The sequence below is a fragment of the Podarcis erhardii genome (genome assembly GCF_964252035.2).
Source record: "Podarcis erhardii genome assembly, chromosome: 4".
Classification (NCBI taxonomy): domain Eukaryota; kingdom Metazoa; phylum Chordata; class Lepidosauria; order Squamata; family Lacertidae; genus Podarcis; species Podarcis erhardii.
In genome coordinates, this window is record NC_138508.1 from 104,644,758 (window position 1) to 104,788,936 (window position 144,179).

Below are 144,179 nucleotides of genomic sequence, written 5' to 3' on the forward strand. Positions count from 1 at the left end.
CCAAAATTCTGTTCTGAATTTTCTGCTGTGAACTTTGATGTTACGTATTTCCCAGATATTCTTCAAATCCTGATTCTCAGTATACACTGTGTATTTGGCACAAGCATTTGACATCCAATGGTATTCACTTCCAAAATGTGATAATTACATTGTGATGCATAAAGAATATACTTTTTTATCCTATTGGGTTTGCTGTACAACCTCGTTAAGTATTTGCTGTCTGCAACCAGTTATTAATACTCATGGCTTGGAATCTTTATTCAGTGATACAGCAATAATAAAAAAGTCAGTGAGCAAATTCCACATTAACCATTACTTGGGGAGCTAGAACTGCAAATTTAATTTAAACACATTCAACACATTTGTATGTCAACCATGAAGCAGCTTCCCTAAGTGGCATTATTATTATTTTTCTCAAAAGTGTGTTGGTTTTAGAGGTGGGAATGAGGTGAGTCTGACAACTGGGATGCTATGTTTAGATAACTGATCTCAGTTTCTATGCTTGTGTCTCAAAAGTAACTTAAAAAGGTTTAGTCTCATATTTGGTCCAGTGGCCTTTACAAATATGGATTAATCTACACAAATTAACATAAATGCATAAGCTCTGTGGAATGATTTCTATGGCAGATGAAATGATGTTTCCCATTATATTATTTATTTATTTTTCACTTTTATGTACCTCCCAAATAACAATATCTTGCACATATTTGCCACAGCCCAAAATCAAAACAATACAGTCGTACCTCACTTCCATTTACGTAACCCTCGGGGTAAACTTCGGGATGTGCGTGCGGCAAACCCCTAAGTATTTTACCGGGTTTCGCTGTGCGCGCATGAGCAGAAGCGGTCTGTGCATGTGCAGACATCCGGAACGGATCCCATCCGCAACCGGAGGTACCACTGTACTGGAAAAGACCAACATATCTGATGATAGTATAAGGGATGGAGTTCAACCAACTTTTACTCAGAGTAGACCAGTTGAAATTAATGGACATGAGTTAGGCATGGTTATTAATTTCAGTGGGTCTATTCTTAATAAAAGTTAGTTGAATTACAGCCCAATATGCTATTGGACTATCACGGTAGAAAACAATACACAAAAGAATGTGTGCTCTTATAACTTAAACTCAGCCAGAGAACTCAGGTGTTCATGAACACTTTTATTAGTGCTGAAAGTAACTACGTGTCTTTTACATTGCTCTCACTGGTCCCTAGAGACGGCGTCGCTTTCCCTGTCCCATTCACTGTGTGATCTCTGACTTGGAGAAATCACCCAGGTGACAAATGCAGGAAGGAGAAAGAAGCCTGGGGAAATGGTGATGTCAAGTGGGATCAGAAAAAGATTATGCAAACATTCACCTGAGTATGCTTTTCTAAAAATTTTAATTAGGCCACTGAAATTGCTAGTTATTACCAGAAAAGTGAAACTGGAGAATGTTTGGCATAGTTGTTTCTAGAAGAAAAAAATCCTTTGCAACAATATATGGTGATATTGCTCATTCGTCTGTCTCTTTCTCTATTATCTTTGCTATTCTTTATGGCCTTGCTCTGTTTAATGTGCCTTCTCTGTGCAATTATAATGATAGTACAGAAGCAATTGCTGGTTGCAGATGCTGTAGCTTTGTACAAAGAACTATTGACTATTAGTTTATTATAGCAATTTTTGTGTGGAATGAGAGAGCCTGGCATGCGTACGGGTTTCGCTCTTCCAGTGTATCAGACAACTTGTTTGTCAACTATAGTAAGCTTCAAGGTGATGGAAGGGTAATGAGACAATGTGCCAAAGTCTATGAAAATCAAGCTGCTGTTCCTTAAATGGGAGGCTAGCAACCGCAGGAGTTGAATGGCTTCTCCTGAATGCAATCCAACTGTGTCCTTAAACTGTGGGATGGAAGTGCCAGAGGCTCTATGCAGGGTGAGTGAACATGCCTGGGTTTCCTCTCCATTAACACTTGAAATTTCTTTTAAGCCACAGCAAGGTTGTGACAAATACTGCCACAGATCTTTCTTTGCACAATCATGAGAAAAATAACTTGACAGGTGTATGGTTTTTTGTGGAGTTTTTTTTAAAGGATTCTTTTCCATCTCTTCCATGCTTTAGAAAATCCTCTTAGGCTTTTATGTGAGACTCTTGCCTAAATGAAAAGCACGGTGTAATAAAAGGTATTCTGCTTTCTGCAATCTAAAGAAAAATATATGCATCAAATCCCTAAAATATAATACAAATTATTAATCCTTCAGATTGAAAATTGATGCCAGGGTAATTTACTAGCCTAGCTTATTGGGACCCTGGAGATGAGGCTGTGGTCGGAGATCAAGATGAAATAAAAGGAGGATATTTTCCAAGTAAGATGAATGTGGCTACTCAAGCTGCATATTAATTTGTTTCAGGAATCGGTAGCCGTTGAATATGCTGTAATACTTAGTGTCTTGCTTCTCAGACATTTGTTAGATAAGGGCTTATGGTGCATTCAGCTGAAGCAGACAAATTCCATCACAGAAGCAGAAACAATTATTTAAATTACATATATGGGTACCTCTTCATCCTTCTCCTGAAAGACACCAGAGCCATTTGCTTTATGAGTTTTAATAGCAGAGGCTAGCAAGTGACTTTTGCCCAAATCCCTTTGCTGTTGAGTAAGAGGGTAACAATTTTTCTGCCTACCCACAGCGTTCTTCACTTTAAAGGTCTCCTGTGCTGGTACAAGGGGACACCCCTTGCTCTTATGCTGTGACCCAGCCTCACCTCTGCCAGCAACAACATTGCTTTGCTAGCATTATGCAAACAGTCCATTAATGAATCAGGCTATTTAAATACAGCTTTCATTTTTGTTTGCAGCCAGCAGCCCCTTTGAGGGCAAATAGCAGCCAGAGGTGGTAATTTTCACTAGAAAGTGGTGCCGGCCACCAGTGTCAGATCAGGGCCTGGTGGCAGCCTTAAGTGCACTTTTTAAAAAGCGCTAAGTAATGCAGTGTGTAGGCTGGCCAGGTGCAGCCCATATCTGGTGTTGCTTCCTTCAACAAGCAGACACAGAAGGCCTTTCCCCAGAGAACCAGGATGAGGCCCTTCCAGGATTCTGATTCAGGTTTGAAATCCCCCCCTGATCAAAATGTTGCAAACATTCAGAAAAGCCACATGGTACTGACCTTCTGGGACTGTGCCAGTTTAGGTTGCTGCTGCAAGGCCGGCCCTACCATTGCACAGAGTGACGTGCCAGATGCTGGGGGAAGTGCTGTCTGTGAGATGGCCAGAGCAGGGTGTAAGGAGCAAGGGATAGTAGAGGCAGATAGGAACATCCACCCTCCTGATGCCCTGCTAGCCCTCCAGGCTCTGGAGGTCATCTTGTTGGGGCAGAGCCATGGAGGAAGTGAGGGGAAGCAGCAGGAGCAGATGACTGCCAGCCAGCCAGCCAGTCAGAGAGATACACAGCCTGCAGTGCAGCAGACAACCCCATAACAGACAGCCTTGCAATTGCAAGGAGGGTGCCCAGCTTTCAGCTGAGTTATTTGTGTGGGTGGGTGGTGTGGAGTTCCTGTTTGGTGGTTTGAAGGTGTCTGAGGAAGGGAGAGAGGACAAGGGGTATTAGGGAGGGGTTGTGCACTTCCATCCATCCTGGGTGAGAGCCAAGTTGCTGTCTAGGTCAGTACATTTTTTATTTTAAAAAAATATGTTTATAAGGTTTTCAAAAAACAACAACATACAAATAATAAAGAAAAATATATAAAACACATTATTGTATTTGGAATAAAATAAACAGGTTTAGTGCACTTTGGCAGTTATTGTTCCTCATAAGGCTTGGTTGTTGATGAAGCCTAGAATAGCATTAACTTGTTTGCTGTTGTACCACCTTGCTGACTCCTTCTAAGTCTACTAAGACCTCCTCAATCATTTCCACATGTACGGCTGGGAAGCCATCTGGTGTCTCCCATCTTATATTTGTGCTATTGTGCTCTTGCTATTTGTCCCTAAAGGTAAAGGTAAAGGACCCCTGGACAGTTAAGTCCAGTCAAAGGTGACTATGGGGTTGCAGCGCTCATCTCGCTTTTAGACCAAGGGAGCTGCCATTTGCCCACAGACAGCTTTCCAGGTCATGCAGCCGGCATGACTTAAACCGCTTCTGGCGCAACGGAACACCGTGACAGAAACCAGAGCACAGGGAAATGCCGTTAGGGGACACAGGTGGCCTGTGGTCTAAGCCACTGAGCCTCTTGGGCTTGCTGATCAGAAGGTTGGGGGTTTGAATCCCCATGACGGGGTGTGCTCCCATTTGCTCTGTCCCAGCTCCTGCCAACTGAGCAGTTTGAAAGCACACCGGTGCAAGTAGATAAATAGGAACCACTGTAGCGGGAAGGTAAACAGCATTCCTTCATCCAAGTCATTTATAAGGACATTGAACAACACTGGGCCAGGACATAATGAGGAACCATTAGTGAGCACTCTTTGGGTTTGGTCAGTCAATCAGCTACAAATCTACTTAACAGTTACCTTGTCTTACATTTTACCAGCTTTTCCACAAAAAAGATCATTCAAGACTTTGTCAAAAGTCCTACTGAAATCAAGATACGCTAAGTCCACAGCATTCCCCTGACCCACCAATCTTGTAACACTATCAAAAAAAGAAATGAGATTTGTCTACCATGACTTATTTTTGAGAAACCCATGCTGGGCCTTAGTAATCACAGCAACCTTTTCTAAATGCCCACAGACTGACCATTTAGTTTTCTGTCCTAGGACCTTTCCTGGTATTGATGTCAAGTTGACTAATCAGTAATTACTTGGGTCTTCTTTTTTCTACTTTTTGAAGATGGGGACAACATTTGCCTGCCTCCAGTCTGCAGGGACCTCACCTGTTCTCCAGGCATTCTGAAGGATCCCTCTTAGAACCCTTCTATGATGGGTTAACTGCAGAACAAAGCAATGGCCCACACAGTCTCAAACCATGTTTGAGGAGGGGGAGCTTGATGCAAACTTCCAATATTTGGGTATTTCAAGCTTGGCTTCAGCCAGCAGTAGTGCTAGCAGCTCCTTGTTGAACAAGGGTGGGCTTTAAATAACACTATGTGGCCAAGAGAGCTAATACTGGGTCCACAGTTATAAACTGTTTTGTTATTGCAGAAAGATCAATGAATATAGACTGCCAATAAGCTGTCCTTCCCACCACACATGAAGGAAGGTGCCTTTGTGACCAGCATAATGGTGAAGTGTATTTCAGAATATGTGACAGCCTAAAAGGTGTCAAATGGCAGTGTAGTAAAAGCTTGAGAGAGGCTTCTTGCATTTTGGCATGAATGGTCTTTATGGGGGTGGGCATACCTTTGGGCAGTAAATCTGTGTGATTGGTGGGTAACAATTTGTTTTTGTATTTTATATGGTTCTGCTACAGAGTGGTTTCATTGTCTCCTGGTGTGTTTGTAGTACATTTTTAGTAGAGTAGATGGAGTGATTGGTGACAATGGTTTGGTGGCTGTGAGGGTGGATTTGCTTGTATTGATAGATATATTGGGAGGTGTGGGAGTAGAATGGGATGACTGATATTGGGTAAGTAGTGAGTGTTGCATGTTTTATGTTTACGTAGAAGGAAATTGGTTGGGATTAGATGGAAGACAGACTCTGGGTATACTAGACATGTCTCAGTGGGGATGAGTGCCTGGCAAGAGGGAGGGTGAATCTTAAATAGATTTTCAAAATGTGCTGCTAAGGTTTTGCTTTTGGGGGATTTGAGTGGATTGCTTGGTATTGTAATTTTCACATTTCATTATTACACACATACATTGTCTTTATTCTTTATGTACACTGCTTAGAGGCTGTCTTGGTATTAAGTGGTATAGAAGGATGTTATATGTGGTTGGCTCTGTGGTCTAAACCACAGAGCCTAGGGCTTGCCGATCAGAAGGTCGGCGGTTTGAATCCCTGCGATGGAGTGAGCTCCCATTGTTCGGTCCCTGCTCCTACCAACCTAGCAGTTTGAAAGCACTTCAAAGTGCAAGTAGATAAATAGGTACCGCTCCGGCAGGAAGGTAAACAGCGTTTCCCTGTGCTGCTCTGGTTTGCCAGAAGAGGCTCAGTCCTGCTGGCCACATGACCCAGAAGCTGTATGCCAGCTCCCTCGGCCAATAAAGCGAGATGGGCACTGCAACCCCAGAGTCGGCCGCGACTGGACCTAATGGTCAGGGGTCCCTTTACCTTTATATGATAAATAAAGAGGTGACAGAAGCCACTGGCTCTTCCTCCTAAATGCTCCTTGCTCCTTGCTGACCTTTACTGGCTGATTGCCTCACCTAATTGCCTTCTCCCAATGCATCACAGATAGAGCAGTTACGGCTGGCCATGAACTGCACCAGGCTTTACATTTGTGTTGCTTTACTTACTTGATGCCCATTGGCACTTCTGGTGCATTAGGCAAAAGGGACCTTGTCCTTTCCCTCAGACAGGAAAATATCTTAGGTTAGTCTTGGACTCCTGCTTGCCTGAAGTACCCTGCATGTGGGAAGCTAATGGAGCAGAGTTCCAGATGAGTTTTCTCCTTGCCAAGCAAGTATCCCACCAGCAGAGAGCTTACAATGGTAGCTTTCTAATAAAGTATTCCCATCTGCAGTCTTGGGTGGCACAGTGCCAAGGTGTCTGCATCATATGGCTTTTCTGAAAACTCTAATGTTGAGCTAGCACAATACTGTTCCAAGCAGTACAGAGTTTTTTCATGGTTACCTAAGACTAGGAGTGTACTTTAATTTTTAAGACATAAGGTTTTTGGTTGTGCTACTGCAGAAAATGTTAGATTTAATTTCTGCTCCAGAAATTTCTGTTTGTGACTGCTATGGTGACCTAGATGTGTATTTGTTATAAAAATGAGGATAGAGGCACTAAGTCTTTTAAGGAGGACTGGAAATGTGGGCACTTAGGAAACTCAGAATTTTCATATTAAAGGGGGCATTAATGAAACAGTAAAGGACTACTTTTTAGGTGTGCTGTGAAGGTTCCTGCCTTTCCACTCTGAAAGCAAAAAATGACAGGCTTGTGATAAATACCTTGAACAAGCAACAGATTTGCAAAACTTGTAAGATCAATGCAAAGAAGTTGTTGGCAATAGCCCATCAGCATGCACAATAGCAAACCATGGATGTGCTGTAAACGGGAACCGATGAATAGTGGCTCAGCATGATGGGAAATAGCTTGTCAGTGCTTTTGAAAGGGAAGAGAAAGAGCTGGAACTGAATATCCTATGAAAATTGAATCAAATATGTGATGGCAGAGACATCCACAAGGAAAATCTCAGAAGGCTTTGCCTATCACTTGTGTGCTGGAAGAATTGTGCATGCTTTGCAAAGAGAGAAAAAGAACAATATAATAAAATGAAATATAATAAGCCAGAAATATAGAGAACAATTGTTTGCCATATCCACGGAGGGTAGGACATGTCCGGCAATGGTAAATTGCAGAGAATTACCAGACATGCTTGGGAGTCAGGGCCTTTCTCCATCTGATATAGGCCTAACCATATAACAGTAATAAGGTCACCTCATGCTTTAACTTATGTTTATACATTGCCTCAGTAGGTGCTTAGTTGAATCTGGATGTCAGCAGACATCTGCAAAGATTTAGCTTTCTAGTCAATGGAATTTTGTTATGATGAAAGGTCAACCTGTAAACTGCTTCTCAATTGCACTTGCAAGAAAGGGGAACTCCCATTTTCATTTTTTCCAACAATAGTAAGAATAAAAGACAAATGTAAATTAATTCCACAGAAGTACCAATCACCTCATGGAAATCTTTTATTCTCAGTTCTGTTTCTTTTCATGGACTACTAACATGCAAGGATATATTGGCTACTGTCAGGTCTGCCTCTAGGTCCCAGCTCACAGAGGACCAACGCCCGGTGGATATAATATACAAAGTCTTTATTGAAGTTTAGTTTCCATTTCAAAGCTCTGGGCGCGCAGACCCACGTCTCGACGCTAGACCGGCTAAGTCCCCTCTGACTCACTGCTCCTCCCACACCAGTTTAAGATCCTAGCCCGGCTCCACCTCCTACGCTGTTCTTTCCTTCGCTGGGTCCTTCTGCCCTCTGGGGTTTCCTCCTTCCTGGACTCCTCTGACGCTGACCCCCCTTGGTCTTCCCCTTCCTTCCGGCGGGCTTTAGGACCTGGCTCCCTACCCGGGCTCCCTGCTGTGCCGCTCGCCTGTACATTTGAACTTGGCGCGCGCGCCCAGCCGGTAACCTTCCTCCTGACCGTTTCCCTGCTTCCTGATGTGGCCGTGACCAAACCTGACTCCTCTCCTCTCGCTGGTGGTGAGAGCACTGGTCCCGATTCCTGGGACTCCCCCTCCCCACTGCGCTCTGGTGGGGAAGCTGGTCCTGATTTCCAACTGCTGCTCAGGGACTCCCCTCTGGCCCCTTCCTCCTGGGGCTTCCCCCCTGGAACCCCCCTCGCTCTGGCCATCGGCGCTCCCTTCTGCGAGTCCTCCGATTTGCTGGAGAGGCTTGTGGAATAACTCTTTCCACTGTCACTGCCTGCGCCCCCCTCGGACTCCTCCTCCTCACTCTCCATTTGCTCCCCCTCCTGTGTCTCTCCTTCTGAACCCCTGACAGCTACGTTCAGCAAGATTGCAATGCTAAACTGCAGATATATTTTTATTTCTTGATTAAGCCGTCTATACACTTTATCAAATAAATAAATAAAATGATGGCCTCATTTATTGAACACAAAGGGGCTTACTTCCAAGAACAGAAAAACGCTGCAAAATGTTCTCCTATGCTCCCTTTAAAGTGTACACACTGAAAGTATATTTCTGTGATTAACATTCCAGAATGGGTGGAGAACCCTTTTCAGACCTCGTTCCAGCAAGAGGATGAGGGCACAGGGCTGGGCCACTGAGGGGTGAATAAGGAAGCCTAGAGGGCCCCATTTGGCCCACAAACCTAAGATTCCTCACCCATGTTCTAGAAGGGCCTGTGGTCACCAGGGCACAGCTCCCACCTTGCTTTTCCCCAATTTGCTTCTCTCCTGCTACCCTCACAGAAGTGACTAAGGGAGGAGCATGGCCATAGCCACTATTCTGCACCTCCTCCTCATTCACCCTCACATCCATGACATTTAAGTAGTGACAAAATGAGAAGAGTTGAGGATACCAGGTGGCTAGAAGTCACTGCTTGTCCATCTTTGAACTGCAGAGATCTAGTGCTGTCAACTGTTACTTAATGAGGAAGAGCTATATTTTATATATGTTTGGAAACAAAGTCCCATTTCAGAATTTAGCTTAAATTAAAAGCCTGCATTTAGAACTCTTGTCAGTGTTACTTGCCCACTTTCCTTATTCCTTGATGCCTTTCCCTGTTTGGGGCTTTTGTGAAATTAGAGCAGCTCATTAAATTGGCTAGGGTGGAGCTGGCAAGATGCATTCACTGCATTTCTGCTACAACATTTTAAGTGTGAAATAGCATAAAAGTATGGTTTTTGGCAAATGAGTCAGTCAGAATGGTGCTGCTGTATTTGGGGCTGGAGCTTGTTGAGGTCACACGTAGAAGTAGACAGATTCTGATGAACTGCGTGGATCAGCTCAAGTCTTGTTATTTCTTAGCCCTTGAAGAAAAAGAAACACTAAAATGTTGGAATTAATCTGAATCAACTGGAGAATTTGTATAAACATCAGAAACTTAGTACATTTATAGGAAGGCATGGACATTTTTCACAAAGTAACAATTTCTAGTGGGGATTTCACATATTGCTTCATCAATATGGACAATCACCCATCAGAGAATGTGCATTGATTAGACCTTTCATATATTGCTCAGTTAATATTCATGGAGTCCATGCCAGTTCTGTACATTGCCCAAGATATATGTCTAGTCCCTTCAAAGCCTATATTCATTGACTGACAAATATACTTAGAGGTTGACAGACCTTGTCTACTTGTGCAAATTTTCCAGCGTCTCTTGGCAACTATGCATGTTGGACAGGTAATGTGTAAAATCCAGTTCATAACATTGGGTTGTTGTTGTTGGTTTTTGTGTGTGTGTTTTTGCAGAGAAACACTTATATTTATGCCCATTCTCCACTTAATATATTTTAGCAATAAAAAATGTAATTTTCCATGGTTTATGCTGTTTGACTAAGTAAACAGTGGATGCTAAAAGGAGTACAGAAATCCAGGCCAGATCTTTCATTGCTGAAGCTATCTGTGAATAATTCTTAGAGACTGATGTCAAAGGTAAATCATGCAACAACAAGAGTGCAGTTCGATTATAATGTCATTTGTTGGGCCTGTCCATGAAAATCTGTTACTAGAGCTCCATTGAGTGACAGCTGTTATTCTCTGCCTACTTCATTCACTTGCCCAGATGACATTTTACTCCAGTGGGACTTGCCCAGAAGTCTGATAAACAGTTGGCCTATTTTTCTACAGCTGCTTCAAAAAGTGATAAGAAGGAACTATGTATGTGTGAGGTCCTCTGACATTTCACTGCCTAGACCTAAGTAACTAATGTCTTGATTGCTCTTGTATGAACCTCCTCATGCTCTTAGGTCTCTTGAAGAAGTTCTGCTCTGCATGTCACCACCTCAGGTTGTTGACTGCAACAACATCACATTGTTGCACCACACCTATGGAACTCCCTTGGGAAATTTATTTGACTCTGTCTTTGATTGCCTTGAGAAAAGTTGTGGCAATCCCATACTGTCGGAAGCCGTGGAGGCAGGGGATAGTCTGGGCAACATCAAGCAAGCCAGCAATTTTTTAAAAAAATCTGTTAGTTACAGTCTTAGAAAAAGAGGCCACCTTTATTGATTGATTAAAACACCAGAGCGTCAAAATTAACAAGTGTGCTTTTAACTCTTAGCCTCCCTGATTAATCAACAGAAGCTTCTGCTGATTACTCTAAATGCACTGTTCCCTGCACCTCAGTTGTACACTTTTAACATTATATTTTGAAATTAAATGGCATTTGTGTGGATCTATGTTAGAACTGAACTCTTCGATTTAAGATAACTGCTGAAGCTCAATTGATGTTAAAATAAAGTACATTTATGTACTGATAATAATAATGTTAATTCGGATGGTGGGTGAAACAGAGCATGATGAAGCACCATCGCACAACGGCTATGAGGCAGAGCAGAAGCCTTCCTCTCCCAGTGTCACCATCTGGAGGCAGCCCCTCAGGGTCCCCAGTCCACACTTCAGAGAATGGTACCCAAGACCACAAAAGGCACAAGAGAACTAGCAGGGGTGTACTTATCCCAGCACAGGCCACACATCAGGATGAGACCATAAACCAGATTAAATGGATTCCAGTAATGTAATCCAATTGTGACTGGAGGGAAGAAACCACTGCAGGACCTTGCCAGGATGTGGTCTGACCATGGCAAAGGAGTGAAGGACAAATGTCCCATACCCAGACCACTCAGAACACCAAATGCATGCATAACCTGCCTTGGAACAATGTCATATTGAGGCAGTCCTATCTCGGGGGGTCCTCTAGTCCAACCCCTGCAACTAAAGCATCAATGCCTAAAAATCTCCAGGGAGACCGTTCCACTGTCAAACAGCTCTTACTGTCAGAAAGGTTTTCCTGATGTTTAGTCAGAATCTCCCTTTTCTTGTAAATTGAAGCCATTGGTTCGAGTCCTACCCTCCAGAGCAAGGAATTCTTCTCCCTCTTCCATGTGACAGCACTTGAGATATTTGAAAATGACTATCATATAGCCTCCTCTTTTCCAGGCTAAACATACCCAGCTCCTTCAACCATTCCTCATAAGGCTTGGTTCCCAGCCTCCTAGAAGGGTGTCTCAGTTTGGATATCATGGGCATAGCCAGGATTTTTATTGGGGAGAACATAGCCGATGTGACTGGTCAGTTAGTTAAGTATTTCTATTGTTTTACTTGGTCAGGGGGCAGATGCCCCCCCCCCCCGCCGGCTATGCCCATGATGGATATTATGATCCTCCAGGCCCACCATTTTGGGGTACCCCAGTACCTTCTGTCAGGGTCAGGAAGTGGTAATGTTAGTGGGGTTGTTGGTAATTCAATAGAACCCTACATATGTTCCACTTGCCTAGCACTAGTAACACAAACTCAGAATTGGAGCTCAAACATACAGGAATCCTGGCAAGTGAGATGAAATCCTGATATGCTTCTGGGACCCAGCCCTCAGCCCTCCCCAAACTAGTGAGCTTGTGGATGATCTGGCAAAACCTTGCAAATCTGTGTGCAAGAATTCCTCTTTGATTCTTGGACGCCGGAAAGGAGAGAGAGATGTTTTCTGACCTTAAAACAATTGTGTGGCAGCTTTTGAGCATCTGGTCTAATGGCTGCAGCTAATTAAACTTTTAGAGCTGCTATTTCAACTGTTGTGGTTGCTGGTTCCTTGCACCTTAGAAAGGTGAGCCTTTTCCCTTTCCTTCTGTAATCCTGATGAGAATCACCAGTCTTTCCCTTGACTTTGGTTTGCCTGATGTGTGGAATTAATTTACTTAGTTTCAATTTCTGTACTTGCGGGGGGGGGGGGGTGTATGCCTGACTCCTGTTTGTTATTTCCGCCTTTAGTACTTGAAATCAGAAGCGCTTTCATGGCACTTGTGGTCACTTAAAGCCTCGGGTACATTGATTTGCCCTCTTAAGCTTCAGCATTTGAACAATTTGATCCCATTGCTTTCAATAGTGAAAGATTTTCCCCTTTAATCCATCTTAAATAAGAGAACAGAGAGAAGTCAAGGTTAACTGATCAATTAATCTTAAAACCAAAAGGAACAGAAAGGTGAGATCAGTGGCATGGCCAAATCTTCACAGGAGGAGGGACAAGAACAGCTGGATGATAGGAATGTGTATCAAGGAGTAATATTGTACATGTGAAAGCGTAAGGAGAAGGCATAGCTCAATGCTTCACATGCAGAGGGTCCAAGGTTTGTTCTTTCTTTGGATAGGGATGGAAAAGACCCCAGTCTCAAACCTTGGAGCACCACTGTTAACTACAAATGGGGAACCTCCAGCCCACAGGCCAAATTAAATTTGTTAGAAATCCTAATTTGGCCCACAAGGCCATTTTTTCATAGAAGTGGGCAGGTAAAACCACAGTTAGCGAGGAAGAATTGGGAATCTTAGAATGTGCTGCTCTTTGGGGGGTGGAGTTTTCATAAAGTTCCTTTAAAATCTGGCATAAAATGCAAGCCCCATTGGGACCAGTTCCTGAATTGAGCTATCTTCCCCCAAAGTGGGGTTTGCATGTGCTGATTGCAAGATTCCTCTTTCGTCAGGGATCTTTACAGCCACAGCTAGAGGTCAGGCCATGACTGCAAAGATTCTTCCTTTGCACCCCCATCTTAAAGTAAAGAAAGGAATGCAGAAGAATTGAGAGCATGCTTAGATTCACATACCTCTGATCTGGAGATTCAGGAAGCTTGACAAAATGAACAAAAACTCCTGGTGGCGGGAGTGGCTCCCATCACTGTCACAGACTGTTGCCACAATCACAACTTGAGACAAATCTGGACTGCTCCCACTTGGACAAAAATATCTGAGATATGAGAGAATATGAAAGTGGTTGAAACAACATTTATTATTTTGCGGATGGGGTGAGGAGTGACACATCCATATAAACACTCTGTAATGTAGGGCATTAGAAAGTATTTGGGCAGGAGATTATAATCTTTTCCCCAATTCTGACTGGATTTTTTTTTGCATCCGAACACTTGTTTTCTTGCCCATACTTTTCTTGCAGTTGTTTTCTAATCAAAATGCAGCTTATTCCTGGCAACATTGAAAAGGAATATACTATATGTTGAGAAAGAACCTCAAATTTCTTGTGCTCATCTTTTGATCTTTTCATCAAGCCTCTGTAAGACCGCATCAATGTCTTTACTGCACAACAGTCCTGATGCAGATTGACCTCCATAAATAGCTTATCCTCAGTCCCAAGATCAATTTTCTCTATTCTCCACTGCTCAGTAAAGATAATTCTCTTCCTTCTTTCCCTTCCTTGTATATTTGTTCCTAGCTCTGGGTGATTTTGTTGTGAGCCACCTCCCTTGCAGAGCACATTCCACACTTTCGACTTTGAAGGAGTTCTGTGTCCTATTACTGAGAACTACTTTTGAAGATTATTTATTGCATAGCACAAACAGACAGTTGAAAAACAAGAATCCAAATACCAATTTTTGAGTCACTGCCTTGTGTGATTTTCAGTGGGAGCACCTTATTTTTGGAGCCACCTTCTCAAAGTTCACTTACCCACGTGTACTCTTCATTTTAGCTGAAGGTAGGTTATTGTTAAATCTGATCACATTTTGTACTGGAAAATTCAATAGTAACTAAAAACACCCTGGTGTTAAAGGAACAGTGTTGATTCTATTACTGGAAATCTTGTTCTGAGATTCTGTAGCTCAGTAATACAGCACATGCTTGGCATGCAGAAGGTGCCACCTCCCATGTTCAATCCCTGGCAAGCTCAGAAATTAAGAAAAATGCCAGACCACTCTTCATGTATGCAACAGCAGCAGCCAGAATTTTAGTGGCAAAAAATTGGAAAAGTGAGAACATCCCATCAAAAACTGACTGGCAGGCACAAATGATAGAATACATACAATTGGCAAAATTTAGAGGGAGACTTAGAGGATACTCGATGCAGAAGGTGAATAAAGAATGGCTAGTATTTAAAGAATATTTGAATAATTATTGTGATAACGAAAATCTTCTGGCAGACTTAGATTCACTCTTGTAACCTAAAGGTGACAAGTAATATGACCTTTTGATAAGAACTGAGAAAAGACAAAACAACAAAAAGAGACTGTGTGTGAAATTACAAATTGAAAAAGAATATAATGAGAATAATCGGAAGTTTATTTTATTTATTTTATCCTTTATCTTTTATTTTCTCTTTTTCTTTTTTCTTTTCTTTTCCTTCCTTAGCAAAGTTTATATATGTAGTTTGTATATATGTTACATTGCATATTATTATTGTGTTTATAAATGTTGAATGTTTAATAAAGATCTCTATAAATAATAAATAAATAAATAAACAGGAGTCCAGAAACTTCTGGGGGGCCGTGGGTCCCCATTCTTGAGTTAAAAGAATCTCAGATAGCAGGTCTGGAAAAGAGATCCCTGCCCAAGACCTTGGAAAGCCACCGTTAGTCACAGTGAATGAAGCTGGGCTAGATGAGGAGTGAGATGCCTTTGGCCCTCCAGCTGTTGCTGCGCTACAGCTTCCACCATCCTTGGCATTAGCTCTGCTTGCTGTGGGTAACTGGGAGCTGTAGTTAAGAAACATCTGAAGGACCAAAGCTGTCCCTCCTATGGGCTGGATGAACCATTGGTCTGACAAGGAAGAAGGTGACAGAGCATAGATGAAACACTTTCTGAACACTCGCTTTAAAAGTAATTTTATTTTATCAACACTCTCCTTGCTTTAGCTTTGTCTTGAAATGACAGTTCATCTTATTGCCTGTGTGGCAGATAAAAGTTGACTCCAGGTGACCTGGCCAAGAAACTTAAGGAACTTAAAGACCTTCCTGCTCCAATGTGAACCTGCCCAATTGTTAAGCTCACTATATGAAGGCTTTCTGGACAGCCCCCCCCCCCGCATAATTAGGCAGGAGGCAACTAGGGGAAGCCCCGTTCAGCCTGGCACCTGTTTATGGAATGCTCACCTTAGGGAGCCTTGCTTAGCACCCTGCTAGGCTGTGATTCTACAAAGGCTTGTCTGCATTTAGCTCTATTGAACAAACTTTGAACCATTTATTGCTTTTAGATGCTTGATGAAAAATACATTTTTATTCACCCAAGAATTTGTAAAAGATGCCAAGAAGAAAGGTGCTTAAAATACACCCACATACCCACAATAATGCCACAGGCTAGTATTCTATGGCAAAATGTGTGGCACTATGATGTGCTAGAAAGTCAGAGGAAAATACAGGGCTGTTCCTGTTACATCTTTTCTGGTTTTGTAGCTCTGCCCAGTAGTGGCTCTCTTAATGTTTCCATTACAACTCCCTATTTTTAGAAGTTAATAGCTTTGCTATAACAATTTGCTTCAGGGTGAAGCTTGACACACACGGCCTGAGTCAGGGAGCACATTTAGAAAAACAGAAGATTACGCATTTCAAGACTCTCCCCCCAAATCTTTTCGTTCAAGTAATCTAAAGATTTCTCTCTTTTTTTTCCCCCTTCCAAAGATCGCTTTTAGCTCTTGATTGATCTGTAATGTGCTATAATTCCAATGGTTTCTGCAATGGTCAAATCTTGAAAATAGCCCAGAAGCTGAACTCTGTTCATCGTATCTGGTTTACATCTGTGCAAAACACTTTAATCGAGCAAGCCTCTGCTTTTCTACTCAGAAGTAAGCCTCACTGAGTTCAACAGGGCTTACTCCTAGGCAAGCATGCATAGACTGCCGCCTAATGCTAGTCACATCTACCTGAGAGTAAGCCCCCAATGAACCCAATGAGACTTACTTCTGCGTAAACATGCATGGAATAGCATTGCATGTTCCCTGAGACAGAGAGGTAAAGTGACTGGAACTTACTCCTAGGTAACTGTGTATGCAACCTAGGAAGGTTTTCTGCACCTTGTACTGCTGGACTTTGTACTTAATATAGTTTACTCACTTTACAAATACAGTCTGTTCTATACATCAAATTTACTTTTTTTGAAAAAACATTTAAATTATGCTTAATTTTTTTAAAGCAACTTTTATGGTAGACAGTTCAACACCTCAGCTCTATTGACTGACTGATATGTCTGAGGAATTTATTGTGCTTAACTTAGGGATAGGGAATCTGGTGCTCTCCAGCACTGGTGCTCTGTTGGACTCCAACTCCCATCAGCCCCAGCCAGCATCACAGATTGTTAGGGATTATGGAAGTTTTCGTCCAAGCACCATTTGGAATACCATGTTTGTCAGCTTCTGCATAGCACAGTAAACCTGTTCAGCACTGGGATTCTGGATTGAAATGTTATTCACATGTTTAGGATACTACTTTATATTTCAGGTTTGAATAACTGCTCAAGTTCCACATTTTGAAAGGAGCTAGGAGCAAAGAAAAATATAGCACCATGTGATATGACCCTTGAACATTGAGATCTAAGAATGCAATTTAACTTGCAACCTCAGAACAAGGTTCTGTTTCAGTGATAAATCCCCACCATGATGGCTGCCTCCAAGAGGAACAATGTATATATCGCACATACAAGCACACAATGTGACATCTGGTTTGAAGACTGAGAGATCATAATGAAACCCACTATGTCTTTTTATAACATACTTTTTCTGTTTTGAGGTATGAAAATCTTGAGGGGGGAAAAAACAAGATGTGATATGTATCTGCCTTGGAAGATTTGACACAGAATACAAGTTAGTGTGCCTGTTCAGGTTGCATCTTATATTCAAATCCAGGCCTGACCCCTGCATTCAGTTTCATGAAAACCATAGGATAGCAGGGCCCACAGACATCATCATTTATTGGGTGGGGCAGCTAATGTTACTTGTGGTAAAAATAAACTATGTAATTGGGGGCCATTTTCAAAGATGGATGCTGCCCATCTTGCTTTTCTTTTTAAAAAATAGTTTTGCAGGGGCAGGGCATTCCTGGGCTGTGATCCAGACCCTTTGGGTGCTTGCCAAAGATCTGGATATGTGTAACTGAGCTATAGCCATGTCAGGAAGCATTTCATTTCAGCAGTGCACTTGAGAGTGTCAGTTTGCCGGGAGACAAACAATGGGGGAGGACTGTTGTCTTCATGCCTCTTGTTATGGGCTTCTTGAAAGTACCTGGATGGCCACTTCTGAAAACAAATGTGGACTACTTGGGCCCTTCATCAGACACAACAAAGAAGATAATCTTCAGAGTAGTTTTTTCTTAATCTTTACTCTTTGTGTATCTTAAGTCTGAAAAAGTGATTTATTTAGTGGTGTTCTGGGGTGGGGCCAAGGGCATGTGTAACTGGATGTCCTGCTCTTTGCATAAGAACATCAAGAGTCAGAGTGATGTCTAGTGGGTTGAGCACCTGACTTGCCCTAGGAAACTCTGGGTTCAACTACTCAATCAGCTACTAAGCACATGATGTAACAATGGACTAGCCCTGGAATATGGATGAAAAAGACCAATCTGCAGCTTTTGTGGTGGCAGCAGTGGACCTTGAGGTCCCAATTTTCTGCTTTTCTCTGTGCTTCACCAAGATTTGGTGTCCCTCCCCTTCATTCTAAGTCATAGTTTTGGAATCCTCTGCATCTCCCCTGAGGCTCTGTGCCCAGTGTGACTGCACTGGTCCCCCTTCCCTAAATCTGCTTCTGGTGGTGGTCGTTTTTCGTTTCACGTGGCAGATGGCTGCTGCCTCATAGCAAATGCATGTTCCAGCACTGTGCATCTCCGTTCGCTACTGTGCCTTCTTTCCCTGGTGGAAGCTGCTCCTGTTGCCTGCAAGCAACATTGTGAGGTTCCTGGTAGAACAAGAAGGAACTTGGTAATTCTGGGACTAAACTAAAATGGAGCTACCATGAAAGGACGACAGTTTTTCACTGAGAGCGGATAAGAGTTTAATAAGTTCTGAGTGTGCACAAACAGTTACCATTAACCTCACTGGCCCGTTCTGATATATGTTGACCATACAGGTACAAAAATGGGGCATCAGTTTGAAATATACCTTATTATTTGTTGGGAATGGGGTAAGAATTTGGAATAAGGCTGCTTGACTTGTAATGAAAACAACTATTATCAGTGCATATTCATACTGCAAGCCTGCTTGCAAACTTCATTAGAATCAGTAGTTAGAGACCAAATTTCATGTTCTGTGGAGCAATTACAGTCAAAACAGCTTGCTGAATTGTCTGGCCACAAGAGAATAAGCTGAAGAAAAATATAAATAAAAGAACTGCAACAACTTTAATGTGGCTCTCTGTTGTATATGTGTCTGTTCCTGACTCGTGTACACTTGATAGTAGCGGCTACTTTTACAAATCAATGTCGACAGCCTGTACCTTATTTTTAAATAAAGACTGAAATAGGCTAGGAAACCAAATGCCTTTAATGTGGAAAAAGGGATTTCCACTGGCCCATGTCAGATACTTTTTCACTATCAAATATGGCAGCTGGCTATAACCTATTTTTATTTTGTATTGTCAAACCTGAAACTTGCCTTTCATTTCCTATATATTGTATTTCCTGCTTCCTTTCTATATACTTAAGGTGCGTGGAGTGTGGCTGTGGCTGTCTCTTTTGTAGTCTTTCAGTTAGAACTACTCTAAGAATCTTTAAACTGTAGTTTATCAAAGGAGCAGTAAGTTTCTTCTTTTCTGAGTTGTCATCTGACTGATTGGTTCTGCAGAATATTAGTTTAATTGTCCTTTTTCCCTTCATTGCCATTCTAGACCATATTCAATACGGGACAAATCCTATAAAGAAGAAACTAGCAAAAAGCTAACCAGTATAAATTAAGCTGTCTTAAAATTACACCAGATCCAAACTCTGTTCAGTGGTGGGTGTGGCCTAAGCCTAGCAGAGGGAAAACAAGCCTTTAAAATAGGCTTTGCTTTACATAACCCTTTTTGCCAGCTTAATTTATGCCAAGTTGCCAGGTCACATTCAGCTTGGTTAGCTGAATAGTCTTATGAGTCAGCCTAAATCCCCCCTCTCTGGCCCTGCCCCCACCATGCCACTGGAACCTCCCCTTTTTAGGGTTATACTACTTTAATATCCTCCAGATTTGCTCAGCTGTCTGGGTCCTGGCTGAGCTGGGCTGGGGGAAGTATGTCACTGCATCTCTGCCTGAACCGAGAATGAGGGAGTTAAACATGCATAGCTAATCAGATGTGCTGGGAATCTCCTGGCTCATCCACAGATCCACTGGATCGTAACCTGCGCATCCCAGCAGATCTTGCTATAGAAGTGTTCTGTAAAGCCAATGGATCTAAAGATAGAGGGCGGTATACAAATTTTATAAATAATAAAGACTTCAGATAGAGGTATGTGTTGCAAAAACTGCTGCAGAAAATTCATTTCAATTCCACTGAAGTAAGGCTCTCCGAGTGCCTAATAGGTTGCTAATTAACTGAGAATGTATCTCTGCTTTTTTCATGTGGTGTTTAACTTTAGATTACATGGGAGGGATATTCAGTTGCAAATCTCCATTTTTGTGAACGTGGTCTTTGTGTGCTAATGATTTCCCTCCAGGCTGGAATGCAGACTGTGGGAGAGACTGACCCCCCCCCCCAGCTTTGTTTGATATTTAATATTTCTAAGATTCTGTAGCTGTGCTTAGACCAGTACATGATACTATGCAACTATTTGGATGTAACTTTTTTTGCTTTTGTGTCTCCTTGGAAAGAGTTCTGTTAGTAAAACCTTTGAACCATATTTTTGGACTGCACAATTTTTCTTTCAAGTAAAGTCAGTTTTTATTCATTCTATTGCTTACAGATGTGAAATATTAATACCTGCACTTGGCTGTGAGCAGTTTCAGTTAAGGTAAGGTTACCAGACGTCCCTGTTTCCCAGGGACAGTCCCCGGATGTACAAATTAGTCCCCTGACAAAATCCATCTATTTAGTAGGAAGTTGAAAAGTGTCCCCGGATTCATTGAAAAAAAATATGGTAACCTTAAGCTAAGGTTTAATCTTGGCAATCTCTGCCAAAGGCCCTGTACTATGCTTAGCAATGTGTGAATTTTTTATTATTTGTCAATTCTGATATGAAGCAACCTGATATGAAGCACCCCCTGGTACATACCAGAACAGGTTGAAGAAATTTAAAAGGGGTTCCTAGACTGGGGGTATCCCTTACAGAAACCCAAAAGACAATCATGTAGGCTCAAAATGAAAAGAGAAGGACATTATTTTTTTGAGGGACATCCTCAAAAATAAGAAGGAGGCTGTGAAGAACCATGCCCCACCCCCCAGCAGTGTTTCTTATATACTTACAAATTACACGCACGACTTCTATTCACTAATCAAAAGATCATGGCAATCTTAGCAGTTGCAACTCAATATTGTCATCCTGATCCAATCAAAATCCTTTAGCTCTTCAGACCAGCCCTCATCATAATATCATGTGATTATATATAATCATTTTTCAATGTCTTTCTTTCTTAAGACTTTGGCTAATTTTTGTTTTCATTAAATGTCTCCCAATAACCAATATCTACAAAATAATTCAAGATTAATCACAATTGTCATGCCTACTGTTTCTCTTTCCATGTTTAATGCCCATGCATTCCATTAGTTTTCCAGAACGACCATCTGTTACATATAGTACCTGAAAACAACTAGTTCTATACTGTACAAGCTAGACCCAGGCATTTCCAAATTAGCTAGACCAGGGGTAGGCAACCTAAGGCCTGGGGCCCAGATGCAGCCCAATGACCTTCTAAATCTGGCCCACAGACGGTCCGGGAATCAGCGTGTTTTTACGTGAGTAGAATGTGTCCGTTTATTTAAAATGCATCTCTGGGTTATTTGTGGGGCATAGGAATTGGTTCATCCCCCTCCCCAAAATATAAACCTGCCCACCACATGGTCTGAGAGACGGTGGACTGGCCCAGGGCTGAAAAAGGTTGCTGACCCCTGAGCTAGGCCATAGGTTCAAAATAAAAATAAAAAATGGAAACATCAAAACAATACAGTTTTATCCTATTGTTATTTTCTCAATCATATACAGTGGTACCTCGCAATACGAAATTAATTTGTTCTGCGAGTTTTTTCGTCTTGCGATTTTTTTTCGTCTTGAGAAGCACGGATTTTGGTAAAGCTTCAAAAATCACCAGAGTCTTCAAAAACCTCAAAGAAGGCTTCCACACCGCGTGCTATGAGTTGCTCCTCGAAGTCAAGTCGCAACTGCACCCCCTGAATGCACGGTTTTAAGAAAAAGGAAACAAACGTTTTTGTCTTGCGAAGCAAGCCCATAGGGAAATCCGTCTTGCGAAGCAACTCAAAAAACGAAAAACTCTTTCGTCTTGCGAGTTTTTCGTCTTACGAGGCATTCGTCTTGCAAGGTACCACTGTACAGCTAGCAAACTGAATTTTGTGATACAGTTTCTGGTTCAAAAATGCATTGAAATTGTTTTTTTTAAAGTGTATTTTCAGTAAAAAGTTCAAAAATATGTATATGTAAATGTATTTAAATGCAAATTTTCTTGCAGATTTTATAAACATATTCATAGGTTACTGTGGAAGCTGGGTACAACCAACTTGAACATATGCAAAAGTGGCATAGACCAGAAACTAAATCCTTCTTCCCAATATTATATAAGTGTGTCTACTTGGTATCCTGTAAGCTGATTTTATAGCAATTCTGGAATTCCTTATACTTTGGTAATTACTTCCCCAAAATGTATAATTAGAGATATTATGACAGAAAAAGACACAAAGGGTCATATTTTCTATTTTCACCTTGTATACAATTTCATTAGAAGTAAGCCAAGCAGAAAATGCTAAGATGTGAAAAATGTTTATTCAGATGGAAAAGGAAGTTTTGATGCCCAGGTTTCTTTTAATGTATTTCCAAATGGTTAATTTGTTTGACCCACGATATCATACTGTGTTTGTGGTTTGATCAAGTTGGCACCATCAGCATAAAAACACAGTTCATTTTAACAAAAATAGTAGAATTTATTGTATGCCCCGCTTTTTGCCAGCATTTCTGTGTGCTCTGGCACTCACACGGTGTCCCGTTGCACCAGAAGCGGTTTAGTCCTGCTGGCCACATGACCCGGAAAGCTGTCTGTGGACAAACACCGTCTCCCTTGGCCTGAAGCGAGATGAGTGCCGCACCCCATAGTTGCCTTTGACTGGAGGGGGTCCTTTACCGCTTTGCCTTTACCTTACCCTGTTTGTAGAGAATCTAAGGATGTATTTGCAACATGCCTTCCCAGGTGAAAGGAGAGCAATTAAACTTCCCCTCTGTGCCACTTTCCTGTCCCGGAAGTATGAAATTTGCACAGATAACAAGCAGAAAATTTACAAGTTAGCAGCATTTGCTGAGCTGCTTGCTTCTGAGGATGGTGAACTGTTTGTTGGCTATGAGAGATTCAGACCCAACTTGGAATGCTGTCCTTTGCATCTGGCAGATGGATCATAGCACTTGTAATCAAATCTGACTGCTTATTGAGGTGTGGCTCCATTTCAAGCAGCAAATTCCTGCCTTTGAGGGTGGCTTCTTTCATTACACCTCTGCATTGGGTCTGATGGGGTTGCTAGAGTTTTCAATGCAGAGATAATTACTCAGTTTAGAAGAGTGTAATTTGAGCCATTGCTCTGGATTTGTCTTTTTTTCACTCTGGAGGCACTCTTAAAACAGGTGTGGGTATGTGCACCCCTCTTAGAGAATACAGTCAAGAACCCCTCCTTTCTCTTTTGTAAAGGCAATGCTGTCATCCTAGGGGCAGTGGGGTGCTGGCCACCTTGCCTTCTGAAATGCTCACCCTTCCACAGTGGGGAGGGAGGAGATGTTTCCACATTTCACATCATTCATGAACTATTCATGTAAACCTCTCCAGACATCAGATTAAAGCATGCCTCCAATTTTAATTTGGAGAAAAGAGGGTTTCAGCTCTCAGAAGTTTGGGGATCAGTGTCATACAGTAACGTCCACTTTAAATGCTATAGCTTTTTATTAGGTTTGGGTTTAAGGAAAGCTGGCTATAACTTTCAAGCTGTATGAACTCCGTAATGTACAGTGATTACTACAGCCTCTGCTAGCATATAAAAGGTATTGAAGTTGTGCTAGAGGCTTAGTGAACACCACCGCTTGAGACCTTTGCAAAATCCTCACAAGTGATCAGAAATTCCAGCACATGAAGAAGATAGGGGAGGGGTGTCTAGAGTGCGATGGAGCTTTAATTAAAAAACATACTTTGTTTTCAATCCAATTTGGGAACAAATACCAAAAAGAAAAGAAAAACCACAAGATGTAATTTTTTTACAATGCTTGGTGATATATCCAATTCTGAGCTGAAGAAAGAAGCTTATAAGCTGAAAATCTAGAAGGAATAAAGCATGTAAGATAAATAATAAAGCTGTGTTCTGTGCTTAATTCCAATCGTCTCCCAACAACTGGAGCTGCTGATAAGACACACACTCAGAGTAATGATACATAATGTGAGCAAGCAATAGCCCGGGCTGCATATTGAACAAAAAAGTTTGGCAAATGTAGAGCTCCATTAATGTTCTGAGCGATTTTGTCCCAAGGTGGTGTATGTGAAATATGCTATCATCAATTTACCAGGGCAGAGAGAACAATAAATGTAACCATTAGTAAGTATTTTGTCCACCTAGCATCATGTAAATAACTGTTTTCGATTTAGGTTTAAACTGGAAGATTCAATGTCAACTCTATCCCAACACCCAGCCCCAAGAATTTTCAGAAACGCGGGTGGTCTCTTGTTCTCAGAGAAATGTCTGATAGGACCGTATTCAAATAGTTCACAGTGTAAAAAACAAACAAATCAGGATCGTATTGAACAGGCCATGAAGCTTCTTTAATTCCCCCCATAACCAGAAACTTGAAGGCATTTATGAGGCAAGCATGTGATCACTACATTCTGGGTTGCAAGGAGGTTAAAGCCGTGCAGGTTTGCAGGACAGGGTCACTATTCTTACAGAGCCAGATCATACCCATCAACTGCCCCAGAAAAAACAGGACATCCCATTTTTTCTTGCAAGAGGACAGGGGCCAAAATGGCTGCCGCAATCTTGCATGGTTTCAGGCTGCACTTTTGCGGGGCATGGTGCCTCAGAACACACATTTTGGGGTGCTGTGAAAGATCACTGCTCATTTTTCTGGGGGCAGCAATCTTGCACGTCACCCCAGAATGCATGTTTTGGGGGGCTATGCCTGAAAAGTGTTATTGGGGGGGGGCCTTCAATCTTGTGTGCGTCACATGACGCACATGGAAGTGCAGACCTGGAAGATGGCTTCCTGGATTTGGACTGTGTTGTGTTGGAAGGCATGCCTTATTGACACTGTACAGGAAGACATCCCAGTAATTAATTGAGGAATCTATACCCCACTTTTCACTATATATCTCAAAATGGCTTACAGAAAAAATAAAACATACAGTACACAAACTTTAAAACATAGATTTAAACATCATAAAATAGAAACATTAGAAAAGCGATCATGGTACAAAGGCCTCCTGAAAGAAAACCATTTTCACCCGGCATCTGAAACTTGCTATGGATGCTGCCTTCTTAATTTCTACTGAGCAGGAATTCTGTGGACAGTTAGGCACACAACACTGCAGGCATTACTACTCCCTGAAGGTTCCTACTCTGCAGTTTAGCACCATGGTTAATCCAGGGTTCTGGGAAGAGGATTCTATGTACGGAGCAGCTGAGACATAAGTACAAATCTTCATGAAATGCTTGATGAATCAAACCACAGAAGGGTAGGTATGTTAGTCTCATGTAGCAAAAAGAACAAAAAGACAAACAAATTTATTATGGCATAAGCTTTTATGGCCCATAGTCCATTTCATCCTGAGGATAGCTCTTCATGCATCCAGTGAAAGTGGACTGTCATTCACAAAAGCTTACACCACAACAAAATTGTGTCTTTAAGGGGCCACAAGACTCTTTGTTATTTTTAATGAAGGGAGGAACCAAGGAAAATAGAGTGGTCTTGCTGTTATTCTGTTTAGTGCTGATGAAATACTGAGAGTGTAGAAATAATATAAGAAGTGATTAGTTAAGATTATGCTGGCAGTAAAGATACTCATGTTTTATTACATGCTGAGTCTTACTTTGAATTTTATGTGGGGGTAATTTAAGCTGCAGGGTTGTTTATCCTTGTTTTATGAAGGCCATTTCCCCCTCAATGCTAAAAATTCTCATTACCCTGTCACGGCTTCCTCCTCTTTCTTCCCTGTCATTCCATTTAGTTAAAGGGGATGTTCCATGTGTGTCAAGGCCAGGGAACGAGCCTTCAGTACATATCCTAGCATTTTCCTGTACGCTAGGAGAGGCTTACACAACAGGGAGAAAGGTTCTGTGAGATCATATTATCAGATTAAAGCTCAGCTCTTTGAAGGTAGTATTCTGCTGCAAATAACTCAGCTGCCCCAAGTAAAACATCCATGTTTTTCTTGAGAAACTCATCATGGTCTATCCTGAAGAAGATTATGTATATACTGGTAGGGGCATCTCTGCCATGCTGCTCACTCCATTCACCAGCCCACAATAACACTGCTGATGTTCTCCTTTACACCCTAAGCAACTATTAAGCTCCCTTTTCACCTTCCCAATTCCAGACCTTCCCTGTTTTCCAGGGACAGTCCTGGATTTACAGAAGTTGCCCCAGTTTCTGATTTGATCCCAGAATGTCCCGCTTTTCCTTAGGACATCTCTATTTTCCTCTGAGAAGTGTTGGAGGGTATTGGAGTTATGTGATCCCTGAGCCAAGGAGATAAGTAACTATACAACCTTTAGAAGATATCTGAAGACACCTCTGTGTAGGGAAGTTTTTTAAATGTTTAGTTTTTATTATGTTTTATAAATGTTGGAAGCCTCCCATAGTGGCCAGAGAAATGTTGGAGGTTATGCAATTCTATTTCTGAAGCCACTTCTCTTTTCTATTCTGCACTTCCTTGAGCCCCAGCCAATATGGCCAATGATCAGAAATTATGGGAGCTGTAGTTCAGCAACAATCTGGAGAGCCACCTCTATTCTGAAGTTTCAGTGGTTTCAGCGGAGTTGAGTGCATGCCAGTCTTTCTCACTGAAACATGTGGGTCCTTAAAGTGACTGAATTATGACTGCATCATGCCCTATTATTTATTTTAAAATGTTGCAGACTATAGGAAAATGCAAATCCTATACCCACTTACATGCAAATCCTATACCCACTTACCTGTGAGGGGAGAGAGGTGGCGTTGAAAGGGGTGCCTTCTGTGGCAGTGGGGCACACTCGTCCCAGTGCCTGGCAGCCATTGTTTTTTCTCTCAGAAATATTGTTGTTGTTGTTTAGTCATTTAGTTGTGTCCGACTCTTCATGACCCCATGGATCAGAGCACGCCAGGCACTCCTGTCTTCCACTGCCTCCCACAGCTTGGTCAAACTCATGCTGGTAGTATGAGGTTGTGTCACATACTAGTGTTGACATGAGGCATTCCAGAGGGCAGGGGAATGATGGGTGCTAGTGAAAGCACCATTGTGAAACTGGCAGATAAAGATGGATGGTGGCAGAAAAAGCCCAGGCTCACTCTCACAACTACCAAAACGTTTGAGCTGAAATATATACAATTTAAAAAGTGATGGAAGAATCTTCATCTCAACAAACCAAACCAGAGAGGTGCACATGTTTCAACTTGATCCTTATATGAACCCCCCTTGGCAGCTGTGTGTGTCTGTGTGTGCATGCACACACATGCTGAGAAAATAAATGAGTTGTTAGTCCCTTCTCTTCCTTGGGAAATAGGAGTTAGGGTAGAGTTGGGCGAGGAAGCATTCATGCCCAGCAAGTAGGATGCTCCTTTGGCAACTGCCTCATGACTATCTTTCTGCCCAGGAACTTGCTCAGAGCACTGCTTGTGCTTGGGGTTGAACCATTGGATTCAGGTGGACCAGCTGATGTACTGCACCATACCTGCCTCTCTGTTTTTATGCTGAATTGATTCACCCTGCTTTTGGTTTTATGGCACTAGGAACTTTAATTGGATTTTATGTCTTTTATGAACTTTCTTGTAAGCTGCTTTGGGTTTGTTTTATGAAGAAAAGAGGAGTTAAAATAAATAAATAACTCCCTTTAACAGGATACAAGCCAACTAAGACATAGTTTCCATCACACAGTTTTAGTCTACATGATGTTGTAGTGCATATTTTTCTTTGTTCCATGTCACCTGCTTTGTTGTCTGAATAATTAAAAAATATGTATATATTAACTTTAATTCAATTAATGACCTTCAAATCTTTCTTTCTTTTTTAAGAGGAAGAAGAAAAATGATAGGGCAATGGTTCCTATTCCTTATACCATTTTCATTGCACAGGAAAGCTGTTAAGTGCTTAATCTTTTTTGCATAGCTGTTCTATGCTTTTAAGAGGATTACATTATTAAGGGTTTAATTATTCATTATTCTATATTTTGCTAATTGGTACAAAAAGTCTTTTTTATATAGCTCTATCCCCTCTTTACAGCCATGCCTCCTGTACTTCTCAGAATATGATTTTTTTCAAGAAAGAAATGCAAGGCTGCCATCCTGAAATTGAAGCTATTGATTGCTGTAGACAGAACTCTTTGCTGGTGCAGTGAAAGCCCACTAAGACGGCCACACTGCACTCCGGAAAGGGTGGCTGGGTTTCTGTCACTGCTGATGGATCATAAATCATAATCGACAGCAAGTTTTTTGACCTCATCACAAAAGGCAAAAAGGTCACTTCAGAGAACAACACACGTTGTTCAAGGAAGGGGAAGGGGCTAAAACTATTGGAGATTTCTATTTTGTCATCTACACTATTCCTTTCCTCCTAAATTTCGCTGTAACATGAGTAAAAACTGTGAAAGATCCAGGGAGACAGGTTCTGATTTTTTGTTGTTCTTTCTTTTTCTAAGCAGGAAAAAAACAAAACCTATTTGGACTTCCGGAGGCGGCACGAACGGCAATGGCCGTTGAGAACGGGTTGTCCGCTACGGCGAAGCGGAGACCCACATCGGAAATCCACAGGCAGCAAAAGCCTGTGGTCTCGGGACCCGGCGGGCGCCAGGAGCAACCCCCGAAACGTTGAAGGAACCCCGTAAGGGGCTCCGGAACGGGGAGGGGGTAGCGGCGCTGTGGGTCGTTTCGCAATCAACGGAGTGAAGCCGCGCTGCTGCTGCCGGTGAGCGCTGACCTCTCTTCCTGGAAATTTTTGATTCGGAAAAGCAACAACCCGTGAGTAATAAAGGACTCTTTAAATTTCGGGACTTAAAAATATTGAATTTGGCTGAAAGCGGAGTGACGAAAAACAGGAAGTCCGTCTTCCGCTGTCATTGAACTTCAAAGCAAAGAGCTGGAGGAGTGGAGGCAAAGAGAGAACTTTTAACCTAATTGATCTGAGCACCTATTGAACTTCCTTGTAAGCAGAATAAGGACTTTAAGCGTTGGATTTTATTCTCTTTATCTGTATTGTGATACCTTTCTTCTACTGGAACTACAATTTAAGTAAGAAACCCAGGTGCTGGAGCTGCCTGAGTAACTGAGCAGCCAGTTTGCAGATTTGGATACTTTGAATTCAAATTTTGAAACAATCTGAGGGAGTCTGGACTTGCTACTTTGAAGTATCATTTGGAATACCAGTACGCACTGTCTGAAACATTGTGGCTACTAATACTAGCTCTGCTAAAACTTATTATTGAAGGTTCCTGGACATTAAATTTGACTTTACTAATTTCACCGGAATTGATCTCTTCCCTAAAGACATTTTAAGCTCCCCCTAGAGGATTTGGGATTTACAGCAGTGACATTATTTTACTTTCCTTTTCCCGGCCTCCTGTTTGACTGCTACCATCTGGGCTGTTGCTTTCTCATGGGAACAACTCAGCTTGACCTTGACTTTTAGATAACTCTGGAATGAGTGGCGCAAGAAAGAGGGGAAGAACTAGACAAACAACCTTAACAACTTTAACTGCAGCCTCACAGACACGTAGATCATCAGTGCCTACTTTGCCTTCTGAAGAAGAAGCTGCCTCTCTGCCACGGGCAGGGGAGGGAGAAACTGAGGAACTACAACTGGAAGATATGGCCTCAGGAGCAACTGCTTCTATTTTAGAGAAAATCTATGAAAAATTGGAATCTTTGGATAAGAGAGTGGAATCTCTGGATAAAAAAGCTGACGAGCAAACAGCCAAAATTGATCAAAACACAGAATGTCTAAATAGATTAACTGGACAAGTAGCACAGAACGTACAAGCGATTGGAGAACTGACGGAGGCTACAGGTGAAAATTGGAAATTGGCTGAAGATACTAGCCAAAGACTTGGAAATTTAGAACAAGAGGTAAGACCACTCTGTAAACAAGTAGGTGAACACCAGACCTATCTTTCTATGATAGAACTGCGGAACAGGGAGAGCAACTTAAGGATAAGGTCAGTACCAGAAGCGGAAGAAGGCAACTTAGCTGAGTTTTTGACTAGAGAATTTTCCAAGTTTTGGAATTTAGAGGAAAAGGACTTTAAAATTGTATCAGCTTTTAGGCTTGGAAGACTTATAAAGAAAGAGAAGCCCAGAGACTGTTTGATAATATTGAGATCAAAGGAGGAAAGGGACAAGATTTTGGGCCTACACTACGGAAAGTCACTGGACATTTCGGACAAAAGAATTGAAATTTACAAGGATATTCCTAAACAACTGCTGGACCTCAGATCTGACTATTTGGAACTGGTTAGACTGTTGAGGAGCAATTCAATTATCTTCAGGTGGGAATTTCCCCAAGGACTATCTTTCACTTTTAGAGGGAAGAAGGTTAAAATTAGAACATTGGAAGACAGAGATAAATTTCTGACTGCATACGGAGAGGACCTTCAAAAAGGAATTGAACTACCCTCTGGGCCTGGAGCACCAGGGGTACCTGCACCCTTGGACTCGGAAGATCCAGCAAATAAGGTACCACCCCCAGGAAAATAACCAGATTTATTCAGGATGTCTCTGCAACTTTTGAGCTGGAATATAAATGGCTGTAACATCCCGGAAAAAAGGAGGAAAATTTTTCATATATTAAAAAAGGAACAATTGGACATTATTTGCTTACAAGAAACACATGTGACTAGGCTCCATAGAAAAGTGTTAATAAACAAAAGACTTGGCCAGGAATTAATATCTTCAGACAGAGTAAAGAAGAGAGGAGTGGTGATATATGCAAAAGAGAGCCTGTCACCTAAATTTTTATTTAAAGATGAACATGGAAGAATTTTAGCAATTGAGATACAACATCAAGGAGAGAAGATTTTGATATTGGGAATCTATGCACCAAACGAGGGGAAATCGGAATTTTACAAGAAGTTGCATGAGAGTATGCTGGATTATCTGGACTATAACAACATCATTATGATGGGAGACATGAACGGGGTCGTATCAACTAACATGGATAAGTCACAAAGCCAAAATATTACAAAAGACGGCAGACTACCAAAGACTTTTTTTGAAATGACAGACAATATGGATTGGATTGACATCTGGAGAACGAAGAACCCCTTGGGAAGAGAAGGAACATTTTTCTCTGAAGCCCAGCTGACTTCGACAAGAATTGACCAAATATGGATAACTAGAGGTCTGGCACCCAAGGTCAGAAAGGTGGAAATCTGCCCAAAGACCTGCTCCGACCATAACGCACTGAAGATGGACATGACACTACTACCAACCGGCTCCTTTAGATGGAAGATGAATGACAATTTGTTTAGAAATCAGGAGATTATTAAGAAGGCCCAAAAAGCTTTGAAGGATTACTTTGAGATAAATATGAACACTACGGTGGAAAAAAGAACTATCTGGGATGCAAGCAAAGCTGTGATGAGGGGGTTCTTGATACAACAGAATGCTGTAAAGAAAAGGACACAAAATGAGAGGAAAGATAAGATCTTGGAGAAAATTAAAGAACTAGAGAAGAAGTTAAGATCAAATCCGAAGTCACAGCCGATTTTGAGAGAAATTAAACTTCACCAAGCACAATATTCTAAACTGATAAACCAGGAAATAGAGTGGAAGATTAAACTAATGAAACAAAAAACTTTTGAATCGGCAAATAAATGTGGGAAACTGCTAGCTTGGCAGTTGAAGAGGAGACAAAAATTAAACACAGTCACAAATCTAGAAATTGAAGGAAGAAACATTCAGAACCCCGCGGAGATCAGAAAGTGCTTCCAGAGATATTTCAAAAAATTATATACTCAAGGGCCGCAAGATGAGGTTGAGATTAAACAATTTTTGGAAAAAAAATGGATTAACAAAATTGTCACAAGAAAACAGATCTATCCTGAACAGCAAAATAATACGACAAGAGATTGAACAAGCCATTCAGAACATGCAATTGGGCAAATCTCCAGGGCCAGATGGGCTGACCTCCAAGTATTATAAGACATTAAAAGACTATTTGATACAACCACTGATGGAGGTCAGCAATGAAATTATGGAGGGGAAGAGGGCGCCGGAATCGTGGAAGGAAGCTTTCATCACATTGATACCAAAATCGGAAACCGAAAAGACACAACTCAAGAACTATCGTCCCATCTCCCTTTTAAATGTGGATTACAAAATATTTGCAGAAGTTTTGGCAAGTAGACTTAAAAAAGTTCTAAATGAAGTAATTCATAAAGACCAGGCAGGCTTTCTCCCAGGTAGACACATGTTGCTAATACAAGGAACATTATTGACATTTTGGAACTTTTGCAAACAGACATAAACACAAAAGCAGTGTTAATCTTTATAGATGCGGAGAAGGCCTTTGATAATATCTCTTGGAAATTTATGAAGGGAAACTTAAAAGAAATGGGAGTGGGACGGGGTTTTGAGAATGGGATTGATGCAATATACTCAGAACAAAAGGCTAAATTGATAGTTAACAATGTGGTTACAGAAGAGTTCAAAATTGAAAAAGGAACATGACAAGGCTGCCCGATTTCCCCTTTGCTATTTATTTCGGTTCTGGAGGTGCTCTTGAATATGATCAGAGGGGACCGGTTGGTGGAAGGGATTCAGGTCGGAGCGAAACAATATAAACTTAAAGCCTTTGCAGATGACCTAGTTTTGACCCTGCAGGAGCCAGAATCTAGTACAAAAAGAGTATTACAACTGATTCAAGACTTTGGTCGGGTGGCGGGATTTAAATTAAATAAACAGAAAACCAAGGTGTTGGGAAAAAATTTGACAGATACAGAGTCAGAACGGTTTCAGAGAGAGACAGAACTAACTGTGGTTAAAAAAGTAAAGTACCTAGGGGTAAACATAACAGCAAAAAATCTGAGTCTATTTAAGGATAATTATGAAAAATGTTGGTCTGAAATTAAGAGAGACTTGGACAGTTGGACAAAATTAAAACTTTCTTTGCTAGGCCGAATTGCTGCTATTAAGATGAATGTATTGCCAAAGATGTTGTTTTTGTTTCAAACACTACAGATTGTGGACAAGGCGGAGTGCTTCCGGAAGTGGCAGAGAGATATCTCTAAATTTGTCTGGCAGGGCAAAAAGCCCAGAATCAAGTTTAAGATATTAACTGATGCGAAAGAAAGAGGGGGCTTTGCCCTGCCAGACCTAAAGTTGTACTATGAAGCCGCAGCTTTCTGCTGGCTAAAAGACTGGCTACTTCTCGAAGACACTGACGTACTGGACAATGCTTTTGGCTGGCATGCATACTTATGGTATGACAAGGTTAAGATCAATAAGGCCTTTAAGAACCATATTGTCAGGGGCTCAGGAGCAGAGGCACAGGGAAGATGGGAAATGGAGAGCGAGGGCGAGGAATCAGAGGGCAGTGTAGGAGGAGACAGTGGTCCGAGGGAGTCCATAAGCCTCTCCAGTGAATCGGAAGATTCACAGAAGGGAGCGCCAGTGGCCAGGGGTAGGGGGATCCCAAGGGGAACGCCCCAGGAGCAAGGGGGAAGCAGGGACTCCCAGAGTAGTAGTTGGAGATCAGGACCAGCTTCCCCACCAGAGCAGAGTGGGGGGGAAGGGTCCCAGGCATCGGGACCAGTACTTCCCCCACCAGGGAGAGAAGACGAGGCAGAGCTGACCACGCCTTCCTCGGAGAGTCGTACAACGGAGGGGAGGTCAGATCCGGCTAGTGTCATGGAAGAGGGAAGCAGTGATAGAAGCAGTGTAACGGTTAGGAGAAAGGTCACTGGGTTGGCGCGAGAAGCAAGTTCAAATGTACAGGAGCGCGGGACAGCAGAGAGTGAGGATTGGGAACCGGGTCCTAAAGCACACCGGAGGCAAGGGGAGGAGCTAAGCGACTCAGCGTCGGAAGAGTCCAGGAAGGGCAATGCCCCAGAGGGCAGGAGGACCCAGAGGAGGAGAGAGCAGCGCAGAAGGTGGAGCAGGGCTAGGATCTTAAACTGGTGCGGAAGGGGAAGTGATTCAGATAGGACTTCGCCGATCTAGAGTCTAGACGTATGGTTGCACGCTCTGGCTTTAAAATGGAAACTATACTTCAATAAAGACTTTTGTACATAATATCAGCCTGGCGTTGGTCCTCTGTGAGCTGGGACCTAGAGGCAGCCCTGACAGTAAGTCCTATCTCCTCAGAAAAACCTTGCAGCGTGAGTGGACGCAGCGGGGGGCGAAGATTGGTGCTTCGCAAGCTCACGAAAGCAAGACAAGATGACTACCGAAGAACGCATAACAGCCCTGCAAAACGCAGTGACACAACTCAACGCGGAAATTCTTGCATCTAGGAAGAGGGAATAGGAAGCGGCTACTGCCTGCAAGGATCTGGAAATCAGGTTGGAAATGTTGACTAAACAGGGGGCGCCGGGAACCAGACCAGAGGGAATTGGGCTGGGAAAGAGAGGAAGCAGCCTCGTGTCTCATTTCGATGGGAATCTGCAGCAGTATCCTATCTTCAGAGCAGACGTGGTTTACGCGCTAGAATTGCTGGAGAAGGATTTTAGAGATGAGCGGGAGAAAGTAGGCTTCATATTAACGCATCTTCACGGAGACGCTAAAGCGTGGCTGCGTAATCTGTGGCGAGATAAGGACCCAGCCCTCCAAAATGCGGATGCCTTTCTTAAGGCGATGGATGATTGTTTTCTATCAGCGATAGATGTAGATCTCGCCAGGAAAGAGATACATGGATTAAAACAAGGGAGGGCCACTGTGAGGCAATATCACGCACGCTTTTTTGCATTGGTCAACGCGCTGGGATGGGAGAAAAATTCAGCTGCCGTCAGGGACCTTTTTTGGGAGGGGCTGAATGGGGCTGTGAAAGACGAAATCGCAAGGGGGGAGAGACCCCAAAGCACTCAAGAAGTGGTCCAGAGGGGGCTGACGATTGGGGTGCGTCTGGAACAACGTTCCTGGAGCAAAGACGAAGGGAGTTGGGGACGCGCGCCAGCAAGAGCACCTCCTTTCTTTCCCAGGGACACAACGCGCGCTCAATCCACGCCTCCGCTGGGAGGGGGAGAGGAGCCGATGGAGATAGGTGGTGCCAAGGCTCAGTCAGCAGCCAGAGCCCTAACGCCGGGAGCAGTCAAAATGAAGCCTAGAGGGAACAGGAAGTGTTACATCTGCGACAGTGCTCAGCACATGGCGAAAGAGTGTCCCCAGAGGCTGCACAAGCACACTGCAGCCTCAGCGACGATTACAGAAGCAGTTCAGCAGAATGTACCACAGCAGGGAAACGACGGAGTCTGGCTGGAATCATAGGCACTGGGGCCCAGCCAGACGAGTCAGTGAAGCAGTCCCCAGGGATCTTACAGCCCACAGACCCCCTCCCACCCAAACCAGTGGTGCAGCTCACCGCATCCCTCCAGCTTCCCAATGGGCTCACCATGGAAATCCCCATTACCATTGACTCTGGCAGCAATGCAGACTTTATAGGAGTGGATTTCATCAAGCAACATGGCATAGCGCTCCTGCCTGCCACGATGCCCCTGAAAGTAGTGACAGTCGACGGCAGAGAGCTACTGGGGGGACAAGTGCTACAGCAAACACCACCAATGGTGATGCGAATTGGAAACCACCGCGAAGTCATCAGCTTCAATGTTACACACCTGTCAGACACACCCATAGTGTTGGGCATGAGTTGGCTGGACCGGCACAGTCCGGCATTAGCATGGTACCAGCGCCAATTGACTTTCAGCTCCTCCTACTGCGCAGCAAACTGCATACTGCCCACCCAGGAAGATGAGGGGCCGGAAGATGGGCCACAGTTACACTTGGGCATGCTGCAAGCGGTACCCGACAAGTACAGAGACTTTTTGGAGGTTTTCTGCGAGAAGGAGGTGGACAAGCTACCCCCCCACAGACCATACGACTGCAAGATTGACCTCCTGCCGGGGGCGACGCTGCCGACGGGAAAACTGTATTCCATGTCTGAAGATGAACTGCAGGAACTCAGGGAGTTCATAGACCTCAACTTGAAGCGGGGATTCATCCGGGAGTCCAAAGCAGTGGGGGGCAGCCCCGTGTTTTTTGTGAAGAAAAAAGACACGCCCCAAAAGAGGCTTGTAGTTGATTTCAGAATTTTGAATTCGAAAACCAAGCCCACAGCCTTCCCCATGCCCAAGATCGATGACCTCCTGGCGACGGTGAGGAAGGGTCACATCTTTACCAAGTTGGATCTACACGGAGCGTACAATCTCATACGCGTGCGGGAGGGCGACGAGTGGAAGACGGCCATGTTTACGCTGCTAGGCACCTATGAATATAGAGTTATGCCTTTTGGATTACAAAATGGCTCCCACTGTTTTCAAGCCTTCATGCACCACGTCTTAGCGGGTCTCCTCTACAAGAAGTGCGTCTGCTTCCTGGACCACATCCTGATCTTCTCGGAGTCGCAGGAGGCCCACGAGAGAGATGTCAAGGAAGTCCTGCAGAGGCTGAGAGAGCACAGGCTTTATGCCAAGCTGGAGAAGTGCCAGTTCGACGTGACGGAGGTGGATTTCCTGGGCTACAAGCTGTCCGACAAGGGACTCGCCATGGACAGCGCCAAGGTCCGCTCGGTGCTGGACTGGAAGAGCCCGCGCAATCGGAAGGAGGTCCAGAAGTTTGTCGGCTTTGCCAACTTTTATCGCAAGTTTATCAAGGGTTTCGCTATGCAGACGGCGGCCATCACCGACACCCTCAGCTCCAAGAAGAAGAAGTTCATCTGGACGGAGCAGGCAGAGCAGTCCTTTCAAAAGCTCAAGCGTCTCTTCGCGTCCGAAGAACAACTACTACATGTGAACCCCAGCAAACCCATGAGGGTTGAGACGGACGCCTCAGACAGAGCCGTGGGGGCGGTCCTGTTGCAGCGAGACCACCAAGGGGACTGGAGGCCGTGCGCTTTCTACTCCAGGAAGCTCAGCAAGTCGGAGCAGAACTACACCATCTGGGACAGAGAGTTGCTGGCTGTTCATGCAGCATTCAAGGCGTGGCGGCACTTCCTCATCGGAGCCAAACACACAGTGCAGGTCCGCACGGACCATAAGAACTTGGAGTACTGGCGCACGGCGAGGTTCCTAAACCAGAGACACATCCGCTGGGCGGAGTTCTTTGCAGATTTCGACTTCAGGATAGAATACATCCCAGGAGACAGCAACATCATGGCGGATGCGCTGTCCAGGAAGCTGCAGTATCTCGAGGCAGAGGCACCGGCGGCAGCCAAGCACATTTTCGCACCGGAAGCGTGGGCATGCGCCTCAGCCACGGTGGACCTGGACGCAGTACGTCACGCGCTGCAGACAGACTCCTTTGCACGATCCAAGATGGAGGAGGTGCGAAGCGGCAAGGCGAAGGACGACGAGTTTCAGATACGCGACGGACTGCTCATCCGCAAAGGGGCCCTCTACGTGCCGGGAGACGACCTCCGCGCGAAGGTACTGCAGCAGTTACACGACGCACCCAGCGCTGGGCACTTCGGCAAAGAGAAGACGGTGGAACTAGTAGCCAGAGACTTTTGGTGGCCCAAGATGAGGGGGGAAGTCGCGGATTACGTCACGAGGTGCGACACATGCCAAAGGGCCAAACCGGTGCACAAGCCGCCGGCGGGATTGCTGGAACCGCTACAGACACCCCTCGAGCCGTGGGAGAAAGTGGCCCTGGACTTTGTCACAGATCTGCCCAGCTCGCGAGGCAAGACAGCGGTACTCGTGGTAGTAGACTTGTTCACCAAGATGGCCCACTTCATTCCTTGCGCAAAGGTGGCCACAGCGGAACAGACAGCCAAGATGTTCATAGACCACGTGTTCAAGGTGCACGGCCTACCACGGTCTATCCTGTCCGACCGGGGGCGCCAGTTCATCTCGAGTTTCTGGCAGAAGCTGATGGGCATCCTGAACGTCAAGGTCAACCTATCGTCGGCGAGACACCCGCAGACCAACGGACAAGCGGAGAGGGTCAACGCCATCATGCAGCAGTACCTGAGATGCTACGTGAACCAGCAGCCCTCGACCTGGGTGGACTATCTGCCGCTGGCCGAGTTTGCCTACAACAACACGAAACACGTGTCCACGGGGGTGACACCGTTTTTCGCCAACAATGGGCGGCATCCCAGGACCTTCCCGGGTTTAGAGAAAGTGGGGGAGGGGGAACCGCAGGGAGCTGAGAACTTGGCAGCGGAGTTACAGGAGGTCCACGAACAGCTCCGAAGGCAGTTGGAGCTAGCTAAACACGCTTACAAAATGCAGGGAGACCGACACAGGAGAGTTGGGGAGGACATCCGGGTGGGGGACTGGGTCTGGTTAGCAGCCCAGGCAGTGCCGGCCAGATCGTTAGCTAAAAAGAAGCTCGGACACAAGCAGCTAGGCCCTTACCAAGTTGAGGCACAGATCAACCCAGTGGCCTTCCGGCTGACACTCCCGGAGGGATCCAAAATGCATCCGGTCTTTCATAGATCGGTGCTCACGCCCTACAAGGCACCTCACAGGTTCCAGGCACCAGGGACTGCCCCCAGCCCGCTCAGAGACGCACCCACACGGGGGGGCCGCCGAGGGCGGACCCGATCAACGAGGCCACAGAGATTTTAGACTCGAGATGGGGGGAGGAAGGGATTGAATATCTCCTCGCCAGGGAAGACACCCCAGCCAGCGCCAACAGGTGGGTACCGGACTATGCAGTGGAGGAGCAATGGCTCAAGGACGAATTCCATGCACTTTTCCCGCACAGACCCATGCCGGCAGATTATTTCGATGAATATCTTTTCACACCCACACTCTCCACCAGCACGTTCCAGGGTTTCTCTTCAGCTGAAGAGGCGTCACCGGAGACCAGCTCCCCAGAGGGGTCCCTCTCAGGGTTTGGCACAGGAGGATCTTATTGGTGGGAGGATCAGCCTGAGGTGGGCTGGCGCAGAGATCTGCTGAGAGGACCATGGCACGCAGTGTCACCCCAAGCGACAGGGGAAGAGGGGGTCACGGGCGAGTTGGGGGTAGATCCAGGTTTCGAGCACACCTCCCAAGAGATGGAAGCAGAGGAGATCGCCGTTGACGAGACCATGGAGGACTTCCCGGACTTATCCGGCTGGCGGCACGCCACGGGGGAAGAACTGTACCCCGCACTCACCCCCACGACATTGGAGCACCCAGAACCCACTCCGGGAGAAGGGGAGGGGGGAAGGGGGGGCTTCGAGGGGGGGATGGATGTCAGGGGATCAGGAGCAGAGGCACAGGGAAGATGGGAAATGGAGAGCGAGGGCGAGGAATCAGAGGGCAGTGTAGGAGGAGACAGTGGTCCGAGGGAGTCCATAAGCCTCTCCAGCGAATCGGAAGATTCACAGAAGGGAGCGCCAGTGGCCAGGGGTAGGGGGGTCCCAAGGGGAACGCCCCAGGAGCAAGGGGGAAGCAGGGACTCCCAGAGTAGTAGTTGGAGATCAGGACCAGCTTCCCCACCAGAGCAGAGTGGGGGGGAAGGGTCCCAGGCATCGGGACCAGTACTTCCCCCACCAGGGAGAGAAGACGAGGCAGAGCTGACCATGCCTTCCTCGGAGAGTCGTACAACGGAGGGGAGGTCAGATCCGGCCAGTGTCACGGAAGAGGGAAGCAGTGATAGAAGCAGTGTAACGGTTAGGAGAAAGGTCACTGGGTTGGCGCGAGAAGCAAGTTCAAATGTACAGGAGCGCGGGACAGCAGAGAGTGAGGATTGGGAACCGGGTCCTAAAGCACACCGGAGGCAAGGGGAGGAGCTAAGCGACTCAGCGTCGGAAGAGTCCAGGAAGGGCAATGCCCCAGAGGGCAGGAGGACCCAGAGGAGGAGAGAGCAGCGCAGAAGGTGGAGCAGGGCTAGGATCTTAAACTGGTGCGGAAGGGGAAGTGATTCAGATAGGACTTCGCCGATCTAGAGTCTAGACGTAGGGTTGCACGCTCTGGCTTTAAAATGGAAACTATACTTCAATAAAGACTTTTGTACATAGTATCAGCCTGGCTTTGGTCCTCTGTGAGCTGGGACCTAGAGGCAGCCCTGACACATATTGTCAGGAAAGCAGTGTTTAATGTCTGGACAAAATACAAAGACTTATTGGAAAACAAAACTCCAAGGTGGCTTTCACCTCTGGAAGCTAAGGCCAGAAAAAGACCCAATATGGAGGCCAAATGGCCAAAATATTGGGAAATATTAGAAAAAGATGGAGACAATTGGAAATTGCAGAGTTTGGAGAAAATGAAGGATAAAGTGCGAGACTGGTTACACTACGCTCAGATTAAAGAAGTCTTTAAAAATGACAAAAAGTTAGGGTTCCAGGTGGAGAAATCGAAGTTGGAAACAGAACTGTTAGAACCTAAGACTAAGGTACTTTCAAGAATGTATAACTTGCTGTTAAAATGGAACGCACAAGATGAAATGGTTAAATCGGCTATGATAAAGTGGGCACAGGACATTGGGTATAACATTATGTTTGAGGACTGGGAAAGGTTGTGGACCATTGGGTTGAACTTCACTGCATGTAATGCTCTGAAGGAAAATGTAATGAAAATGATATATAGATGGTACATGACCCCAGTTAAACTTGCCAAGATATACCATTTATCTGATAATAAATGTTGGAAATATAAAGAAAATGAAGGAACATTCTTTCACCTCTGGTGGACTTGCCCTAGGGTGAAGGCCTTTTGGGAAATGATATATAATGAGCTGAAAAAGGTATTTAAGTATACCTTCACCAAGAAACCAGAGGCCTTCCTTCTGGGTATTGTCGGCCAGAAGGTGTTAAAGAAGGATCAAACATTTTTTATGTATGCAACAACGGCAGCAAGGATACTCATCGCTAAGAATTGGAAAACTCAAGATCTACCCACACTGGAAGAGTGGCAGATGCAACTGATGGACTACATGGAACTGGCCGAGATGACTGGCAGAATCCGAGACCTGGGAGAGGAGAGGGTTGAAGAAGACTGGAAGAAATTTAAGATTTATCTAAAAAAACATTGCAATTTGGTTGAATGTTAAGAAAGGATGCTAGATTATAAATAATTGTGCACCACTAAACTAGATGGAATTAAGATGACAAGTAAGTTGAGGAAAAATTATAAACCTATTGAAGAATTAATAGACTATATTTAAATGAATGGGACACAAGATTTTAAACAAGATGATAAATTGCGGGCAAGAATTGACAATGATGCAAGTGGGAGCGGGAGATGTGAGGGAGTCCAAAGAAGTTAAGAAAGTATGTTATGATATATGTTACACTGTTCTTTATTTTTGCATTTATGTTTAAAAATCTTAATAAAATATATATTTTAAAAAAAGGAAAAAAACAAAACCTATTTGTAGTGCCAGTCACTAAAAGATACTCTATTTTTTTTTTACATAGGAATATAATAGCTGAGACTAAATTCTCATTCCTAATCATGTTTACCTGGGAGTAAGCCCCATGGATTTAACTCTGAGTCAACATGCTTCATTGACCATCACCTTCTGACTCCCTACAAATCAACAACCCCATAATTTGTTTAAAATGAAAGGAAATCTAAGGAGATCCTTCTTTCCTTGAGTAAAATGGTAAGGAACCACTATTTCTTGCAGGGCTGAGTGGGAGACAGACAACATCTTTCTCCAGACAGTTGAAGTTGACATTATAGAACACAGGTTTCCAGTTTTCATAGTGTTTCAAATATTTATAACAACTGTTTGACAGTCGAACGAATGACAAGACTGCTTACAGCATTGCAAATGTTGCTTCTGTGTTGTACCTGAATGCCTTGGATATTAGCTTAAGATAGCAAAGCTAGGAAGTTTGTGCTGTCACTAGGGATGGGGGAATAAATCAAATCACTTTGCATGTAGAGGTGAACTTACCTAATACACAATCTGCAAAACAATGAGCACTTGAATACAGCGATCTTTCAGAATTTGCAGTTCTTCAGATTTTGCAGTGCAATTATCCAGTCAGGCTATGTGCACAAAGATGCATTTAGCAGGGTAAAGTGTGTATGAAAATGCATTTATTAGTTAAAATAAGATACAAAAATGCATTATATTAGACAAAACCACATACAAATATGTATATTATGAGGAATTTATATTGGAATGTTGATGAATTATCAAGAAGACTTTTTCGAATAAAAATCTCAAGCTGATGTTGAAATGTGGAGAATTGAATTAGTGGCATAGTGGGGGGGGCACAGGGGTAGTAGCCCTGGGTGCAAAATTGTTTGGGGAGCAAAATTTCAATACCCGGTGCTGCCTCAATACAGCTGTGCGCCTCTGTCACTGGGCTCCATTGAAAACAGATTCTCCATGTGAATGAGAAAGTGACCTCTCCAGACAATGAAGAGAATCTTCTTTCCTTAACTCCACAGCTGCAATCCCCTGGGTGATGTGGATGCTGTTAGGCAGTTGAATGTGCATGTGTATTCAGTCCACTTCCCTCCCTCCTACCCACTCCCCACAAACGGCCCAAGGCACTGGCAACCCATGCTATGCCACTGAATTGAATTTAAGATTAGAAAAATGAAAATCAGAGCTGAAATTGACTGATTTACCCATCTCTTGCTATCACTCACTGGGGTTGTGAATTGTCACTGTACACACAGGTCCCGCTTACTGAACACAATGCAGTCCCAGGAAATTGTTCGCACAATGAGCTGACCATTGCCATTATTTCTATGGGAACATTTATAATCCATTGTCTCGTCCTCCCTCCCTTTTTTTGCATGGTTTCTTCTTAAAATGGCTGCTGCCTACTAGCAAAAGAGAGACAAAGGAAAAATTGATTTGCCAATCTCTCCTGCTCCGTGATTTGTCTAATCTGCCTGAAAATGGCTACCACCAATCAACAAAGCGCAAACAAAAAAGAAAGTAAAGAAGTGGGTAAACTCTGGCTGTTTGGATATCTGAATCAGCCTTGCATGTAGTGAGTTCAGATAAGTGAATTTTTGGATAACAAGTGGGTGGATAGCAGGACCTGTGTGAACTTAGTTTAGTATAATTTGCCTGGCCACTCTGGGTACAATAAAGGAATGTTGAGGATAGAGTGGAATTACAGTAGGTTGGGTGACCTCTGACTGCCCACTTGTGGCCACTTGGCTTGTACAAACAGTGTGTGCCCACTGTCCATGGGCAGAGGTCCTGCTTCAGCTAGAAATATCACAGGCTGTACCTCTTGCATTTCATAGCTATGTGTTGTAATATTTCATAATATCTTATTAAAGAAGATTCCTTCTTTCTGCATTCAGCTGCTATCTCTCCCAAGGAATGTTATGGAATGATTTACTTGTTTCATTTACTCAAAGATTTTTGCTCTTTCCTCTTAACTGGTTGCTCAGTAGGCTAATATTGTAGCCCTTTATTCTTTGCCCTGCCCTCTCCGTCATAGGCCTGCATGATTCAACCTCAGCCCTATACACAGAGTTGCAGATGAGCTAATCTGAGTAAAATCAATGGCATTGGTAAACATGCAGCACAACTTGACTTTCCCTTCTTCAATGAAGTAATATTGGGTGTGCTAAATTCAGGATGGTGTAATCATTTCGATAATATGATTACATAGTTGCTAAATAATTTTCTATGACCCATACCTAGCAATAACCGGGTTTCTAAAACTGTATGCATAAAAGCATTTTCTGAAGACAAATCCAAGCTACCTGGAACAAAGGGGAACACATGGGTTTGGCTTGGCTGAGAGGTATGACAGATGTGGTTTCCACAAGTGTGACCCAGCAGAGGGGAAGACTTTGCTTTCTTTGGAAATGCTGAGAATGGTGTGAAGATCAGCTTTCTGTCTGCATTATGCAGGATGTGTATTGAATTTTTGAGTAACAGTAGCCCCACTTAGAGCTAAACTATTCCTTTAACATTGTAAAGAGGATAGGGTTGCCTTCACAAAACCCGTTCTAAATGGTGCATTTCTAAATTGCAAGCACATTAATTGAATGGATTATCTTGAAAATTTCTACCTCAGCACCACACCTTTTCCTGTGATTAGTGTTTCTGGTCTTTTCACCCTATGTAATTGCAGCCAGGAACACCAGGTTAGGCAGCTGCATGGAGCTGTCATCATGCTGAATACACATTGCCATCTGTGCTATGCCTAAAAATTGTCTTGGTGAGAGCTTAGGCTGACCAGCTTTATGCCAATATTGGTAGACTTGCATTTGGCTAATGACATTTGAGCTTTACTCCTCTGCCTGCTATGAAGGCCTGTGGATCAGAGACAGACCATTGCCAAGGTGGCAACATCAGGGACATTGAGACTTTGGAAGCGGGAGAAACCTGTCAAAAGATGAGCTAAAATTTGTGAATTTGTCAACTGGTGCAGGGCTCTTTTGGAAGCAACACTGGCAGATTTATGGTTTCAGGTGGAAACAATTTAAAGAAGGTCATTTTGAGTGAGTTTTGCTTGGAGGTTTTGTGATTGATTTGGACCAGAAATTCAAAGTGAAGTTGGAACAAGGAAACACACATAGATCAGAATGATTGGAAGACTGAGATAAGCTCTTGTAAACCTAAATCACAATTGATTTATCCCATATATATATATATATACACACACACACACACACATGCACGCAAGAACATTCAATTGATTTATAATGGCTAAATTCCCAGAAACACTCAGTGTAGAAATTTTATTCTTACCTTACAACAAGGTTTCATGATCATTATTGGCAGGGCTGTGTGTATCTTGCAGGTCCCACAGGGAAGATGAGAAAGCACAAATATTGTGGTTGGGTGCAGAATTCAGCTTTGTAAAGACAGCTGACTTTTAAATTTAAAGTGAGCATTTACCTCTTACGGTTACGAAGGTATGTTTGAAAATGAGTGGGTCTACCTCTATCGTCAGTGTCATTTGGACTATTGCTAGGATGTTTAGAAAGGCTTATACTCCAGAAGGTTTACAATAGTGATATTTTGGCACATACAATAGAAGTAAAGTGTTCCATTTTTGGGATTGCAACTCTCCTTACACGGGGTCACCCAGTGGAATTCACTGATGGTGGAACAAGATGAATCATGGGAGAACCTGGCCATGAAGACCACTAAGTGATCTTGTGTCAGCCTAACCTCACAGGGTTGTTGTGTCAAGAACATGGCGAAAGGGAGACCCAGTGAATACCACCTTAAGCTCCTTGGACGAAAGGTGAGATGGATATAAATGTAATACTTTTTAAACATTATTTCTCCATATCTCTCCAGCCCGCCTCCCCCTCTTTTGAACTGGAAGAGACTTATGTGTGTCCAGGTTTACAATCAATCACCAATCAATCAGTCATCATCATCATCATCATCATAATCTGGGACACAGTCGGGAAATCAATGCCTGCAAACATTTGTCCATAGCAAGGCCGATTTGTGGTTGTCTGCTGGGACAGGCTTGCCTGGGTGGGGTCTGCAGGGAGGGGGCCCTCCATGCTCCCAGACTTCATATATCTGCACTATCCCACTTTTGGTAACAGAATTTCAAATTTGCCAAAGTGTTTTCTAGTCTTTAATCCCCACCACAACCCAGCAACACACTGTAATTTTAGCAAAGCAACAAATGCACTAGCACCTTGAAGACTTAATGAATATATTATGGCATGAGCTTTATTAGAGTAGAGCACATGTTCATCTTTCTTGGTTATCTGTGAAATTTTAATGAACAATACATTTGCTAGGCTTTAGGTCGGCACTGGACTTTTGGGCTCAGCTGTACAGCTGCAGGGACGCGGGTGGTGCTGTGGGTAAAACCTCAGCGCCTAGGACTTGCCAATCGCATGGTCGGCGGTTCGAATCCCCGCGGCGGGGTGCGCTCCCGCTGCTCGGTCCCAGCGCCTGCCAACCTAGCAGTTCGAAAGCACCCCCGGGTGCAAGTAGATAAATAGGGACCGCTTACTAGCGGGAAGGTAAACAGCGTTTCCGTGTGCTGCTCTGGCGAGCCAGAGCAGCTTCGTCATGCTGGCCACGTGACCCGGAAGTGTCTGCGGACAGCACTGGCTTCCGGCCTCTAGAGTGAGATGAGCGCACAACCCTAGAGTCTGTCAAGACTGGCCCGTACAGGCAGGGGTACCTTTACCTTTACCTATACAGCTGCAAATAAAACATTTTAAGTGTGTTTAAAGTGCAATAGACAATGTGACACTTGATGGCGATGGTGAGCCATATGAAAAATTCAATGTATTTTTATAAACACTTTTTTAAAAAAAGCATTTTCAGAACAGTTTTTATAGGTGTGTAGATTCCACCATTGTTTCGGTTTTTTGCTGAAGCCATGGCTAGTTGGCTGCCCCTTTGAAAGTACTGAGCACCATACAATGAGGCTGTGACAGAAATGAGGGGTTTTAAATAAGGTGCCAAGATCCCTAGTGGGCAGGGATTTTATTTAAGTGTGAAGACAAGAGTCTTGGTCATTGGCTTCAGAGAAGGAAAACGTGTAGGCAATATCCTATCAATTCAAAGCATGCTGCTGCCTAGGGTGCTGGAACTATTATACCAAGAAATCATTCCTATCCACCACAGAATATGAGCAGGGCAGGCATGGTGAAAAACTGCTTTTATTTAGCAAGATGATTCTACAACAGTAACTTAAGCTGAAATATAAACTTCTGAAGACAGCATGGGCAACAGGAGAACCATGAATGGCTGTGGGAGCCATGAAGCCATGGCAGAGGCTTGTAGTGCCGCTGGTGCCTCGCTGACCTCGGTGACGCGGCATGTCCGTGCTTTGCAGTGTATTGAGTGTATTGACCTTATATGGAGTTGTGTTCCCGCTGGGCAGTAATACCATATATGGTAATGAGTGTTGTATAGCCATGATCGGGTGATGTGACGTGGGACATTGGCAGATGGCCACGTAGGCTGTTAGAGAGAGGAGAGGATAATAAAAATACTGGAGAGGAGGAACGCTCGAGTGAGCTGCCCTCCACCCTGAAGATACTCGCTGTATCTTCTGTATTTTCTATTTTTTGCTTCTTTTTCTTTTTCTTTTTTTTCTTATTCTTGTAACTTTTTTGAAACTTTAATAAATATTTTTTTTTTAAAAAAAAAGATACTCGCTGTCTCTGTGTTTTTTCTATGCTGCGCACCACTGTTGACGGCTGGTTTCCGTCAAATGGAACCTTGAGCAATTTGGGGGAGATGCCATTCATGATTCTATTTCTTCCCCTTGGTGTCTCCAGAGCAGCCCTGTAGGGCAGGTTGTACTGAGAGACAATATTTCTGTTGCCTGCAGATTTCAGAGCTTTTAGATGCCCCTCCACTGACAAATCAGCTTTAAATGACCCAAGCAGCTTGCATAATTTAGATTACTAGATTTGACCCATTCTCTTCACATTTCCCTCTTCCAAAAAGAAAAAAAAATGCCCAGAATTTATGAATGATTCCAACTGACTGATTGATTTTACTTACATGCCATGTTCCCACAATGAGGTGTGCCCAAAGCAGCTCACATCAAACATGCAAAACCTCAAAACTGGAAATACAGATATACAAAATACAGAACATTTCAGTAACCTCAGAATAACAAAAACCAACAATTTAGGAAACACTGGATAAATTCAGTATTAACGCCCCCCCCCCAAATCTAGGCTGATGGGTTTACTAAAGTTTCAAAGCCAACACCCTAACATTAGACCCCTTTCCTAATTTATTCCAAATCCCAGTTAAGAGACATGAGAAGGAGGGGATGCCAATAAGGCCCCCTGAATTCCTAGGGGTTGCTAACCGTGTATTCTTCTGCCTGGAGATGGGTGGGAGGGACCACCTGACAATAGCAATAGTTTTGGCATGGAGTGAAAAATCAATAATTAAGATTTTAAAAAAAAGTTTGGCTAAGCATTGCTAAGTTCTGATTGACAGGAAATGTCACCAGGAGTCCTTCTATGAGTTCAAATGGAAAGATAATGAATTGGGGGGGGGGCAGGACAGGTTTGGCTTCAAGGTTGTTCTGATTTGTGGGGGCAGCTTTCAGGAGTTGCTTGTAATTCCAGCTGGTAGGGCAGTGCCATGGCTCCCCTGGAGAGCGAACCTCCGCTGGGCTTAGGGAAGCATTTTATGCTGCTTTACGTGCTTTGCATTCTGTACCTGGAATAGTTAACGGTTCATGTAAATGTCATAATATTTGCTATGGTTAACATGTTTAGTATAAGAAAACCCAGAGGGCCATTTTGTTTTGCTTTGACGTATTTTAGCAGGATCTTCTTTGGATATATTTTTCGTGAGTGACCTGCTGTATGTCGTCTTCCTGGAACTGGCAATACAGATGTACTGGGCCTCCCACACAGTGCCTGATGTTTTATTGTTATTGCATTTCATAAAAATTGTCAATAAAAAAGAAGGAAATAACTTTTAAAAAGGAAATTACATTCATGAAGCAATTTGGGTGGGGAAAATAAATACACTGATATTTTGTTTAATTGTGGCCATAAAAACGTGTTTCTGGTGTGTTACTATAAATCTGAAAATAAATTAAGTGATATCCCCCCCCCCCCGTTGTTGTTGGGGAAATAAGGGGATTTTCCAAGGTGTGAAAAAACCCTGTGTGTGTGTGTGTGTGTGTTGGGGGGGGGGATTTACTTTTTTTCTGTTTGGGATAATGATAATAATTTATGCTCCAATGCTCATATGCTAGAGATTGTGTGCACATTATATGTTTAAAGCACAATATTTCCCTCAAAGAGTTCTGGGCACTGTAGTTGGTTAAGGGTTTCTGGGAATCATTGACACTCGGTGAGGGGAGGGTGAACTGCAGTGCCCAGAATTCCTTGAGGTAAATAATGTGTTTTGAAGGTGCTTTCAGGGCTACAGTGTTATGCAAGTCTTTCCACACCATTTCATGTATGATGTCTATGCCAAACATTTCCAAATAAAATTTAGAGTTAATGCTGGCATAGGTTTCCTCATCCCCAGCTCACTAGCACAGCAGCAAAAGTGCCAGGAGCTTGTGGCAGACAGAGAGCTCAGTTGGCAGAGCATGAGACTCTTCACCTCAGGGTGAAATATTCCTGCATTGCAGGGGGCTGGACTAGATGACCCACACGGCCCCCTCCAACTCAACACTTCTATGATTCTATGTATGTGGTGGTGGTGGTGGTGGTGGTGGAAACTGCTCTTTTTGCTGCTGTGAGAAGGGAAACTGGCAACTGGTTCCAGCAAGTGTCTTCCTTTAAACACATGATGTGAAGATAGCTTCTCGGCATATTACTGCTTTGTGCAGAACCATTACGGGTTGCGGTAAGTAGTGTTGCTTTCGTTGTATTACAGTATATCAATTCTGTAGCAGGTTTTGCTTGTCGAGTGGCTTAAGACTGAAGATTTGGGGCTGAAGCAACACATTTCATAGAAATGTGGCAAAATGGCAAAGGGAGGGAGCGGTTTTGAAAGGGAACCCAGTGAGAGGAGGTGGTCCTTATAACAATTCTATTCCATTTGCATCCCACCTATTTCTCGTGAGGAGCTCAAGGTGATGTACACAGATCTTCCCCCTCCTTAGTGGGTAGTGACTGGCCCAAGGTCACCAAGTGAGCTTCATAGCTGCGTGGGGATTTGAACCCTGGTCTCTGAGGTCCTAGTCCACTATACCATGCTGGCTTTGTGAGTGCAGAGAAACAGTGTGACAACAGGGGCCCCTTCTGAACAAAGGTGAGACATCTTAGGTGCTAAGCATTTGGCAAGAGAAGAACTGTGAATTATAATTTTATATTGCTCTGTACATTGAACACTGCTTTTCTTTTATATACTGTAAAAAATAAATACAACATAAAAAACCCAAATAGTGATGCTGACACAAAACCCCACACATAGACTATATAAAAGAATATTGTGAAAATAATACTTTATTGCAACCTCTTCCTTTTTGTTCCTAGATTTTCTAGCAAGAAAGCAGCTGGTCTTTAAGGGGGCAAAAGCATTGGTAAGTTTGAACATTCTGGGACAGAATGGCCATTAATTAATTCTGATGTATTTTTAGTTATGTTCCATTAAATATGTACAGTGATGTGTCTCTAGTATTGGTGAGATGGAAAAAGGGGGCATAATTAATAGAGGAAAGAATGCACCCTTATGAATAGTGGCTGTGTTAAGTCATCTTTGATGACATGGAATTTCTAATTTGAGCCCTCAGAGACATATTTTAGACTGACTACCCTCAAGCTTGGGAAGTGAGCCTCCCTGACTGGAAAAAAAACTACAGAGGAGCCTTGTTTAGTGTCTCAGCAGGTAGCCGTACATTAAGTGTAATTCTAAATGACAAGAGAAAACAAAGGCCAGGTTGTGTTATTAGAGGCACACTGCCGCTTCCTGACAGATGTGTGCGGCAAGGGAGAGACGAGACGAGAGTCCACGCTTCAGATCCTATCAAGCTTTAAATATTTTTGCTTTAAACATGTCAGCTTACGTTCTCTCGCCTTTTTCAAATGCATGATAATGGTGTAAGCAATCTCCTCTGCAAAGGGGAAGATGCAGCCAATCTCAGCACATAAGAGCAACCCTCTCTAATCCTTTGTGTAGGCTGCATGCATTTCAGCCTTGTCTTTGGGGCTTGTGTAAGGATTTCTCTCCTCCTGCTCCCAGCAATGAAAAGGTCTGTGTAGTCTTTTGAAAGCCACTGCAATAGCACAATACCTGATTACTTAATTTTGAGCAAGGAAGTTTACCATATTTCAGTATTTTGCATATATGATCTGTGATGAGCACTGACTGTTGACCACCAGGGAGATCTCTTTGGAGCACAATTTTCTCAGTCCTGTAATGATGTTCTGACAGTGAGGTAGTGCTATTGGTAGCTGCGCTGTTGATAGTTTATCAAATAGATTGCTTTGTGCTGATTGTGTCGGACTCATCTAGGCTGCTTAGCTCTGCCTCTGTGACTATAAGCAGAGTAAGCTGGGGGTGGGGTGGGGACTGGATCCAGCCTCTCCCAAACCCCACGGTCCATTTTAACTCAATTTCCTTGCAACACTTGGTGTGGTTTCAAAATTCATGGGGCAAAGACACAGAGCTTTGCAGATACAACCAGTCAGCTGTTCAGCAGTGTCTGAAAATACTGCTTCCTTTGCCTGGGCCTCTGCTACTATTGTCCCAAGTTCAGATATACCCCTCACATTTCCCTTTTAGTTCAAGTCTGTGCCAAACTGCTACACACACTCTATCTAGGCTTTTGAGGTAGTCTGGGACTCACCTGGCTGAGAGGGGGAAAGGTGCCTTTGGGAAGGATCAGCTGCCTGTGGGAGAAGTTCCTCACACAGCCAATCTTCCAAAATGCAACTGTCTCTAAAAGAGGCTACTTTCCCTGGCTGCACATGCCTGAACCCAGGAGGGAACAGGCACACACAGCCAATCTGAGCCCTTTGCAAGTCACCCACATTTCAGAAGTTGAAGGGACTGCTTAAAATTGACAAGCTGGAATGTGTGCAGAGGAGGGTGAGCAAGATGATCAAGAAAACAAGCCTTATGAGGTTGATGGAACTGGGTAAGTTTAGCCTGGATAAGAGGAGGCTGAGAGGAAATATGAGAGCCATCTTCAAATATCTCAAGGGCTGTCACATGGAAGAGGGAACCAGCTTGTTTTCTCCTGCTCCAGAGGGTAGGGCCTGAATCAATGGCTTCAACTTACAAGAAAGGAGATTCTGACTAAACATCAGGAATAACTTTTCGCCAGCAAGAGCTGTTTGTCCGTGGAACAGACTCCCATGAGAGGTGGTGGACTCTCCTTCCTTGGAAGTTTCTAAGCAGAGGTTAGATGGTCATCTGTCATGGATGATTTAGTGGAGATTCCTTCATTGTAGAGGGTTGGATTATATGACCCTTGGGGATCCCTTAATTCTGTGATTTTGTGAAAGAGGAATGCTGGGAGAGAGAATGGAAACTTGGCAGGCCAAAATTGGTTTATGGGCTGGAGGTTTGCCACCCCTGATCTGCAGAGAGCCCTGGCATCCGAGCAATGCTCCTTGACCCACAAATGAAAGGCTTATTTCTTTCCCTAGGTTTCTCCATGCATTGCTTCCATGTTTACCTTCAAAGATGGGACTACACTTGAGGGTTGACGTACTCTACTCAAATTCCCCATCCCCCCAGCAAACAGTGCTATTTTTCTAGAAAAAGAGGTGCTGGAACTCACCATGAACACCACCCTCGTTCTCTTAGAATGGCAATGGCGTCCACCTGAGAGGTTCCTGTGAATTCCCTCTGAAAAAAGCCTTGGGTATTAATACACTATTATTATGCAAGGTGGTGTAAGCCACAGCACACTTCCCTGCAATATGGGTATAATATGGATTTGTGACAAATCATTTGTCTGCAATAGCATTAAAAAAAAAAAAAAACTTTACAAGCTCAGGAAAAATAATAAGCCATGTTTGAGTATGAAGTAAGACCCAAGTTAAAAAGATTGTGAACTCCAATTTTTTTCTTGCAGTCTTTTGTTTTTGAGTTGATAAAGCACTCTCCAATCAGAGCTAGACTAAAATCTTGGATAACTGAATTGTTTTCTATTGGATGGCAATCACTTCTCCAGCAGGAAGGATAGAGAGAAAGGCTTAAAAATAAAGCAAAAAGTTCTTTCTACGTACAATGGGTGTTTTCCTCTAGACTTCTTTTTGTCCATTTGGCTATATAGGCTATTCTTCAATGTCAATCATTGTTCAGAGTTCTTTCATTGACTTAATACTGAGACAGGAACAGGCTAATTTCTAAGAAAGAAAGAAAGAAAGAAAGAAAGAAAGAAAGAAAGAAAGAAAGAAAGAAAGAAAATACAGCCTGTATATTTTGCCTTGTTTCTCAGGTTCTACAAGGCAAAGGATCAGGTTACTGTTTATTTTTAAAGCCGGGAATCCACGGAATATGGTTGGGGGGGGGGAGCAAATGCCACCTTAACCCCCATGACCAGGCTGCTGTCTATTCAGGGCACCTCCATCAGCAACTGTGATTTTGTGTCAGGAGCAGAAAATGCATTTTCACAGCTTCCCTGCCTCAAGTACTACTTATTATGCTTTGTCACATGCACTATTAAAAGCATGTATTTGTAGTAGCCTTAGTGCACATCTCAGCAGGAAAAAATACAATAGAACATATTGTTTTGTGGACAAGCATCACACCTTATGGTACAATAGTATATATTGTGGACTGTGTTCTTAGTTCCTTAAAATTTATGTTCCTGCTACACAAAAGATTGGGAATACCGTATTGAGAAATGTTTGCATATCAACAACATGTTAAACTTGATTTGGTGTGGCATGAATGCACTGCAGCAAGACTTAGTCTTGCACACTCTCCCCCTCCTTCTGCTGGGCTGTGAGGAGGAGTCTGGAAGGGGTTGCTTCCGCTTTTGGATCACCAAGGCTTGTTGTGTTGTCTGTAGTAACAAACTGTAAAGGTAAAGGGACCCCTGACCGTTAGGTCCAGTCGCGGACAACTCTGGGGTTGTGGCACTCATTTTGCTTTATTGGCCGAGGGAGTTGGCGTACAGCTTCCGGGTCATGTGGCCAGTATGACTAAGCCACTTCTGGCAAACCAGAGCAGCACACGGAAACACCGTTTACCTTCCTGCCAGAGCGGTACCTATTTATCTGCTTGCACTTTGACGTGCTTTCGAATGCTAGGTGGGCAGGAGCAGGGACCGAGCAACAGGAGCTCACCCAGTCATGGGGATTCGAACCGCCGACCTTCTGATCGGCAAGCCCTAGGCACTGTGGTTTAGACCACAGCGCCACCCGCGTCCCAGTAACAAACTGTAGTTAACATTAATTATGGTTAGTTTCAAATAGTTTCAAGCTGTCATTCCTGAAGTTGCCTGGTTTAAGCTAACCTTTGTTAATGTTAACCACAGTTCTGGGTCTACATGACATTGCTTCTGAATTCCTTGCACCTGCACAGGAGGAGGACTGAGATGTTGTTAGACTGCAATTCACATCATCCCTGCTTGGGGTTGATGTAAGAGGAATCTTTGTGGATTTCTTTCCATTCACACATTCAACCCCCATCATAGCCCAACATCATGCTATGAATGCTTTACACTTTAGTTCTCTACAATTTGTAAAACACATGCACATTATACATAAATAGATAAATAAATAAATAAATTATACCCCGCCCATCTGGCTGGGTTTCCCCAGCCACTCTGGGTGGCTCCCAACAAATTAAAAATACAATAAAGCATCAAAAATTAAAAACTTTCCCAAACCTTGCCTTGCCCTGAAGGGTTGCCTTCAGATGTCTTCTAAAAGTCAGATAGTTGTTTATTTCCTTGACATCTGAAGGGAGGGTGTTCCACAGGGCGGGCGCCAATACCAAGAAGGCCATCTGCCTGGTTCCCTGTAACCTCAATTATCGCAGTGAGGGAACTGCCAGAAGGCCCTTGGCGCTGGACCTTAGCGTCCGGGCAGAACGATGGGGGTGGAGATGCTCCTTCAGGTCTACTGGGCCGAGGCCGTCTAGGGTAAGGTTACCAGATTTTTTCCAATGAATCTGGGGACACTTTTCAACTTCAATGGATTTTGTATGGGGACTGATTTGTAAATCCGGGGACTGTCCCTGGGAAACGGGGACGTCTTGTAACCTTAGTCTAGGGCTTTAAAGGTCAGCACCAAGACTTTGAATTGTGCTCGGAAACGTATTGGGAGCCAATGTAGGTCTTTCAGGACTGGTGTTATATGGTCTCGGCGGCCACTTCCAGTCACCAGTCTAGCTGCTGCATTCTGTATTAGCTGTAGTTTCTGGGTCACCTTCAAATGCAGCCCCATGTAGAGCGCATTGCAGTAGTCCAAGTGGGAGATAACTAGAGCATGCACCACTCTGGTGAGACAGTCTGCAGGCAGGTAGGGTCTCAGCCTGTGTACCAGAAGGAGCTGGTAGACAGCTGCCCTGGACACATAATTGAACTGCACCTCCATGGACAGCTATGAGTCCAAAATGACTCCCAGGCTCCACACCTGCTCCTTCAGGGGCACGGTTACCCCATTCAGGACCAGGGAGTCCTCCCAAAACAGTACTTCTGTCTTGTCAGGTTTCTACCTCAGTCCGTTAGCCGCCATCTGTCTTCCAACTGCCTCCACACACACACACAGGACCTTCACTGGTTCTGATTAAAAAGAGAGGTAGAGCTGGGTATCATCCACATACTGATGAACACCCAGCCCATACCTCCTGATGATCTCTCCCTGCAGCTTCATATAGATGTTAAAAAGCATGGGGGAGAAGACAGAACCCTGAGGCACCCACAAGTGAGAGCCCAGGGGTCTGAACATTCATCCCCCAACACAGCTTTCTGAACACGGCCCAGGAGGAAGGAGCGGAACCACTGTTTAACAGTGCTCCCAGCTCCCAACCCCTCTATACGGTCTAGAAGGATGTTAGGGTCGATGGTATCAAAGGCCACTGAGAGATCCAGCAGAACTAGGAAACAGCTCTCACCTTTGTCCCTAGCCTGCCGGAGATCATCAACCAGCGCAACCAAGGCAGTTTCAGTGCCATGGTGAGGCCTGAATCCTGACTGGAAGGGATCCAAATGCTCTGCATCCTCCTGGTGTGCCTGGAGTTGTTCAGCAACCACTCGCTCAATCACCTTGCCCAAGAATGGAAGATTTGAGACAGGGTAATAGTTGGCCATATTGGCTGGATCTATAGATGTTTTTTAAAGAAGCGGTTTAATGACCACCACTTTCAGCAGGTCTGGGAAGGTTCCTCACATAACGAAGCGCATTCACCACGTGTCACGGTCCGGTCTACGGGTGATCGAAGTCTCGGCTGAGGACATCAGGACTGGGGGCGAGATGGCAGGGTGGAAGTAGGAAAGAGTCCAGAAGCCAGGGGTCCAATGGTCAGGAAGCAAGAAGCCCAAAGCAGGAAACGTGTTTCTGTGGCAAAGAGCCGAAGGGAAATGCTGACCTCATATCCCTTCTAGCTTTAGCCACCAGGTGCAGTGAGTTACCAGTCGGCCTCACCTGTGCGGCCATGCCTTGCCTCTCCAGAACATCCTTAGGAAGGCCCCAGTCCTGCAAAGCCCTACTGGTCACAGGGCCCGGCTCCTGCACGCACTCCTGACACCACCCTGCAAAGCCCATCGCCCAGCCTTTCCTGGCTCGTTTTTATGAGCCAGGATGGGCAAAGATCAAAGAGACAGGTGGTTGGTTTCACTCATCCAAGCAGCCTGCCCACATTGGAGTTGATACCATGCAACTCGACTAGACAGGACTCTAGCACTCTCCCTCTCTGGCCCTGCTCCCAGGGTGGAGTCTACTTTTTCCGAATCTGAGCAACTTTATCTGCAAAAAGACTTTGCAAAACCATTGCAGGAGATCTTGGGGTCCGTACCAGGCCCTGATGGCAAAGGTGGTTCCATTAAATTATGAACTACCTGAAAGAGTCTCCCCCTGATGTTTTCTGCAGCTGCAACAGAGGCGATGAAGAAGGTCCTCTTTGCCATCACCATCACCACTTGGTAGGCTTGACATTGAGCTCTAACCTGTGTCTGGTCAGATTCAGAGTGAGTTTTCCACCACTGGCGCTCTAACCATCTCAGCGATTGTTTCATTGCCGTCAGCTCCCGGGAAAACCATGGGGCTGTCTGGGCTTCATGCAATCGGAGAGGGTGCTTCAGAGCCAGACAGTAGATAGCTCTGGTTAAATCCACATTCCAGCAGGCCACCAGGGAATCAGCTGAAAGGCCACCAACATGGGATAAAACATCCCCTACCACTCTCTGGAAATCATTTGGATCCATTAAGTGGTGGGGGTGGACCATCCAAATCAGTTCCACCTCCCTGCAGAGGGTTCTTTTGCACCCAGAAGAAGTCAGAACAGAGGTGGAATGGGGTTGAATGGAAGGGGGGCAGGCCTTGCTTATATGTGCTCTGCCGACGAGCGCGGGGGCTGGGAATGGAACTCCCACGCAAAATGGTTCCTACCTTTGCATACATTGCTTAGCAAAGAATGTTAGTTACCTATTCACTAATGTACAATTGCTGCTGTCCCAACTGGTGCCTCATTGCTTTTCTTTTTCTGGTGTTGATTGTTGACTTCTGTAAGTTGTTGTTAGAAGCAGCCTATATATGTATTTCGGCAAGGACATTTTGTTATATGTATTCAATGCCTCATTGAGGATGATGATGATGATGAATAAAGTAGGCAACCGTTGTTGCATGGCGCGGCTGTGGTGGGTTTAAGGAGGCTGCCATCTTTCCAGGTGTGGCCTGGGGAGGGGATAGCTGGCACTGCCCACCTCTGACAGTGTCAGACTCTCAGGTAAGGGTGAGCAGTGCCCACTCACCCAATCAGAGACTGGCCTATTTAAGGAGGTGACCAGGTGTTGGCCGCCCTCTGGGCCAATAATTTAAAGCTCCACTCCATCATAGTTGTAACTTGAAGCTAGATGTGGAAACAGCACTTTCTGACTGAAATAAGTATAAAATTACAGTGGCAAGAGGGAAGGAAGAAAATGATGTGTGGGGGGTGGGGGGGGAGTGAGTAGTGTTTTTCCAATGTACAAGTGTCTCTACTAAATACTTCTGTTCCCAGTGAGTGACAGTAAGATGCATACAATTGAACATTGAAAAGCTACCCTTCTCCCCCAAATTCTGTTACTAAGGAGACTTGAAATACGGGCAGAAAACTACTTGAAATAATGAAAACACCACTTGATTGTCATTTGTTAGAAATATTATTTTCATCAAGGAAATAGACTTCAAGGGTGCTCATGTCTCAGACACTCAGACGAGGACAAACCTCGGTGAAAGCACGACCCTCACTTAATGCCAGATCATAAAGCAGCTTTGCAAATAGGAGTCAGCATTGGGGCCCCAAAAGGAGGCATCTAAATACCAATTCAAATGTGAAGGCTAAAGCCAGCCTTTCCCTAATATTCTGCTTTATTAGAATAAGGGCCTTGAGGGGTTGGTGTCAACACATTTTCATAAAACTGCACATGACAAAATTCCAGAGAGCAGCCTGTCATTCATATCTCATCTTCTCTCCACAAACGTGTCTTGACTATTAGTATGACAATCTCAGCACATCTTTTCATGCTACTTTCTTAGGCATATGTTAAAACATCTCCCCCAAAATTGTGAAAGTGACCAATGTATTTTGTAATCCTGTATATCTTACAGATAGGGAGCAAGTAGTGATTAAACAACGTTTCCTCTCTTGTCAGCTAACTACAACTCCTTCAGCTAAGGAGGGAAGAGAAATTGGATTCAAATGTAAATACACCCTCAATTTCTCATTGTTCCAATCTTAAATACTGTTCTTCACATTTTGCAGCAATTTGTTTTAATATTTTGTTTTAGTATTTGAGTGATAATTTCTCCTACCAAACACATTTTATATGCAGCTTTGACTAATGTACACATATCTGCAAGTGGTTCTCTCTAATATAATACATTTTTTGCACAATGTTTCCAGTAGCATATTTATTTTTATGCATACTTTACCCTTGTACATGCATTTTGGTAAACATTGTGGTTGGAAAACTATACCACAAAATTCAGATAAGTGCAGATTTTGAAGGATAGCTGTGTTCTGGCCTTTGAGATCCAAAATTGACAAATTCTTCTATCTCTCCCCTTAGCCACAGTGAGTTAAACCTGTGTTGTAACAGCTAATGAATGTTTCAGATATGATTCAGCAAATATATTGGGTGAACATCTTGAAACACTGAATTTATATTGATGGGGGCTGCTAATAGATCACTACAAATGTCAAGTGCTGGCGTGTTAAAAAGATCAGAACTCCCAGGATTCAAAAAATGTAATTAGAATTTGGCATTGGTTTAAGTCAACTGATGACCTGCCCTATCGTTTAAATTTGTTTCTGCTGTTGTTCTAAAACGTTGTATGTTCTTGCATGCAATTATCAAGCAGTTTACTTGCATAAAAAGCCTGACTAAAAATGATTGCTCCGTTTAATTTCACAGATTGAAACATTCAGTTTTAGTCAGTTCCATGGAGCTCCAGGGCATCTATGGCATCATCCCAACTTGTCCTTTGAAAAAAAAATGCAACCTAGGCTGATTTTAAAAATTATGACTAGCCCAAAGTTTCCCAATTTGCAACCATGGCTTGCAGGATCATGGAATAATCCAAACTATTTGGATGCTGAAATGAGTTACAGTTCGCCTCAGCTCAGGACCGAATGGCAGGGATTCACCTTGTGCGAGGCTGAGGGTTCTCTGAATCATTCAAGTAGTGGTTTAGTGTTATGTTTGAATTATAGGCCTTTTCATTTTTCTATCTGTGTGTGGCTTCTGGGGCCACACAATCTCTACCCCAAGGTTACGGTAATTCAGGTTTATTCATGTAGTAGCAAACCATAAACTCACCAGTCTGTAGCAGACAGATGATGGGCTGGGTGAAAACCTCTGTAATTCTTGGAAAGTATTCTGAGTTTTTGTTGTTGTTTAGTCGTTTAGTCGTGTCCGACTCTTCGTGACCCCATGGACCAGAGCACGCCAGGCACTTCTGTCTTCCACTGCCTCCCACAGTTTGGTCAAACTCATGTTGGTAGCTTCGAGAGCACTGTCCAACCATCTCATCCTCTGTCGTCCCCTTCTCCTTGTGCCCTCAATCTGTCCCAACATCAGGGTTTCCAGAGAGTCTTCTCTTCTCATGAGGTGGCCAAAGTATTGGAGCCCCAGCTTCACGATCTGTTCTTCCAGTGAGCACTCAGGGCTGGTTTCCTTCAGAATGGAGAGGTTTGATCTTCTTGCAGTCCATGGGACTCTTAAGAGTCTCCTCCAGCACCATAATTCAAAAGCATCAATTCTTTGGCGATCAACTTTCTTTATGGTCCAGCTCTCACTTCCATACATCACTACTGGGAAAACCATAGCTTTAACGATACGGACCTTTGTCAGCAAGGTGATATCTCTGTTTTTAAGATGCTGTCTAGGTTTATCATTGCTTTTCTCCCAAGAAGCAGGCGTCTTTTACTTTCGTGACTGCTGTCACCATCTGCAGTGATCATGGAGCCCAAGAAAGTAAAATCTCTCACTGCCTCCATTTCTTCCCCTTCTATTTGCCAGGAGGTGATGGGCCTAGTGGCCATGATCTTTGTTTTTTTGATGTTGAGCTTCAGACCATATTTTGCGCTATCCTCTTTCACCCTCATTACATGGTTCTTTAATTCCTCCTCACTTTCTGCCTTCAAGGCTGTGTCATCTGCATATCTGAGGTTGTTGATGTTTCTTCCAGCAATCTTAATTCCAGTTTGGGGTTCATCCAGCCCAGCCTTTCGCATGATGAATTCTGCATATAAGTTAAATAAGCAGGGAGACAATATAAAGCCTTGTCATACTCCTTTCCCAATTTTGAACCAATCAGTTGTTCCATATCCAGTTCTAACTGTAGCTTCTTGTCCCACGTAGAGATTTCTCAGGAGACAGATGAGGTGATCAGGCACTCCCATTTCTTTAAGAACTTGCCATAGTTTGCTGTGGTCGACACAGTCAAAGGCTTTTGCATAGTCAATGAAGCAGAAGTAGATGTTTTTCTGGAACTCTCTAGCTTTCTCCATAATCCAGCGCATGTTTGCAATTTGGTCTCTGGTTCCTCTGCCCCTTCGAAATCCAGCTTGCACTGCTGGGAGTTCTTGGTCCACATACTGCTTAAGCCTGTCTTATAGAATTTTAAGCATAACCTTGCTAGCATGTGAAATGAGGGCAATTGTGCGGTAGTTGGAGCATTCTTTGGCACTGCCCTTCTTTGGGATCTTCTCCAATCTTCTGGCCACTGCTGAGTTTTCCAAATTTGCTGGCATTTTGAGTGTAGCACCTTAACAGCATCATCTATTAAAACTTTAAATAGTTCAGCTGGAATATCATCACTTCCACTGGCCTTGTTATTAGCAGTGCTTTCTAAGGCCCATTTGACTTCACTCTCCAGGATGTCTGGCTCAAGGTCAGCAACCACACTACCTGGGGTGTACGAGCCACCCATATCTTTCTGGTATAATTCCTCTGTGTATTCTTGCCACCTCTTCTTGATGTCTTCTGCTTCTGTTAGGTCCTTACCCCTTTGGTCCTTTATTATGGTAATCTTTGTACGAAAAGTTCCTTTTATATCTCCAATTTTCTTGAACAGATCTCTGGTTTTCCCCATTCTATTGTTTCCCTCTATTTCTTTGCATTGCTCGTTTAAGAAGGCCTTCTTGTCTCTCCTTGTTATTTGCCCTGCTTCGTTTTGAACTCCAAGGCCAAACTTGCCAGTTGTTCCTTTTATCTTGACTCCCTACTTTAGCATTCCAATCCCCTATAATGAAAAGAACATCCTTCTTTGGTGTCACTTCTATAAGGTGTTGTAAGTCTTCATAGAATTGGTCAATTTCAGTTTCTTCAGCACCAGTAGTTGGTGCATAAACTTGGATTGCTGTGATGTTAAAAGGTCTCCCTTGGATTCGTATTGAGATCATTCTATCATTTTTGAGATTGCATCCCAGTACAGCTTTCGCCACTCTTTTGTTGACTATGAGGGCCACTCCATTTCTTTTACGAGATTCTTGCCCAAAGTAGTAGATATGATGGTCATCCGAACTGAATTCGCCCATTCCCGTCCATTTTAGTTCACTGATGCCCAGGATGTCAATATTTATTCTTGCCATCTCATTTTTGACCACATCCAGCTTACCAAGGTTCATGGTTCTTACATTCCAGGTTCCTATGCAATATTTTTCTTTACAGCATTGGATTTTCCTTTCGCTTCCAGGCATATCCACAACTGAGCGACCTTTTGGTTTTGGCCCAGCCCCTCCATCAGCTCTGAATCTACTTGTACTTGTCCTCTGCTCTTCCTCAGTAGCATGTTGGATGCCTTCTGACCTGAGGGGCTCATCTTCCAGCGTCATAACTTTTATATGCCTGTTGTCATTGTCCATGGAGTTTTCTTGGTAGGGATACTGGAGTGGCTTCCCAGTTCCTGCTCCAGGTGGATCACATTTGGTCAAAACTCTCCATTATGGCCTGTCCATCTTGGGTGGCCCTGCACGACATAGCGCATAGCTTCTCTGAGTTATTCAAGCCCCTTCGCCACGGGAAGGCAGTGATCCATGAAGGGGATTCTGAGTATTCACAACCTATTTATTAATATTTTAGAGCCAATAATGCTTAGCTGAAAGCAATTATGTTGGCCCAAAAGCTTTCATCATGCTGGTATGCCACCCTACAGTGTCTTATCATGTTAACATAAATTGTTTGTGGGAGATCACAGTAGGAGCTTCTGAAACTACAGTGCCATCCTGTGCATGTTTACTGAGCCTTATTCCTTAGGAACATGAGCACAGGGTTGCTGCCTTTCAACCAGTAATAATAATACTTTTTTATAAACTGGAGTTGCAGTTTTTTTTACTATTTTATATATAGCTTGATTAATTATCTGGTTAAATACTCTTAAGAGCTCCTCTTTTTGACTATATAAAACATTAAGTTAATTCTTGTCACACGAAAGTATATTGAAATATTTGTACTGTCTTAATTGCTCTGTATTCCATCTTGAACACTCGTAGTTAAAAGTAAAATCAAATAGCCTAACTGAAACAGTATTCTTTTTGTCATAAATGAGGTATTTGTTTATTCCCCTCACAAGCTCCTATAAGGTGAAATGAGAAGAAATCTTAGCAAGCAGGACATGGTTCTCCCAAAGCACATACATTTATTCTATTTTTGACTGTTGTATACCAGGGACTTTAAACAGTAAGGATGGAGAGAAATTTGTTTGGTCTGCATTTTAACATGGATTGAGCTAATGCACTGGTCCTCTACTTAAATGCAGATTGGAATGCCACAATAAATCACATTACTCACTAATTTTTCAGTACAGTTCAAAAAGTGTGGATAAAGATGTGTATCTTGCAGAAAGAATGCATTGAAAAATGCTTTGAAAACCATATGAAATGTGTTTTAGGAAACAAATTCATTCAAAACGCATGTTTCACCAGAAAGTAGAATAATTCATAGAATCACAGAATCATTGGAAGGGACTCCAAGGGTCAACTGGTCCACCCCCTGCAATGCAGGAATCTCAACTAAAGCATCCATGATAGATGGCCATCCAATCTCTGCTTAAAATCCTCCAAGGAAGGAGAGTCCACAACCTCCCAGGGGAGACCATTCCACTGTCAAACAAAAAGTTCTTCTTCATGTTAGTTGGAATTTTATTTCTTGTAACTTGAAGCCATTGGTTTGAGTCCTACCCTCCAGGCAGGAGAAAGCAAGCTTTCTCCATCTTCCATGTGACAGCCCTTGAGATATTTGAAGATAGCTATCATATCTCAGCCACCTCTTTTCCAGGCTAAAGATTTGTTGTTGTTGTTGTTGTTTAGTCGTTTAGTCATGTCCGACTCTTCGTGACCCCATGGACCAGAGCATGCCAGGCACTCCTGTCTTCCGTTGCCTCCTGCAGTTTGGTCAGACTCATGTTTGTAGCTTCGAGAACACTGTCCAACCATCTCGTCCTCTGTCGTCCCAGTCTCCTAGTGCCCTCAATCTTTCCCAACATCAGGGTCTTTTCCAGAGAGTCTTCTCTTCTCATGAGGTGGCCAAAGTATTGGAGCCTCAGCTTCATGATCTGTCCTTCCAGTGAGCACTCAGGGCTGATTTCCTTAAGAATGGATCACTGCCTTGCCGTGGCGAAGGGGCTTGAATAACTCAGAGAAGCTATGAGCTATGCCGTCTAGGGCCACCCAAGATGGACAGGTCATAGTGGAGAGTTTTGACCAAACGTGATCCACCTGGAGCAGGGACCGGCAAGCCACTCCAGTATCCCTGCCAAGAAAACTCCATGGACAAAGGCTAAAGATACCTAGGCTAAACATACTGTTCCTCATAAGGCTTGGTTTCTAGACTCTTAATCATCTTGGTTGTCCTCCTCTGCACACCTTCCAGTTTGTCAACATCCTTCTTAAATTGTGGTGTCCAGAATTGGACACAGGATTCCAGGCATGGTCTGACCAAGGCAGAATAGAGTGGTACTATCATTTCTCTTGATCTGGATCCTATACTTCTGTTGATGCAGTCTAGGATAGCAGTAGCTTTTTTTCCTGCTGCATCACACTGTTGACTCGTGTTGTGGTCCACTAAGACCCCTAGATCCTTTTCACATATACTGTTAGTAAGCTGCATGTCTCTCATCTCATATTTGTGCATCTGGTTCTTCCTGCCTAAGTCAGAACCTTACATTTATCCCTACTGAAATTCATTTTGTTTGTTTGGACCCAGTTTTCCACTCTGTTAAGGTCATTTTGGGGACGCGGGTGGTGCTGTGGGTTAAACCACAGAGCCTAGGACCTGCCGATCGAAAGGTCAGCGGTTCGAATCCCCGCAGCGGGGTGAGCTCCTGTCGTTCGGTCCCAGCTCCTGCCTACCTAGCAGTTTGAAAGCATCCCTAAGTGCAAGTAGATAAATAGGGACCGCTTTCTAGCGGGAAGGTAAACGGCGTTTCCGTGTGCTGCGCTGGTGCTGGCTCGCCAGATGCAGTTTAGTCACACTGGCCACGTGACCTGGAAGTATCTTCGGACAGCGCCGGCTCTCGGCCTCTTGAGCGAGATGAGTGTGCAACCCTAGAGTCGGTCACGACTGGCCCTGATGGGCAGGGGTTCCTTTACCTTTTTAATGTCATTTTAAATACCAATTCTGTATTCTGCAGAATTAGCTGCCCCTCCCAGTTTGGTGTCATCTGCAGATTTGATGAGCATCCCCTCAATTCCTTCATCCAAGTTGTTTATAAATTCAAATGTGAATTTTTCGCGCATTAAACAAAATCTGGAAAAAACAAGGTAGAATGGGCCCGTCATGGAGCACACGTGAGACTGCTGCTCTGTCCAACCTATTTCATAGGTGAGCAGCCCCTTTGTGATTCTGCTCTGCAATTTAAACTGTAGCATTCAAAGAAAAATCTGCTCGAAAGAGTAGATCTCTGTTTGTATTTTGTATGTCTCATTTTTGGAAGGAGTCTCATAATGTTCCAGCATTGACACATTTGCTGGTAGCCTACAGATCACAGAAATAAACATCATTCCCCTCCCTTCACGTTCACATCACTGGACTAAAAGTGAATATATACTGCCTGGAAAAAATGCCTTCTCTTCTATCAGATTACTAGTGTTGTGTTTTTTGAAAATGTTGTTTGGGGCCTGCATTGCTTTTTGCTGTGTAGCTCTTCCTTTGCAACAGATTGTCACATTTTTTCAGGGTTACCTGTATCTTCTTTGCTTGAACTGGCTTTATTCTCCTGAGCAGCAGGGCTATTTTTCACAGGCCATTTTTCCCTTAAATGTCTCCACCAGAATTAGGACTCAGTGTTGGAAAGGAAGGATGAACCATGGCTCATGTTTCTATCAGATGTACTCATAACCAGGGGAGCCATTTCAAGTTTCTGTGAGTGTTACCATTCACTCTGCTAGCAAGGTAGTAATTGGACAGTCTTCTGATTGAACTCCCTTAGGAAATATATACCTAGTATATTTCCAGATGAAATGCCGCTGCAGAAGGGACTTTGGATAGCCACCAGTCTTGCGTCTCATCAAGAGGATTACAGCTCTATTAGTATGGCATCCAGTGTTATCATTAGTGTTAATTCTGGGGATCAGGCCAAGTGCTAGCATGGGAATGAAATACCAAGACTTGCCCCTGACATTTCCCGACCCTCTTTTCACACTGTTCAGCATTGTTTTTCAACAAATTAGATTGATAGATTTGGGGGTGGGGAAGAAATGTCCCTTTACTTTATGTTTCTGTTTAATAATTGGCAGGTTGTATCTCACAGTCCCTTTGCTTGGTACCCTAGGAATTACTGTGGCAGAAATAATAAGAGCAACAAAACCATTTTGGCTCCAAGGCAGCAATGTAACAAATTGAGCCATGCTAATGACTAATTTGTGTTTTCAGTATCTCTCTGCTACAGAAGACAAGCAATAGGTAATTTCTTTGGCTTCCTTTTCTTCAGTTTCCTCTTACTAATAAAAACAAGCCATTGCATTATATTTTCTCTTCCCTCAGCAATGTCAGGCACTGCAAGTCAGACTGTGTGACCCTAATGGAAAGCATGTAAAGCATGTTGTGTAAGTCTCGAAGTTGAAGCACTTTCAGGGAAAGTACATCCAAATCCCACACATTTTCAGGGGCTTTCATCCAAAGTGTGTGCATAGAATGGTTTAGCAGAGAGTGCAGCCATGGGTAGCCAATCACTTGATCCATCACTGGCAGCTTCTGCTGGCATAATCTGGGTAATTGCGTTTGACTGCTGGTATCAAGAAAGACAAATCGAGAACTTACGTAGGCAGGACCTGTTTCACTTGGAAACCTGCTCAGAATTAGGGATGTGTCAACCACTGATAAATTTCACTAGCCTTATCAAAAAGTCTTTTGGTTTTCCTTGACATTGAGATGTTTCATCTTGTATGAAAAAGCATGCCAGTTGTGATCCAGCTGTTACATATATGATATTAGGGCATAGTTGAATGGATCAGGGAAAGAGTTACTAGGAATCCAGAAGACAAGGGAGGGAGTTACACCATGGTTTCAACTCAAGCTCAGTTTTTTATCTGTGTTCTGGGCAGGACAAGATATTCTGACTAGGAGTGGCAGAGGAAACAGCCCTTGAGGTATAGGAGGCAGCTCCAATTTTCCAGAAACCCAAGTGCACCACGGCTACCCAAATGCCCCAAGAAATCTTCATATGGTCAACTGCATGCAAGCAACAAAGGTTTGTTAAAAATTATCTCTCTGTCTGATTGATTGATTGATTGATTGATTGAATCTTTATTTGCGTCAGCCATCAGCCATAGCAATAAAACAACAATACTATATACAAAGAACAGTAATAAAAAGTCAATTCTATAAATTGACTATAAAACACATTTTAGGATTTTGAATCAGTAGTCAAATAGTGGATCTTGTTCTGATTGCCCCAGCTAAAAACCTTGCAACCTTTGCTGTCACCTGCTCATCTTGATCTGCCAAGAGAAAGGACAGTGTGGCAGTGGTTGGGCGACCCGGAACGGACAATAAAAGAGGGGTGATAATCTCATTCCTCAAGTTTTTATTAAGAGTGCAAGCCAGAAGGGCGTGTACCACCGATTTGGTACTGCCATCTCCACAGGGGCATAAGCATTTTGTGTGTGGAATCTGTTGGAATTGTCCCTTGAGTACAGCTGAGAGCAATACATTCAAACTTGTGATAGTAAAAGCGCACCTATGTTTTAGAATTGCTAGGTTATACACATAGGGTGCCAGAGAGTCAAAATGGGAAGGTGGAAAATAGTCATACCATGGGCAAAATTTCCTTATTGTGGCCAAGTTGTTCTGTCTCTGATTTATGATATGGGCACAAATACAAGATGGGTGACACCTGGCTTGAGAGCAGTACATGTGAAAAGGATCTAGGAGTCTTGGTTGACCACAAACTTGACATGAGCCAACAGTGTGATGCGGCAGCTAAAAAAGCCAATGCAATTCTGGGCTGCATCAATAGGAGTATAGCATCTAGATGAAGGGAAGTAATAGTGCCACTGTATTCTGCTCTGGTCAGACCTCACCTGGAGTACTGTGTCCAGTTCTGGGCACCACAGTTCAAGAAGGACACTGACAAACTGGAACGTGTCCAGAGGAGGGCAACCAAAATGGTCAAAGGCCTGGAAACGATGCCTTATGAGGAACGGCTAAGGGAGCTGGGCATGTTTAGCCTGGAGAAGAGGAGGTTAAGGGGTGATACGATAGCCATGTTCAAATATATAAAAGGATGTCACATAGAGGAGGGAGAAAGGTTGTTTTCTGCTGCTCCAGAGAAGCGGACACGGAGCAATGGTTCCAAACTACAAGAAAAAAGATTCCACCTAAACATTAGGAAGAACTTCCTGACAGTGAGAGCTGTTCGGCAGTGGAATTTGCTGCCAACGAGTGTGGTGGAGTCTCCTTCTTTGGAGGTCTTTAAGCAGAGGCTTGACAACCATATGTCAGGAGTGCTCTGATGGTGTTTCCTGCTTGGCAGGGGGTTGGACTCGATGGCCCTTGTGGTCTCTTCCAACTCTATGATTCTATGATTCTAGATATGAATGTTGGGAAGGGATAGACATGCCTGCTTAGGGAGATGTTTAATTCAGGGCAAGGATGATTTTGATGCTTTCCTCCCAGGTGAGTTCATTGCTCAAAGTATGGGGTGCTTCTGAGTAATCAAAGCTACTTGGGGTGGATAAGTCATGGGTGCAGCCTGCAGGAGCCAATTTCATACAACCATCTGAGATGGATTCACCTAGTTCAAACCTGCCCTGAGACCCTTTGGGCAGCTGTGCCTAGCCTAGCATGTTGCTTTGATTGCAGATTTCCCCAATCCATCCAGATTATTTTGTTTGAGTGTTCTTAAAACCTGCCCAATAAATGGTGGGTGATGTCTGTGCTGTGCTTAGCCTGCAAAGGTTGGTGTGTGTGTGTTTCTTTCCTAAATTTATCTGTCTCTCCACTAGCCTGATTCCTGAAAAGCCCATAGGCAGTACTAAAGAATTTCACTTTTATTTAGTGCCCCCCAGAGGCATCCAGAGGACCAGGCGCATTCTAATGTCAGCTGCAGCAGGGCTCTAGATTCAGCATGGCAACCAGGTGGCTGCTGCTGCACATCTTCCAACGAGCTGTGCTCTGCGCCCCCAAGCAGAGCAGGGTGCCCCCCTCTGTCTGAGCCAGGGTTGCCAGCAGCGCATACGTTTTAGGTGGCCTGCAAGGAGCCTGTTACTCACCACCTTTTGTGGAGAGAGATCTGTGAATGCACCACTGGTCTGACTCCTAATTATTTGAAAGCTAGAAAGACAAGCCCGGACTCCCCACCCCCCGATATATTATAGATAAATTTTAATCCTTTTTTTCTACTTCCCCCATGAAAAGGCATCTTTGACTGCAATTTGGAAGGCTTAACCCACTTTGGAGGGCCTCCTCTGCAGGCACATTTCATTCACTTTGACCAAAGAGGGAAAAAGTGGTTGGCATTATTAGATTCCCCCCATTGCAGTGAGTGAAAAACATAGTTTCATTTTATACAAAACCAGAATTACAGTTCAATGTGTGTGTGTGTGTGTGTGTGTGTGTGTGTGTGTGAGAGAGAGAGAGAGAGAGAGAGAGAGAGAAAGAGAGAGAGAGAGAGAGAAAGAAAGAGCAGAGTACTCAGAAACAGATTGGATTTTCTTTTTTTAAATGCACAGATACCAGGTGAATCTCGGGGCCTGTGCACACTTCTAGTAAATGTATACCTTCAGCAGACAGTACAACCTTTCCCCCCATAGGAAATGCTACTTGCTGTGGAATTCTTCAAAAGTCCAAAACCTGGTGAAAAATTCCCAGCTGCCTGAAGGACATCTCCTGTTCTTAACTCACAGTGATGAAATATCAGTTAATCTTTTCTGATTATCAAGTGATCAGATTAACAACGGATGGTCAGCCAGTATCTGTGACAGTATTTATCAGTTGCTTCCACTTTTCCCCAAAGCACCAGATGTGACATGCAACAAAACCAACAATACAATTCATCAACTGCTAAATTAAACATTCAGTAACTATCTGGAGATATCCACATGCTTTGAAGTTAGACCATTTATTTTGCCCTTCAATATATGTGTGATTCCACCAAGGATAATGGAAAATAACACATGCACTTAAAAAAATTACACCTGAATGTTGCATATATGAGATCCTTTACAGAGCTGACATTGTGTGTGATTCTGACCGTTTCAGCTTCAGCTCTTCCCCTTCAGTTGGTCATTAAGCAGAGAGTTCAGGCATATTCTTCCTCGTACTGCTGACAACAGAAATCCCACTGAGACCATAAAAAAATTGTGTGTGAAAAGCTGAATAGAGCCTGGCCGCCCATTTGTATCTGTCTGCTTTTAAAGGTCATTACTCCAGATACACCCCCATCCTGCACAGCCGTCTTGCAGCTGGATTTTTGACCATTCATTATTCTCACTCTTGATCCTTTATAACCTGCATACAAAGAGCTGGAAAGGCAGAAAGGGGAAGGCAAGGCAAGGCAACAGAATGAAAATCGGTTTGTGCTCCCCAAATCAGTAGCAAACATTTCCCAGTTAAATACAATTGTTTAATGATGCCAATAGGAATGGCTTTGCCAAGTTAAAACATAGAAAGTTTTCACAAAGACAAAATAATATTTTAGATATTTGTAGGCAGTTATAATACTTCTGCTCCCTTGGTGATGCTCAGCAGGAGAACAAAGCAAAGTCTATGAAGAAAGATGTGGTGTTGACTGCTGTTAAATCACCTGCCCCGTCTCATGAGTAATCGTCATGGAGCTTCTTAAATTACATTTGGTGACTGGAGTTCAGCAATGGAGTGTCTTAAAACTCATTCCATCCAGAGGCTGCCCCTGAAGAATGGGCCCACCATTCAGTTTCGGGCTCAAGCTACATGTTACATTGGTTTTCCCCCTCCTTCAGTTCTTTTTTAAAAACAACAACAACAACAACAACAAAATTTACCTGGGCAGACGGTCAGTTGAAGTGGAGAAAGGGTATGTGGAGAATTCATACTTATTTTTCATCTCAGGGTTCTTCGGCACAAAACACTTCCTCCTCCTCACAGAAGGAAAAAATACGGGCTCCCCATAGGTTTTCTGTAGCTTGGAGTGAAAAAGCAGCTTGAAGAGTCTGATTTTTCAAACTGAAAAAGGACCAGAGGAGAAAACACCTCCACACTCCCTTGCTCTGACTCACTGCCTGCCCAGACTAACAGTTTTAAAATGCAGAGGGGGAAACCACAGAGCACCCCAACATGTGTAGTTTTTGCCTCAGCTGCAGTGTAGATGATCTCCCACCAGATCAAAAGTATGAATGATGCTTCATCTGCATTGTGGGCAACATCCTTTAGTGAACAGACGGAGGGCAATACCTGAACTGAATCTCATATGCCTTTTTATTGTCAGGAAAACAACCCCAAACACAAAATACACACATGCACCACGCAAGTGTAAAATGTATTCAAAACGTTTCTGCCCTGCCTGCCTCTCCTAGGCTTGAGGCTGCTCACAGCAACATTTGAAGCAATTGGAACATTTGAACAATTGAAATGCACTGACAAGCTAGTCGGACAAAGGAGAATCCCTTCCCACAGCAACAGATTAAAAGCAGTCAGCCTCCACACCCTGCGCTCTGAGAGACAGTTCTTCTGAGAGGCCCAGGGCTACCACTGAGAAAGTCTTAAGTCACATTTTACAGAGAGTGTCTTTCCTTGACATTTTAAAGCACAATCAGTCTGACTGTGAGTAGAAGGAGCCATGGCGGTTGCTTAATTTGTTCTCCTCCTGTCCTTTTCCAGCTCAAAATTGCTCTCTATGAAGCTGTTCTTCCCTGCCCCAACCACAGGGAAACATAAAGGAGTTCTATATTTCCCCTGATACATTTCCACCTGTGAGTCAAAATGCTTGGGGAAAGGTGAAAAACGACCAGCGGACAAAGGGTTACACAGCTTTCCTCCTCTCCCATAATTCTTCCTCCACCCACATGTTCAGCTGTTTTTTCTGTTAATAATAATAATAATAATAATAATAATAATAATAATAATAATATATTATTTCTACCCCACTCATCTGGCTGGGTTTTCCCAGCCATTCTGGGAAGCTTCCAACAAAAGATTAAAAATACATTAAAACATCATTAAAAACTTACCTAAACAGGACTGCCTTCAGATGTTTTCTAAATGTCATATAGTTGTTTATTTCTTTGACATCTGATAGGAGGGCGTTCCACAGGGCGGGTGCCACTACCGAGAAGGCCCTCTGCTTGGTTCCCTGTAACTTCTTTTCTCACAGCGAGGAAACTGCCAGAAGGCCCTTGGCGCTGGACCTCAGTGTCCGGGTAGAACAATGGGGGTGGAGACGCTCCTTCAGGTATACAGGACAGAGGCCGTTTAGGGCTTTAAAGGTCAGCACCAACACTCTGAATTGTGCTTGGAAATGTATCTGTGAAGCAACAAAACATGGCGTTCCTATAATGTGGAGTTTGAGCCACAGGCCCTTTGGCAAGTGTGTACATGAATGTGTGAAGGGGTGCATGGGGATGAAGGGGCCAGCTGTGTCCCCGCCCACCTGACCAGCCTCTGCTAGGTGGAGAGTGACAGTCTCACCATCAAACACAACCAGTGATGAGAGATTTGAGGCCCTTCTGCTTCATGTGCTTCCTCCACGAGAGGTCTGAAGGGCAGCAAGATGAGAAAGGGCCTTTTCTGCAGAGGCTCCCTGCTTGTGGAATGCTCTCCCCAGGGAGGCTCAGTTGGCGCCTTCATTCTACACCTCTAGGCACCAGGCAGGAATATGCCTCTTTGGCTGATTAAGATTCAGTCCCCTTTTAAATGTGGTTGTGGGCTGTGGGGGAGTTTTTGCCATTGATAACGTCATTTTCCACCTAACCAACTGGGAAGCAAATGGAAGAAAAATAAAAACCTGGGCAATAGAGTGTCATTCTTACTGCAGACGTTCTCCCCAACCAAGAGGGATTTAAAGAGCCCCATTTGTGTAAATCAGCCTTAACTTCCTTTACTAATGGATAATAATTCCTCCTCTTAAGTTGTTGGACATTTTTGGTTGCGGAATGAGCCCATAAGCGGATCATCCAGAGGCATACCTACCTACATAGCATAATGGATTTGTGATAATTAACCTCCAGACTATTTGCAGCGTGAAAGGACTCCATCACAGCTTGAATCTCAGGTAAGACTCTGATCAGAAAGAGTAGAATATCATATTCAAATAAAACAAGAACATATTCTTTACCATTTTCGAGAGCCAGTGTGGTGTAGTGGTTAAGAGCGGTAGTCTCCTAATCTGGTGAACCGGGTTCGCTTCCCCGCTCCTCCACATGCAGCTGCTGGGTGACCTTGGGCCAGTCACACTTCTCTGAAGTCTCTCAGCCCCACTCACCCCACAGAGTGTTTGTTGTGGGGGAGGAAGGGAAAGGAGAATGTGAGCCGCTTTGAGACTCCTTCGGGTAGTGATAAAGCAGGATATCAAATCCAAACTCTTCTTCTTCTTCTTCTTCTTCTTCTTCTTCTTCTTCTTCTTCTTCTTCTTTTCAGATATCACCTCCATCTTGGTGCTTTGACAAATCAGGTTGGCCAGAGTTTCCATGACTATAATGAATGGCAGAGGCGCCAGGTTGCCCCCAAGATTGGGCGGGCCCAGAGAGCCCATGATGGAGGAGGCCGAGCGCACTGGAGGAGCCACTGGACCTGCAGCGTGTGTGACATGCATAGGGCAGCCTCAAGATTGAGGGGTCTGCTCCCCTGAAAACAAAGGTACCTTCAGCCTCCCAGAGCTGCCATGCCTGCTACCTGGTGGCCCTATGCAGATGCATTTTGCAGCTCCTAAAGACAAAAGGAAAGTGAATCAGTCATGTGTAGTATATTGTTTTCTTTCTTTCTTTCTTTCTTTCTTTCTTTCTTTCTTTCTTTCTTTGAATAACTTGCGTTGGGTTTTATAAACAAGGATCATAGGAATAAGAAATGATTTAAATAAATAAATGGACCAAGTCTCCACGTGCCATTTTTAAATCACAAAAGTAGCATAATAAATTTGTAGTAATGTCAATGACAAATGGTTCATTATTAGTGAACAATATGTTCTTGGTTTGTGAATTGGTTTAAACAAAAGCAAAGGGAAAACAGAAAAAACAAAGTTAACAAATAAATGTGGTTTACTGTTCTGACTCAAAATGTAAATATTTGGTGTGTTTATTTTTTGCTAAGGTTTTAAGGTTTGTTTTATTTTCCTTTTAAAAGTGTGCTTTGCTGTCATGCATATTTTGTGTGGACAAGCTTATAAATGGAAACAATTTGAAACAGTGTGAATCAGTGTTTCTCAAACAGGGAAATTACAGGAAATGTATACACATACTTTGTGAGGCATTTGAGGGAGGCAACGGGAAAATATGAAAGAAAAAGAAAATTCTGATTAAACTGGCAAGGCTCTCACAAGACCTTCAGAGCAAATGCCTGTAGTTAGCTTGAGAAAAGATGAACTATGGAACTCCTTACCACAAATAAAATGCTGTGGCAAAGAATTTAGCAGTTGCCAAAGATAGATTGGATATCAACAGAGATACCAGTGATTGCAAGCTGATTATGCCCAAACTCTGTCTCCATCTGCCACCATTTACAGCTTATCCACACTTCCTCTTCTCCTGCTGCTTTCCTCTGGAAAAACAGCTCTTTACCACTCAATCGGAGCAAACAGCAATCAGGTTTTCCATGGATTTAGATTTAGCTCTGATTTAGAGCTAAAGAGTGGCTTTTCCCTGGGAAAGGAGTAGAGCAAGGGGGAAACTACTTGGACCTGTGCTTTCTAGGCATGGGACATGCAGAAGTGTGGGGAACCCCTAAGTGACTGGCTCTGCCCCTTCCCCACTCTTTTGTGAAGCAGTAATTGTCAGCTGTCTCAAAGGGGCCTTGAGGGTCCAAAGTTTGACAACCTCGGGTGTAAACTTACTCTCTATAGCTTTAAAAAATGTACATGAGTCTCAGTGCAATTCAAGAAAAAAATAGATACAATGAAATTATAGGTTAAAAGAGTCTGGTTGCATCTGTAACTTGCTAATTCTTGCTTTCTTGTCAAATCATGACAGACAAAACATACTAAAAATCTGGAAGGAGATGCTGCACACATTCTGTTCATGAAATTTATTTCCATTAAACCTAGCCAGACTAATAATTGATGTGAGCATCCGGTGGGGCTAGCTTATAAGTCCTGGAACACTCTTCCCTGTCTAGTATCCATGTCTATAATTCTTTCACAGAGGGATGTGGCAGAATTTGTTATTGTCTTAGAAACCTGGACACTCTGCTATCAGCCAGAAACACAATGTGAGTCATTCAGTCCCTCCCCCCCTTGAAGCAAGCTGGTGCTTGCCTAATTGGTATTTGAGGAGCTTGTTGAAGGGAGCAGGCTGACTGATAATGTAGTACATGGGGTCCCCCCCCCCAGAGTGCCCAGTTGTTCAACTATCGTAGGAATGCCATCACTTTTCTGAACGTGCAACATGGGGCACCACAGTTCTCCTTAGGACAGGGGTGGGGAACTGTGGCCCCCCAGATGCTCTTGGTGTGGACTACAACTCCCCCTGTCCCTGACCATGCCATGAGGCAGTGGCTGGGGGAGGCCAGCACCACCTGGAAGACACAGGATCCCAATCCCAGGCTTAAGACATGTTTCATGGGTACCAGACTTTTTTTCTGTCTTTCATATTTCTTCCAGAGCCTTGCAGCCAAGGATTTAGCTGTTTTTGTTATCAGATTAATATTTGAATTTCAGCTCTTCTTAGCTCTGCAGAGTTGCACCACGAACATCTCTGTTGTTTGCCTATCGTCTTTCCTTTCCCTTTCAGAAAAGCCACTCTATCCTTCTGCTCTGCCCCTCATGGCCAGCTTCCAACCTTGTTTCCCAGGACCCCTGATTCATCTCTGATCCCTTTTCTAAGATCCTTCACCTGCTCTGATACTGCTATGATCTAGGCAGCACTGCTGTGTGCTGGTGTTATAATTGTCTGTGGTGTACAGAGTTTTTTGGTCCCATCATGGCAGCAATTCATGCTAATGGTGGACACTAGTATGCCAAAAACAAAGCTCAATAGATTAATTAAAAAAGGCCCTGGGAGCCTAAAGCAATCACTTGCAGAGGAGGCTTCCCATAGTATTTCTGGAGGAATAATTGCTCTTTGATGTCCTGAGGGTGGGGGGGTGGGGGGGGTGGGATCACACACTTGCCATCTCCATTTCCAACCTCCATGTGTTCCGTTAACATGCATTGATTCGTACAATGGAACAAGTTCTTTATGTACAATCAAGAACCTTGGAAAAGCAAAGATCCCAGTCATGTGCATGTATACACATATAAACTATGCCCATTGTTAAGCTGAACGTTCTTGTGTCTGGGATTGGGAACAACACAAGTGATCTGACTTCCCATCCCACATGTTCAATGAAACACTTGAATAGTGTTACCTTGCCTCTGTTATCAGATGTTTGCTATTGAAGAGGTTTTGCAGAATTTTGGCGCCCTATAAAAATATGTAGAAAGCCAGTTTGACAAACACTGGCAAAGGATGGGTAAAATAAATGCATACCATGAGCAATGATTGCTGCATTATATCTCCTTCAGATCTATGAAAAACTATTGTCTGTACACAGCCTCAGGATACTAATATTCTGAGGTATTTAATTGTCCAAGTTCTTAAGCAATTATGAAGATTCGCAAAGTCTATTAGAACTTCTAAGTAAACTTCCGTCCACTTTCTATACAAGAAGTGATTTACTTGATTAAAATGTTGCCACTGGAAACATTAAAAAAATGTAATCCCCTTAATGTATAGTCATTCAGTTGTCGTAACGATTTCAGGCAGTGTTGTCAAGATTTTCAAAGTGAAGAGGGCTTTAAAGTTTCAATACTCAATGGCTAAATAATAAGATGCCACATAATTTTGATATCAGTTTTGAGTCACTTCTGAACAGCATGAATCACAGAGGGCCAAACTAGTTGTGATGCAATTAGCAATGTCTAGGTGCAAAGCCCCCAACCAGAAACGGGGCTCTAGCAGGGTGTGGGGCTCAAATCTTTGTCTCCTCTGCGCTCCTATTTTCACTGGGGCAAAGCCTCCAATTTGCAATAGGGAGTAATTGTATTGTGTGATACTCTCCTGCTTACAACAGTGAGCACTTGTGCACACATTAGCACCCCAGTAACAGACAATAGTGAGTGAAACAGACACACAAAGAAAAATTGTACAACAATTAATAAGGCACACTGGCAGATAAATTAATAAAATAACAAAATAGCTTGAGATGGTGTAAAGGAGACTACAAACTCAGAACTATTCTAAAGAACAATTCTAAGCTATTCTATTCACTGGCTCTAATAAGAACAAATAAGCTACACTTAGGGAATAATCCAGTATCATGATCCACTGTGTGAGGATGGTTAGGATCCAGTGGATCTCTGGCTGAGCCAGAAGGTTCCTGGCACATCCAGAGTAAACCAGCTTAACTGCCTCAGGCTCAGCTCTTCCAGAAATATGCCAGTGTATCTCTTCCCTTCCATTCCAGCGGACTAACACAAGCCTGACAGAGCCAGTGTAAGCCCTGAAAAATAGCATTCTGGTGGCATGACATAGCAGGATGTCAGGGGCATTTAGGATAAGGTTACCAGACGTCCCCATTTTCCAGAGACAGTTCCCGGATTTACAAATCAGTCCCCATACAAAATCCATTGAAGTTGAAAAGTGTCCCCGGATTCGTTGAAAAAAATATGGTAACCTTAACTTAGGATGGATCTTGTGCCTGTTCAGCTTGGTCATCTGACTTGACAATTCCGTGTAAATTCAGACAACCAAAAAGGTGGTGTAATTCATAAAGGCTAACTTTGGCTCTGCTAGGCCTGGGCAGGCTTAGGCAGCAGTAGCCCAGCTGCTGAACAGCTTGGATCTGGTGAAATGTTATGCCTGTTTAATTTACGCTAAGCTTTTTTCATGCCAACTTCTTGTGTAGAGGATGGCTCCCTTAGACAGACCCAAGCAAAACAGAAAAAATAAAGCAGAATTAAACCCAAATGAACAAATGAAAAAGAGCTGTAGTAATTTGGAAGAAAGGGATGCGGGTGGCGCTGTGGCTTAAACCACAGAACCTAGGGCTTGCCGATCAGAAGGTCAGCGGTTCAAATCCCCGTGACGGGGTGAGCTCCCATTGCTTACTCCCTGCTCCTGCCAATCTCGCAGTTCAAAAGCACGAAGTGCAAATAGATAAATAGGTACCGCTCCGGCGGGAAGGTAAACGGCGTTTCCGTGCGCTGCTCTGGTTCGCCAGAAGCGGCTTAGTCATGCTGGCCACATGACATGGAAGCTGTATGCCGGCTCCCTCGGCCAATAAAGCGAGATGAGCACCACAACCCCAAAGTCGGCCACGACTGGACCTAATGGTCAGGGGTCCCTTTACCCTTTACCTTTAATTTGGAAGAAAAGGGAGACATGAGTAAGGAACTAGGCTGAAATGATGTGTCCAGCAAAAGCCTCCAGCAGAACTTTATAACACTGCTGCCCTTCAAAGACAAAGAGCAAGAAGCACGAGACAAAAACACTATTTGATATCTGTCAATTTCCCTCCCATAGCACTGGGATTTTTTAAGGTTGGGGTAAATCATTACAGTCTTGACCTGCCTGCCCCAATGAGGCTCTCTTGGCTCCCGTCCCCCACCCTGACCTTTGCCCTCTCTTGCCACCACTCTGGCATTTTCTTTATATTGTCAGCCTAGAGACACTCATTTTGCTTTTCACAGATACTTATCTGCAATGTTTTTTGCTGTCCGAGACGCCAAGGAACCATGAAGTGCTTTGAGAGAGATCCTGCTTCAACCTGGGGCACCTTGTACACCTTGGACAAGCCCAGAAAACCTCTGAAGCCCCCCCCCCACTTTGATTTGGCCTTTGGCCTTCTACGTTAAAAGTGAGCCATTGCTCAGGACATTGCACATCTAAAAAAGTGTTAATTAAACTAATCAATAAATATATTTTTATCTCTAGATTGACAAACACATGTAATCTTTCCTAATGTGATGGCCTTTAAATATCCAAATAGTACAAATTGTCCTTAGATTAAAAAAGAAAATATTATTCCATGGGCATCACTGAAGCCAGGAGGGAGTGGTGGTTCTGTTAAATTCTGTTGTTGTTCCATGGATTAGTTTTGCCTTGTGTTCCACTCCACCTACCCTTGGAGAATTTTTAAATTTTTAATTTCAAAATTGATGCATGAACAGTTTGCCATGTTCTCAGTTTGTATTTTTGTTGTTGTTGCCATTACAGGTTTATTTGTTTATTTCATATTTTCTTTGCTTGGATATATCTCCTAATCTGATTGTGAAGCTGTTGAACAGGTGGTCTCTCTGACACTGTTCCTTGGTGAATGGTTGAAGTTGCTGATGAATGGGGAAGGGGTAGAGGTGATAAAAAGACGATCACTGTACGTCTGACTATGAGACTCACTCACTGGATCATCACCTTGTCGTGGTGAGTGGGCTTGCACATTCCTATGACCCTTGTGAGTGAAGCCATCAGGAATCTCATACTCCCAGCAGGATTGCCCAAGGCGGTAAGGTCAAAGGGAAGGAGCTAGTCAAAGAATGATCCAAGAAGTCCTCAATGGCAGAACAGGAGGAAGATGACAAGTGGTATGTTACAACGGCTGTGAAGGCTACAGCAGATAAGAATCTACCGGTCGTCGTGACTACTCATGCTATCGGAACAGAGCCTTACTGTGAAGACTGTGCATTGGTCAGCATGCACTGATCTACACACATAAAACAAATTCACACACAGGCATCTTCCAAAACCCTTCCCAAACCCAAGCCCCAAAAGTTCCATGGTGATCGGCAAATGTTAACGGGGGCAGAATCATGAAATCTGAAAGTCCCTAGCCATGAACCGGCACATGGGCGGTGGATACAGATTCAGTCATTCTGACTCAAGCAATGAGGCAGTTGAGCAGCTCGGCAGCTGTATCAATGACTGAGAAGCCCTTTTTAGGACCCACTCTGTTCATCCCGAAAAGGGGGAGGGGCTAGAAAAGGTGCCCTAAACATAGTCTGCTTCCCTTTCCCCTGACTGGATTACGGCAGCTAGTGGGGTCACCACCTCACAGTCGTAAAAGACAGTTGAGCTTTGGAACATGGAATATACGGACGTTGTCAGATAACACAGACAGTGAGCGTCCTGAAAGCAGAACTGCCATCATTGCAAGAGAGCTGTGAGATTTTAACATCGATATTGCAGCACTTCAAGAGACTCAAAGAGCAGGTGAGGGACAACTGAAGGAAGAAAAAGGAGGCTACACATTCTTCTGGAAAGGTCTATCTCAACAAGAACATCAAATACATGGGGTAGGCTTCGCTATCAAAAACCATCTTGTGACGCTCCCGTCAGAAGTCCCTACCGGCATTAATGAGCGACTCTCAACCCTTCAAATAAAGCTTCCCAAAAATTAACAGGCTACTATTATAAGCGCTTATGCACCAACACTGGTTGCCGATGATGACACTAAAGAAATTTTTTACTCTCAACTGGATACTGTCCTATCAGAGACACCTAAGGAAGATAAAATTATCCTCCTGGGCGATTTAAAAACAAGAGTTGGGCGAGATTTCGATCTGTGGCCTGGGACTATTGGGAAAGAAGGAATTGGCAACAGCAACCAGAACGGAATCTTAGTTTGACGATGTGTGCAGCGCACAACCTTGTTATTACCAACACACTCTTTCGACAGAAAAATAAATTTAAAACTTCATGGAGGCATCCTCAGTCAAACAACTAGCACCTCTTAGACTATGTTATTTTCCGTGCTAAAGATCGTCATGCTAAAGATGTGCTCCTTACCAGAGCTATGATGAGTGCCGACGACTGCTGGACAGATCACTGACTAATACTAATATGACTAATATGACTAATAATACTAATATGAATAATATGATAAAGATTATACCTCAACACAGGCTTCAAGGAAGGAAACCAAGGCGCAAAATGAACACTCAAGCCCTTCAAGATTCCATTAAGCAGGATTGCTTCCAAACGACTCTTAAGGACCATTTGCTTTCAGAATTCCCATATAACTTTGAGGAAGACCAGAGGAACCAGAGTTCAAATCCCCACTCAGCTATGGAGTTCACAGTGACCTTGGGCCAGTTGGTACCTCACAGCCTAACCTATGTCAGAGGGTTACAGATAGGTAGCCGTGTTGGTCTGCCATGGTCAAAACAAAATAAAAAAAATTCCTTCCAGTAGCACCTTAAAGACCAACTGAGTTAGTTCTAGGTATGAGCTTTCGTGTGCATGCACACTTCTTCAGATACACACTATGTCAGAGGGTTGTTGTAAGGTCAAAATGGAAAGGATGGAGATCCATGTTTGCCACTTTGAAGGAAAGGTGAGATAGAAATGTTAATAAAATAAAATAAAGGAATATGTGTGTGAAAAGGTATCACCATTCCTTGGGACCAATGAACAACAAAGTACACATGCAGGTCTTGCTTTCTGAACAAAACGCATTCCCAGGAAATTGTTCAATAGGCAAGCATTTCCATTATTTCCTATAGGAACCTTTCTAATTCATGATTTGTCTGATCTCTCCCGCCTTCCATGACTTCTGCCCAAAATGTCTGCCACCAAGCAGCAAAACACAAACAAATAAGGAAGTGGGCAAACTCTGGCTGTTTGGATATAAGAATCTGTCTTTCATGTTATGAGGTTTGGGTATAATTCCTTTGTGTCCAGTTAACCAAAATTTCAGATAATGAGTGTCCTGATCGTGGGACCTATGTGGAAAGGATTTTATACATGTGCATTCACATTACTCAGCAAGTCGGGTTGTTTGCGTAGGCCAGCGTGGTATGGTTTACCATTGCAATCCCTTTCATCATGAGTCTTCCTTGATATCTGACACAAAATACTTTTTAAAAAATGTATCTGGATAAGCTACATCACCTAAAACTACAATGCTTGCCCTCCTCCAGCCTTTGCAGCTCTAAGAAAGGCATAATGGAAGCTGCCTTTCCATTAGTGCAGTTGATAAAGTTAAGATTCTCCTTAAAGAATCAAATGCTGCTACAGATTTATGCCAGAGTGCTGATTTGGAGGCTTGTAATTTCTTTTGTTCTAAAGATACAGCTTGCATTTAATAAGGATAATTGTTTGGATGTTTAATATTCTTTGGAAGTTTAATATCCCTCCGGCAAATCTAAAAAATGTGTGAGTCTCTGATACTTGACGATGACCTTCACCGCTATTATAGGGATTTATATATGCCTCAGTAAGTGAAATGGTGCAAGGAAAAGAATGTGTTTCATTGTTCTCATGGTGACCCAGAGATAAAGAGACAGCAGCCAAGTACTGTATACTGTGGGCATACCTCAGAGAATACGCGTGTTCCAACTTGCCCTACATGTGATGTTCTCCCTTTAGGGTTTGATGGGAAATGGCTTCATGTGCGTTTATCCTCATAACACTTTCTCAGACAGAGAGAATCCAAGGTGTAGCTCAGCGGAAGAGTGTGGGCTTTGGGAGCACTCAGACCCCCCAGAATGAACCCTAACTTCAGGGCACACCTGGTGGGTGCCTAGTTCCCCAGGGAGTCAGGGACACTTGCTGGTCTCTTGTTGGGAGACCAACAATTTCACATTTGAATTCTCAAAGAACTTTCAGGGAGGCATCACCCTGTTCTTAAAGCCTAGAACTTCTTTTTGTGCCATCACTCTTTGTCTCAGTTCCTCAGCCTACATATACAGTGGTACCTCGGGTTACAGACGCTTCAGGTTACAGACTCCACTAACCCAGAAATAGTACCTTGGGTTAAGAACTTTGCTTCAGGATGAGAACAGAAATCGTGCTCCAGTGGTGCGGCGGCAGTGGGAGGCCCCATTAGCTAAAGTGGTGCTTCAGGTTAAGAACAGTTTCGGGTTAAGAACGGACCTCCAGAATGAATTAAGTTCTTAACCCGAGGTACCACTGTATATCTGCCCTGTATCTTCTGCTGTGAGGAAAGATTCAGCTTCTCTGCAGTCTCCTTATCTTTCTGTAGAGCACATTGGACACCCTTGTCATCCGAGGATCCAACTGCCTCCCTAGCCAGTCTCCTGCTATTAATATGTTTAAAATTCATGTTGTTGGTGAGGTTTATGTTTTTAGCAATGTGCCCTTCAAGTCCTTTTTTACCACCCCTTGTTGTCTGCTTGCATTTCTTTTGCCAAAGCGTCTGTTCCTTTTTGCTCACCTTGTGTGGACCAGACTCCCATTTTCCAAAAGGCGCCTCCTTGCCTCTAATAGCGTCTTTGACTCTGTTAGGTCGCCCTGCTGGCATCCTCTTGGCTCTGGTGGTACTTTTCCTGATGTGCAGCAAACATTCCAGCTGAGCTTTTAATATTGTGGTTTTAATCAACTCCCAAGCATTTTGAAATGATTTGACTCTCCTGACTTAGCCTTTCACTCTGCTTTTGTTTTCTCTTTTGAAGTTAGAATGACTGTGTTGGGTTTTCTTCGCAAGTGGCTGGTTACACACACTTTGATATGTCTATGGTCATTGTTCCCAAGTGGTTTAACAACACCCACATTGCACACCAGGTCATAGGTGTCACTTAAAATTAAATCCAGGTCACCACTGCTCATGACCCACTGTTCGAGGGCAGAGTCATTTTAGGGTGGCCAGAAAGTTTACCTATTTATTGTGTCAGCAACACAAATGTAGCCAGTCTATGTGAGGATAGTTGAAGCCACTGATCACTACAACTTTTCCTCTTTGTGATGCATCACTGATCTCATTCTCCATCTCTAGATGTCCTAAACAGTCTGATCAGAGGGACAATAGCATCACCTCAGTAATAGATTATTTTTGGAGCCAGGTATCACGACCCACAACAATTCTGTGGAGGAACCTGACTCCTTTGGGATTTCTAGCTTATCCTATTCCATGCTCTCTTTTCATGTACAGAGCACCTCCATCTCCACCACATCCCTCCCTGTCCTTCCTATAGAGTTTGTATCCAGATACAACTGTGTTGCACAAGTTCTTTCCATTCCACTAGGTTTCCAATACAGTGGTACCTCGGGTTAAGTACTTAATTTGTTCTGGAGATCTGTTCTTAACCTAAAACTATTCTTAACCTGAAGCATCACTTTAGCTAATGGGGCCTGCTGCTGCTGCCGTGCTGCCGCTGCGCAATTTCTGTTCTCATCCTGAAGCAAAGTTTTTAACCCAAGGTACTATTTCTGGGTTAGCGGAGTCTGTAACCTGAAGCGTATGTAATCTGAGGTACCACTGTACTGTGTTGCTCTCTACTTGACTTTGGCACTTGCATTTTGGCCTGCAGTGCATTGTTCTGTCTGAATTGCTGTACTGTGCCTCTGCACTCATAATGCTTATAATTTTCCCACATTCAAATCATACTTTATTTCACCTTCAGCTTCATCCCAGGGGGGAGATTTGTTCCAATCAGTCCCTCCATAGCTCCTGTCAGCTTTCACCCAAACAATCAGTTTAAAAGCTGCTCTGCCAGCTTTTTCATTTTAAGCACAAAGAGTCTGGTTCCATTCTGGTTCAAGTGGAACCCATACCTTTTGTACAGGCGTGGCTTGTCCCAAATTGTTCCCTAGTGCCTCACAATTCCTCCTGATGCCACTGTCACACCCACACGTTGATACTAGGCAGCTGTGCCTGCCTAGCTGGTCCTGAACGTGGGACCAGCAGCATTTCAGATAAAGGTGCCTTGGAGAATAACCAGCCACTGTTCACCAGACCTAGGCAATTGTCATCTCCCAGAAAATGCAGACCTCTTCAAGGTACTTCTATTGTAGTTTTAGTTGCTGGTTTTAAATAATACCATCAGTCTACATGCCACTTTACAGTGTGGCCTGCACAAAAGACAGGTCTCTACTCTCTGCTCCAGGGAACATGCAGTTTAAATGTTAAAACAGGGTCTAAAATGTTAAAGACTGATGGATTAAGACAAAAAAATGTTGTTAAGAATTTCATTTTGCTAAGGGTGGTAGAGCTGAAGGAACAAAAATCTTGTAGGATCCTGTAAAATTAACACCTCAAGGTATAACAGTTGACTTAACCCATCTATTAGGCCACAGTGCTAGACCATCACGTCAAAGGATCTAGTCCTTAACCAGTTTTTGTGTTGCCATCATTCTTTATGCCTGCCTTCCATATCAGAACTTTAATTCTGATGGGATGGGATGGGTACATCCTCAGCCAACAGCCTGACCTATCTGCTTTTTTTCTTTTTGCTGCAACATTCAGATAACTGTTTACAGAACTGCAGATTTAGTCAGTAAATCATTGGAAGAGCCCCCCTGTATCAGGCCAAAATCCTGTCTAGAAAAGCTTCCTGTCTTTGCTGGGGCCAGCCTATGAGAAGCCTGCAATCAGGACATAAGTTCAACAGCATCCTCCTTACTTGGGCTCTCCAGCAATTGGCATTCAGAGACATCCCACCTCTGATGTTGCAGACAGTAAACAATCACCACGGCTAGCAGTCCATGACTTTGTCTAACCCCCTCCTAGAGCCATCTGTTGGTGCCCATTACTTTCTCTTGGCTTAAATGTGTGCAGTGTGGAGATGTACTTCTTTTTATCTGTCCTGATTTTTCCTACCTACATTCGGTTTAATCACGGTATAAGAGAGGGATAAAAACTTCTCTGAATTCACTTTCTCCACATTAGGCATAGTTTTATACGCCCCGTTAAGTCCCCTCTTCCACACCCTTTTCCTTTTTTAAAAAAATAATATTTTATTGCATTTTACACAAAATGACACAAAAAAGAAAACAAATTTCCATAGACATTACAAAAAAAGAAAAGAAAAACATGAAAAACATAAACAAAAAAGGAAAGAAAAAAGAAATTTTAGCATAATAGTAAAAGCTCACTTTTCAATTGTAACCTTCAAAACCTTATTTTCCTTACTTCCACCCGCCTCCCGATCTTGTATTCTATGTAATAAGTAGTTCAGCAAGATCATTCTACACCCTTTTCCTAACCTTAAAAGTCCCATACACTGAACCCTTTTCTTACAGGGAAGCTGCACCAGCTGCGTTAGCATTTAGCCGGCTTGTTTCTAAATCTTTCCAGCTCCATAATTATAAATAATGTAAATAAGGCAGAGAAGAATTGGTTTCCCTTCCCTATGTGCTGTTTTGTGCAAAGAGCAGGCCCCCAACCCCCCCTTTTATATGTTAACTTTGCTCCTTGAACTCAATTTAACTTACGGTATATTTTGGGGAAGTGCTTCATACTGCCAGGATGGGGAAAACCAAAGTCGTGCAATGATCACCATCAGAATCTCCTTTTAAATTTTGATCAGTGAGGTTCTGAGCATGTTTGCAAGAACTGCCAGCCTAGCATCACAGATAAAATGCTCAACCAGATCGAAGACAGAACTGCTGGGCAATGGGGTTTCATGTGTTATTATCCTTTTTCTAAATGTCACTCTTAAGTATATTTTGCTGAAGTGATGACAAAGGGGATCTTCCATTTCATTTGCTAATATTAATTTATTCCAAACCGACAAGTTGGGTTTTGAAATAACTTCTCTGCGGACAGTATTAAGGGCATTTGGGAAATAGAGAGATTATGTTAAGTACAGTCTTGTCAGTGACTTGTCCATGCTCTGTGTGATAGTGTGCAGAGGCAGATGTGTGTACAATATAAGCATGGGAAGTCATTATAAGATTAATTTTGGCACTTGGAATCACACCCTTATTTCTGTCTCTTCCTTTGCTGTCTTTGCAAACTAACAGACATGCATCTAATGCGCCTCCCCTATATAAAGTTTTGTAGAAAATATGATGTAGCAATTTCATTTTCCTAGCCAAAGTCCTCACTGCTGTGATCTTTCAGCTTTTTTAAAAAAAATAAAAAGCTCTCTTCTTTTAAATACATTCCACTAGGTTCCTCCTGTTTAATTATCATGTTGATGCCTTTACTTTTCTCTTCAAATGTCATTTTAAAATGAGATCAGATATAAATCTTGTAACTGGAGCCCTTCTGAATGCTGCTACATCCTCAGTAAAGTTTATTGTGAATATCTGCCTCAGAAGAAGAGTAATATATAACATTAGCACATTTGGATTATGTATGATCCTTTTGTTAAAGGCTGACGACGTGATTCCATTACCAGGGGGCAAGTCTGTGTAGTCCTGGTATGAAACCCCATCTTCTCAAGAGTCTCAGCTTCCATGTGATAAAAGTGCCATACCTGTCTCACAAACCTTTTTCCATTCTTTGGGTGTCAAAAAGCATATTTGTCAAGGTCATCTGGTTGATATGGTGTACCTGGACTTTCAAAAAGCTTTGGGGGTATTCTTGTGAATCAGTTGTTTGTTAAGTAGCAGCAAGGGAGGAGTAGGAGTACAGGGAAAGTTCTCAAACTAGAGAGACGTAGAAAACAGAGTCTCCTGAGGATCACTGTTGGAACCTGTGCATTTTAACTTGCTCAAAAACAATCTGGATTTAGAGGGAATCAGTGAGGTGGCTAGGTTTGCTGATGATACCAAATTGTTCAGGGTAGTTAAAATAAAAAGAGATTGTGAAGAGCTCCAAAAGGATACAGTGGTACCTCAGGATGCGAACGGGATCTGTTCCGGAGCCCCGTTCGCATCCTGAAGTGAACGCAACCCACACCTGCACGTCTGCGCATGCCGCAATTCGCCGCTTCCATGCATGACATCATTTTGACCATCTGCACGTGCGCGAGCGGCAAAACCTGGAAGTAACGCGCTTCCAGGTCACCACGGCGCACAACCCGAAAGCGCTCAACCTGAAGTACAGTATATTCAACCCAAGGTATGACTGTATTTCCAAACTGAGTGAATGGGCAGTAAAATGGGAACTGCAATTCAATGTAAACATGGTGGGTGGGGGGTAAGTCTTCATTTCACCTGTACACTCCTGTGGTCTGACCAGGAATGAGATCATGGGGTCATAGTGGATATAACTCAATAAAGTTGTTGCCCCAGTGTGCAGCAGCTGTGAAAACAGTGGATTCCATGGTTAAACAATAGAACTTTGGAACTTGCTCAATAGGAGACAATGATGGTCACCAACTTGGATGTCTTTAAAAGAGAATTAGACAAATTCATGGATGATAAGGCTATCAATGGCTGTTAACCTCCACAGCTATGTTCTACCTCCACTGTCAAAAGCAGTAGGCCTCTGAATACCAGTTGCTTTGAATCGCAGTTGAGCAGAGTGCTGTTGCACTCACCTTATTCTTGCAGGCTTCCCATGGGCATCTGGTTGTCCACTTTGAGAAAAGAATGCTGGACTGGCTGCTCCATTGGCCTGGTTCAGCAAAGTTCTGTTCTAGCCCATACAGCCTGTGATATATGCTTGAGTGTGGGGTGAGGAGGGGGGAATGCCTGCTGAAAACCTAGACGCCAGTGGGAGAGAGGACCTGCCATCCTGAGTGATTGCTGCATTTCCAGGTTGGTTTCTGGAACTCAGGAGGTTTGCTTTGAATTGCAAGCTGGCAAAACTTTTATGAATGGGAGCCTCCTTTATGACAGTCACTTCCATGCTCCCAGAGATCAACAGGGAGATTTGTGGTATCTGGTGCTCCTCTGATGATAATAATAAAATAATAATTTATTATTTATATGTCAACCATCTGATTGGATTGAACTGACCACTCTGGGTGGCTTCCAACAAATTAAAACATCAAACATTAAAAACTTCCTGACACAGGGCCACCTTCAGTTCTCTTCTAAAAGTTCTCTTCAAATAGTTTTATATTCCTTGACATCTGAAGGGAGGGTGTTGCACAGGGTGGGCATGACAACTGATAAGGTCCTTGCCTGGCTCCCTGTAACCTCATTTCTTGCAATGAGGGAACTGCCAGAAAGTCCTCAGAGCTGGATTTCAGTGTCCAAGATGAATGATGGGGGTGGAGACAATCTTTCAAGTATACAGGGCCAAAGTCATTTAGGGCTTTAGAGGTCAGCACCAATAGTTTAAATTTGTGGTCAGAAACATACTGAGAGCCAATATAGGTCTTTCAGGACCTGTGTTATATGGTACTGGCAGCCGGTCCCAATCACCAGCCTGGCAGCTCCTTTGTGGATTAATTGTAGTTTCTGAGTCACCTTCAAAGGTAGCAAAGCCCACAAAGAGCACATTGCAGTAGTCCAAGCAGGAGATAACCAGAGCATGTACCACACTGGTGAGACAGGGCACAGGCAGGTAGGGTCTCAGCTGACATACCAGATGGAGCTGGTAGACAGCTGCCCTGGACACAGAATTGACCTGTGCTTCCATGGACAGCTATGAGTCCAAAATGACTCCCAGGCTATGCACCTGGTCCTTTAGGTAGTTACCCCATTCAGGACCACAGCTTCCTGCCCCTTGCCCCCAGAAACAGTACTTCCGTCTTGTTGGGATTCTACCTCAATCCATAGACTGTCACCCACTCACCAACCGCCTCCAGAAACTCACACAGGATATTCACCACCTTCACTTGTTCTGATTTAAACAAGAAGTAGAGCTGGGTATCATCTGCATATTGGTGAACAACCAGCCGTATGATCTCCCCCAGCAACTTCATATAGATGTTAAAAAGCATGTTGGAGAGGACAGAGCCCTGAGGCACCCCACAAGTGAGTGCTCAGGGATTTCCTTATCACCCACTTTTTGTACATGACCCAGGAGGAAGGAGTGGAACCACTACGTAACAGTGCCCCCAACTCTCAGCCCTCTTAGATGGTCCAGAAGGATACCTTGGTTGATGGTATCAAAAGCTGGTGAGATCCAGCAGAACCAGGAATCAGCTGTAAGGAACTGCATGTTACCACTGATGGTATAAAAATGCCAGAGCCCATCTTCAGCTACCTTCCAGGCTTTCAGAGGAATCCAAATTCATGTTAGCAGTGTCATGCAAGGAGACATGACTTTCCCCACCATGACTGCAACATACAGCATTGGTCATGGTGGCCTTCTGGGGCTTTGATGAAGAGTTCCTGCATCACTTCAGGAGTGGCTAACCCTAGCATGAAAATTCTTCTTTAAGGCAGAGAAAATATGATTTTGTTGTTCTCTATTGCTTGACAGACCACATTTTGGTCTTTCTTCCTGTCTGTCCTTTTCTACTCTCTTATTTGCTAAAGGCATTGAATTTGCTACTGAAAGACGAGAATTGTTCATGGCCGATTGATTTAATTTAAAATCTGTCATTAATTACCTTAAGGAATGTACTTGGTTGATCATAAATCCGGCATCTGCTCACTCGCCTGAATACTTTTGTGCAAAACTGTAATAAGTCTGTTTTGGTTATTTCCACTGTACTTATGCTGAGTACTTGAGTCTTGTGATGGCACGCAATATTTCATAGTCTCTTAAAAATACATTGTGAAAATAGAGTAAGTAATTGTTTCCTGGAAAGAGCTAACACTAGGGATATATTTAGACTCTCAAAGGTGAATAATGATGGCTACAATGACCAGATGCTGTTGTTTGGGGCTGTACTGGTAGCCACAATGAAAGAATTAGTGAACTCTTTCGACTTTGTAGCGTAGGGTTTTATCACACATCTCCTTTGTTTGCTCTGTTGTATCATTGGACCTCTGCACCTCTCTCTCTAGTAATTACAGAGTAAATGCAAGTTAAGCTATAATAATGCTGTCATGATGCCAATATACGCTTTTGGAGTTGTCAAGTTATGCCTTGTGAGTGTAAAACGGTAAGCCTTGAAGTGAGTAAATTTTCCTGAATAACATTCCATTCTCTCCCCACCTGATATGCTGTTTTATTGAGTACAGTCTGCATTCCATTGAAATCAATGTCAAAATGCTCTTGATTATAATGCACTGGGACTGCAGCCATTAATAGCATTGAGGAAATGCCTAGATTATAAATTCTTTAACAAAGGAATCCAGGTCCTAGTCAAGGAAGAATGGCTGGTTCTGCAGAGAATTTAGTTCAGTTCCTTTTATGTACATTCCCCAAGGGATAACAGTTAAAAACAAAACACAATAAACACAGTTTAAAAACCAAATACCCATTTTGGTTAACCACCACACACCTGCTTAATCCTGGCTATTGTCCACCAGCCCTAAAGAAGAAAAGCTTCTGGAATGCATTCAGGTCTGGATTTTCATATAAAATGAAGTCCCACAACTATGAACATAGGAAGCTGCCGTATACTGGATCAAGCCACTGATCCATCTAGATCAGTGCAGTCTATCTGACTGGCAGCAGTTGTCCGTGGTCTCAGGCAAAGATGCTTTCCAGCCCTGCAAACTGAGTTCCTTCAGACTGGAAGTGCTAGTGACTGAACCCTGGGTGTTCTGTATTTGAAACAGATGCTCCATCACTGAGCTGTGGCCTCTCCTCTCAACCATACTATATACAAGGCCTTGCTGTTCAGGCTCATGGCTGGCCCAGTAAGTGTCCTCCGCTGATCTTGGTGGCACAATGGGGAGAGTCAGTCTCTGAGGCATTTAGAGTACAAACAGAGATATGGCAGAGTATGCTGGGTCTCCCTCCCAGTGGTTAAACTATTTCAGGACTATTATAAGATGTGCTGAAATTGCTTGTCCCAGCCCAGTGAGTCAGGGCAATACAAGCTTGGAAGTTAGCTTGTTTGTGGCGGGGGAAGCTTTCCTAAATGAGAGGTAACCATGAGAGTGTGCAGGAGAGACTTTATGATTTTTGAAACTTTGTATATTATGGTTGGGACTTCAGGATCTAGTCGAGTGATTTCATGGGTAAAGTCCTATAACCGCACAGTGAGAGTGGGGACCATGATTGTGGGAGTGTGTGTGTGTGTGGGGGGGGGGGTTCTCTGAGAGGAAGATGGTAAGGAAGTGTTGTCAGGAAAGCATGTTCCCCTGCCAATCTGAGTATTTTCCTGGCAACTTGGCTTAAAAACTTTCCATTTTGCTTGAAAAGGTGTGCTAGCAAATGTACACTAGCTTTCTGAGGGGTGAAACTAGGCTTTATTTCACCCAGGTCAAAGACCCAGTTTGGCACATCCAGACCCTCCAAGTGTCCCTATTTTCCAGGGACAATCCTGGATTTACAGAAGCCATCCCAGTTTCTGATTTGCTCCTGGAATGCCCCACTTTTCCTAAGGACGTTCCTATTTTCATCAGAGAAAGGTTTCAGGGTACGGAGTTATGAGACCCCGTGAACCAAGGAGGTAAATAACTATACAACCTTTAAAAGATATCTGAAGGCAGCCCTATATAATGTATAATGTTTAATTATAATATTAATAATGATAATAATTTATTATTTGTACCCCACCCATCTGGCTGGGTTTCCCCAGCCACTCTGGGCGGCTTCCATAGAAACCAAAAATACACTAAAATATCACAGATTAAAAACTTCCCTGAACAGGGCTGCCTTAAGATGTCTTCTGAATGTCAGGTAGTTATTTATCGCTTTGACATCTGATGGGAGGGCGTTCCACAGGGCGGGCACCACTACCGAGAAGGCCCTCTGCCTGGTTCCCTGTAGCTTTGCTTCTCGCAATGAGGGAACCGCCAGAAGGCCCTCGGCGCTGGACCTCAGCGTCCGGGCAGAACAATGGGGGTGGAGACGCTCCTTCAGGTATACTGGACCGAGGCCGTTTAGGGCTTTAAAGGTCAACACCAGCACTTTTAATTGTGCTCGGAAACGTACTGGGAGCCAATGTAGGTCTTTCAAGACCGGTGTTATGTGGTCTTGGCGGCCGCCCCCAGTCACCAGTCTAGCTGCCACATTCTGGATTAGTTGTAGTTTCTGAGTCACCTTCAAAGGTAGCCCCACGTAGAGCGCATTGCAGTAGTCCAAGCGGGAGATAACTAGAGCATGCACCACTCTGGCGAGACAGTCCGCAGGCAGGTAGGGTCTCAGCCTGCGTACCAGGTGGAGTTGGTAGACAGCTGCCCTGGATACAGAATTGACCTGCGCCTCCATGGACAGCTGTGAGTCCAAAATGACTCCCAGGCTGCGCACCTGGTCCTTCAGGAGCACAGTTACCCTATTCAGGACCAGGGAGTCCTCCACACCAGCCCGCCCCCTGTCCCCCCAAAACAGTACTTCTGTCTTGTCAGGATTCAACTTCAATCCATTAGCCGCCATCCATCCTCCAACCGCCTCCTGGCACTCACACAGGACCTTCACCGCCTTCACTGGTTCTGATTTGAAACAGAGGTAGAGCTGGGTATCATCTGTATATTGATGGACACCCAGTCCAAACCCCCTGATGATCTCTCCAAGCGGCTTCATATAGATGTTAAAAAGCATGGGGGAGAGGACAGAACCCTGAGGCACCCCACAAGTGAGGGCCCAGGGGTCTGAACACTCATCCCCCACCACCACTTTCTGAACACGGCCGAGGAGGAAGGAGCGAAACCACTGTATAACAGTGCCCCCAGCTCCCAGCCCCTCCCAGGTCCAGAAGGATGTTATGGTTGATTGTATCAAAGGCCGCTGAGAGATCCAGCAGAACTAGGAAACAACTCTCACCTTTGTCCCTAGCTCGCCGGAGATCATCAACCAGCGCAACCAAGGCAGTTTCAGTCCCATGATGAGGCCTGAATCCCGATTGGAAGGGATCCAAATGGTCCGCATCCTCCAGGCGTGCCTGGAGTTGTTCAGCAACCACGCGCTCAATCACCTTGCCCAAGAATGGAAGATTTGAGACTGGGCGATAGTTGGCCATACTGGCCGGGTCTAAAGATGTTTTTTAAAGAAGCGGTTTAATGACCGCCTCTTTCAGCGGATCTCGGAATGTTCCCTCACAGAGGGAAGCATTCACCACCCAACAGAGCCTATCGCCCAGCCCTTCCCAGCTTGCTTTTATCAGCCAGGATGGACAAGGATCAAGAAGACAGGTGGTTGGTTTCACTTGTCCAAGCAGCCTGTTTTACTTTTACTCAATGGTTTCATGCGTCCAAGCAGCCTGTCCACATCCTCGGGGGTAACGGATTGAAATTGATTCCATGCAACTTGACCAGACAGAGCTCTAGCACTCTCCCGCCCCAGCCCTGCTCCCACGGTGGTGTCTTGCTTTACCTTATTTATTTTCTTTGTAAAGCCCCTTCAACTCAAGACTGACCCTTTACAAAGAATCTCCATTCAAATTCATGCTTTTGCTTTGAACTTTTTCCCTAATGTTTTGCTCCCTATGTCCTTTATTTTTCTTTCTTGGTTCCCATTTTTAAAGGTGTCTAAAGGAACTCCTGGATGTAATTGCTTGTGCTCTGTCACCATTGCTAAAGAGTCTGTGAAGTGTGTAAAGCCAAATAATTAATGGCCTTTAATTAAAATGATGGAAAGGTGTATTTATTTCAACTTTCAGAAAGCCAAGAGAGCCATGTTTCCCCAGGTGTTCTGAGGTGCATCACGTAGTTCAGCTGTTTCCTGTCATTTTTCCCTCTGTATCTCACAGACTTCTGTGACCCTTGTTCTTAACCTTGATTTTTTCTTGTATATCAAAGGGAGAATCAATCAGCTTTCACTAAACTGCAGACTAAGAATGTGTCAAAATCATTTAAGTTCACTTAAACTAGTAGCTCTTGGGATACGGTTTAACAAATATTTTAAAAAATAAATTGCATAACTGACTGTCACCATCCAATTGGAAATTGGGTCTAACATCATTTTGCATTTTCAATATTCAATAATGCAAAAACTTACCAAGTAGCACAGGTGTACAAGAAAGTGTACTTAAACTTTCATAGAAGTTCCTGCATGTCATAGTTTTGGGGTTTTTTTGGATCAAACTACCTGTTGTTCTTCACCAAAGGATAGACTCAAGTACTGTCCCTTAACACCCCGCGTTCCCTTGGCGACAGCAGCAATGAATGATTGGACCTGGATTTTGTTAGATTCTGCTGGGCTTCAATTCTAGTTGAGAAATAAAATGAAAATGTCAAAGAATGCAGCTCTCATACCTGTGAAAAATTCCAACCTCAGTCCTACACTTGGTAGATCAGCAGATGACATGTTCATTCTATGGGAAGCAGAGGCGCCAGCTTGCAAGGGCGATTTTGTTTTTTGGGGGTGGCAATGTCACGCATGTGATGTCAGGACACCTGGAGGAGTTGGGGTGGAGCAAAATGTGGTGGCTGAGCAGCTTCAATGGCCAGTGGCTGCTTCAACCCTCCTTCCCCTCCATAGCAGCAGGAGGAGGGGAAGAAGCCGACCACTGGAGCTGCGTCACAGTCAGCTCTGCACTGAAGCGATAACAAAAGAGATATTCCATTTCATTTGCTAATATTAATTTATTCCCAACAGACAAGTTGGGTTTTGAAATAACTTTATAGAGGTCCTCCCATCTATAGTTGACAGTTGTAGACACAAATCTTGAAGCCATTTAATGTTGTATTTTCCATTACAGTTTGAAAGCACGTCAAAGTGCAAGTAGATAAATAGGTACTGCTCTGGCGGGAAGGTAAACGTGTTTCCGTGCACTGCTCTGGTTCACCAGAAGCGGCTTAGTCATGTTGACCACATGACCCGGAAGCTGTACGCTGGCTCCCTCGCCCAATAAAGCGAGATGAGCACCGCAACCCCAGAGTCGTCCGCGACTGGACCTAACAGTCAGGGGTCCCTTTACCTTTACCTTTTTCCATTAAGCATCTCTCCTAGAATTCTCTGGGGCACCTGGAATGAAATGATTATTTTATTTTTGTTGGCTTGCTGACTTTCTAAACTACAATTTGTTGCCCTTTGCATTTCTAATTTTGCTTTGGGAGCTCTAGATGGTAGATGTGAATATTCAGGTAGGATTCTTTTCATTACCTGTGGTAATACCTGAAAAGGTATGGAGAATTCTGGGGATATTGTTTTTCTCTTCTAAGGCATGGACTATGCTATCTGCATGGCTATACAGCAAGAAAATAACATCAGGCACATGATTTTAAGATGATTTTAAGTCAAGATGATAGATATAAAATTTCTAATTAAGAAGCCCCGTTGCATGCCTAATAAGCACAGGGTGCCTTTGCCTGGCAGCGCTGTGGCCCATGGATTGCAGCTAAATAACTGGGCAAGGTATTGCTCAGTATCTTCCCTGTGTGATGGGCTCATGGGGAAAAGCTGTCCCACAAGCCCTTGCCGCCTATATAAGGTTGCTTCCCCTGGAGCTCATAGCCATTTTGCTTTTGAGAGCTTCAGGTTAAAGCCTTCACTGTGCAATTTTGGGTCACTGGTTGACAGGGCCAGAAAGGCATTTCTCTCTCTCAACCTGATTGGAACTTGATTGGGGGGCTTTTTTGCCTTTCCCTCAGTGAAATTATGACTTTCCTTTGTTAGGAGGAAGAACATTGTATGAGGAAAAGGCATTGATCAGGATCAGCATGGTATAGGGGGGCCCCATATGGACTCTGAGGGGAGGATTGACCATGGCAAACCCAAGCTTGTGTTGGGTATCTGCCTGTTTGGAATCTGCACCCTGGTCCCCCAATGAAACCTTACTTTCTTGGCTTGCACCACAACAAAGTTCAACACTGGCCAACTCCCATCATATAGGTTTACAGCGATCCAAACCCAGCGGATTCATTCCATCAACATGGGGCTTGTGGAACGATGAACTGATCCTGGGACCCAATGCCATGCCAACCCTTGTCCTGCCTGCTGCTGTCAATAAAGATTTGTTCTGATTTTATCCCATCATTGTTGTTGTTGTTTAGTCATTTAGTCGTGTCCGACTCTTTGTGACCCCCTGGACCAGAGCATGCCAGGCACTCCTGTCTTCTACTGCTGCCCGCAGTTTGGTCAAACTCATGTTGGTAGCTTCAAGAACACTGTCCAACCACCTCATCCTCTGTCGTCCCTTTCTCCTTGTGCCCTCCATCTTTCCCAACATCAGGGTCTTTTCCAGGGAGTCTTCTCTTCTCATGAGGTGGCCAAAGTATTGGAGCCTCAGCTTCAGTGTCCTTCCAGTGAGCACTCAGGGCTGATTTTCTTCTGAATGGATAGGTTTGTTCTTCTTGCAGTCCATGGGACTCTCAAGAGTCTCCTCCAGCACCATAATTCAAAAGCATCAATTCTTCGGTGATCAGCCTTCTTTATTGTCCAGCTCTCACTTCCATACATCACTACTGGGAAAACCATAGCTTTAACTATACGGACCTTTGTTGGCAAGGTGATGTCTCTGCTTTTTAAGAAGCTGTCTAGATTTGTCATTGCTTTTCTCCCAGGAAAACTCGATGGACAAAGACAACAGGCATATCACCATTGTACATTCTGGTTCTTTTGCTACTCTCATGGGTCACATAATGTGCCTGCCTGGGCAAATGCTACTTGAAGTTTTGCAATCTTTTCCCCTTGCTGAATATTCCAGAAATGAAGCAGCTGGGTTATGTCCTCCAGGACGATAGACTGGCACAAAGGATGTGATTGATGATCTTGGTCTGCAGCCAGACTCCCAATTTCCATCCTTTCCAGGTAAATGGATAATATTACTCCTACCATCAGTCTGGTCTAGAATAGGACATTATTATGACTAAGGGATGCGGGTGGCGCTGTGAGTTAAACCACAGAGCCTAGGACTTGCCGATCAGAAGGTCGGGGGTTCGAATCCCCGTGACGGGGTGAGCTCCCATTGCTCGGTCCAAGCTCCTGCCAACCTAGCAGTTCGAAAGCATGTCAAAGTGCAAGTAGATAAATAGGTACTGCTCTGGCGGGAAGGTAAATGGCATTTCCATGTGCTGCTCTGGTTCGCCAGAAGGGGTTTGTCTGCGGACAAACGCCGGCTCCCTCGACCTATAGAGTGATGAGTGCCACAACCCCAGAATCGTCCGCGACTGGATCTAATGGTCAGGGATACCTTTACATTTATGACTACTATAGAGAAGGCCCAATATCTTGTTCCCTAGCAAACCTGCTCCCTGAAATGGAAGGTTCCCCTCCTACAATGTCTGGCCTAACTCATACTGGAGAAGGTGTCCCTTCATATGAACCTAGGCCCAACCTAGGCTTTCCCGGTACAATTCAAGCTGTTGCCGGCGGCGGATTTAGGGGTGTGTGGCCAGTTCAGTCACACGGGATGCAGAGCATTCTGGGTGCTGCGGAGGACGCTGCATCTACAATATATAATGGAAGGGAGGAAGGGGCACTGAATTTTGGCATTGCACGGCGTTGCCCAAGGTCCACCACTGCTGTTGCTAACCTTTGTTCGATTTGGAAACCAGTGTGGCTCCTTTGGACCAAACTAGAGGAGGGGTGAAATCCATGGCCCTATTTTATGGATGTGGATTTGTTTTAAATAGTGGGATTTGGGATTATAGTGGTGGGCAGAGGTTTTTTTTAAAAGTCCTTTCTCTTGCACCAGTGGCAGCTTGCTTCTTGCACAGCAGGGGAAGGCAAGGACCCCCCCAAAAAGGACCCCCCCAAAAAAAAAACCATGGAAAAAAGGAAATTTATGCTGTTTCTGGTGTACCTTTTTAAAACAATGAGATATGAGCAATGCAGTCACTACTTTGGCACTTTAAAATATGTGTAATATGAACTTTTCAGCTCTCCTTTTCAACAATCTAGCTGCTGTTTTCTGGACTAGTTGTAGTTTCCAGCTGGTTTTTAAACAAAGTTGCCCCAGAGGGGGAAAAGGAAAGGAGAACAGCCTTCATGCCAGCTGAGAATTTTCCATTCCAGTACCATAGTATACTATTATTTACAATTATACTTTTAGCAAAGAAGTGGCATTTGAACTGATCTGTTTTGATATCCTTATTTCAAACGTGACATAGTTACTAGCAATGTTACTAGCCAATTCTCTGAAGCTTGGTGAAAAGGGAAGAGTAATAGAAGAAAATGATGAATGAACCTAGAAGCAGAGATCTAGGCTAATTATAATTTTTTTAAGTGGCAGAGGATAAAAAGCATTTCTTCCCCTGAAAAAGAGAAGAAATATGAATAACTTTGGCTCGTGCAGCTGAGATGATGTGAAACAATCCATAACAAATAACTGAAATAAACTGAGCTGTCTGCATGCAGAGGAATTCAGCTTAGGGAACTACAAGCTGGCTTGCTAACATGTCATTCACAATTTGGTAAGCTAAGAAAATGCAGGCACTAAACTGATTAATATTTAGAAGGGTAGATAAAATGGTATTGGTTTATGAAAATAGTAAACAAACAAATACTAAAGGAAGAAAAGTTTCTGGGGAAAATATGATGTGTATATCAACTTGTCCTTACAGTTTACTGGGAAAATGCCTGTTGTCATGACTTGGGTGGTGATAAGGGGTGATAAGGGTTGGCGACAGGAGACCTGCTCTCCAAGTGATTTTCTTATTGGTCCCACTCTGACAAGGGAAGTGTGCTGTGGGAAGGAAGCCGTGAAGAGAAGTCTGCACTCCTAACCCTTTTTTTTTGCTATTTGCAGACAGATTCCTTGCCACTTTCTTCCAATGTGCTTCAGTTGGATCTATGTTTAAATGCACTGACCTGTCACCGTCACGTCTGGTTTGGCCTCCAGGAGCATTCATTAGAGCATGTTGATCTGTTTGCAGCTCATGAACAGATGGTGAACACATTAAAATACTTCTGCAGTAATATCTACTTCACACGTGTCCTAACCTCTGTAAGGTTTTTTTGTGCACTCATGAGCAATTTCTGTATTTTATTCCAGAAATGATTGCACTTCACTGGTGGGTGAAATTATTCCCTGGTGTGTTTTGTGAACTGACTAGAACAGAAAATAAGCCAGCAGCTGACGGTCAGATACCTCAAAACTCTTCATGGCTAAAAATTACTATAGGAAACAAATATTATCCGGCCTCCTTTAACTATCCAAAGCTACAGCGTGTGTGTGTTTGAGGGTGGGTGCAAGCTGTGTCAAGCCATTGGGGGTTTGTGGCAAGTTTAAGCCACAGCAGCAGAGCCTGGCTACAGCTTACTTTTACTCTCTTGCCTCTTGCAAATAAAGTAATACAAAGAGCCTCTACCTGAGCTGCATTGAATTTTGGTCATGGACTTTCCCCATGTTTGGTCAGACAAATTCAGGTATCACACACACTCCTTGTGCTGAGGATTCAGGACCTTCCATAGGGTACCACACACTTCCCTGAGGTCTTAAAAATCATTCTTCAGAGGGTTTTGCACAATTCTGCCAAAGCTCTGTTTAGTTATGATGTTTGGGATAACAGTAATTAAACTCTGAATGGTAGTTACCTTAAAACCAGCATAGCTGGGGGTGGTGGGAAACATCTGCGAGTTGGAATCTTAATCCCCCACAGACATTTTCTATGAGAAAACTCATAAATAAACTGTGGAGTTTATCTATTGCTAAACAGGACAGGAGAACTGAAATTAGAATATTTTAGTTACGAATGTAAAAAAATTGTATTCTGCTACTCATGCTAGTAAAATTGTCAAGCCTATTTTCTGGTACACCAATAAGGCCAGGCCACAGCCATGAATTTGATGGCATAATGGCATATGCTTACATCCAATTTAGACACAACATTCTTCCCACACTGAGATAACCATCATTTAGGGGAAAGCTTGCATGTGCATGATGTCTGGCATGGTGGCTTGTTGCAGATGACTGGTATAGTCGTCTGCTCCTCCATCTGTGTATTTGTGACAAAATACATGATATGTGATAGCCCTGCTTCACAGTTCCGTATTTTCAGGCACAAAACTTTCTCAATGTACACATTTAAAAGTGTGCATGTGTATGATCTTTGCAATTACCATCCAAATACATTCGCTGGGTGTTCAGGGGTGGGTACAACTGTTGTAATGGGCACTACTAGGTGTGAATGGCAAAACTGCACCATTAGAGCACTGTTGCAAAGGGCGTCGTCATGCATGCATCACACTTGTGTATAACTGCTTGTCCTGTCAGTCCAAAGATCATGTAAAATATGCAATGTGATGTCAGACTATGTAGAACAAGATTTTTGAATGACAGCTAAGCAGCTACCTGGAACTAAGGAAACCTTGCCTTGTCCCTCACATCTCTTTTATCCATGGAAACAGGTGGCTTTCTGTTGACTTTCCCCACTGATGTTCTGACTCATAACATTAGTACTATATTGGGGGGAGATTCAAATCTGGAACATAATGAACATTAAGATTTAACTCTGTAATAAAATATTAAAGTTAAAAGCTAGCATTGTCGTATTTAAAACTGCCAGGGAAGAATCTCTGTCTAGGAGTTCTAATTTTAGCTAGAGAAAAGAAGTATCAAAGCAGCAGGAAGAGGACAATCTGGAAGCAGGGCTGACAGACACCAAAGGAAAACTACACTTTAACAGAAAAGTGATTCTAAAACCCAGGCACTATCATAAAATAAAGAAACATTCAAGTGATTTAGCTGGGGGGGAAAGTCACAGAGAAGAACATGGCTTGTCATTTATGATTGCTTTTCAAATGTCCCAGAGGAATGTTTTCTGGAGTTCAATGATTAGCAGGAGGAAGATGATGAGGGGAAGATGTCAGCTTCAGTGAAACCCTTCAGTTGGGGCCACGTAAAGCAGTCTGCGGCAGGCATGAGAGACAGAGAATTAAGTTCAACTGTAAGCTAGAAGGAAGAGATTAGGTGTTCATCTTTGAAGCTGCCACAAAACCTGAAGCAGTCAACATCGTGTATAATCAGTAACAGAGAACAACTTGGACAGCATCAGTCACACCAGCAGCAACAAAAGACGTGACTGGGAAATTCACTGCTGAAATCCTGTCGCCTTGTACAATATTTACCTTTCAGCTGTTAACAACTAGTGCTTGTACTGGAGTTTAATTTTATTTGTTTTTTGGCTGTCTAAGGCTGTGTGAGACTAGGCTGATTTTAGGTTTATTTTAAAATTTGCTGTTTAGAGGTTTCACCAGCGCTATTTTTCTGGAAAAAGAGGTGCCAGAATTCAGCATGAACGCCTCCCTTGTTCTCTTATAATGGTAATGGCACCCACCTGAGAGGGGCTGGAAGTGAGTTCCGGTAAGTTCCAGCTGACAAAAAGCCCTGGGCCTCACACAATGACCACTGACACGTTGGGAAATCTCATTGCGTGCTTTCAAATGATTTAGTAATCATTGCATAAAACTTCAAAAAATAAATAAATTTATATGTAGCAACATTTAAATTGTCATACAGGGGGAGGTCTCACATTTTACAGTGGTTTTTTCTTAGATATGACTAAGATATGACTATTTTTTTCCTAATCCTTTATTACAGCTGCCTCTATTTTCGAACTAAGGTTAACTAAGTAGGACAAAAACAGATGCTCTGCTTACTATTCCTGAGTACCATTCCTGGTTTGACTTCTTTAACTGTGAGAGTTAAACTTTCACTCAGGCCACAGCTCCCTGCTGAAAGTGATGACAATTTGTAATTCAACCCATTATGTTGAACTATCTATAAATCGTTTCATACATTTTAAAAAGAAACTTCAATCCAAAACCAAGATTCCCCCCCCCCCCATAGATCCCTTGTCCAAGGAAATTAAAGTACAGTGGTACCTCGGGTTACATACGCTTCAGGTTACATACGCTTCAGGTTACAGACTCTGCTAACCCAGAAATAGTACCTCGGGTTAAGAACTTTGCTTCAGGATGAGAACAGAAATCGTGCGGCAGTGGCAGCAGGAGGCCCCATTATTTAATGTGGTGCTTCAGGTTAAGAACAGTTTCAGGTTAAGAATGGACCTCCAGAATGAATTAAGTTCTTAACCTGAAGTACCACTGTACTGGGTAGCACACAGCAGGATTTTTCTTTTCTTTTCTTTTTTATTCAGCCCAGTTAATTATCAGTTACCAGAGAAATATAGTTTCAAGACTTGACAGAAGTTACCAGTTTTCAACTTCAGCCTCAGTCAGAGTTTCCAGTGACAATGGCTTTTTTATCTTGTGCATCTGAACCTGCTCCCTTTGGCTGATGCATCTGAGTATGATTTTTAGAAAAGCTTTATTTTCAAGCCACAAACTCCCCTTTTCCTCCCATTCTCCACAATTTGGGGACAATGTCCAAAGCTAGTTTTGACACTTCAAGTGACAGTCAGCACAGCTCAGGCTAAATCTGAAGGTTCCTGTTTCAGCAGATATTTCAAACCATAAGGCTTTTAGTTATTTTCAAATGAATGTTAAATAAAACATTATATGCTCCCAGCTGTGCACTTTTGTGGCAGGTGATGTTTTGGATGTTTCACACGGTGCCTCATGTGGTGCCTGTATGAGGCCTATGCTGGGCTACTGCAGAAACAGCAAACAGTAAAATCTGGGGAAACAAAGGCTCTCCCTATCAGCCTGGAATGCCTTAAACAAACTTGATTTATTTCAGACAGGGAGCCACTTTACAGCACAGAGCAAACCAAGCGCTCCTTCTTGGGCTGTGTCCTCCAACATCCTGGTAAGGCTGGAGACTGTGGTTGAAATAAGTTTTTGTTGTTGTTGTTGTTCCTGTAGGTTGTCCACAGAAATATTCATGAAATAATTAATTTGAAATCCCTTGCTATTTCCTTCCCAGTCTTTTAAAGAAAAAAAGATTCTTCTTTTCATTTTGTGGAGTTATGTTTGTCAGTTATTTTGCTTGTCTCCAGGAAATGGAAAAAGTAATGGCGATGCCATGAGAGGATTTTTGTTTGTTTGTTTGTTTACATTGGATGTTGGCACCAAGGCATCATTATATACAGTATTACAATGAAGAATGATGCCTCTCTTTTTTGTTTGTTTGCAGTGCTTTTAAATTGTGGAGGAATGAAGGGTCTGCATCCATCATTACTTTAACATGTCATGCAACCCCAGGGTTGCCATTAGAGGTATGTCAACAGGGAACCGCTGTCAATCACAGCTCATCAGTGACTCAGATCTGTTTCATGAATGCATGTAACTCATGTGATAAGCTTGATTGCAGTAGTGCATGTGATAATGATCTTGGTGGACCACAAGCTTCACATGAGTCCACAGTGTGATGCAGCAGCAAAAAAAGTGAATCCTATTCTAGGCTGCATCAACAGAAGTATAGAATCCAGATCATGTGAAGTAATAGTAACACTCTATTCTGCCTTGGACAAACCACACCAGAGGCAGATCTACACTCATGGTTATAAATACAAAAAAAAGAGTTAACGAATGGTTCTGATAACGATATAGCAATATGATGTTCTTTTTAATGTGACACCAGAGGGCCCCTCAGAGCAATCCCCCTTCCAAAAACCAGGTAGACCTTGTGGAATGGGATATTTTCTGTCTTGATGTTTTAGAATGATATTTTTAATATCATTCTAATAATGTTTAAAAGTTGGGTGTAGATCCAGCCCTGGAGTACTGTCTCCAATTCTGGGCGCCACAATTTAAGAAGGATGTTGACAACCTGGAAGATGTGCAGAGGAGGGCAACCAAGGTAATCAAGGGTCTGGAAAAGGGTGAAGGAGATGGGTATGTTTAGCCTGGAAAAGAGGAGACTGAGAGGAGATATGACAGCCATCTTCAAATGGCTGTCACATGGAAAAGGGAACATGCTTGTTTTCTCCTGCTCTGGAGGGCAGGACTCAAACCAATGGCTTCAAGTTGCAAGAAAGGAAATTCCACCTCAACACCAGGAATAACTTTCTGACCGAAACAGCTGTTAGACAGTGGAATGGTCTCCCTTGGAAGGCGGTGGGCTCTCCTTCCTTGGAGGTTTTTAAACAGAGGTTGGCTAGTCATCTGTCCTGGATGCTTTAGCTTAGATTCCTGCATTGCAGGGGGTTGGACTGGATGACCCTCATGGTCCCTTCCAAGTGTACAATTCACACACACACACACACACACACACAGCTTACCAGGAGGGAGAGGGATGAGGTGGCAAGGTTGGAGCTGAGCAGAAGCACTGGGAAAGCCAATGATCGCTCTTGCCACTGTCTGTATGCACCCCACTGGGAAAACCACTCCAGCTTTTAAGAAGAGTAAAACTTCTTAAAATAAACAATAATGAATAACTAGGGTAGTAAACAGGGGTAGAAAAGTATGAAGGCAGGCAAAATAAAAGGACTGGCTTTACTGTATATATCTCTTACAAAGGTGTGGGGTAAAGATTCTCTGATTAATAAAAATAACAATAAAGAACAGCATCATATTTTGTACAGCCAGGAATGGCTGGGGGTTGATAAATGTGGGCAACTGTCATCTTGAACAGTTTCTGCACACATTTTATGTGGTGGGATAAACGGCAGCCTGGAAGCATGACATCAAAGGCTGCTAATAGGAAGAAGAGCCATCAGGCAGTCATCAAAGAGAAACTAGGGACCAGAGCAATAGCCACAGCAATTACTTAGTGTGAACACAAGAAGAGATCTGTAAAGTCCACTACATAGCCAATAAATCTGGTTTATATCTTTTCCTACCCTCAAGCAGTGCAGGGCATAGATATATCTTAAGCCAGAAATTGGTGTACAAAGCTTGGTTGTGATGTTCTGTCCTGGGCAAAGACAGAAACAAGACATCTTGTTTGTGGGCCTCTTCACAGTCTGACTGTGGTTCATTGGGAAATCAGATTTGTTTCCTAGTTTTTCATATGTATGGAAAGGCATAAGGGCTGGCAGAGGAAACCCAGCCAGATGGGTGGGGTATAAAAGGTAAAGGTGACCCCTGACCATTAGGTCCAGTCGTGACCAACTCTGGGGTTGCAGCGCTCATCTTGCTTTATTGGCCGGTACAGCTTCCGGGTCATGTGGCCAGCATGACTAAGCTGCTTCTGGCAAACCAGAGCAGCACACGGAAATGCCGTTTACCTTCCCGCCAGAGCGGTACCTATTTATCTACTTGCACTTTGTGTTTTCGAACTGCTAGGTTGGCAGGAGCTCAGTGGTTTATACACACACACACACACACACACACATATATATAGTATAAGTAATAATAATAATAATAATAATAATAATAATAATAATAATAATGCATGTAAGAGAGATGAAGGAAGCAGCCTCTGCCCGCAGCACATTTTGAAGCAATGTATGTACATGTTGAGGAAATAGAGCCATTTGGAAACTGAGAAAACTAAGATGCTAGCTGCTTCCTATTTTGTGAGAAAGTGTCCTCTTTCGGAAGAAAATCCTTTCCACCTAACACTGAGTGAAGTTTCCCTCCAACTACAAGCACACAGAAGTGGGAGGCAAAGGCACCATAGAAATAGAATGATTTCCCCTTACCAAGAAAGTACAATGTCCATATTTATGCCATGCAGATAATTGTAGGTAAAGTCTTAGCATTTTTTTTCAAAAAATTGGGAATTGTAAGAGATGTTGGCCCATCAACCATTTCCGTCCCATGTCTCTTTTTTGCCCATTCAGTTTCTCTGTCCTGCAAAATATATATTCCCCATAGTAGAGTCCTAACTTAAATGACAAAATAGCAGTCACCTTTTACATAACTATTACTTTCCTTAAGGTCTCTCCTCTCAAGATGCATTTACTTAATATATGGCCACTCCAACTTATACTTTTAACATCCAGACTGAATCATTTCTCTTAATTATTTCACAATGATACGTTTTGTTAGCCCATAACCTTTATTCAGTACCTTCCAGCATAGTTTGGAGGCTTCATCCTTCTGAGACATGAACATATATCCATATTTTCCTGGAAGGTGATTCTCATGAGCTTTCTTAAGTCACTCTCGGACTGCATTCATATGCCAGTTTTATTTATTTTCCCCAGTGCAATTTCCACATTATATCTGAGCTTTCACATGACAGAAAAGTCCCTTCTGGAAATATAGCGACATATAGTGCAAGTTTAGTGCTCATTTCCAGAAAAAAGTGTGGGATATAATCCACTGGGAGCAGTCAAATACAACATTCCTTGTTTTGTTAGAGGGGACATGCAAGGAAAAGTTTGGTCCAGCCAGTCGAACTTCCTGTTCCTTCTGGCCTGGCCTGGAGCATCCTTCCTTGCATGTCACCAGTAGGTGGGCGTGACCTTTCCAGACCTGGTCAAAGGCCAAGTCACGCGTCTCCCTTCCTCTTTTTTCAACCTTCCTGTTTGTCCTGCCTGCTTCCTGCCTCCCCTGGACTGGACTGCTGGCTGCCACAGCAGTCCCTCCGGTCATCTCCCATATGGGGTAAACCCGTACATGTTTGTAACTTTAAACCTAAAGCCTGCCTTCAGGGATCACGCTGCGCTCTGCCAGATCGTGAGTAAAACTACTTTTTGTTACTTATGAATAAGACTGTGGTGTCTTTATTCTTTTAGGGGGGAGTCAAAGGGGTCTTACCAGGAATATTACAACATATCGCAATCTGGACAAGCCGGATTGAATTGCTTATTGTTTTAAGAAACTCACACGAGTTTGCAACCAGCTTTTTGCTGTGTAAATTTATGAAGGGAAATTTAAAAGAAATGGGAGTGGGACAAGGGTTTGAGAATGGGATTGATGCAATATATTCAGAACAAAAGGCTAAATTGATAGTTAACAATGTGGTTACAGAAGAGTTCAAAATTGAAAAAGGAACACGACAAGGCTGCCCGATTTCCCCTCTGTTATTTATTTCGGTTCTGGGGGTGCTCTTGAATATGATCAGAGGGGACTGGTTGGTGGAAGGGATTCAGGTCGGAGCGAAACAATATAAACTTAAAGCTTTTGCAGATGACCTAGTTTTGACCCTGCAGGAGCCAGAATCTAGTACGAAAAGAGTATTACAACTGATTCAGGACTTTGGTCGGGTGGCGGGATTTAAATTAAACAAACAGAAAACCAAGGTGTTGGGAAAAAATTTGACAGATACAGAGTCAGAACGGTTTCAGAGAGAAACAGAACTAACTGTTGTTAAAAAAGTAAAGTACCTAGGGGTAAACATAACAGCAAAAAATCTGAGTCTATTTAAGGATAATTATGAAAAATGTTGGTCTGAAATTAAGAGAGACTTGGACAGTTGGACAAAACTGAAGCTTTCTTTGTTAGGCCGAATTGCTGCTATTAAGATGAATGTATTGCCAAAAATGTTGTTTTTGTTTCAAACACTACAGATTGTGGACAAAACAGAGTGCTTCCGGAAGTGGCAGAGAGATATTTCTAAATTTGTCTGGCAGGGCAAAAAGCCCAGAATCAAGTTTAAGATATTAACAGATGCTAAAGAAAGAGGGGGCTTTGCCCTGCCAGACTTAAAGTTGTACTACGAGGCCGCAGCTTTCTGCTGGCTAAAAGACTGGATACTTCTCGAAGACACTGACGTACTGGACCTGGAAGGTTTTAACAATGCTTTTGGTTGGCATGCATACTTATGGTATGACAAGGTTAAGATCAATAAGGCCTTTAAGAACCATATTGTCAGGAAAGCAGTATTTAGTGTCTGGACAAAATACAAAGACTTATTGGAAAACAAAACTCCAAGGTGGCTTTCACCTCTGGAAGCTAAGGCCCGAAAAAGACCCAATATGGAGGCCAAATGGCCAAAATATTGGGAAATATTAGAAAAAGATGGAGACAATTGGAAATTGCAGAGTTTGGAGAAAATGAAGGACAAAGTGCGAGACTGGTTACATTATGCTCAGATTAAAGAAGTTTTTAAAAATGACAAAAAGTTAGGGTTCCAGGTGGAGAAATCGAAGTTAGAAACAGAATTGTTAGAACCAAAGACTAAGGTATTATCTAGAACAGTGTTTCCCAACCTTGTGCCTCCAGCTGTTTTTGAACTACAACTCCCATCATCCCTGACTAGCAAGACCAGTGGCAAGGGATGATGGGAATTATAGTCCAAAAACAACCTTCCCACAAGGTTGGGAAACACTGATCTAGAATGTATAACTTGCTGTTAAAATGGAATACACAAGACGAAATGGTTAAATCGGCTATGATAAAGTGGGCACAGGACATTGGGTATAACATTATGTTCGAGGACTGGGAAAGGTTATGGACCACTGGGCTGAACTTCACTGCATGTAATGCTCTGAAGGAAAATGTAATGAAAATGATATATAGATGGTACATGACCCCAGTTAAACTTGCCAAAATATACCATTTATCTGATAATAAATGTTGGAAATGTAAAGAAAATGAAGGAACATTCTTTCACCTCTGGTGGACATGCCCTAAGGTGAAGGCTTTCTGGGAAATGATATATAATGAGCTGAAAAAGGTGTTTAAGTATACCTTCCCTAAGAAACCAGAGGCCTTCCTTCTGGGCATTGTCGGCCAGAAGGTGTTAAAGAAGGACCGAACATTTTTTATGTATGCAACAACGGCAGCAAGGATACTCATCGCAAAAAACTGGAAAACTCAAGATCTACCCACACTGGAAGAGTGGCAGATGCAGCTGATGGACTACATGCAATTAGCCGAGATGACTGGCAGAATCCGAGACCTGGGAGAAGAGAGGATTGAGGAAGACTGGAAGAAATTTAAGATGTATTTACAAAAACATAATTTGGTTGAATGTTAAGAAGGATGCTAGATTATAAAAAATTGGCCACCACTAAATTAGATTTTGAATTTGATGATAAGTGAGATTAAAGAAAACATAAATTTTATGGAGAATTGTTAGATTATACATGATTGAGTGGATATAAGATCGTAAACAAGTTGATAATTTGCTCGGAAAAATCTTTTAACGATGTAAATGGGAGCGGGAGACGTGAGGGAGTCCAAAGAAGTGATGAAACTACGTTGTGATAGAAGTAAGATTGTTTATTATTGGCGCATTTGTATTTAAAAACTCTAATAAATATTTATATATATATAAAAAAAATGAATTGCTTATTGTTTTAAGAAACTCACACGAGTTTGCAACCAGCTTTTTGCTGTGTAAGAAGGGGAATGCACTCTGCTAAGTGAAGAAACTTGCTAGTGCAAGTTAGGAAGGCTATTAATAAACAATATATCCTCTCCTGTCACCCTCAACATTCCCACAAAAATGACTTTCAGAACATTTTACAAAAAAAATTTAAAAAAATTCTAAGATAGTTCCTGCCCTTAGGTTAGGTTCACAATATGAAGACACAGCATATGAGGAAAAAGGAACAGGTGGAATAAAGAAAAAATAAGCTCTAGCACAAGACACCAAAGTTACAGCCACTGCCACTGATGTCTTGGCCATGTTGCTCTTGATGAAGAGCAGTCCCTCTCCTGAAGCCCCCCCCAATAAAGTCCAGGAGCAGAGCTAGTGAGAACATCCAGGCCAGGAGCACAAGGCTGCTTCTGAGTGGACCTGAGTGAAGACTGCAACACTCAGGTTTGCTCCCCAGGCCCCGCCCCCAGGCTGCCACCGATTGGCTGAATTTGAACAGAGGGCCTGGTGGTGCCCAGATTGCTCTGTGGTGGCTAGGGAGGGGGAGCAGCAATGGCTGCAACCAATGCTCACTGCTGAATTGGAGAAAGAGGCCATTCTGTCACACCATTCTCCCCTCAGACACAGCGGGTAACCTTAGAAAAAGTTAGTTGTCTCATGATGTACTTTTGCTTCCTGCTTTGGTGCTTTCACACAACCCATACATTTTCCTTCTAGACTATTCCAACCTACCTCTTACTACACAGGAATTGAGGTTAATTTAATTTTAAGAAAGGAAAAAATTAGTAGTAAAAATGCTTTCTTGCACTGATCATTAAAGTGACCTTCCCTCCTTCCCAGGGCCCCCTTTTCTGCTCAGTTCTGTCACATACCTTGCACAGTCCTATTACCACCATAGCATTATATCTGTGCTGCCTCACTGAAAAGTGTCATTATTCATTTTCCCCTGCAAGGAAGTTACTTCAAAGCTCTAACACCTCATCTATGACTTTTATTCTCCCAGCAAAGAATGTGAAAAGGTAACATTTTCTCTGTCTCAATCAAGGAAGGATCCTCTCATTATTCACTTCTGCAATCACCAGCCCAGAATGCCCCTTTTATCTATACAGTCATCATCCACACAACAATATATCTGGCTGATTTTAAATCAAAGTGTAGCTCTGGATATATTATAGAAATGGCTTTCTTTCACTCAGTTAACAATTCTCTCTTGTACTCTTGTCATATTGAGGGGTGCGGTGTCCCATGTGAAGCTATTATTTGATCACTTTAAAAACTCACTGGGGGTGCAGATTTAGAGGCAGCTGTTTCTCCATTACAAAGTTCAGATTTAAAAACAAAACAAAACTGTACATCACCCAGGTTAAACTGAGAAATCTGCATAGCTAGAAATACAGAGTACAACATTTAATGTGGAATTCAATTGCCTGTCAAATTCTTGTGAGTTCTATATCATATATATTGTTGGCATCCGTCAACAATCTGGGGTGAAGTCAAATTGCTGCCCTAGCAGCACCAAAGTGACCTCTCCAGAGTGCAAGCCTGGGCAGTGTGTCTGGAGGTCCTGGGCTGCCTGGACAACAAGACTCTCATCTTCACTGATGTGGTCCAAAGGAAAGCTGAGCAATTCGTTTGGCACCAGCTTGGCTGCAGGAGTTGCTGGAAGGAGGCATATAAGGCACCTTAGGGACTCCACTCCGGATTTGTGTAGGGTTTACTCCTTTGCCTTTTCTTCTCCCAAAGATATCCTAAAGGCAGCAGAGGTTTAGGATCAGAATTTTCATTCTCCTAGATGGGCTACATTTCCAAGTTGACCCCCCCTCACTTCCCTCTATAGCACATTCAGAAACTGCCTTATTGGCCATTCAACCCACCTCTCTCCTTCTCTGGCCTTGGCTTCTGGCTCAGTTTCGGCCAGATTCCACCTCCTTTTTTGCCCAGAGGCTGCTGTGCAGCGACAACACTGCCTTGTTTCACTGAGGCTGAAAAAGGGAGACAGCTGGAGGAGAACAAGGCGAAGCCAAAGCTGCCACTTTACCAGTGTTGATCTTCCCTCCTTCCTTCCTTTCCCCCATGCAGATCTTTACTCCCCCCCCCCCAGATCCTGATGCTTCCTTACTCCAAGGCAAGTGTGCATAGTCTTGCAGCCTGAAAAACAAGGAGTTTAGTAAAGAAACTACCTTTTTATTCAACAGATGGAGCTCAAAGTGGTGTACATGGTTCTTCTCTTCCTCGTTTAATCTCCACAGCAACCCTGTGAGGTAAAGGTAAAGGTAAAGGGACCCCTGACCATCAGGTCCAGTTGTGGCCGACTCTGGGGTTGCGGCGCTTGTCTCGCTTTATTGGCTGAGGGAGCTGGTGTACAGCTTCCGGGTCCTGTAGCCAGCATGACTAAACCGCTTCTGGCGAACCAGAGCAGCGCACAGAAATGCCGTTTACCTTCCCGCCGGAGCGGAACCTATTTATCTACTTGCACTTGGACGTGCTTTCGAACTGCTAGGTTGGCAGGAGCAGGGACCCAGCAAAGGGAGCTCACCCCGTCGCGGGGATTCGAACCGCCGACCTTCTGATTGGCAAGTCCTAAGCTCTGTGGTTTAACCCACAGCGCCACCCACGTCCCTTACCCTGTGAGGTAGGTTCTGTTTATTGGTTGGAGATAAAGGTGTTGACCATGACCCATTTCCCTTCACATTTGTTCATCACAACAACCCTGAGACATAGGTGAGGATGAGAGGCTGACATTGGTTCCAGGTGACCATATGAGCTTTGAGCAGAAGCTGGGATCTGAACCCGATACCTGAGTGTGTCCCTGTGTACATTGGGCAGGTGTGCTTGGGGCAACTCTGCGCTCACATGTATTGGAATTGGAATGCCAAAGGCAGGTAACCTTTTGAAAGTTCCAGGGGGCACAAAACACTACAAGTCAACTTTTGTGGTGGGGGGGCACCAAGTGGTATGCATTGCAGTTGTGTTTAAAAATCTGCTTTTGTACTTTTTCAGATAAAGCAAAGTTATTCCACACCATCACCTCCATCTCACTAAACTGCCGGGGGTGGAGAGGTGGGGTGGGCTCCATTCTGTGGTTCACCTCAGTTACCAAATGTTTTTGGTCAGCCCTAGGTGCAAGTGACTGAGTGTAGATTTGAACCCGCTCTGATCTTAGGACTGATGCTCTGAAACTCAGCCACATTGCGTACATGTATTCCGTACAGCAACTTATCTTCCTGATAATAGAATTTGACTTTCTAAGCTGCAATTTTTAAAATCCTGTTTCTAGATTGTCTGAAATGCCTTTCCTTGTCAATTGCTTTCGCCTCTCTTTCTTTTGAGCACCAGTACCATTTGCCCCCAGCAATCTGTTTGTTGATGCCGATGGAAGGACAGCCCGAGTGCAGCTGGGGTTTGTAGAGACAAAGAGGGAGATAGATGGAAGATTTTGCCAGTGCGTGAGATGTCGAATCTTCTTCTTCTTCTTCTTTGCCTTTGGCAGAACAGGGTCTACAAATGGGGAAGGGTTCTGTAGCGTCTCTGTTGTAAACTATTCTTCAAATAGGCTTGATATAAAGCCAACGGGCTTCCCCACTATGAAATTCCAGATGCATGGCTGACTATTAAAACACCTGTGTGTGCCACTTGGTTCTTTCAGTACCTTTTGGAAAAACCCATGTTTCCCATAAGGCTTTTGGCTTAAACCATTAAGCTGTAAATCCTGCAGAGTTTCAGTGGGATTCAAGAAGCCTGAGTGAGAGATTGTAGCTGGCAATGAAGTTTAATAGAACTTCTCAATATTTTTCAGTCCCCTTTCACACGCCAGTCCATGTGCAGGCTGAATCGATGAAGGGGAAGAGGACCACCCCTTCTGGTCCTCATGTTAACCTGAACTTATCTCTGTATGTTATGCAGGGTGTATGCCCAGGAGATCCAAGGAACAGCCACTACCTGCAGTCACATGGAGTATCTACACATGTGCTGTCATGCAGCGAAGTCAAAATGCAGAGTCTTCACAGTAAATGAATAAAACTTTACTGAGGCAAAACATACTTCTTTACAAACGCATAATGTAGGAGAGCAAGGTAAAACAGAAGAAGATTAGACTAGGCTAGAGAAGCACACTGAGCTCATTGTATTTATCCTTCCTGGCTCAGTGTGTCTTCAAAGATACAATATTTGTACAAAGGATGAGTCATCTAGAGCAGTGTTTCCCAACCGGTGTTCCGCGGCACACTGCCTGGTGTGCCGCGAGCGAGTCCAAAAAAGGTTGGGAAACACTGGTTTCTCTTTCAAAAAGGAAACGTGGGTTAAAGCGGCGACACCGCCTCCCACTCACTTTCCTGCTCTGGCTTCCCTAACAGTTTTCCGAGTTGCGTCACTGGATCCAGCCCCCTTTTCCACATGTGACACGGGGCTGGAGGGAGGGAAAGAGGGCTTTACGTCGCGCACAAAGGCAGCCTCCTAGAAGCGCTCTGGGCCGGCGCTGTTTCAGCGAAGGCGCCGGAGGACCCCCACCCTCAGCTCCTTCAGAAAGGAAGCCCCGCCCCTCGGCTCCCTACGCCGCCAGGCAGCTCAGCTGACTGACGAGGACGTTCTGCGGCGGCGGCCGCCGCACAACCACCACAGGTGCTGGCAGCGTCCGCAGCGCAATAAGTAACAGCGCCTGGTGCTGCCAACTCTTTCTCTCTCTCTCCGGCCCCCCCCCAAGCTCTCGCGCGCCCCGCGTCAACATCGTCGCGCGCAGCTTCCCGAGCTTGAGGCCAGCCGCTGCACGCACGCGCCGGCTCGTAATCGGCTCCGGTTGTTGCCTTTCTCCGCCGAGGTCGGTGGACCCCGAGCCTAGGCTTCCTTCCCGCACCCCGCTTTCCGAAGACCGCACACCAGTTGGGCCAGTACATATTCCCCTCCCGTGACTGGAGCGGAATAGCCCTTTCTCTTCTTCCCCAACCCTTGTCGTTGGAGGAGTCCCTCAGTCCCTCGCTTTGCTGCCTCCTCCCCCCCCCACCCCCAAAGCTTGGAGGTTCCCCGGCAAGGGGGAGGGAAAAAAAATTGAAAGTTACACTTTCGTGCGTCCCTCCCGGCGTGACGCTGCGCGCTGACGTCACGGGGCTGTAATGGTGGTGTGCCTCGAGATTTTTTTCATCAAACAAGTGTGCCTTTGCCCAAAAAAGGTTGGGAAACACTGATCTAGAGGATGAGTCAGAGTGAGTCAGCTAGCTGAATGAATCTGCACTTTTCAGCATTTTTCAACGCTTTCTACACTTTACTGCTTTTGCTCTTCAAAGACCTTTGTCGCATGACATGTGCAACTGTGTCTAGGCAGTTGTATAGGAATAGCCCCTCCTTTGCAGATATCCTGCTGAGTGTATGGCTATTGGGTTAGGAGGAGCAGCAGGATGTCACTGTGTCAGGAGATGGGCTTTCCTTCCATGTGCATGAAAGAATGCACAAAAGGGTATCATTCTTCTGTTGCCTTTATCTCTCCTCCCTCTGTGGTTTCCTCCTCCTCCAAATTTAGAATATGAGCTCCTTAGAGGCAGGGAGCTCTCTCTCTCTCTCCCCTTCTCTCTCTCTGTGTGTTAATGTCTTACCTACTAGTGCACTTTACTTACTCCCCTGGAAGTCAGTTTTGGAGGTTGTTAAGCAGCAAAAAGTTGGAAAATGGAGAGCTCATCCACACTTCCAATTGTCCCATGTCTAGAAAGCACAGGTCTGAGCGGTTTTCCCTTCCACCCGGAAATCAAATTGGGACAAATGACAATCCGTGGAAAAGCCAATTGCTGTTTGCTCTGATTCAGTGCCAAACTGCAGGTTTTCTCAAGGGAAAGTGGCCAGGCAAACGGGAAGTGTGGATGAGCCACCTTGTGTGTTAAATGTGCGTATACGAATGTTGTTAAGGACCTCCTGATCCCCTGTACATTGGCCTGATCACTGAGGTCTTGGGCAGGCCATGGCTCAGATGCATAGCTTGGCTCATAAGAACTAGAAGCCATGCATTCAGTGTAGTGGGCGAAAGCCTATGGAACTCCCTCCAGTCCAAGCTTAGGTGGCACCTTCCTTGCCGACTAGACTTCCTTGTTCCAGCAGGCATTTTCAGGTAACATTTGGTTTTATGATCATTTTATATTGTTTTATTGTCCCATTTTCTGTGAATTGTTTTTACATATGCCACTTAAAAGTGCTAAATAAATAAAATAAAATAATAAAGAGCTTGCTGTGCACCCTCTGGAAGCTGTGTGGTTGGTGTGATGCTGATGCAGAATTTGTTCTGCCTGCTGAATGCCTCTGGGAGCTGCTGCTTGTTTGATTTTGGGGCCACCCTCGCCTATCACTGCCACCTCCATGCTCCACTTTTGAGCCAAGAGTATTGCTGAACATAAGAGGTCCTGAAGAGAGCGTATGATATTTTACATTGATAGAATGTCAACCTTTTATAAAAATTAAATCTGTTATCATTAGCTTTTTACTTTATATAAGATGATAACAAAGGAAAATCAAAGCAAGTCTTCTAAACTGTCCAGAGTAATTATCTTTCCAGAATGGCCTTTCTGTACAATGGCAGCAATTACGAAAAATGAAAGACGGGCTTCTCATTTTAATCCAATTAGCTTCCTACATTTACAACATCTCCTTGGTTTCCTTTTTTTAAGCTCAGATTTTTATGAAGCGGAGCATCCCCTTCTTCTGGTGACAGGAAAGAGAAGTAAGATGGAGGGAGTGAAGTCATAGAAGTAGACTGGGCAGCTAACTGGGGTGTTTTTGTTTAAGGGGTACTCAGGCACTGACAGATGTAGGGCAAAACTATAAATTCTCAAGCTGTTTCCAAAATGGTTCCAGAAGAGACTAAGACCTCCCTTTTCACATTTTCTTCATGATAAGGGATCTACTGCTCCGTGTACTCTCATACTACAGCTGTAATTTTGGAAGACTCGGGTCATGGAGCAGGACGCATCCTGACGCTCCTCTTCATGCCAGTATTTCCTCAGTTTCTCGGAGGAGCAACACTGGCGTTCCATGTGGTTTTGTCTTCCTTTCATATGTATATTTGTGAGGCAGAAACAAGCTGCATTGCAACAGCTCTCCTAAAACAAGTAAAGTGAGAAGAAGCCCTCAGAGTAAACACCTGAATTTTCCACTGTGTTGCAACCTGCAAGAGTTTTGGAGGACTCAACCATGGGAAATAGAAGCCAACTACTTCGTTTCTGTAACCTTTGGGGCCAATTTAGCTAAACACGTGCATGAAGCTCTTTTTTCCATTCATCATAACCGCCCCCCATCCTGAAATGTGGACACCTCTACAATTTATATTGTTTTTATAACAAAATTGTTGCCCACAAAACCACAGGGAAGGAAGTAAATCCCTTTTAGCTCTCCCTCCTCCCCAAAACTACCTTTAAAGGTACCTAGCAAGAAAAGCACTGTGACTATTTGCCTGCAGTTTGGCAGGTTTCTGACCTAGGGGCATTCAGATCTAAACCAAATCAGGCAGCCTCCAAAGTGATTCAGACCACATTTGCCTGGGTTTTTTGAAGCAGTAATTGGGGTCCAAGCCAAATCTCATGGTCATTGCACAACCTTAAATTACAAAATCAACTTTCCCATTGGAATCAGTGGGACTTCTTAATGCCGAATTTTGACTGCATCACACCCTGTGCTTTTTCTTGAATTGGTATCAATGCAATCTAGGAAGAGAGGTAGGTCTACTGTGAAGCTAACACTTTCCAAGCATTTACTCCTTAACAAGTAGACCAAAGCAGCTCTATTGAGGTACTCATTCATTTTATAAAAGTAACTGAAAAACTGCAGGAGGCTAATTGTATGAATCCATATTCACTTTCTGTTAAGAATATCACAAGAGAGTGCTCATTAACATTTGTACATTTTTATACCCTCTGGATGAATGGTAAAATCCCAGCCATCATTACAAACCGTTTGCTCCTTCTTTCCATCTATAATATGCAGTCACTGTGCAGAGTAACATTAGAGGAAAGTCCCTGCCCCGAAGAGAGTGCGATTTAAAAGAATGGGAAGGCTACATAGGGAAGAAATGAAAGTGAGAGAGGCAAAATTAAAGGGAAGAAGAGATTTTACGCATCTTTAGACTTTGTTTTGGTGAGGGGTTGAGGGTGAAGTATAGTTAAGCCACAATCTTCATAGAACTGCTGAGCTTTGAAAGAAGACAGAGGTCTCACCATGCAGATATTCTGGGTTTGAATATTGGGTATAAGGGTCAGCAAAGAAGAAAAGCCTGAGCTGCTTAAGGGAATCGGAGATTTTTGGATGGCTTAGGTTGCAATCCTGTGTGCACACTGGGAATAAACTCCATTGTGGCGCATCTGACAGGAGAGAGCTCTTCAGGGACAATCCTGGAATTACAGAAGCAGTCCTGGCTAGGGCCGCCTCCTTCCTTCCCAAGACTCATTTAATGGCTTCCAGGCGCCTTCTCTCCTCCTGCCTAGGAAGAGAATGAAAGTGTTAAGACAACAGACTCCTGCCCCCTTCTTGCCAACAGTTCTACCCCTCTCCACCTTCCACAGCTGGCTCCAACCCCAATGAAGTTTGAGGATGTTGAGTGGGCTGGCCACATGGAGTGGAGCGGGTAGATTCTCACCAAGCCATGGGAATGACAGACTAAGCTGAGGAGAGCACTGCCTCCACACCTGGTACACAGGCACAGCAGTGCTTAATTCCTTCATGCAGTAATTAGACTTAAGTGTGTTGGTTATATGAGGCTGCTTATTCCACACTTCCTTCTACTACAAACTGGGATTTTGAGCAATTTATGAGCAGGTTTGGGGCCTTTAATATTCAGTATGTCCAGATTGCACTAGGTAGAAATCAGCAGGGAACTATGCTCAAGCATGCTATTTATGGTCTACTTTAAAGTGTGCCATTGGTGGGTATTTTTTATCAACTTAAGGTAAAGGGGTTGACATTATATTACAGATTCGTTTTAGAGGTTGTTCCTTAATGTCTTCCTTTTTTCAGTGTGAGATTTGCATAATTGATGATCAGGTTCTACCAGTTGTCATGTTTATATGTGAAAATACTTTCCAATAGTCATTGTCTATGTCAGCATGAATGGTAGAGTATCAAGAGCACAGAGACTGAATCATTATCCCCCCCGCAAAAAAGTGTAACAGCTCCTATTAATTAGACTACACAACATTAATAAGTTTTTGAATAATTCTTCAATCTGAGCTATGTTTATTGGAACTAAGTCCCACTGAGTTCAATGGGCCTCATTCCTAGTGAGGCATCAAGTCACCTCAAGTGTATATGGATTTCACACTTTGATTGTTTTAGCAAACATTCCCACTCACCTGGGAATTCAGGAAACAAAGAGCACTGTGGGGACCTAGAAATGTTTAACAAAGGTCTCAGTATCTTCACTAACTACAATTTCCAGGAGTCTTTGGGGGAAGCTGTGCCAGTAAAACCAATATAAGTGATCAGAGTGTGTATTAGCCTTCCCTGGCCTTGGCTTCTCCAGGAATTTTGGACTGCAGCTCCATCAGTCCAAGCCAGTATTGGTATTCCCAACAGCATGATGTGTGTCAGTATTTATAAACTGGGAACAAATGAGAAATCTCAAGAGAAAAGCCCTGCATATAGTCTGACTATGGAAATGAAGTTCATTCTGTTCTCTGTCTAAATCAAAACTCCATCACGATCTTTTAAGATAATATTGTTCAAATGTTCTACCTTTTAGGAACAAGTCCGCCCCTGGCTACAGGCCCCTTCACACATCCATTGAATGAAAGGGGCTCCAGAGAGTTACTGGGAAATGGAGTCTTGCTCCTTGTCTTGCTTCCTGGATGTCTGCACACTGATGCAGCTTTCTAAGCCAGGGAAGCCTATTTGTGAGCAGCTACTTGTGCATAGATTTCCCCACTGCAGACATCAGTGCCAGTAAACATGTTCAGGGTCTTGTGCAGCTTCACGTCCCACCATCTCATAGATCCTGTACGCATAAAGGAGACTTAAATGTTGAATGGAAAGGTTGCTAGTGGTGAGCAAACTGTCTTTCCATGCAGTTTGTCCGCTGCCATTGCTGGTTTTCTTACTCCTGGTAACCTTCCAAATATCCTCCTGGTTTTCTGTAACACAGTGTGAAAATCACTGGTTTAGACCTTTGGGGTAACCACAACCATCTTGTCCAAAGGATACTACTTTTAGCTTTTGCTTTCAGCAATGCTGTTCTGACCAGAAGGCATAAATACCCTATGGTCCTTAGCACAGCAATAAAACTGACAAGGTCTGCTCTTTATAACAACCTAATTAATACAATCACATTAGCTTTTTACATCTTGCTTTAGTGTTCTTTCGGGATATGAGGACCACTGACCTCTAAACTGAGAGTGTGTTCTTTAAGGCAGTTATTATATTACATTTGCCCTTATGCATTTCTTATGTTCATAGAAATTTTATTGGGCCTTATTCTGTTCACCATTGTGCTCAGACACGGTTCTGGGCTTGCACACCCTTAAGTGATTCAACTGTCAGAGAAATAGGGTGGAGTGTCATCACTTCATAATCCACATTCCAAATCTTTGAATGGCTGCTCCCAACAGCTTCATATAGATATTAAAAAGCTTAGGGTACAAGTTGGTGCCCATAATTCTCATCTCACCAAACCAATCCAGGAGGATATCCTTGTCAATGGTAGCAAAAGCCAATGAGAGATCAAATAAGAATGATGGGAACTTACTCCCCCATCTCTCTCTTGATAAAGGTCATCCATCAGGGCAAACAGCAATATCTAACCTCAAAATTATATCTGAATACATATTGAAATGAGATTAAATAACAAGTAACCACCAAGCGTGCCTGAAGTCAGTGGTGTTGCAATGGAGGGGAGGTGCGGTGCACCCTGGGTGCCATGTCTGGGGGGGGGGTGACAAGAAGGCAGAGCATGTGTGGTGTCGCATGCATGCACTTTACATAACGACGCTGCACATGTGCTGTGCATAGCGGTTTGCCAGTGGCGGTGCTCCAGCGCCGTACGGTGGTGGGATCCTTCCGTCGCTGCTACAGCCGCAACCAGAGGATCCCAGCACGGTCTGTACAGTGCTGGAGCGCCACCACTGGCAAACTGCTATGTACAGCACATGTGCGGTGTCATTACGTACGGCGCATGCACTGTACGTAGCGACGCCACACATGTGTCGTACATAGCAGTTTGCTGCCCCGGGTGTCACGGTGCCTTCATTCGCCCCTGCCTGAAGTCATGCCACAACTACAGTGGTACCTTGGTTTTCAAACATCTTTGTTGATGAATGTTTCAGAATTCAAATGCCATAAACCTAAAAGTAAATGCTTCCATTTTCGGACATGCCTCAGAAGTCGAATGGCTTCCACTGGGTGTATATGTTATTTTTCTCAATTTTCTTTATTAAATTTGCAGACCACCTTTTGTGCCTTGGTTTTCGAACATTTCAGAACTCAAACGGTCTTCCAGAACAGATTACATTCAAAAACCGAGGTACCACTGTATTTCAAAAGGGTGTGTGTGCTACCAGTGGAATGGTAGACGCAGAAAACCATTAAGTCCTTGAGGATGGCAGGCACCACTGTCTCATGTTGTGGACCCTGGACCCAGACTGTAAGCTGCCCTCCCCCAAGCTAGCCAAGAGAAACATAGGGCACATGGTTAGCCATATTGCTGTAAGCAACTTGTCCACATCATTAGGTCACATCAATTCAAACTGATCCCACAAAATTGGTCTAGACATAGCATTGCACATCTCACTTGGACTTACTCTTAAAACAGCATCAGGTTCAACAAAGAGACTGCTGAGTTTATCCTCAAGGTGCCATGTCAAAACGTCACAGCAAGCCATCAAGGGATCCAAAGCTTCATTAGCTGAGAAAGGTGTCAACAACCATCAGAAAATTCTTAAAAGCTCAGCTGAGGATGCAATGAAGCAGCCAAGGAGGCCTGCTTAACCAGCCACACAATAATGCACAAGGTATGATTATGTGCCATAGTACATTTTCAGCTGACTATGCAATGGGACCTGCCATTTGTGATCCAGCATTGTCCAACCTGTTTCGTTCCCCAACTCTCATGATATTGTCCTGAATGAATAAGTGGATACATACACAGCAGTAACAGATATGGGGATATGCCAGCCAAGATAAGGGTCTGCAATGAAAAAATAAATAAAGGTTGAACAGGAATACCTTGGAGAATACTTAAAAAGAGAGGATGTCAGATTTAATCTGCAAGTAGGAATAACTTTCTGAAAAGCAGTCAACATAAGCCAAGGGAAAGACAGGGTGAAAGAAGGGTGGAGAAATAAATGGAGCTGCAGCAAACTAAGTTTTTTCCAGAATGCCAATGAGGGTTAGGTTGGGAACAAATTAATGAAATATTGTAAGATGGAAAATGTAAAAGATGTTAAACAAACATTGGAGAATGCATAAACAACAATAATAAGATTTTTCCTCAGAGTTCTGAAATATTTCCTGCCTCCAGCTTGTATCTCTCTGCTTCTGACATGATGTATTGGCCATTTGCTTGCCATCTTCTAAGGCTGCAGGAACAGAAAGCATCATACAGACCAGGAAAGGTAGAGCTGGCTGGCCAATGATCAAAGTTGGCATCAAAGAGTGAAAAGCACTACCTGCCAGAATAATTACTTTGGGGGGTTAAATTTAGGTAAGCGTAATTTGCCTGTAAGCGTACGAGACTTGATCAGTTGTGTACACATGCTAGAGTTTAAATAAGGCCATTCTGGGGGAAACTAAAGCATTGGCCCCTATCCAACTCTAGTCATGCCTAATTGGTCGTATGTAATTACAGATGGCCTCAGACGGAGAAATGTAACACCATTCATATCAAAAGACAAATCCAGACACTTCAGAGGTGAGCATTGCAAAGCAGATGGAAATAATTCACCTGAATCCTGATTAGCTAAGTGTGGGGGAGGCTGCTTCCCCACATTGATCTCTCTCTTGCTGGATCAAGGAGGACATGCTTGAATGGTGCAGATTTATAATTTAAAATTATGTAGAAATATGATTCCATTTTTAAGTATTTTTGGGAAGTTTTGTTTTCTCTGACATATTTTTGGATTTTCTTGACTTTCTCAGTAAGGTGCTAAAAAGACAAAAGGGTGTAGGGCTTGTTCAGGTCCCCCCCCCGACTGATGGAACCTGATGGGTTCCTGAATGTTCTAGAAAGCTGATGATCTTGTTGAAGCCTTGGCCTCACTATGGAACAGTGAGATGAAATGGGCAGTTAACATGCTCACTCTTGAGCCTCCTCTCTGGTGTTTTGGAGCACAAGCGGCCTCTTGGTACTCTGAGCAGCTTCAAGCTATGAAGCAAGTCAAAGGAAGACTAGAGCACCAGTGGCACAAGTCTTGCTTTGAAGCTGACCGGACAATGGTGAGAGCATAAAACTGTGCCTACCATGTGGCCATGCAGGCTACAAAGAAGGCTCATTTCGCAACTTGCATTGCATCCTAGTATCTGGTCCAGAGGTTACTGATTCACACTGTGGGAGGGGGACCTCTGGAGAATTCAAAGACCTGCTGTGAACAGCTGCCTACACACTTTGAGGACAAAGTTTCTCAACTTCAGAGTGATCTAGATTCTACACTTGTTGCAGCTCTGGTTAACGTACTCAATGAAAGCATCAGAAATGTGTTGTGGAATCTATTTCACTTTATGCAGTCAGCTGATGTGAACAAAGTGCAGACAGAAATATGTCCAGTCACATGACCTTTTGACCACTCTCCCACCTGGTTTATTAAATCTAGCAGAGCAGGGACTGACTGGTTGTATCCAGAGCATGATTTAATACCTCACTTGTGGGAAGGAATGATCCCTTCTGGCCTGAAAAAAGCAGTGGTGATGCCATTCCTAAAGAAATCAGCTCTTACACATCATTCACCTCTTCATTTAGGATTCTCTGAATCCTTTGAGTTCCCTCCGCCCTTCCATGGTTACCATTATCAATCTTTTTTTCATCTGCTTATCCTATTTTCTATAATTTGTCAAAAAAAATTAATAATCATTTTTCCCAGTTTTTCATACATTATCAAAATCCTGCCAAAGTTTTTAGTTGTTTACAGTGTTCTCTTAAGTACATTACAATTTTTCCCCATTCCATCCTGAAATTCTTCTCTTCCTGGTTTCTGATTTTCCCAGTCAGTTTCGCCATTTCGGCATAGTCCATCATCTTCATCAGCCATTCTTCTCTGGTTGGAACTTTGTCTTCTTTCCATCTCTGGGCCAGTAGTGTCCTCGCTGCTGTCGTCACATTCATGAATAGTTGTTTATGCTCCCTCGGAATTTCTGTGCCTAAAATGCCTAACGAAAAAGCCTCTGGTTCTTTCACAAATGTTATTTTAAACATTTTTTTTTCAACTCATTGTAAATCATTTCCCAGAATGCTTTAGTTATCTTGCACACCCACCACATGTGGTAGAACGTGTCTTCTTTCTCCTTACATTCCCAGCAAACATTTGAAGCAGTTCTACACATTTTTGTTAGTTTTACAGGTGTTAAATACCACCGATACATCATTTTCATATAATTTTCCTTCAATGCAGAGCACGCTGTCAATTTTAAATCTTCCCTCCATAATTTTTCCCAAGATGAAAATTGAATATTGTGCCCAATGTCTTGAGCCCATTTTATTATTACTGATTTGACTTCTTCATTCTTTTTTTTTAAATGATATTTATTAAAGTTTTAAAAAACACACATATAGACACAAAGAACAATAAAAACATAAACCAACCAACAAACAAATAAAAAACAAGTATAAATTCAAAACCTTATTTTCTAAACCTAATTTCACCGACCTCCTCACACCTCCCCCTTCTGTATTCTAATCTCATTTATCTTATCAGCAAATCCATTCCCATATTTCCCATAGTTTTTGTTAATTCTATTCTTTTCCCTTAATCAACGCCCCTGCAAACCACTAATTTTTAAACCCATATCTTTTTAGCCTTCATTAATTTTGTAATGTTTATTAAGATAATCTTTGAACTTCTTCCAATCTTCTTCCACTGTCTCTTTGTCCTGGTCTCGGATTCTGCCAGTCATCTCTGCCAGTCCCATGTATTCTGTCATCTTCATCTGCCATTCTTCCAGAGTGGGTAGATCTGGTGTCTTCCAATACTTTGCGATAAGAATCCTTGCTGCTGTAGTAGCATACATAAAAAAAGTTCTGTCCTTCTTTAACACCACATGGCTTACCATACCCAGGAGAAAAGCCTCTGGTTTCTTCAGGAAGGTATATTTAAATACCTTTTTCATTTCATTATATATCATTTCCCAGAAAGCTTTAATCCTTGGGCATGTCCACCAGAGGTGAAAAAATGTCCCTTCATTTTCTTTACATTTCCAACATTTGTTGTCTGATAAGTGGTAAATTTTTGCAAGCTTGACTAGGGTCATGTACCACCTATAGATCATTTTCATAATATTCTCTCTCAAGGCATTACATGCCGTGAATTTCATACCGGTGGTCCACAACCTTTCCCAGTCAGCAAACATAATGTTATGACCAATATCTTGTGCCCACTTAATCATAGCTGATTTAACTGTTTCGTCCTGTGTATTCCATTTCAACAGCAAGTTATACATTTTTGACAAATTCTTAGTTTTGGATTCTAGCAACTCTGTTTCCAGTTTTGATTTTTCCACCTGAAAGCCAATTTTCTTATCCAACTTATAGACCTCCAATATTTGATAATAATGAAGCCAGTCTCGCACTTTATCTTTTAGGTTCTCAAAACTCTGCAATTTCTACTTATCACCCTCCTGTTCTAAAATTTCACAATATTTTGGCCATTTAGCCTCCATATTAAGTTTTTTCAAAGCTTTTGCCTCCATTGGTGACAGCCACCTTGGAGTTTTGTTCTCCAGCAAGTCTTTATATTTAATCCAGACATTATACAATGCTTTCCTGACAATATGGTTTTTAAAACCTTTATGAACCTTAACCTTGTCATACCACAAATATGCATGCCACCCAAAGAAATTTTTAAATCCTTCCAAATCCAAAATGTCTGTGTTCTCGAGAAGCAGCCAGGCCTTTAACCAGCAGAAAGCTGCTGATTCATAGTAAAGTTTCAAATCTGGCAGGGCAAATCCCCCTCTTTCCTTTGCGTCAGTTAAAATCTTAAATTTTATCCTGGGCTTTTTGCCCTGCCAGATAAATTTAGAAATATCTTGCTGCCAACCCTTCATTCTTAGTATGCCACTCTAGCAACAAATTATACATTTTAGAAAGTAACTTCACATTATTTTCCAATAATTCCTTTTCAAACCTTGAAAATTCATTTTTCTTATCTATTTTAAACACATCATTTACTTGATGGTATTGCAACCAGTCTGTAAGTAACTATGTTTGAATTTAAATTTGTTATGTAAAACTTAATAAAAATATATATATTTTTAAAAATAGGAAATTAAAAAAAAAATCCGCTCTTAGACTGGGACAACTATTGACAAGTCACAAATGACATATTTTGGGGGAAGGTGGTGGAGAGGGTTATGGTGGGGCAGCTGCAAACATTCCTAGATGACACGGATTATTTAGTTCCATTCTAATCTGGGTTCCGATTTTATATCTAGACTTCAGTAAGGCTTTGGCAAAGTCCTCCATGATATTCTTCTGGAGAAGCTGGTAAAATGGGGGCTGGATGAGGTTTCTGTTAGGTGGATTTGTAGCTGGTTGACTGACCAAACCCAAAGAATGCTCACAAATGGTTCCTCATCATCCTGGAAAAAAATGGCAAATGGGGATGACAGATGGGGGGGGGGGTGTGCCACAGGGTTCTGTCCTGGGCCAGTTCTTCTTCAATGTCCTTCTAAACAACTTGGGTGAAGGAATTGAGGAGATGCTAATCAAATTTGTAGATGATGTCAAAATGGGAGTGGTAGCTAATGCTGGCGTTGGGTATGTGCGGCCTGGAAAAGAAGAGCCTGAGAGGAGATATATTCAAATATGTTAAGGGCTGTCACATGGAGGAGGGAACAAGCGGTTTCAAGTTACAGTGGTACCTCTAGTTACGAACTTAATCCATTCCGGAGGTCCGTTCTTAACCTGAAACTGTTCTCAACTAGAGGCGTGCTTTCGCTAATGGGGCCTCTTGCACATGAATTCCGTTCTCATCATGGGGCAATGTTCTCAACTTAAGGTAACTCTTCCAAGTTAGTGGAGTTTGTAACCTGAAGCATTTGTAGCCTGAGGCATTTGTAACTCAAGGTACCACTGTACAAGAAAGGAGAATATGACTAAACTTCAGAGCTGATGGTAAGAGCTGTTTGACAGTAGAACAGACTCCCTCAGACGCTGGTGGACTCTCCTTCCCTGGAGGTTTTTAAACAGAGACTGGATGGCCATCTGTCACTGAAGCTTTAATTGAGATTCCTGCATTGCAGGGGGTTGGACTAGATGACCCTTGGGGTCTCTTCCAATGCTACAATTCTATTATTATGATTCTGTAACTAGGAGAATGAAAGCAACTTCTTAACACTAATAATAAGGAACATGAAATGAGGTAAATAGTTTTGCTTCTGCACTAGTTAGAATGCCATGGTCAGTCAAATTTTGGCTTTTTTTGTTTACTGCATAGAAATGACTACACTAGACATTACAGTGAATTATCAGGGGATTAGTATACTTTTGACATAACATCAGATCACAAAAGACTTCAGTCAACAGAATGTGATAACATTCCATACAATTGAGAAACAGAAGTCACAGACAGGATTATGAGGTGTGTGGGATTTACAAGAACAGAATTCTTCTAATGCTACAAATGGCTGTGAGCTGAAGTGATAATTGAGTGTTGCGGTAAGCATATTGGACAAAATTAATCCCTGATGTGATACCTTTGAAATCAATGGAACCCCATCAGAGATGAATTATCCCAAAATACATTAGAAATTTTTAGAAGGCATTGAAATGAAAGATTACTGGTGTGAAGAATTGCAGAGAATCAATGAACAGAATCCCCCTTATATCTTAAACCAGTTTGTCAAGTACTCCTGCCCCCCCCCCCGCACTCTAGGCTATTTTGCTCAGAAGTGGGTGTTGAAAATTTAAGGAGTTTCATTTGCTGAAAAAGGTCAAAGCAGGAGAATTGTTGAAGTAGGAACATGAAGGAGACAGAATCTGTTATGTTAACATGAGTGTTGAGTATAATTTGAGTGGAAGTTCATTTGTTTCCATTATGGCACTTCAGTTTATGTAGCTTGAAGATGAACTTTACAAAGTGTAAATTATATGCAGTTGTTTTTATGGTGAATTTGAAAGTTCTTCTCTCTTTCTCTTTTACTCAGTTTGTTCCCAGGTCACACACAGCAAAATTACACTAGACTGATAGAGAAACAGAAGCTGTTTTTGGAAGAAGAAAGACACAAGGGGTGGGACCCAGAGTTGTTGTTGATTACCATCCTTTACACTAAGTTCCCAGGGCAGGTTATAGCATTAAAATACAACATTAGAAGTTAGCTGCAGGCACTATTGAAATCAAGGACTTATGTTAGTCATGACTAAGGAGGATCAGCTGGAGGAGCAGGAGGAGGAGGAGAGGACGGAGGGGTGGAAAAGAGCTGTGGATGAGATGCAGCTGTGGGCAGCCTGAGGACGGACCAGCCTTCTTGGGCCTCCCCATGAAAAACAGGTCTAGAGTAGGGTTGCCATATCTTGAAGAGCAAAAAGAAGACAGCCTGAGCTGCTGCTGCCAGCCTGAGCCGGGGACAGAGGGCCCAGGCACAAGGGGCTGCTGCCTCTACGTCCACATGCCTCTTTCCCTGGCCCGGGCTGGCAGCAGCCAAGGTATGCAGAGCCGCCTGAGCCCAAGTCCAAGCCACTGCCAGCCCAAGTGGACGCAGGACCCCAGCTCCTACCTGATCTTGGCTGTGATGGTCTTGCTCCACTGTGGCGCTGTGCCCCAACCCACTCCAACTTCCCAAATAAAAAACAAACAAACCCAGAAATTTCCTTTGAAATGTAAAATCCACCCAGATGGGCATGTTGGCCCCCCAAAAGAGGACATAAAATAATAATAATAAAAATCCTTCCAGTAGCACCTTAGAGACCAGCAAAGTTTGTTATTGGTATGAGCTTTCATGTGCATGCACACTTCTTCAGATACAGGTTCATATGTGTTTCACCGTGGAGATGTGTGACTCTCCCTTCACACCCAGAACTGCCTATTGGTGTGTAGGAAGTGGGGGTGGCAGCTGGGGTCACAGACTCAGGCATCTCTGGGTGAATATGCTACTGCTTTGGGTGGGACAGAATTATGAAACTGCTTACACTTTCTAAATACTCATTCAGACTAATTCTGTTTTATTCTGTTTCTGCTTTTTGCTTTTTACTGAATCGTTGCATTTAATCAGTTTGGGTTTTTTAATATAAAAAAAATAATGAAAATTCATCAGGGCTTTAGTGAGAATTTCTTCTAATATACACCCCCCCAAGTCATTTCCTCTAATACAAAACATTTTTGTATATTAATTTATGTGTTTTAATGCACAACTTATTGTAGCCTATGCATTCTTGTACCCATTACTTGGGTGGAGAACTGTACTGGAAAATTTGGACAGATGCAAAATATTAAGGGTGGCTGTATTCCCCCCCCCCCAATATTGTTTTGGAAAGTGCAAATGTGATTGATTAGCCTTTAAATATGAACATAGTTGAATTTAAGTCACTAGAAAGGTGGGATAGCCCAGCTCTCAATCTTGTTCATGTGTCTCAGCTGTGATGTGATATGAGATGTTGCTGCTTTGTGTGTGTGTGTGGTTGTTTCTGTATAGGCTCAATTACTGTGATTCTTCATCTTCAAGGAAAAAGCATGTAGAAATGGCATGAACGGGCCCTGAGATTGCAAAACAGAGGTATGAGCATGCCAGATTTATGTCTGTTTCCCTTCCTGAGAATCTGCTTTTAGTTTGTATTTCATTTCCAGTTCCTAATTAGGTGAAGTGACATATTAAGAACCCACAGTTGAGGGTGAAAAACAACAGCCTAATACTGCTGTGTTAAGCACACGACAGCTTGCTTTTTGCAAATATGTCTCCTTCTGGTGGTTTCAGTTCAGACAGAAGATGGCAGCTCTTCCTTACAGACGTCGGAGGTTGTGGATCATTTCCAGAAACCTGTCGGATTAGTTGGATCTGTTTCTTGTTTACAATGAGCTATGTATACACTGACATTTTCTAAAATCCTGTGTACTTGATCTCAGACAGTCATATCATATGAAACTCAAGACAATTATTTCTCCACAAAATACAATCGATGGAAGGAGGCACTGTATTTTTTTCTGCCCTATTACTACTGCATTGTATCCTCTGGGGAAAAGGTACACTTCAGAAATCTGTTTCTGAATCCCGCTTTTCCTTGATAACTGTACTTCTCATAACAATGATGGACTTTCCTTAGTTTCCAGAAGCAATCTTGACTGAAATACTATGCAGTCATTTTTGTCCTTACACTTTTATGTTCTGTAACAAAAAGAACAGGGCAATCTAATATGCTTTGAAGGTGAATGGTAAATTATATGGATTAGCTTTCTTTTAGAGAGATGCTTCTGAAATCCTGTTTAAAGACTGTTAAAAAAAATTAAATACCAGCAATCAAGAATTCTTTAAAAAGCTAAATTATAATATGACTTTGAAACAAGATGTACTGGAATGAGTGGGACTGAATATACTTTTGAAGGTGAATGCTACATTATAGAGCTTAGGCTTATTTTTTAAGGAAGTAGTGTTTAAAAAAAGATGTTATTAAAACCTATAATCAAGAACTTTAAATATGCAAAGGGGGGGGGGGGCGGAATCTTTGGGCACAAAGCAGTAGGACGTTCTCATGTTATAGGGTTCCTGAAATGAAGAGGTTGTTCCCATTTGTTTCAATGGGGCTTATGAAGGAGAACATTGCAGTGCACTGGGGATTCTGAACACCATTAGTCTGCTTAACTTTCATTGACATCAGTGAACTAAGTCACATCAGGGAACTAACTGCACCCTCTAAAACTCAAAGGGAATGACTTAAGAGACAGATGAGATTCCTGAAGTTGCAAAAAAAACTTGGCTCAGCAATGAAGGGTGCCACACTGCATTAAATGTATATCACTTTCTCACCGAAATGCATTATTTGAAGTGGAACTTGATTTTTCAAGACTCATGTTACCATTTTCCACTTCTTTCTCAAGGCCAAATCACTAGAGAGGGGGAAATGTAAGGCATAAAATTACAAGGCTACAAGATGGAAAATGAAAGAAAAGCAACAAAAAGATTTTGGCTTGTGAAGAGCCTAAGGGAACAATCATATACATAGAAGCTGGTGTAAAGCAAGGTGGTGTAAGTTAAGCTCACAGAAAGTTATGCCAGACGCCTCCCCAAACCTCTCCTTGGTAAGCTGGTTGGGTACCACTCCTCTCCCTCCCATCCTCCTGCTTTCTCCTTCCCAGATTTATCACATACAAGATCCTACACAACAGGAACCAGGTGAAAGGGATGATACCACTGTTATACTGTACACAAACAATTCAGTTTTGCTGTATGAAGATGTCACTAAAGGAAAATAAAGACAATGAGGCCAAGAGAGAAAATTAAACATCTCCTTCCTTATTATTCCCCTAAAGCTTCATGAAGTGAGTGGGGTAGTGGAAGATGCTTTGTGTCACCCAGGATAAGTGAGGCACTGTCCAGTGTAGCATCATTGAGGGGTCTTTCCAGCTCCCCGGCCCTGACCTTGGAAAGCCTTAATGTTGCCTGAATGCTGCTGCTGAAGGGACATGAGAAGCTGAGATGTTGCTATTGCATTAGACTAACTTGTTCCTGGCTAATTTGAAGTAGACATATAAGTAGTGGCTAGGACCAAGATGAAACTGTTCAGACTCCCTTGCTATTTTTGCTACTGCCAGAAGGTGTAATGTTACTACCTCTATAGTAATGAAATGCTATTTTGTTCTATGCTGTTACACATGCTTTGAGCATAATTTTTGTGTGTGGAAAGGTGGCCTCCCAACAGAGTGATGACAATGATGATGATGCTATGGCGTCTCTTATCAGGGGCAGAGCTGGGGCTATTCTCAAAAACAAGTCATGCCAGACCAATCTGATTTCCATTTTTGATGGAATTACAAACTTGGTGGATCAGGGAAATGCTGTGGTCATAGTGTATCTTGATTTCAGTAAGGCTTTTGACAAAGTCCCCCAAGATATTCTTATGTGGAAGCTGGTAAAATATGGGTTGAACAAGGTAACTGCTAGGTAGATTTGTAGCTGGTTGACTGACCAAACCCAAAGACTGACCAAACCATTAATGGTTCCTCATCATCCTGGGGGAAAGGTGACAAGTGGGGTGCTGCAGGGTTCTTTCCCAGGCCCGTTATTATTTAGCGTCTTTTTAAATGACTTGGATGAAGGAATTGAAGGGATGCTCATCAAATTTGCAGATGACACCAAACTGGGAGGGGTAGCTAATGCCGCAGAAGACAGAATTAGAATTCAAAATGACCATAACAAATTGGAGAATTGGGTGCAAGCTAACAAAATGAAGTTCAATAAAGACAAATGTAAGGTTCTGCACTTAGGCAGGAAGAATCAGATGCACAAATATAGGATGCCAAACACCTGGCTTACTAGCAGTATATGTGAAAAGGATCAAGGGGTTTTGGTGATCACAAGCTTAACATGAGTCAACAGTGTGATGCAGCAGCAAAAAAGGCTTATTGTAGTCTAGGCTGCATCAACAGACCCCACCTAGAATACTGTGTCCAATGCTGGGCACCACAATTTAAGAAGGATATTGACAAGCTGGAAGGTGAGCAGAGGAGGGCAACCAAGATGTTCAAGGGTCTGGAAACCAAGCACTTGAAGGAGCTGGGTATGTTTGGCCTGGAAAAGAGAAGACTGAGAGGAGATATGAAAGCCATCTTCAAATATCTTAAGGGCTGTCACATGGAAGAGGGAACAAGCATGTTTTCTCCTGCTCTTGAGGGTATGACTCAAGACTTCAAGTTATAAAAAAGGAGAATCTGACTAAACATTTGGAAAAACTTTCTGACAGTAAGAGCTGTTCAGCAGTGGAACAGACTCCTACGAGAGGTGGTGGACTCTCCTTCCTTGGAGCTTTTTAAACAGAGGTTAAATGGGGATTCTGAGACTTGCTCCAATGGCCTTGGGATTCCGGTGTAGGGAAGGGATCCCACTTCAAAGTCTGTCCAAAGCTCTTTGGAGACTTTGGAGAGTCTTGAGACTTGGGGGAGGGGGAGTTGCACAAGTCATCTTCGACCAAGATATGGCCAATTGGGCACACACTCAAACATATAGTTTTTGTGTTCAGGATTGGCTTGGCAGGTCAGAAAGAGGAGTCAAAGCCTCTGTCCACATAGCTTTCAGTTTTTTTGCTGCAGATTGACGGTTACAAAGTTGTGACCTTCGTTACGGTAACTCAATTTCATTGTCTTTATTTCTGGTTGTGGATGCAAATAATAAACATGTGTTTTCACAAGGAATAATGAACAACCCTCAAAGACATGTTGATGAAAAGTAATCACAAGTGAACAGTTTTAGCTCATTCCTAGTTGGCCTTATCATTTGTTCTGTGGGTTTGTTGTTAGGCCAAGAAGCTACTTGCTTTGAGATGAAGTCATGATTCTCATGTCTGAAGATGTGGTGTGTGCTAAGGTGATACACATTTTGTAAATTAAACCCCACAAAGCCTGCAACGTCTTTGTTAGTATATCCTTTAAAGTGCCTTTTGTTTGTTGGCTGCATGGAGATCAGCATTTAAGTTGATTTGTAATGATATTTTCTGCACTTACACAATGCAAATCCTTTTCATTATGCACTGGTGGGGAGAAATGCTTGACAACAGAACTGTCCTTGATCTTGCTTTGGAATGCTATACCTGTATTTATTCCATTGTTCTGGGCTTATTGCAAAAAATTAACACAATTTCATTTAGTGCATCTAGCACAAATTCCTTATAGGCTCACTTCCTTACAGACAGCTATTTTTATTAACAATGGTACTACTGTACATAGGTTCGAAGTCATATCAAGATAGATACAGTCTAGCTATATTTATTTGTAGAATATATTTCCTGCCTTTTTGTTTTTTATCAGACACAAGAGGGCAGGGCAGCTAAGATAACTGCTATTTTTCGATTGTTCCTTTGCTCTGAACAAAGGCCATGATCCAGGCAAAGTAAACCACTGTTTAGTTCCATTGATTTCAATAAGAAAGTTCTGTATGCATTTAAATCTTTCCTGTCCATATCATTGAAACTTAAATGTGCTTGTCTTGCCTGAATCATCCCCTTACCCTCTGCAGTGGAATGTTTCAAAAGCTGGTGGCAAAAAGAGTGTTTCTGTCTCATTGGGGACGCGGGTGGCGCTGTGGGTTAAACCACTGAGCCTAGGGCTTGCCGATCAGAAGGTCAGCGGTTCGAATCCCTGCAACAGGGTGAGCTCCCATTGTTTGGTCCCTGCTCCTGCCAACCTAGCAGTTCGAAAGCACGTCAAAGCGCAGGTAGATAAATAGGTACTGCTCCGGCGGGAAGGTAAATGGCGTTTACGTGCGCTGCTCTGGTTCGCCAGAAGTGGCTTAGTCAAGCTGGCCACATGACCCGGAAGCTGTCTGAGGACAAATGCCGGCTCCCTTGGCCAATAAAGCGAGATGAGCGCCACAACCCCAGAGTCGGTCACGACTGGACCTAATGGTCAGGGGTCCCTTTCCCTTTCCCTTTTATCTCATTTATTTATTTTCTTTTTCATGGGTTATCTATAACATGTTTTCTGAGTGACAAATGCATTAAAGTTATTTAAAGCAAAAATGATACAAATACAATATACTAAAAATCAAGGAAGTAAGAACCAGCACAATACTACAATTAATGAGGTGTTAGGGGAGGGGCAGTACCTCTGGTGGGGGACAATTTGTACTCCTTCTGGGGTAGTTTACCCACCTTTGGTCCCCACCCTGCACTCACCTGTGGCTCCTAGACACAGCAGCCACACTCTTTGTGGCTTATAGCAGGCAGGGGGAGGGAATGGGGGTGGAGTGGGGTGGCTGGCACAGTGCCTCAGCCCCTCTCCGCTCATTCCTGGTAAGCCACAGTGAGGCCAGATGCCCCCACCCCTCCTTACTAGCTGTCCATGTCTACCTTAGCTATTGAAGCCCCTGGAAAAACCTAAACCCCAGTTCTGCTGGCACCTATGGTGCATGCCAGGTGCTGGAGTGGGGAGAGAGCTCCCTCCCTCTGACGTCTTGCCATTAGACCAGCAATTAAGTGAAGAGGGCTGTCAAGGGCTGCTGGCCATGATGGCTCTGCTCTGCCTCTGCAGTTGGGGGACGCAATGCTTCCCAATACCAGTTGTGAAAACCAGAGGAGGGGGGCTCAAATGTTGCTCACGAGTTTCCCATAGACATCTGGTTGGCCACTTTGAGAGTGTTGGACAAGAGGGGCCATTGGCCTGATCCAGCAGGCTCATTGTGTGCTGTTAAGTGTGGTAGGAGGCAAGGGGTCTAAGGGTGAGGACGGGGAAAGAGTTGAACGTCTCTGCATTGTATTAAAATCCTAACCAGAGAAGAATTTGGGAGTTAAAATGTTATTACAGTCCAGTGAGATTTGTATTTCCAAGCCAGGAAATCTGAATCTCAGAGGCATCTCTATTCTTACACATTTCCAATATTCATTCTGAATAGTGTGCCACAACTATCAGAGGTTTAGGAAGCACTGCTTTAGAGGTCTAGTGCACATTTATTAATCAAAGCCGATATTTGAAATGTGTTTTATATCCTGTGGAAATTAGACCCATTATTTGAAGCAATTATCACTTCCCTGGATTGACAGCCTGAGCGCCAACTCCAAGTGATAAGAATGTTTTGGATTTTATTACAATAACAAAAGTGCTAGTCTCTCTCCCCCCCCCCCCCGCTCCCCTGTCCTTTTCTGTCTTCAATCTTGAGTATCTCCATAAAGCTCCAGGGTCAGAAGGCTTGAAATGCTCAGTAATTTCAGTGTTCTCTGTTTCGCCATTGCAACTATCAGCTATCTCAGCAAGAAGCCCATAATAAGAAGCAAATGCAGGATTCTTTGTGTAGATTAATGGGAGCGAGACCAAATATAAATTCTAAAAAGCCAAATAAGCTTGGAGCAGACATAAAGAATGAAGATCGATGTTTACAGGTCCCTGACACTTACTGCAGTTAAAAAAAGTATAAATGGCTTTCTTTTGTATTTTATTTTATTCATAAAGCCACCATTGATCTAATAAATTATTATTATGTTTAACATGTATTTAATTAACTCCCCTAAAAAGTGACAAGTCACATTTTGTTAAAACTTCTTTCATATTCTTTTGCACAATTATCTAAAAATTATAAATCATTTTTATTAGTTAATACTCAAAATCTCATGCATATCCAATATAATTATTAACACCAATCCATTTACCGGTTCATTTAACTCTGGCTATGCACAATTATGTGTGACATTTTAAAAAAAGAAGAAGCTCCATTTTCATAATGATACCATCATTATTTGTCTCAAGATCAACAAAAGATTTATTCTTTTTAATTCTATTGCTTATCTTTCCAATGTCTAGCTTGTAAGGATAAGAGAAGCCAGATGGTAATGGGAAATATAGCTTTGGCAGGCTATATAATTGCCACTCGTAAACTGTTTTTGGTTTCAGATGTTCCCTGTATTACAAAGGGGTGACAAAAGAAAACCACCCAAGGGAAGAAAATAAAAAGGAAGCACTTCTTTAAAGGTAACAAATTTGATCTCTTGAGGTTTCAAGTAACAAGGCTGCATTTGCAGTGCATTGCTTGATCCAGGATCAAGTGTTCTCAAAACAACAATAGAGACCAGGATGGAGGCATGCCTAAAGGCTAGTTTGTTCCCAGCGGGATTCTTGACTTTCCCCCTCTTTCAACAGCAAACCTGAATGCCATATCACAAAGTGCTTTTGAAACTCCCCCTCACTTTCCAAAGCTGTTTGTCATGTGGCACCTGGGAGAAGGGACTGCTGTTAACAAGACAAGAGTGCTTTTGGTGTTTGGAACTAGACCACCAGCACACAACCCATGTCTGAGTTGCTTCCCCGTGCTGTGATCCCAGGAAACTGCAATAACTAGCAAGCTGAGTAAGGAGACGACATGGTGACTTTGAGTGGGTAGGTTGTTCCTGCCAAATTGCTGGACCGTTGCCATATGTATTTATTAGGAGTTATAAAAAATAAAACAGTTACACAGATGTTCGTAAAATACTTCTTTTAAAACTGAGCTCAGTTAGATTTCCTTCCAGATACATACTTCTATGAAGGTCTTGTCTTGAATCCATCCATTGAATCTTGCCATGAATTTTGCTTATATACTAGATTTGTGTTCCCTTTTCCTCCCCCCCACTGAAATCGGAAATGGTGCCCCCCCCCAGAAGACAGGCGGGGGAAGTGCCCTATATGAGATCAAAATTGGTGTCCCCCACCTCCCGCCTTCTGTTCAGCTCAACTCACTATGTCATAGTTGTGACGCCCTGTGGCCCCCCTGGACTAGATGTCCAGTGTGGTGGAACCAGTTGTGCTGCCCCAAATCCACCTCTGAGCCAGGCATTACTAACACTCTTTGCAGGGGTCAGAATTCAAGCCTCTGAAAGTGTCTGTAGTTAGCTATATTGGCCTTAAAAATGAAGGGCCAAACAAGACTTACATAATTCTTTTTCCACAGTGTTCTTGGTGCACTTTTCATACATTATCTGAATAATCCATGTATGAAATCTACAAGGAAGAACACTTCTCATGCTCATTTATTTTTACAGGTCAACACATGCGAAAGTATGAAATATTCAGCTAGTTGAGAGAAAAATACAGATGTATGTTTCATGGCAGGTTTGGTCCAAAAGGATCTTGTATTCCATTATAGAATATGTTGTACACCACTCACTCAAGCCTTCTATGATTATTATTTCACTATCTTGCAATTTTATTCTTCCTTTTTATGACTGCTCTTACTTTAAACAAACAAACAAACAAACAAACAAACAAACAAACAAACAAACCATCTAGTCTTGCAATTGCCTCAACACATTCTTTCTGCACCAGCTGGGTTGCAAGAAATGGTCGTATATTACTAAGATATATTGCCTGCAATTTTAGGGAAGATCCAAATAAACAGCTGCTCAGTCAAAACTGGCACAGGCATTATTAGAGAAGTTTTACCTATGCAGATATCTGTTTCTGTGCATGGCCTCAAATGAGCCTGAAGGACAGCTGCCAGCAGTGTAGGGAATAATGGGCTAGCTAGACCAGTGGTCTGACTCTCATGTTCTCATGAGCACCTTGGAGGAGGGTTCTCATGAAGGCTGGGCCAAAACTCATTTTCTGTATTTTTTATTTTCCTTTTTTTGTCTTTTCTAATTTTCTCTTTGTAATCTTTAAAATTTGAATAAATATTATTTTAAAAAACAAACAAAAAACAAACAAAAAAACTCACCTCGCCCAGTTTCCCCCCAAAATTTTCCCTCTTCAAAACCAGATTTTTTTTGTTTCTGAGGAGGTTACAGCCTACCTCATTTAACCTTACAGGATAGGTGACTGAGGGTGTTCCATTCTCCCATTTGCCTTTTTAACAGCTCACAACTGGGGAAAGCTTTCACCACAGCTTCCTCCTAGCTGCATATCCAGGAATGCCTTGGGAGGGACATGACATGAAAGCATTGCTGAAAGGGTGGCCAGGAGAAAGCTGTTGAGAGAGTCTTATCCCGACGTGAGCAGTGCAGAACTTTAAAAACACTTTAAAAGCAAGGAAAACTTGGGAAACCCGTGACTGCATCAAAAGTTTAAGTAAGATAAATAGTACCCCGCTGCCTAAAACTTCGTAACAATTTCCCCTGAGCTTTCAGGAGGGTTTCATTTCAGCCTCATCCACTCAACAATTGTGTTTTTGTTTTTGTTTTAAGGAAAAAAAGATTCTATTTCTCAGAGAAATAGAATATCTTGTCTTTCTCTGCAAGATACAGACTTTTTCATCATGGAGGAGATGTGGTCTTCTGCAGGGACCCTCTCCCAAGGGTGCTGGAGATATAAACTGCTAAATTTCAGACCCGGTGCAGATGTTGTTTGAATGGGCAAAAACAACTACTCAAATGAATGGTTCACTCATTTATTACATTCATAAGTGGCACCACTGTTAAAACACTTTTCATTCAAGCACCTCCTGTACTATATTCCCAAGTACATTCCATTCCATTGTATAATGTTTAGATCCAATTTATTTTTAAAAAATTACTACCATATATCATTTCCCCCCTCTGACTTCAAGAATAAATGTGTACTAAGTTGGGCATGTACACTACAGGCAGCGAAAGAGGAGAAGGGGAAAGTTGTTTCCCTGTAGGCACAAAAGCTACTTCAGCTTTTAGGAACAGTCTTGAATTCAAATGCCAGGGAGGTGGTGTTTTTAAAGTATAATTCTGTAGTGTTTGGATTCTGAGGAGAAGTCTGAGTACTGTGAGTCCCAAAATGTCAGCACACAGGCTTAAATAGATGACTTCGATTTTGTATTACTGACTGCAGGTACAGTAGTAAATCCTTCTTTACCTCCAGGGGGCCAGAATGGTTTCACTGTGTTATAAATAGTCAAGGATGTGAAGCCATGACTAATTCTCTCCATCTCTTTCCTTCTCTTTATGGGTGCATAGATAAAGTATTGCACAGCTACCAATTAATGCCTTGATCTCGGATCACAGTTTACAGTGGAGGATCTTGAGTCACTATGTTTATGATGGAAGCTGGTGAACCTGAGGATTTAGGTTGGGTTTACAATGAACACCTGTAGCAGCACTCAGTACAGAGCAGTCAGCAATATGGCACATCCATTTCAAAATCATCAAAAGTCCCCACAAATCCTGCTATTGTGAAAGCACTTTAGTGAGCCTTCAAGATAATACAAATCTCTTCTGTGATGGTGGGTGTTCATGTCCCATGTTCCAGTTCACATAACAGCTTCTTTCATAAAATCCCCTCTGGGTCACCAGCCTCTTGGGGGAATCAGATACTCTCAAATATGATCCCATGATGGAAGTTGCAGACAGTTCATACGATACAGGGCAGGCACTAATGTTTGTCCTAGCATGGTTAAGAGGAAATAATCTGTTAATTCCCAGGTGGATAAATGTTTTGAAAGGTCTGAGTGTGTTGAAAGCAATTTGGCCTTTGGACTGATCTACCAGACTCCTTTGTAAAGTCTACCTTTGAGTGGGACAACTCCTATAATTTATGGGCTTCTTGAATCAGCCCTGACCACCAGTATTGTCATTCAGAGCTTCCTGCACATTAGCCTGGGGGGAGGGTGTCATGAAAACATCCAGAATAGCATGCTGGGAGAGGAAAGGGTGGGTTGTTCCATTTGGCAAACTGCAATGCTTGTACAGACGAACATTCAGAAGAGCATGATGTTGAATATCGGACTTTTCCTCCGGTCCAACATGGCTTTTAGGTTCTTAGAGCACACTTTCAGTTGTACTCCCTGTCTCCTAAACCATTCTGTCTTTCTTTTTACTAAAGATTAGCTAAACATCTTAATTAATTCTAGCTAAACAGTTATCACTTAGCAAAAGCTCCTGACCAGGTTACATTATTACTTAATGAGGAAATTACTCTAAAGCTGTTAACAGCGCTACAGAGCTCCCCATGGGGTAAGCTGTGAATTTCTCCTCACAAGAAGAATCAGAGAAGCCAGATGGGCCTTTCAGGGGGAAATGCTTCCAGACCTTAGCCTGGCAGCAGCATCAGGGCCTGTCTACTCTGAAAGGGTGCGTGCATCTCTCTCTGTGTGTGTGTGAGAGAGAGAACGAAGGGAAGTGTGAAAGAGAGCTTGTTTAAATTTATAATTTGAGAATAATCAAATAGCAGGATAAAGATATGTTAATTGAGGTGCTCTTTGGAGCATATAGCTGTGAAAACTTTATTATGGAAATAAATCAGTGAGAAAAAGTCAGAACGAAACTAGAGCTGTGTGTCTTCCCTGAGCCTGTTTGAAAAGATTTTTAAACAATGGATGGCAAACCCATGCTCAAAGAAGAACAGAATTTTTTCACATTGCTGTTGTTCCATGACTGGGACATTGCCTAACATGCTAATAAAGTTCCAGTTTCTAAAAAAAACACCCCCCCAAATCCAAATAATATTATATCCTGTCACCGGATTCCTGCACTATCTGTGACACCCTCCTCTCCAGGCAAATGGAAATTCACATGCAGGAAATAGTAATTTAGTTTAATATTATGATGAGAGAATAGTACTGCTTTGTCTACTCCACTATGACTCACAAAACTCTTCTTCCATTTCACAGATGGAGAACAGTAAGTAATATTCCCAATATTTTAATGTTGGAATTGAGTCATCGCATGTACAACACTGACTTTTTTGCCAAAATGATGAATTGCTCAATCACAGCAGGTGCTAAATACAGAGAGGCAATTGTGCAAATTTCTAAAAAGGAGGGCTGCAATTTTATTAGCCAGTTGAAATTTGTGTGAGAAAATACAGACATGTTTGTGAATGAATGAATGAATAATAATAATAATAATAATAATAATAATAATAATAATTTATTTATACCCCACCCATCTGGCTGGGTTTCCCCAGCCATTCTGGGCGGTTCCAACAGGATATTAAAACACGATAAAACATCAAACATTAAAAACTTCCCTAAACACAGTTGTTTAGTTTTTGCAGTGGGAAATAAAAAGTAAAATAACATTTATAAAATAGAGTCATTTTGCAAGTTGCTATACTTCCTCCAAGCACATATCTGCCGATATGTTAATGTGTTTCCATATAACCCATTAATTAAATAATTAATTGGTTTAAAAGAAGACCACTGAAATGGGGGTGAAGAAACTATCTTGGCGCTCTGTGTGTGTGTGTGTGTGTGTGTGTGTGTTACTTCCTTTCTTCCTGCGGGAGGAATTCAGCATCCTACTCTTCTGATCCTTCCCTCTGCACAAGCATTTCCGCTTGCCAGAGAGACAAGAGCCCCTTCTGGGGATTCTCCCCACTCTCTGGGGTGGATTTGGGAGAGGATGGAGGAGGAGCAGGAGGAGGAGGAGGAGAGAAAGAACCCCGTGGCACTAGTAGGAGCCCTTGCTCTGGCTTCCGTTAGCTTGCTGGGTTAGTTGAATCCAGATAATAATAATAATAATAATAATAATAATAATAATAATAATAATAATAATAATAATTTATTATTTGTACCCCGCCCATCTGGCTGGGTTTCCCCAGCCACTCTGGGCGGCTTCCATAAAAACCAGAAATACACTAAAATATCACAGATTAAAAACTTCCCTGAAGAGGGCTGCCTTCAGGTGTCTTCTGAATGTCAGGTAGTTATTTATCGCTTTGACATCTGATGGGAGGGTGTTCCACAGGGCGGGTGCCACTACCGAGAAGGCCCTCTGCCTGGTTCCCTGTAGCTTTGCTTCTCATAATGAGGGAACCACCAGAAGGCCCTCGGCGCTGGACCTCAGCGTCCGGGCAGAACGATGGGGGTGGAGATGCTCTTTTAGGTATACTGGGCCGAGGCCGTTTAGGGCTTTAAAGGTCAACACCAGCACTTTGAATTGTGCTTGGAAACGTACTGGGAGCCAATGTAGGTCTTTCAAGACTGGTGTTATGTGGTCTCGGCGGCCGCCCCCAGTCACCAGTCTAGCTGCCGCATTCTGGATTAGTTGTAGTTTCCGAGTCACCTTCAAAGGTAGCCCCACGTAGAGCGCATTGCAGTAGTCCAAGCGGGAGATAACTAGAGCATGCACCACTCTGGCGAGACAGTCCGCGGGCAGGTAGGGTCTCAGCCTGCGTACCAGGTGGAGTTGGTAGACAGCTGCCCTGGATACAGAATTGACCTGCGCCTCCATGGACAGCTGTGAGTCCAAAATGACTCCCAGGCTGCGCACCTGGTCCTTCAGGGGCACAGTTACCCTATTCAGGACCAGGGAGTCCTCCACACCAGCCCGCCCCCTGTCCCCCAAAAACAGTACTTCTGTCTTGTCAGGATTCAACCTCAATCCATTAGCCACCATCCATCCTCCAACCGCCTCCAGGCACTCACACAGGACCTTCACCGCCTTCACTGGTTCTGATTTGAAAGAGAGGTAGAGCTGGGTATCATCTGCATATTGATGGACACCCAGTCCAACCCCCCTGATGATCTCTCCCAGCGGCTTCATATAGATGTTAAAAAGCATGGGGGAGAGGACGGAACCCTGAGGCACCCCACAAGTGAGGGCCCAGGGGTCTGAACACTCAACCCCCACCACCACTTTCTGAACACGGCCCAGGAGGAAGGAGCGAAACCACTGTATACTGCACTTCTCATTTGCCCAAATTGTAAGTATTCTGTTCACATATAGCTAGATGACACTCACATCTTCCAAAAGATTGTGAAGCAGCCTCATGTATTTCTTAATTGCAGATGAGATATTCAAGCACGTATCTCTTCAAGATGTCTTTAGCTGAACATATATTAAGTTGATTTGCTATTGATTAGCTCTTTCCTGAATATATTCTAAAATGTTGTAGCTGGTGGCAGTCTTTCCATACCATCCAGTGACAGCCGTTACCTTGGCTTGTGTTTAGCTTTCCACTGAAAGCTGAATTTTCCAGCCTTACCATGTCTAGTATTGTGATCTATAGACTTACTTGGTGCAGCAAATTTTATGTCTTGTGGGGAATTTCTTGCTAGTGGGCTTGACGTTATACTTCATTTATTCCAGAGCAGAGCTGAAGCTACTTACACTTATTTATTTATTTACTTCCCTTTCTGCTGCTATTATTATTATTATTATTATTATTATTATTATTATTATTAGATTTTAGATTTCTTCCCCACCCTTCACAATAAGGTCCCAGGGTAGGTTTCCACAGTGAAAAAATACAGTATTGAAATCAGCTAAAACAAATTGAATTCAAAAAAATAGGGTGCATGCTAAAAATATGTATCTCATGTGTCCCTGCGCAGAGTGAAGAGCTGCATCATCAGCATATAGTTAAAGATATATAATGAAGATGCCAGATGCACTTCTGTGAAGGAAGCATTTCACAATTCAGAGGCTGCCACAGAGAATGCCTTTTTCAACAATGCCATCCCCCAAACAACCAAGGATGATGGAAGGGCCAAGAGGTTCCTCTTTGGCAGTCTTAATATGCAAGAGTAATTTTCCAGTACTCCTTGTAAAACTGTTCACATAGACAACAATCCTAAACCCACTTCCCTGAAAGTAGGGATGGGATAATTCCTAGTTCGCACTTTATGAAACAATACAAGACCTGAAACACATCTGTCCAGAAAAGTCACACTTTTCTGAATTTTGCAGTGTGGTTCCTCAGTTCATTGACATCTGTCTGTCTTGGGGGACAATGGAAGAGTGTGCTATCAGGAGTAAAGTCAAACCATTGGAGAGCTACAGTGCCTGCTGTGACAGAGACTGTTATGGGAGAGACATGTTTGGTTGCAGGCGGGGCAGAGGAAGGCGTCCTGTTGTGCGGCTGCAGATGCCCCGGGGCTCCTCTGCTCACTAAAAAAGGTATGTTAGGCAAAATAGAATGCAAAAAAAATGTGTAATTAGCAGGAAATTGCACTAAAATGCTGATGAATTTTTAAAAATTGCAAACTGATGTGGAACTGGAAAAATAAGAAACAGAGAAAAACCAAAATTGGCAGATTCGCCCAGTTCTATTTGAGAATAAGTCTCACTGAAGTCAGCTGGACTTCTGAGTAAACTTATATACAGCTGCAGTTGTTTGTCATTTGCCCTTGCCTTCATCCCACAGTCAAATCAATTGTACATTATTGGGATATCCTCACATTTGCTGCATTGTCCAGGACTGCTTGGAGTAATTGTGCACCTAGCTGCTGTGACTTCAGTGCCATATTGCCGTTTGCATTATGTAACCAATCCGATTTAGCCACATAATGATGCCAAGAGAGAGACAGTCCTAGACTGAGTCACTTGCATAATTCCAG

The 144,179-nt window shown here is 43.2% G+C and overlaps 1 long non-coding RNA gene across 3 annotated transcripts; it reads left to right on the forward strand.

Moving 5' to 3' along the window:
* Positions 1 to 2,990: 2,990 nt before the first annotated feature.
* LOC309339963 lies at positions 2,991 to 66,662 on the forward strand. 3 transcript variants are annotated; one of them, XR_014155704.1, is made up of 3 exons: positions 2,991 to 3,086; positions 49,851 to 49,897; positions 66,523 to 66,662. It is a non-coding gene; the product is annotated as an uncharacterized lncRNA (long non-coding RNA). The 3 variants fall into 3 exon arrangements; XR_014155705.1 differs by lacking the exon at positions 2,991 to 3,086 and adding an exon at positions 49,443 to 49,626; XR_014155706.1 differs by lacking the exons at positions 2,991 to 3,086; positions 66,523 to 66,662 and adding exons at positions 49,443 to 49,626; positions 51,969 to 52,234.
* Positions 66,663 to 144,179: the final 77,517 nt, after the last annotated feature.